At 36.2% G+C, this 144,179-nt stretch overlaps 2 protein-coding genes, 1 long non-coding RNA gene and 2 pseudogenes across 3 annotated transcripts; 1 reads left to right on the plus strand and 4 right to left on the minus strand.

Moving 5' to 3' along the window:
* Positions 1-14,988: 14,988 nt before the first annotated feature.
* On the minus strand, positions 14,989-73,450 carry LOC149177835 (cytochrome P450 78A4-like; annotated as a pseudogene).
* Positions 15,528-18,306, plus strand: LOC149177836 (universal stress protein PHOS34-like). Its single transcript, XM_089420222.1, has 4 exons — positions 15,528-15,754; positions 17,145-17,248; positions 17,406-17,524; positions 17,924-18,306. The coding sequence occupies exons 1-4, from the start codon at positions 15,586-15,588 to the stop codon at positions 18,003-18,005; spliced, it is 474 nt and encodes a 157-aa protein (XP_089276348.1). The 5' UTR covers positions 15,528-15,585; the 3' UTR covers positions 18,006-18,306.
* Positions 21,006-21,932, minus strand: LOC149177837 (uncharacterized). Its single transcript, XR_016258141.1, has 2 exons — positions 21,850-21,932; positions 21,006-21,450 (listed from the first exon to the last, which is right to left on the minus strand). It is a non-coding gene; the product is annotated as an uncharacterized LOC149177837 (long non-coding RNA).
* LOC149177838 (uncharacterized) lies at positions 21,936-23,909 on the minus strand (the record flags this gene model as incomplete). Its single annotated transcript, XM_089420224.1, has 3 exons — positions 23,629-23,909; positions 22,135-22,238; positions 21,936-21,977 (listed from the first exon to the last, which is right to left on the minus strand). Coding segments are annotated over exons 1-3 (315 nt in total), but the record flags the coding sequence as incomplete, so codon positions are not given.
* A 21,950-nt stretch (positions 73,451-95,400) lies between the features above and the next one.
* LOC149177839 (cytochrome P450 78A4 pseudogene) lies at positions 95,401-97,281 on the minus strand (annotated as a pseudogene).
* Between the last annotated feature and the right edge of the window lie 46,898 nt (positions 97,282-144,179).

The following is a 144,179-nucleotide window of genomic DNA, read 5'->3' on the forward strand; positions in this document are numbered from 1 at the left end:
CTTTCTGAGGCATATGATTGGTTCTCTTGGACTTATTTAAGGTTGTTGCTTCTACATATGAGCTAGTGTACCATTTTAAAACTAAATTATGGTTTGATGATGTCCTCCTCTTTTGGTGTCTCAATTTTTGTAATCGCAATATTGGAAAATGAATTCAATTGTATTAAGAATTATGTAAATTTTACGTATGAATACAACAATGTCACTGTTGGATTCAGTTTCCAGGTTTCTTGGACATGCATTAACTTTCCACCAGAACCATGACGGATTAGGTGGCTAACATTCCCCCCCTTAATATGAAGGGGTGTATATGAGGATCAAAGAAGAGAGCTAAAATGCAAAAAAGCATGACAACCAATGGTTGAATAAGCTCCCTAAGATGATGGTTTTTAAGAGAAAACCACAAACAAACCCAAAGGCAGGAGAACTCGAGGTCTCAACCAGTGGTGGTTTAAAGATGAGCACCAACTCTAGAACTATCAAAGCAATTCCTTAAACAATTCCTAGTCTAGCTAGAAGATGAAGTCTTCTACTGCTAGAAGTGCTCCCTAACAAAACCTGTAGCAGAAACCAAAATCTTCTGCGGGTAATGGTTTAACGAATGCCACCAATAAAAAAATTATTTTCATGGGAATTGTTGTGTCTCTGGATACAACTCTAAATATGGCTATGGTTATCTCTAGTTGTATGCTAAGATAGTAGGTTCAAGTTGTGGCTCAGGCTCACTTGATAAATCTTTGAATGGTCAATCTTCGAAGATGGTAACTTACCATAAATTCCCCCTTGTCAGATACCTTTGAGAAGCTGATGAAATCTTTGTTGCAAAACTAGTCAATAATCGAGAATAAATTCTATGGTATGACTAGTATAACTTCCTGACTGTTGAACACCATTACCAAGAAGAGATTCATCCAAGGTGAATCTTCGTTCTTGCAGGAGTTCTTTTTCCTAGAGCATTTGTTTGAATTATGATCGTGCTTACCTCAATGCTCACAAGGATGAAGATCTAAACATTGATCTTTCACATGCCCAACTCGATCACAATGTTGGCATTTGACAATCTGTGTTGTTGTGCAATAGGAGCATGTGAAGATGGATCATCCTGAAGAAATCTAGCACTGAAAAACTGGATGAGCTTGGAATATTCTGGAATATCAAAATACCATCCTTTTTATATGCGAGACCAGTTCTATTCTTGTTGTTCACAACTTCTTCCCAAGGTCTTGGGAAGTACAGGTTAAACCTTTACATCTACTTGCAAATCTGCTCCTGAAATGACTCCATTATTTTAATCAATCTTTGATTGTTGATGGGATTCAAGATCAAACAAGGATTTGTCCTGAACAAGAACCAGTTCATAATTACAACTCTTATTTTGTGGTTCATCTCGTTGTAGTTGTGACTCAAGCTTCAAAAAACACAATCTTGTCCTGAAAATTTTGTAACCAAGTTTGTATGTTAGAGAGAGTGTATTATGAATGTGTTATGAACAATGGAGATTTGAGTATTCAGTAACTCTAATACTCGCTCAAGTTTGGACAGTTTACAATAAAAAAATCAAGGGTGTCGAGTTCAACCGAAAATGCACCCACTTACAATACAATTTACAAAATAAAATATAGATGATATAGATGGCACATAAACGTCAAAAATTTGCAGTCAAATATGATAAACAAAATATAGAAATTCAGAAACCTCCAACAAGCATGACCAAAATTCAAGCATCAAAAATAGGGAACCATTTCCTTTGACACATACATAACTTTTCTCCATCAAATGCTATTACCCAAAAAAAAAAAAAAAAAACTCATGGACACCTTTGTAACACCTTCATCCTTTCAATAAACTATCCTCCTGAAGTTCTACATAAAAATGTTGTTCATAGAAGTAATATCAAATTAACTCTCTCAAACATTAAATTTGTATGGCTAAATTTTCCAACCAAAACAACGTCTTTTATATATCTTAATAGAAAACCACTTTAATCATATTTTACGAACATCGGGGCATTCTTTAGAAATCATTTTCTTCATGTAAATATGAAATCAAAATTAACATTCTCTGCATAACTAACAACAAATTTTCATTTTCATCATACTATCCACACTGACGACGTTCAATATTCAACTTTATTATCGAGGAAACAAATATCTCTTACCACTCCAAGGGAAAACCTACAAGCCTTGCATCCATGATATACTTTTGACCATCATAATGGAATCCAACCAACCTTCATACTCTGCTCGTTTATGCACATAATCATCATTCTACAATGCCAATAGTCACACGGTCTTTATCTCATCCATTTGAAAGCTATGCACTCTAGCTTCTCCTCTCAGATGGACTCTGTACCCAACTCCTCTAAAGAAAACAACACAATGAAACTAAATATACAAAAACAACAACTAACTACACAAGAGTGCCAGCATTGATGTGCTCTGTTGAAAACAAGCATCTTCGTATCATTTTATTAATTTAGAGTTGTATATGGGTCTCGTGCATAGCTAGAAACAACAAGATGCTTAAATTCACCATAATAAAATCTATATTGACATTTGAAGCCTTAAAGTTATTTCATTAAAAATCTTTGAAATGAAAATTTGTGTTTTCCACGAAACTCTGAAGAATGAACCGAGTGTCCCAGATACCACTGAATCAAATGGGCCAAAGTGGAAGAGGGGTTTAGAATCTAGGTCCAGTAGGAGGACCAAAGGCGTATTGGTTTTTCATGCTACTGATGGGGATGCATCTGTTTTATTAGACAAAAAACTAGTGAATAAGACCCTTTCGATTTATAATGCTTTACATCAGAAGCTTGTACCGGATGATGAAGCACACAAAAATGAACCTAGCCGCAGTAACTTCAAACAACTTGATCTCAAATCCTGGTCAATGATGATGGAAGGAGGGTTTTGTGTCAATCGAGACACGAGGGTAATTAGAGCTATTCCTGGTGTAAACGTAGCTGCTCTTTTCTATTTTAGGATGGAGCTTATGTGATGCCACACAATGGAATGAGTTTGAAACAAATTACCAGGAAAGAGACAGATTTGTTATTCTCCTTACATCCGTTGGGGAGAGCACAGACCTTGACAACGCAAAACAACTTTGCATCCAAATAGAAACGGCTCTGCTCTACATAAAAAAAATGTCTCCTCAAGCACGTCCAGCAATTTGGCATCTTGTGCAGGTCCACTTCAACGCAACACAACGTTTCTCCTTCACGGTGAATACAGAACTAGGAAATGTGCAAAACCTCCTCCTTGTCAAACAAAAAATTGCAACATGGATTCTTTGCACAAAATGGCTCTTCAACAAGGAATGTTTTGCAAACGCTCCAACCCTTGAGAGAAAACGAGCATAGTTGAGTCTCCACAATCAAACTTTGCGTATTGGAGGCAAAACTATACGAGGGAAAAAGTATGAGCAGGGGGAAAGCAAAGTGCCCATGAAGGCCATGAAACTAATGGCTCAAGAGATTTAACAGGGCAGATAAACCATTGCTCTAATACCGTTGTAGGAATCAAAATATTAGAAAATAAATTCAACTGTATTAAGAATTATGTAAATTGTACATATAAATACAGCAATGAAACCATTGGATTGAGTTTCCAGGTTTCTTGGACTTGCATTAACTATCCACCAGAACCTTGATATATTAGATCGCTAACATCAATGCATGGTTCAGGCTCAAATTTCCTCAAGCCTACTGCACCAAGGTTTCCCACTATTTTCTTACTTATTTTCACTTATTGTTGAAGGGCTCAATCCTGCTATCTCTAATGCAAAGTGATCAAACGTCGATAGTATGGCTCTTAATTAAGAAGATCATTGACACCTTTCGTGGTGCAACCAATATGAAATCGATCTCCAAAAGTCACGAGGTACAAGAATACTATCCTTTTTCTTTTTCTATCCATTTTCCATTGGTTTGCGAGGTTCAAAATGTCCGTGGTTAAGAGAAGGTGTTCTTCTCTATCCAGAAACATGAAGATATGAAATAGAGCCACCAATGTTAAAAACCATTAGTAAAGGATATTGGTAGTAGAATCATTATGCTTCTTCTTCACTAAACATGAAAATGATGTTTCCATTTTTTATTATTAAATTATATTATCTTATAATATTTGCATATAAACTTCGAGATAAAAGGTATGCTTATGAAATTCTTGTTGTTGGGTGTGTGCACGGCTATTCTCTGCATTTAATATGATATTTGGTCTATGTAAATTTATGCACATAGAAGATTACATCTGAAATACTTAACAAGCCTGCCTTAAGCCACGAGCTAGAGAACTACATAACACAAATGCATTCTCAGAATTTAGTGTTCCAAGGCCTTAAAATTCATTTATTTTAAACAAATTGCCAAGCCTTTAGAGCTCTTGTTTTTGTCAAACTACACAACATAAAGTATCATACACAAGATAATGGTGTGTCAAAAATAAACCTGAGAGATTCAGTTATGAAACAATACACACTCTATAAACAAATAAAAATAAAAACTAGGTGAGCATGTTAATGCCAAAAGAAGCGACTCATCTACCCTATTTTACAAAATGGTCTTACTCCAAAAAGAAGATTGTTGCAAGAAGGAAGAAATTAGGACACAAAGAGACCAATAGTGTTATCATTATGATAATGGAGAAAGCCTTTAAAGCAGAAAGAATATTAGAGAAAGAGATATATATGGGCATTCAAAGGTAGGTCTCAGAACTATAGAAGAATTTAACATGATCATTTTTATAAATGTGACCCATATAGAAAAGTTACTTCATCACATACTCAATTTGCCTTCTCTCTCAATGACATTTGGGGTGATTCAATGGAATTAAAAATTGCGTCTTTAACAAAAACATGCTAAAATATTAATTAGAGAACACATAGATTGCAAAGGTTGCTAATGGTAGCTAAATCACACCTATGGTTAACCATGTCATTTCCCTTTCTTGAGTTTTGAGTTTTTTTTGGTCCAATATATATATACAAAATTCTTATTTTTATTTTCAAATTTCAAATTCGACTAATAATTTGTAGAATGATTGAGCCGCTATAACTCAATCGAACCAGCCATTAGTTCATACCAATTTCATCTAAATATGGCTCAAATTAGTTGGTTTGGTTTAAACCAGGGAGTTACGATAAAAAAAATCCGATACCCAGTCATCCAATTGAATCGACCATTCAACCATGATTTGACGAGTGCTAACTAATAAGCCAACTGAGCCACTAATCAATTAGAGAAAACAAAAAAAACTAAACCTGAATCCCGATGTCAAGTCCACACCACCTTCAACCTAGTCATGTCATCGAGTTGGCCTCCTCCATTTCACAAAGTTATATTTAACTTTTAATTTAATGTTGACATTCACTTTTATTTATATATTAGATTTATTAGTTTAAGTTTTAATTTTTAAAGTTCAAATAACATTTCCATTAGCAAAGGTGGCCATTATTTTATTTATTTTATTACGTTTAGTAATAGATTCAAGTTTATAAAAATTCATATAAAGAAAATAGCAATAACAATGTTTTCAATTTTCAACCTACTCAACAACCTTTTTTATTTTCAGCATTTTAATATATATATATATATATATATATATATAAAATAAAATTTAAGAACCTGTATCGATTCCTCCAGCCCTCCTCAAGCTAGGAATTATGAACTTCTAAGATTGGAAACTAGAAATAGAATAAACTACCCCATTGTTCCAAATAATTTAAATCGTTAAATCATAACAATGTTTGACAACATTCAACGAGAGAAAATTCAGACTCTTGGAGTTGAGAGAGCCATTCGAATGAGCAAGACTTCAAAATAGTGCATAGTTTCACGAAAAGTTATCTCTGCATCTCAAATTTACTCAGATTACAGTTACTGCGCCATTCTAATGAGCCAAACTTCAAAATAGTGCATAGTTTGGCTCAAAGTTATCATTAAGAATTTCAGAATTTACTCTTTAGATTATAGTCGTTACTTTTTAGACATGAGGTTACTTAGAACTTCATTGTTGACAGAATTTTGTTGACCAGAACTTTAATTTCATGTATTTCAAAATTTACGGTTCGCATAGTTTTAATTTACATAAATTATTGGTGTATATAAATAAATATATTTTCATTAGATTTTGAATATTTTAATATGTTACGAGTTTTTGATGGCCAATTCCAATCTAGTATATTATGATTTTATTGGTAATATTATCTTTTTAAATGATTTTATTAGTAATATTATATTTTTTAATAATTTTTGTTTTGTAAACTTGGGAGGACTACATCTTCATCATGTCCAATATATCACCCCTATCGGGGTGGGAAATTGAACCCGTGACTTCATATGAAGGAGTGTCGTAACAGAGCACCGGTGACTTCATATGAAGGAGTGTTGTAACAGAGCACCCTATCACCGTCTATCCAAGACGTCGTGGACTTGATCTTGTGATATTGATAAATTTATTGGCTATTGACATAAAATGTTATAAATCCTTTAGTATCTTAATATTAAATATTATTTACAAACTATTGATAAGGAAAAAATTAACATGATGTTATAAATTCGTTTGTTTAAAATATATTTTTGAATGCATAGATGAATTTAGCACCCCTAAGGCAATGCGATAACACTAAAACTTATAATTCTAACAAAACCCTGGTGGATTTTGGGAAAATTTGAGGGGAGATATACCTAAAAAGGCCTCGAAAACTTACAACAGCTAGAATACTACTCTACATAATCAATGTTGTCTTCCTCTCAAAGCAAATGAAAAGACAATTGAAATTAGAAATGACTACTTATATCATCATAGATGCTTTGTTATTATGCAAATTCATTGAAGAGAGATTCCTTCATCGTATAACCCAAAAGATTTTCAATCATATTTAAGACCTCTCACTGAGAGACAGTTAACCAAAATATCCATATAAGAGGGTGTTTCAACAATAAAAACCAACCCTAACAAATTATGAAAACTAGTTCCTACTTGTCTGAATTATGTTTTGAGATTGTTGTAACCTATAATGCTAGGTTGGAAAAAAAGATTTAAACAATGTCATTAAAACATTTTATCATATTATGTTATTGTGTTTTGCTAGATGGAGATTTTGACTTCATCAATCCAATTAATCTACCATCTTTGACTTAATCACACTTTATGTTGATAATGATAAATTGTTTTAATCTACCATCTTTCACTAATCACACTTTATGCGGATAATGATAAATTGTTTTAATAAATGAGTAGAAATTATTTTATTAATTCAATGTCTTTTTAAAATTCAAACTACTCTTCAACTTATTTTTTAACAATTTCTTTATTTAAAGCAATTTGAACTTTGTAATATGCCTAACCTCCTACATTAACAGGGGATACAAAATCATTAAAAAAAATTATTGATCCAAAAAAGCATTCACAGTAACTAATCTTTATATTTTTTATATCCACATTTCTATTTTCCCGCACTCGTCCCTATTTTAAAGGAGAAATAACAAGCCGTGGTCTGCCGCTTTGGTTTTAGCTGCTTCGGGATTCAACAGGCTGAAGCAATATTTTAGCAGCGGGCTGACCCATGCCCGTACTTGTGTGTTCGTACGGTTGAGAATGTGGGTCAAAGAAGAAGCCGTGGACGCCGCCATATCGATCTTGGCAGACGTGTTGATAGTAGATACCGCTCATATTTAAGGTCCTGAGAAACGCTTCGCCACCTGTTCGTTCGTTTATTGCTTATTTTTTCATTGACGAAGAACTGCAACAGATCCGCCGACGACGAGACCATACAGATTACAAAGGCAATCACCGAAACAAAATATGGCAGAGAAAAACGACCGAAAATGAAATGCGTGCTGCTATAAGAAGTTGCATGATTCTTGGGAAAGCGTAAGCGTATGTATTTTTTGTTGGGGATTTTTCTAGTAAAATCCCAAAAAAAAACAAACTGAACACACAGAGGCAATGCTCTGTTTCCTTCTCTCCACAGGATCCTTTGCACAGGGAAGCTTTTAAAAAAAAATTGTCTGAGAACAGAGTATTACACACCCATAAAAGATTTCTATTCATTAAAATATAATGACTGATACATATTCATCCTCTTTTACTGAGAGGGATTCACCAAAAATAAATACATTTCAACCATAAAAGTTACTCTGTCTCCTCCTGAGATTTTACACTGCTGGTGTGTAAAAATCCCTTTTACATTTACTGCTGTGAAAATCTTTTACACATACTGCTGTAAAAAAAATCTTACATATGCTGTAAGAATTTCTTTCCCCTTCGTTAGAGCAACAAACCACAATACATTTCAACCTCTGTTCTTTTGCTTCGCACTGCTGTGCGTTTTTACAACATACTCACAAATGTTTAGACTCTGGTAATTTTTTGTTGCTCACCCGACACATGAGATTCATACTCATTTCATTACATATTGCACTGCTGTGCAAAACACGCGATTTTCTTCACACAAAAAAATGTCAACTCAAACATTACATAACGCACGAGCTCCTATATATTTTGGATATTACATTGCGTATATATTATAACAAAATGACCATGCCTTTCTTTAAATTCACCATACCTTCGTGCATAAAAAAACATTAAAATTTAAAACTCTTACCAAAACTTCTACGGACACAATTAATACATTAAATTTCTTTTCCGGCGGTCAACCAAAATTTTCACGGCACGTTAAATTTAATTTGCTGCAGGTTCGAGAAGTCCGTCAACCGTTGATTTGCCCTCGCGGAATCGGACGGCTGGTATGAATATCGGAAGGCCCTTTGTTACCGAGCTTTACGTTCCGATATGGCGGTGATTTTGCAAAAACGTTCAGGACGCGTGTCAAGATTTGATTGTATCGGAGTCAATTATACGGAAACTGCTTTCACCGCAAAAGCGGTCCGAAATGCATCAAGTGGTTTATGGTTTCGCTGCGGCGGTTTTGGTGAATTAACTCGCACGGTTCAAGAGTTGAAATTATATTTTCAACACTCCCCTTTAATTTCAACTGTCGGGCATTCGGTCATACCCAGACACTTCCTCAAAAATTCAAAGCTTTTATGATCCAATGGCTTTGTCAAGATGTCTGCTACCTGTTCTTGAGTCCTGCAATGTTCTAAAACAATTTCTCCATTGTTCACCAATTCTCTGATGTAGTGAAACCTTGTATCAATGTGTTTCGTTCTCTTATGAAACACTGAATTCTTTGACAATGCAATAGCTGAGCTATTGTCACAAAAAATCACCGTCACTTTTGCATGCTCTTGGCCTAAGCTCCTCAACATTCTTTTCATCCAAACTACTTGACATGCTGCTGCTGTAGCTGCCACATATTCAGCGTCTGCTGTAGACAATGCTACAATGGACTGCTTCTTAGAAGGCCATGAAATGGCTCCTGAACCCATATGAAAAACATAACCGGAAGTGCTTTTCCGATCATCTACACTTCCAACCCAATCACTATCACTGTATCCAATTAAATCTGAACTTTCTGAGACACTATATAATATGCCAAACATTTTTGCACCTTTAACATACCTCAGAATTCTTTTTGCTGCCTGCCAATGTGCTTCCTTTGGCCTCTCCATGAATCTGGAAATTAAACTAACAGCAAACATAATGTCAGGCCTAGTTGCTGTTAAATAAATAAGGCTGCCAACAATACTCTTGTACAAACTAGGATCAAAACCCTTGTTGCTGTCCTCTCTGCTGAGTTTTAATCCCATTACTGTGGGAGTGATCGCTGCTTTGCATTCTTGATTTAACATTCTTGCATGTTAAATCTGCCCAACACTTGATTTACATATCTAGCTTGTGAGATAAAAATTCCTTTTTCATTTTGATCTACTTCTATGCCTAAGAAGTATCTCAAGAAACCCATGTCAGTCATTTCAATTTCCTCTTTCATGACTGATTTAAAATTCTCAATGAGCTGATCATCATTACCTGTAAAAATAACATCATCAACATACAACACAACAATTAAAATTTTACCATCTTTTTCTTTGATGTAGACGGTGGGTTCTCCTTCACACTTGTCAAATTCATTATCCAATAGATATGAATCTATCCTGCTGTACCATGCTCTTGGCGCTTGCTTCAGCCCATAAATAGCTTTCTTCAATTTGCACACTTTGTGCTCTTCACCTTTCTTCTCATAGCCTAGAGGTTGTTCAATGTAAACCTCTTCCATTAACACTCCATTTAGGAATGCTGACTTCACGTCCATTTGGTAAACTTTCCACTTGTTTTGAGCTGCTATGAACAGCAATGCTCTCACGGTTTCCATTCTTGCAACCGGTGCGAAAGTCTCCTCATAATCTCTCCCATACTGCTGCTTGTATCCTTTGACAACCAGCCTTTCCTTGTGCCTTTCTATCTTGCCTTCAGCATTGCTTTTGGTCTTGTAGACCCATTTCACTCCAATGACTTCTTTACCTTTTGGTAGCTCAACCAAATCCCATGTTTTGTTTCTTTCTATGGCATTCATCTCCTCATCCATAGATTCTATCCATTTCCTATCTTTAATTGCATCTTCGAAATGAATAGGATCATCAACATGACAATACAAGGCAAATAAGGAATTCATTCCTTCATCATAAATGTCACTTAGATTTCTAAACTTCTTACCTCGTTCATTTGGTGTGCAAGTGCTTGAAGATGCACTTGAATTTCCTCCTTGTGATGTGCTTGGAGAAGCACTTTCATTTATCCTCAATGGTATCCCTTGCTGTCCTTTTGTTGGCGCTGCTATTTGGGGATGCATTTCAGCCACCTCCTCATCATCTTCATCATGAGACAAACAGTTTTTAACATTCACTGTTTTCTCTATGCTTCCATCCCAAGCTTCCTCCTCAATGAATTGAACATCTCTGCTGACAAAAAACTTCTTAGTAGATGGGATATACAATCTGTAAGCTTTGGATTCCTCACTGTATCCAATGAAGATACATTTCTCCCCTTTGTTGTCCAACTTCCTCCTTAGCTGATATGGAATGTGTGCATAAGCCACACATCCAAAAACTTTTATGTGGGTGACACCTTGCTTTCTCCCAGTCCATGCTTCTTCCGGCACTTTGTTCATGACTGCTTTTGTAGGACACCTGTTCAAAATGTAAACTGCACAATTTATAGCTTCAGCCCAATAATCATTTGGCAAATGCTTTGCCTTCAGCATGCTCCTCGCCATATCCATGATGGTCCTATTCTTCCTTTCAGCAACTCCATTTTGCTGTGGGGTGTACCTAGCTGTAAACTGTTTGTGAATTCCATTTTCTCTACAAAATCGTAGGAATTCCTTGGAGATATACTCACCTCCTCTGTCAGTTCTCAAAACTTTTATATGCAGCCCGCTTTGGTTCTCCACAAGTGCTTTGAAATTTCGGAATTTTTCAAACACCTCACTTTTGTTTTTAAGAAAATATACCCAAGTTTTTCTTGTAAAGTCATCAATGAATGTTAGGAAATATTGGCTGCCTTCTAATGATGGATTTTGCATTGGTCCACATAAATCTGAGTGGATGATCTCTAAGGGTGCCTTTGCCCTTATGCTTTTACCTGATGGAAAACTTTCTCTATGTTGTTTCTCCAAAATGCAACCTTCACAAAGGCTGTCCGGTTTCTCTATCAATGGTAATCCTCTTACCATTCCTTTTCTGCTTAACAAGTTAAGACCTCCAAAGTTGAGATGTCCAAATCTCAAGTGCCACAACCAATTTTCATCCTTTGGCACGCTTTGGAAAGCCTTTTGGGTGACTGCTGCAATTTCTCCTTTGTTTTTCAAATCTGCCCTTATTCTAAGAGGGAACATCCTGTTCCTTGTCATCTTCACTTCAACAATGCATCGTTTGCTGGGTGCTATATCCATGATGGTGCACACATCATTCTCAAAGAAAACATTGTAACCCTTTTGAACAAGCTGTCCAATACTCAAGAGGTTACATCTCATTCCAGGGACATAGTAGACATCTGCTATGGTTTTCTTTTCACCCTTCTTTGTAAATATTTTTACCTCTCCTTTTCCCATAACAGAAATTTTGCTATCAGTTCCTAGTGTGACTTCTGATTTCACATTTTGATCTAGAGCAGAAAAGAGGGCTATGTTTCCTGTCATATGGTTGCTGCAACCTGAGTCTAAAAACCATATGTCCTCACTGTTTGTTTCAGCCATGTTACAAGCTAACAATACATTATCTTGGCTGATGTTTTCTCTAGTGACATTTGCATTTGGTCTATTACTTATATCATGCTGCTTCTTTTTACATTCACTGGCATAATGCCCATATTTTTTACAATAATAACATTGGACATTGGATTTTTCATACCTTTGTCCTTGAGCATGATGTTGTCCTCTTTGTTGGCTGCTGCCTTGGCCTTGGTGCTGATTTGGATTGCTGCCTCTTCCTTGAGCATTTGCTGGGCTGTTCCTTCCACCTCTGTTCTGGCTTCTGCCTCTTCCTCTCTTGTTTCCTCTACCTTGACCTCTTCCTCTTCCAAAAGACATCTGGGTCTTAAAGGCTTGCTCTAGAGATCAGTTTTCATTTCTACTCAACCTCTGCTCATGTGTTATCAGTGATGCATGAAGCTCATCAACTGAAAAGTTTGAGAGATCCTTTGTCTCTTCTATGGTGGTGACAATCACATCAAACTTTGAGGGTAGGACCCTCAACAGTTTCTCCACAATCCTCCTTTCTTCAAGGGTTTCTCCATGAGTCCTCATCTGTGTGACCAGGCCAATTACATGTGTGAAAAATGAGTCAATGGTGTCTGACTCCTTCATGCTCAGATTCTCAAAATCTCTCCTCAGCAACTGTAGTTTTGCTGTCTTTACTTTCTCCATGCCTTGATAGGCTGTTTTGAGGGTTTGCCATGCTTCATTGGATGTCTTAGCTGCTGCTATCCTTGGAAACGCACTCTGGTCTACTCCTTGATACAACAATACAATGGCTTTTGCATCCTTCTTCCTATTGCTCTTCAGCAGATCTCTCTATGCCTGAGTTAAGTTGTTAAATTGATTTTTATCTGCTGGTTCTTCAAACCCATATTCAACAAGTTCCCATAAATCTTGAGAGATAAACAGGGCTTTCATGGTTATGGCCCAATAGTTATAGTTTTTCCCATTAAACTGTGGGAACTGGGTGTTAAACATACCCATGCTAGTGCTAGTGCTAGCCATTCCTTGCATCCTCAACTATGCTTCAATTTCTTGACTGTGTATTTTAAAACACTGACTGTTTCAGCAGTAACAAAAAGAAAACTTTGAGGAATACCTGAATCTTTTGCCTAAGACTTCACTTTGCTGGAGAAGATTTTTTGCTGCAACAAAAGACTCCTCCCTTCAGCTTCTTGAACACCTTCAAAGAGCCTAAGCCTGCTCTGATACCACTGTTGGGGATTTTTCTGGTAAAATCCCAAAAACAAACAAACTGAGCACACAGAGGCAATGCTCTGTTTCCTTCTCTCCACAGGATCCTTTGCATAGGGAAGCTTTTAAAAAAAAATTGTCTGAGAACAGAGTATTACATACCCATAAAAGATTTCTATTCATTAAAATATAATGACTGATACATATTCATCCTCTTTTACTGAGAGGGATTCACCAAAAATAAATACATTTCAACCAACAAAAGTTACTCTGTCTCCTCCTGAGATTTTACACTGCTGGTGTGTAAAAATCCCTTTTACATTTACTGCTGTGAAAATCTTTTACACATACTGCTGTAAAAAAAAATCTTACATATGCTGTAAAAATTTATTTCCCCTTCGTTAGAGCAACAAACCACAATACATTTCAACCTCTTCTTTTGCTTCGCACTGCTGTGCGTTTTTACAACATACTCACAAATGTTTAGACTCTGGTAACTTTTTTTGCTCACCCGACACATGAGATTCATACTCATTTCATTACATATTGCACTGCTATGCAAAACACGCGATTTTCTTCACAAAAAAAAATGTCAACTCAAACATTACATAACGCACGAGCTCCTATATATTTTGGATGTTACATTGCCTATATATTATAACAAAATGACATTTTGGATGTTACATTGCGTATATATTATAACAAAATGACCATGACTTTCTTTAAATTCACCATACCTTCGTGCATAAAAAAACATTAAAAATTTAAAACTATTACCAAAACTTCTACGGACACAATTAATACATTAAATTTCTTTTCCGGCGGTCAACCAAAATTTTCACGGCACATTAAATTTAATTTGCTGCAGGTTCCAGAAGTTTGTCAACCATTGATTTGCCCTTGCGGAATCGGACGGCTGGTATGAATATCGGAAGGCCCTTTGTTACCGAGCTTTACGTTCTGATATGGCGATGATTTTGCAAAAACGTTCAGGACGTGTGTCAAAATTTGATTGTATCGAAGTAAATTATACGGAAACTGCTTTCACCGCAAAAGCGGTCCGAAATGCATCAAGTGGTTTATGGTTTCGCTGCGGCGGTTTTGGTGAATTAACTCGCACGGTTCAACCGTTGAAATTATATATTCAACATTTTTCCATGGTTTTAAAGCATAATTTTCCTCTGAAACCGGGTAGCTACAATGCTTATATTGTAGTTTTAAATTTTATAGATCTCTTGTCTTAGATTTTGCAATCTGGATGGACCTCTTCACCCATCGAAACGAAAAGAAAATAATAAGCTAACAGAATTCTGCATGGATCGGACAAAGGTATAAAATTATTTAACATAGTAATAGCGGCAAGACAAGATTGATATGGGTGGTAACTCATCATCTTTAATGTCGAAATATGCTCACACGTCGGATAACCTAACCTTAATGTGCAGCATACACACACACAGCTTACAAAAATTCGAAATCAAAATCACCGTCGTTGTTCTATCCATCACAAAAACACACAATCTCAATCTCTTCTTCTTATGACGAAGCATGGGTCAGAGAGTGTACCACTTACAATCGAAATACAGAGCCTAGTAATACTGACAAACAGAACATGAGGTGAGGTGTAATTGACTAGACAGAGACAGGGACAGAGGATTTAATGAAAGCGGAAGGCACCCGCATGACGGGAACAGAATGAAGAGGATGATCCATTTCGCATGACAGCTTCAGGACCTCGGACAGATCAACCGGATGTTCAGCATGAGGAAGCCATTCAAAATGGAGTAGTCTACCTAGGCGGTAGAATGGCCCGTTTTCCGTCACCGGCCGGAAAATCGTCCGGCTCCGGCCACCGGCAATCCCTCCGCCCTCAGCCACCCTCCCTAGCTCCGCCACCCTCCTTCTCGGCCACCCTCCCCTGACAATCCTGACATTCCCTGACAAAATATCCGATGGGGGCCGGCAATCCTGACATCGCGTCCGAGCTGGAGAGTTATTGCCATTGGAAATTCGAAATTACGATCCCGCGGGCTGCTCACTCACCTTCCTCCTCGACTCGGCGCCTCCCGCTCTGCAATTCCTAAACTCTGCAGCTCGCCACCCAGGTACAATTCGGATGAACCTCCGACTCTGAAAACCCCACACCAGCTACATTACTGGTATTGTTATTGCTGATCGAAGACGGGTGAATCAGAAGAAGTAGCGGATTGAAATCTAATCGATTACAGAATGGAAGACGCGAGTGGAAGAAGGATATTAGTTGCAGTGGACGAAAGTGAAGAGAGCATGTATGCTTTAAAGTGGGTTGTTGATTATCTACATCTTGATTCCACCGACACTCTCATCTTGTGCCATTCCAAGCGCCTTCTCGGAGCTTATGAAGGGCTCGGAGGTCCTGGTATGTAAGGAATTGTTCTAATTATTTAGTTATTTTATGATTTTGTTTGTGAACAGAGTAATTCTTTTGTATTTCTAGCATTACCTAGATTCTGCTTGTGCCGGTTTGCCCCTTTATGCAATTTCACTTTCTTCTGTGGCTGTGGCGCGGGCAAATGCTGGCTTTCAAAGTGCCTCGTTGCTTAATGTAGCGAGGGTTTGGTTGATTTATTTAAGCACCTCTTGGCTGACGCTAGATTGATCAGAGAAAGAGGATCAAAGCCAACCTGGTTCAATTCATTTAAATACTTGTTAGGGTTTATACCTTGACTATGATTCATCATAGGATTTTTATCTTATCCATGTTAAGGTGTTAGTTTCATTTTTTTGGTTGCTAATATGCCTGGCTGACAATACCACAAAGGAATCCCCTGGGATTTTGATCTCGTGCTTGCAGTGAACAGTTCCAAGCTCACCAACTAAACTATTTAGTAATATTAACTTCTAAACATTATATAATAAAAAATTTGTTAGTCAAACTCTAAGAGTGATAGAGGACCAATCTTCAAACAGGGAAAGTGTTACAGTGTTGTATTCAGTTAATTAACATTTCTACTCATTTTACTGGAAAGTGTTCTCTTCAATTAATTAACCTTTCTACTTATTTTACTGAAATTTATGTGATTATTGTATTCATTTTTAATATCTGTTCTAGTTTTCTACCTACATGAAAACTTTGATGTAACCAATTTCTGTAGTGTTTTCATTGTTGCGAACTTCTCAACCATGTTCTCAATCATGTTCCTGTTCCCATTCGTATAAACGGCTGCCATGGTGTCAATGAGGAAAACAATCAAATATTTCCTTATAAGAATAACCCCACCCTAAACCAGGTCAACTCCTGCAAATTCCTCTTTACAGACTCTACACTAAGTAGAGTTACAGTAACTTCATGGTGAATGTAATGTTAACTTGCCTCATTTATAAGGGTAAAAGAGTGGGTTTAGTTCTTATTAAGTTTTAGGTTTAAATTTGATGGGAAAGAATCGAAGATGTAAATTATTTTTGGGGTTAAACTATTTAGGAGTATCTATCCCAACTTTACTGGTAATGAAATCCTCTGATGATAACATCCTACTGTGAGTAAATAGTTCTTCATTCCATAGATAACTGACCTGAAACTAAACTCAAAATAATGAAAAAAAAAAGGCAAGCAAAAACACTTTACTCATTTATTTAAATGCATCTGGAAGCTAGAAAATTGTCATCTAAGGCCAGGAATGATAAATAAATGCATCTGGAAGCTACAGAAAATTGTCATCTAAGGCCAGGAATGATTCTTTTGGTTCTACAATTATATTCGTGTTGTTCTTATTATTTTATTCATTGTTTTGTGACTGTGATGAGAGCAGGCTTTGTACTTACACCGGAAGTTGTAATAGCTTTGGAGAAACATCAAGACCATGTTGCCGAGGCCGTCATGCAGAAGGCGAGGGATATCTGCAGCGGGACTCCGGTGCGTTTTCTGTACATTTTATATCAATTTAATGGGTTCTTAAGAAAAAAAACATAAAGGAGGGTATGCAATCATTGCAGTGAAAGATTAATTTGAAGAAAATACTATGGAAGAAAGCATCCAAGGTTAAAGGTGTTCTGGTCATTGTGTTTTGCAGGCGAAAGTGGAGGAGAAGATTGTAAAAGGAGATGCGAGAGATGCACTGTGTGATGCAGTGAAGAAGGTGGGGGCAGATTTTCTCGTCATTGGCAGCCATGGTTATGGCACTTTCAAAAGGCATGTCTGCAAACACCATCAAGTTATTATCAGCTACTGTTTGTTTGCAAAGCTAGGGGATCTTGGTGGTGCATGGTAGGGGATTTTGGGTGGAAAGTGTTCAATAAGATTTGATGTTTTTTACTGGGTTCAATTTCCATAAATGATAGGTTTCAAGTCATTTAAATTTTGAAGAAATTTGATTCTTTTCTAGATTAGTAAAAAGTGACAAATTAGATTTCCTTGTGTAATTAGATTAGGAGAGTGCAATTCTTGTGTATGGATAGCTGTTTTTGTTTTTGATTTTTTACAAGTGGGGAGCTGTTTTTTAATATGTATGTTTTCTCCTTTTGTTCTTTATGTTTTCATGGTGGATCCTTGATGTTCTAATTATAAGGTGTTTTGGGAGCATGATTGCAGAGCATTTTTGGGAAGCGTCAGCGACTATTGTGCCCACCATGCAAAGTGTGCTGTAATGATCATAAAGAAGCCTCACAGCTGATCTGCAATTTAGCTCCTGGAACACTCTGTTTTGGCTCTGCTTTGGAGAGTATAAACCATCCAAGGCATTTTGATGGTCTCCCTGTAAAGAATAAATCGGTTATCTCTTTTTCTTTCGTTATTTCAAGGCTTTGGACAGAGACCATAATTTCATTTTCGAATCCAATACCAGATTTTCTTCAAATAATAACAGGGTTTTGTAATTACACCTACATGCTTCGTTTTTCATTCAGTGTGACATTGGGCTGTTTGTATCATCGTCAGCTGCTAATGGGATTTTCTTCAGAATCCTTTATCCCTAACTCTTGTAGTTGTCCAGGTCAGAAAAACAAGACAAGCCCAATTATGGGTTTTGTAACATCAATAGAAAACTCTTCAATTATGTATCTCCCCACCAATAATAAAATCGTGCAATTTTTAGATAAAGAATAACATAATGACCAAATGTGCAGTTTTCATATTCATAAAGAAAAAAGAAATCCTTATTTGTCATAGAAGATGATCCATGCAACTAGATTAACACAAGCAAATTCCATGCCATGACTACTTTTGAGAAAAATATCAACCTATTTGTGACTACTACTAAAAATATTTCAAAATATTTTGTGGAAGATAAATCCCTACCATCCATGGAATAATTATTGATAATTAAATTTAAATTTTGGAAGCCCTATTCCAAAACAAACATGCCTATAGACATAATTAATGGGTAACAAAATGAATTTTCAAATTACCTTTCCATATATATATATATATATATATATATATAATTTCATAAAATTAATCACTATATTGTATCATATATTAAATAAATATCTCAAATTTCACATTCTTGCATTTATATTTTATTTTTCGTTATTTTTAATTTTGACAAGAAAATTAACCACAAGATAACTTTACATATTATGACGTTCATATTTCCTCTTATTTTATATTTACATTTTATTTTCATATTTCCTTGCTTTCCATTTTTAATAAGGGAATCTAATTTTATTTAATTAATCTCTTTTGAAACAAATTAAAATACTTTTACTATATATATATATATATATATATATATATATATATATATATATATATATATGAGAGTTGCAATCAAACTATTTAATATATTAATACATAATTTTTTAAACAAATTCCCTGAAAATTATAAAGTTCTTAAAGATTTCAACAAAATTATTATATTCTAGAATTAATTTTAGGGTTTTAGCAATAGAGGCCATTTGATTTATACATAACTTAATATATTGTCTTATCAAAACACCATCTTACAAAACATATGAATTTGAAAGATTATTGGATCTATATCTATGGAGGGTATTTTGTTTGCTTCCAACCTTTGACAAGAGATTGGTTCAAATATGCTTCCATCACTAAGAGATTGGTTCAAATGTGCTTCCTTGTCACTATTATTTGGTCAATTCCAATAAAACCAATAAAACTAATAAAGGGATTTTCTCTCCTCCCAAGGCTGATGCACTTCAAACATTTGGTGGATGGTTGAGTTTTGACTTCATCCTTCTTTTTGCTTGGTTTTTTCCTTTATCTAGCTTTCAGGCCGACTCTGTTGTATTGCTGGATTTATTTCCATTCACTGATGTTTTTGACATTGTTTCTTCAAGATATGTCACGCAGGACCATGCTAGTCCATCCATTTCACCTTCTCAGCGACTCCTTGATAATTTTTTGACATTTTGATTCTTGATCGCCCTCGGCACACCTTTCCAATTCGTGGACATTTTTATAATGGAGGATGATATTGGGCTCACAATTCATAGAAACAAGACTATGTAACTCCTCTTTAATCTAATTAATGAAGGATGTCTGTTTTTTTTCTTTCGAAAAAAAAAAAAACTTCATTAATTCCTCATATCCCAACTCTTGTTTCAATTCTAGAAATTCTAACATCGAACACTCATTTTCTCTTCAACTACCTTTAATGTCTCAATGCCACTGTCCTTCCTAATTTCCAACTACTTTTAAACTTTTCAATATATGTCGTTGTGTTAATTTTGTCTTTGCATCGTCTACAGGACGCCTTATTTTGTCTCGCACTAATCTTTCTTCCGTCCCTCTCATTTCCTCTCATACAAAGAAAGTCATTCTTGGACTTTATCACAATAACTTGCACTTTTGTGAATTCCTTTACAAAAGTTAAAATTTTCACAAACCACTTGAAAAACTACAAAAAAAACTATAGCATCTCAAATTTCATGCCTTTTAGAAACTTCATATCCAACGAAGTAGAACAACAAAGAATGTAGGAGAATTGAGCTCCAAATTGTTATATGCATAAAACCACAAACTTTCAACCATATCATCTTACTAAAATAAGATGACAAAATTAAAATGAATTCAAACTGGTCACAATGTATATGAGAATATATAGAGACTCTAAATTATTAATATCTCATTAACCATCTTCCACCAATTAAGCTTTTGCAAAAACAAAAAACTCACAATGTACAAAGTAAAACAACAAATAATGTTAAGAAAGTTCAGTTCCAAATTGCTACATGTATAAAATCATATGCTTTAGACCATGTCACTTACCGAAATTAAAATATATTCGTAACTTGTGAATGTATATGAAATTGCATAATGATTCTGAATTATTAATACGACATCAACCATCTTCCAAAAAAATTTGAGTTTGTGCAAAAGAGAAAAAATCTATTAATTTTTAATGTATACCAGAGTGCATAATGATTTTGGATTATTCTATGGTATTACCCATTTTCCAAAAAATTTAGCCTTTCTAAAAATGAAAACAAATCCAAATTAAAAAAAAAAAAATAATAACACAAATTAATATATTTATATACTCAGAAAACATCTCTTTTGTTTAAAGATTTCATTATTCATATAATAGATTTAATACAAAAGCATATAATAAGAATAGTACGTTAAACATTAATAATCTCACATATTAGAGCAGAACGTATCAACAAAAAATATTCACCTTTGCAAAACTAATTAATAGCACAACAAACCGTCCAAATCAATGAAAATAATATAGTAAAATATTTTATGTATTTTTTCTGACCTGGACAACTACAAGAGTTAGGGATAAAGGATTCTGAAGAAAATCCCATTAGCAGCTGACGATGATACAAACAGCCCAATGTCACACTGAATGAAAAACGAAGCATGTAGGTGTAATTACAAAACCCTGTTATTATTTGAAGAAAATCTGGTATTGGATTCGAAAATGAAATTATGGTCTCTGTCCAAAGCCTTGAAATAACGAAAGAAAAAGAGATAACCGATTTATTCTTTACAGGGAGACCATCAAAATGCCTTGGATGGTTTATACTCTCCAAAGCAGAGCCAAAACAGAGTGTTCCAGGAGCTAAATTGCAGATCAGCTGTGAGGCTTCTTTATGATCATTACAGCACACTTTGCATGGTGGGCACAATAGTCGCTGACGCTTCCCAAAAATGCTCTGCAATCATGCTCCCAAAACACCTTATAATTAGAACATCAAGGATCCACCATGAAAACATAAAGAACAAAAGGAGAAAACATACATATTAAAAAACAGCTCCCCACTTGTAAAAAATCAAAAACAAAAACAGCTATCCATACACAAGAATTGCACTCTCCTAATCTAATTACACAAGGAAATCTAATTTGTCACTTTTTACTAATCTAGAAAAGAATCAAATTTCTTCAAAATTTAAATGACTTGAAACCTATCATTTATGGAAATTGAACCTAGTAAAAAACATCAAATCTTATTGAACACTTTCCACCCAAAATCCCCTACCATGCACCACCAAGATCCCCTAGCTTTGCAAACAAACAGTAGTTGATAATAACTTGATGGTGTTTGCAGACATGCCTTTTGAAAGTGCCATAACCATGGCTGCCAATGACGAGAAAATCTGCCCCCACCTTCTTCACTGCATCACACAGTGCATCTCTTGCATCTCTCGCATCTCCTTTTACAATCTTCTCCTCCACTTTCGCCTGCAAAACACAATGACCAGAACACCTTTAACCTTGGATGCTTTCTTCCATAGTATTTTCTTCAAATTAATCTTTCACTGCAATGATTGCATACCCTCCTTTATGTTTTTTTTCTTAAGAACCCATTAAATTGATATAAAATGTACAGAAAACGCACCGGAGTCCCGCTGCAGATATCCCTCGCCTTCTGCATGACGGCCTCGGCAACATGGTCTTGATGTTTCTCCAAAGCTATTACAACTTCCGGTGTAAGTACAAAGCCTGCTCTCATCACAGTCACAAAACAATGAATAAAATAATAAGAACAACACGAATATAACTGTAGAACCAAAAGAATCATTCCTGGCCTTAGATGACAATTTTCTGTAGCTTCCAGATGCATTTATTTATCATTCCTGGCCTTAGATGACAATTTTCTAGCTTCCAGATGCATTTAAATAAATGAGTAAAGTGTTTTTGCTTGCCTTTTTTTTTTCATTATTTTGAGTTTAGTTTCAGGTCAGTTATCTATGGAATGAAGAACTATTTACTCACAGTAGGATGTTATCATCAGAGGATTTCATTACCAGTAAAGTTGGGATAGATACTCCTAAATAGTTTAACCCCAAAAATAATTTACATCTTCGATTCTTTCCCATCAAATTTAAACCTAAAACTTAATAAGAACTAAACCCACTCTTTTACCCTTATAAATGAGGCAAGTTAACATTACATTCACCATGAAGTTACCGTAACTCTGCTTAGTGTAGAGTCTGTAAAGAGGAATTTGCAGGAGTTGACCCGGTTTAGGGTGGGGTTATTCTTATAAGGAAATATTTGATTGTTTTTCTCATTGACACCATGGCAGCCGTTTATACGAATGGGAACAGGAACATGATTGAGAACATGGTTGAGAAGTTCGCAACAATGAAAACACTACAGAAATTGGTTACATCAAAGTTTTCATGTAGGTAGAAAACTAGAACAGATATTAAAAATGAATACAATAATCACATAAATTTCAGTAAAATAAGTAGAAAGGTTAATTAATTGAAGAGAACACTTTCCAGTAAAATGAGTAGAAATGTTAATTAACTGAATACAACACTGTAACACTTTCCCTGTTTGAAGATTGGTCCTCTATCACTCTTAGAGTTTGACTAACAAATTTTTTATTATATAATGTTTAGAAGTTAATATTACTAAATAGTTTAGTTGGTGAGCTTGGAACTGTTCACTGCAAGCACGAGATCAAAATCCCAGGGGATTCCTTTGTGGTATTATCAGCCAGGCATATTAGCAACCAAAAAAATGAAACTAACACCTTAACATGGATAAGATAAAAATCCTATGATGAATCATAGTCAAGGTATAAACCCTAACAAGTATTTAAATGAATTGAACCAGGTTGGCTTTGATCCTCTTTCTCTGATCAATCTAGCGTCAGCCAAGAGGTGCTTAAATAAATCAACCAAACCCTCGCTACATTAAGCAACGAGGCACTTTGAAAGCCAGCAGTTGCCCGCGCCACAGCCACAGAAGAAAGTGAAATTGCAGAAAGGGGCAAACCGGCACAAGCAGAATCTAGGTAACGCTAGAAATACAAAAGAATTACTCTGTTCACAAACAAAATCATAAAATAACTAAATAATTAGAACAATTCCTTACATACCAGGACCTCCGAGCCCTTCATAAGCTCCGAGAAGGCGCTTGGAATGGCACAAGATGAGAGTGTCGGTGGAATCAAGATGTAGATAATCAACAGCCCACTTTAAAGCATACATGCTCTCTTCGCTTTCGTCCACTGCAACTAATATCCTTCTTCCACTCGCGTCTTCCATTCTGTAATCGATTAGATTTCAATCCGCTACTTCTTCTGATTCACCCGTCTTCGATCAGCAATAACAATACCAGTAATGTAGCTGGTGTGGGGTTTTCAGAGTCGGAGGTTCATCCGAATTGTACCTGGTGGCGAGCTGCAGAGTTTGGCGAGCTGCAGAGTTTAGGAATTGCAGAGCGGGAGGCGCCGAGTCGAGGAGGAAGGTGAGTGAGCAGCCCGCGGGATCGTAATTTCGAATTTCCAATGGCAATAACTCTCCAGCTCGGACGCGATGTCAGGATTGCCGGCCCCCATCGGATCTTTTGTCAGGGAATGTCAGGATTGTCAGGGGAGGGTGGCCGAGAAGGAGGGTGGCTGAGGGCGGAGGAATTGCCGGGGTCGGAGTCGGACGATTTTTCGACCGGTGACGGAAAACAGGCCATTCTACCGCCTAGATAGACTACTCCATTCAAAATGTACCTACTCCATTCAAAATGATGGAGCAACTTGGCCACCCAGAGGTTAACAGTGGCAAGGCCCAGAGCCTTCCCCGGGCACACACGACGACCAGCACCAAAAGGAGCAAGCCTCAGATCGTTACCCCTCACATCCACGTCTTCCCCGCCTTCCGACACCACAAACCTCTCCGGACGGAACTCATGAGGTGATTCCTAAATGTTGGGGTCGTGAGTAATCGACCACATATTCACCATGGCGGTCGTGCCCGCCGGAACACACATTCCGTTGATGTTGACATCTTCAGTTGAGAGCCGCGCCCATGATAGCAGCGGTCCAGGCGGATGCATTCGCAGCGCTTCCTTTACCACAGCTTGGAGGTACGGCAGCTTAGGGATATCCGAATCATTCACGCTGCGGTCTCGCCCCACTACAGCGTCCAACTCTGCCTGAGCTTTCTTCTGGGCATCTGGATTCAGCACCAGTTCTGCCATGGCCCACTCCGTCAGCAGAGCCGTCGTGTCTGTGCCACGAAAAATCATCTCCTGCATACATAACATTACATAAATTAGAACCAAACTTAGTTAATGCCCCTCCCCAAAGGCAAGGGCAAGCAAACTCACCTCATTCATAAGTTTCGGTGTGAAAACACTAAACTAAAATACGGAGAGATAGATCAGATGAGAGTGTGGTGAAAAAACTAAACTAAAACACAGAGATACATAGAAGATGAGAGTGTGAAAAAACTAATAGTACGGACCCAGAGAACAGCGATCATATCCTCCTCGTCTAGCTTATCTTCTCCATGCAACGACAGCAGAACGTCAACAAAATCGGATTGATCACCCGTTTCGCTCTTCCGCTCTGCACGTCGGTGCTCTTCGATGATATTTCTAACGAAAGCTCTCACACGCGGCACAAGGCGGGCGCAACGAGCATGGATTCGAAGAGGGTCCATCGGTCGCAGCCATGGTAGATGATCCGCCCAGTTGAACGCTCCCAACAGCTCGAAACCCTCATCCACCATCTCCCGCACCTCCTTCACTTCTTCACAAGCAGAAGTACATGACATATCGAACCTCCTTCCAAACACGCTGCCCATGATATTGTTCAGCGCAGCTCCTTGCAGGTGTCGTCGAACCCTAACAACACCGCTGGACTGACATTCCTTCTGAATATCAAGAAGCATTCCGAGAGCATCGGCCTGGCGACCAGGCTCGTGAGCAGCGATTCTGCGCGGAGCGAAAAGATGCGCGGAAGAAATTCTCCTGAGCAGCCTCCAGTAGTCCCCATTGGGCGCAAAGCCAATGGCCCGCCCAAACAATAACTGCTGCGCAGATTGCTTGAGGGGTCTGTTGGCGAAATGAGGAGAGTTGAGCAGCTCCCGGGCCACTTCAGGATCCGATGTAATAACGGCGGGCGTGGAGCCTAAGCTAAAGGCCATAAGCTTCTTGGCGCCATGAAGATGAGCCAGATATTCGAGCTTGCGGTGACCAAGACCGATGCTCATGTCTAGCAGAACTTCCGATGATGGGCCATCCTTTGGGACCAGGAATGGGTACGGCGCCCGACCTCCTGCGTCTCCCCGCCCACGCACAGCCTCCCGGGATCAACCAGGAGGCCAAAACAGCAGATACAGCAGCAATAAGCAGTGCAATATAAAGATGCCACTGACGCCACCCACAAACATCGTCGGAGTCCAACGACAAACGACTGCAACCATTTCTAAAGAGGAGGAAATAGAGCCACCACCCGCCTCCTGCAGAGCTCCCGCGATTCTCCATCTCAGAAATGGATGGCAAATACAAAAACTAAGCAGCAGCAAGAAGCCAGAGATATGAGCGCATAGAATGTGGAGGGGTTGAAGCGGATTTATAGCTCCAAGGGTTCGATTCCACGGGAAGAGAGGGAAAAGCCGGTAACCGTAAAAGGCAGATCCCGAAAGATTTATTAAGTCGATAGCATTCATCCGTTGGAATTCGAAGTGGACGCACATGCACTTGGTTCAAACATTTATTAAGTCGATACCATTCATCCATTGGAATTCGAAGTGGACGCACATGCACTTGGTTAATGCAATTGGTTCAATTTTGGGAAGATTTTGGTGATTTGAGTTTTTAGGATGGATTTTGAATGTCTCAGCCGTTTTTTCTTTTTTCTCTGGCCTTAACCTTTTTGCAAACATTAAAAAAAAAATTCAAAAACTCACTGGCAAATTTTTGGAAAACAAAAACATTAGATTCAGACACAAAATAATTGGGTAGATTACAAAGTTCAAATTTATTCTTTCCGCAAATGTCAACTAGATTTCTTACAGAATGGAAAAAAACTGAGTGTCTACCAAGGCGGAGTTCCTCCCCGGAAGGCCAGAAGATGTCAGAGAGACAAAAAAAATTCAAAAAATCCGGTAGAGACAATATTTGAATTTGATGGTGGAAATGGATTCAGCACCATCAAAAACTCCTAGGGCACCTAAAATTTTGATCTTTAACCACTGTAAAAAACTTGCATTTACAAAAAACTTTGCTGGATTTTCTAAAAATATGGCCTGAATTTCCATGAATTTCAGGGCAAAAAAGCCCCCTAAAAGTAAATGTTGAAAATTAATAATTAAATGAAATTATGATTAAATAAATTTTATCATCTATATAATCTTCTTTTCATTAATAAATTATAATTACTTTGATTAATCATATATTTTCTTTTCTAATACTTCAATATTTTTGTCTTTTCTACTTTTAATATGTACACACGGGTAATATATAAAAAGTTAAAAAAAAAAACAAATTTTATTAAAGTGTTAAGAAATGAGGAGTAAATTTTATTATATACAAAAATACATTAGTGAATCAATATAGTACACTATGTACTATGTTTAGCGAATCAATATAGTACACTATATACTATGTTGCCAACTAAATTTCTGACAGAATGAAAAAAACTAACGTTGAAAAATAGTAAGTAAACAAATTTATGATTAAATAAATTTTATCATGTATATATTTTTCTTTTCATTAATAAATTATAATTAATTTGATTAATCATATATTTTCTTTTCTCATCTTTAAATATTTTTTATCTTTTCTATTTTTAGTATCTATACATAAGTAATATTAAAAGTTGGAAAAAAAGAAATAGTAAATTTTATTACAGCCTTAAGAAAAAAGAATAAATTTTATTATATACACAAATACATGAGAATAAATTTTATTATACACAAAAATACATTACTGAATCAATTTAGTACACTCTATATTAAACAATCAACATATTACACATGTACTATGTGCAGATTTGAGTGCACTCTTTATTTTTACGAACAAGGGGAAATGGTAGAGTAAATTTTATTATATAAAATAATATATTATCAAATCAATGTAATAATATTTATAAATATATTAAATTGATAAATATTTCAATAAATTATTTTAATTATATAAACATTAAGTGTAAACAATATTTTAGTATTATTAAGAGAATGTTTTACTTTTAATTGTTTTTTAAATATCAATGTGGATTTTATTTAGTAATAATTAATAATATTTATAAGGAGAGATATTTTGTTTCAAAGAGAAAAAAAAAAAGATTTGAACTTTTTAATTTAATTGTTAATAATTATCTATAAAATATTCTTATTAATAATTAGGGATAAAAACTAAGGGGCCATCTACCGAGACGGAGTTCCTCCCCGAATCTAGGTAAAAAAAAATTCAAAAAATCTTGTAGAGACACTGTTTGAATCATGTTTTTTTATTGTGGAAACCTTTGGGCAACCTAAAATTTTGAAGTCCCAGAATCTAGGTAAAAAAATTCAAAAAATCTTGTAGAGACAGTATTTGAATCATGTTTTTTTATCGTGGAAACGTTTGGGGCACCTAAAATTTTGAAGCTCAACCACTGTAACTTGCATTTACAAAAAACCTTATTTTCTCAAAATATGGCCGGAATTTCCATGACTTTCAAGGCAAAAAAGCACTGCTAAAAGGTGAAAATTAGTAGTTAAACAAAATTATGATTAAATAAATTTTATCATCTATATGATTTTCTTTTCATTAATAAATTATAATTACTTTGATTAATCATATATTTTCTTTTCTAATCTTTAAATAGTTTTATCTTTCCTATTTTTAATATGTATACATGGGTAATATAGAAAATTGAAAGAAAAAAAAAAAAAGAGCAAATTTTATTAGGGTGTTAAGAAATGGGAGTAAATTTTATTATATACAGAAACACATTAGTGAATCAATACAGTACGATATGTACTATGTTTAGTGAATCAACATAGTACACTATGTACTACCTGGTCAACTAGATTTCTGACAGAATGAAAAAAACTAAACGTTAAAAAATAATAAGTAAACAAAATTATGATTAAATAAATTTTATCATCTATATAATTTTCTTTTCATTAATAAATTATAATTAATTTGATTAATCATATATTTTCCTCTCTAATTTTTAAATATTTTTATCTTTTCTATTTTTAATATGTATACATAGATAGTATTAAAAATTGAAAAAAAGAAATAGCAAATTTTATTACAATGTTAAGAAAAAAGAGAGTAAATTTTATTATACACAAAAATACATGAAAGTAAATTTTATTATATACAAAAATACATTAGTGAATCATTTTAGTACACTATGTACTATAACATAGTACACTAAGTACTATGTTTCCCAGATTTGAGTGCACTCTTTATTTTTACTAAGCAGGAGAAATTGTAGAGTAAATTTTATTCTATAAAATAATATATTATCAAATCAATGTAATAATATTTATAAATATATTAAATTGATAAATATTTTAATTATATAAATATTAAGTGTAAACAATATTTTAACATTATTACGAGAATGATTTACTTTTAATTGTTTTTTAAATATTAAGATGGATTTTATTCAGTAAAAATTAATAATATCTATATGGAGAGATAGTTTTGTTCAAAAAAAAAATTTGAAATTTGAAAAATTAATTGTTAATAATTATCTACAAAATATTCTTATTTAATAATTAAAGATAAAAACTAAAATTTATATCAAATACTTATTTTGAGGATTATATTTTTTACTTTTTCAACATATTATTAATAAATAAATGTTTTATGATATAAATTTATATATTACATTAAATTAAAATATAGTAAAAAAATACAACTATAAAAGATTAATGTTATTGTTATTTCCCTTCCAAGTTAATTGTCTCTCAAAATAACAAATTCATATAAAGTTTTTGTAATTTCATTTTCAACGTGAAGAGATCTCCTGTATCATAAATAGGTTAGTTTTCCATAAGCTTCATCTAAATGTAAATTTTTACACGTTAATTATAATTTTGAACATGTTCACCACGACCATGATGGAATAATGTTGTCTAGATTTCCTTGGAAAACATGTGAAGAAATCCATGGAAATGACCTCCCATTTCCACTCTGGAATTGGAATCCACATTATCAATCTGCCTGTGTGCTTACATTTTGCTTCTACCTGTTGACGATCCAAGCATCTAGCCACAAACTCTGCCACTTCCTTCTTTAGATTCAACCAATAATAAAACGTTTTCATTGTTTTCAATGTCTTCTGGTATCTTGGGTGCCCTGAGTACGGTTTTGCATGGAATTCTCGCAAGATAGTCTTCTTGAGCTCACTTTCATTCAGAACATAGATCTTGTCCCTAAATCTGACCAAACCATCCATTGTGAAATGATAGTCAACATCCTTATTACTTGTGCCATGTTGTAACCTCTGCCTAAGATCCATGTACCTTTCATCCTATTGTCCTTCCTATGGGATCTGATCCTGTAAATATGTCCCATAATAACTCATAGTTGTTATATGATTCACCTACACTCTCCTACTAAGAACATCTACAACCCTGTTTTCCTATCCCTTAATGTATCGGATCTTAAAATCAGACTCACTAATCATGGCCAACCATCTAGCTTGCCTGAAATTCATATTCGGTTGGTGAAACAGATACCTCAATCCACCGTGATCGCTCATTAATACAAACCTCCTGCCAAGAAGATAGTGCCTCCACATCTTCAATGCATGACTAATCGTTCCCAACTCAAGATCATGAGTCAAATATTTATGCTCGTGCTCATTCAACTTCTGTGACTCATAACACACTACATGTCCTTCCTATATTAAGACTCCAACAATTCCTCTCTTGCAGGCATTTGTACACACCGCAAACTCCTTGTCTGGATTTTCAATCTTTAGAATTGGAGTGTTTGTCAACAATTGCTTTAATTGCTGAAATCTTGCTGCACATTCCTCGGTCCATTCAAATATCTTACCTTGCCTTTGCAGTGACGTAATAGGATATGTAATCCAAGAGAAGTTCCAGATGAACATCCTATAATAACCTACTAGATCCATAAATGATCTTACCTCGTCCATGTTTCTAGGAACGGGTCACTCCATGATCGCTCTTATCTTTTCTGAATCCAATGTTATGCCTTCCTTGGAAACAACATGTCCCAAGTAATGTACTTTTGTGTTAAATAAATTGCATTTACTAAGCTTTGCATGCAACTAATGCTCTCTTAGCAATTTCAACATTGTTGCTAAGTGTTCGACATGCTCTTCCTCATTCTTAGAATATATCAATATATCATCAATGAGCACAATGAAAAACTTGGCCAGATAAGGATGAAACACACTATTCATCAAGCACATGAATGTAGTTTGAGAATTAGTCAAACCAAATGGAACTACAATAAACTCACAATGCCCATACCTAGTGTTATAGGCCATTTTGTCGCATCTGGTCAATAGGCCTTCAAACAGGATCAATTCACATCCTTCAACATATTATCATAGTTCTTGCATAAAGCCCTAAGCATGAATCTCCCTTATCCCTGAGTTTTTCCCCTTGAATCCTTCATTTCAGTGATTTTAAGGACCAGGGAACCCTGCATAACTGAGAAATTGTGTTGCAGTGCGGTCTCTCCTTCTCTCAAGGTGTTGTGCAGTGCACCCTCCAAAACTATGGGGGTGCAATGATTATAGAAATTCGGGAAGAAATAATAAAAAATCTGGAGCTTCGTCTTCTAGAAGCTTCTGGAGGTTGTTTCAACCACTTACCTTGGATAAAAATTTGAATCTGTCTTATTCCACCTTGGAGAAATCACCATCTTATCCCTTGCGCTATCCTCCCATCACATTTTGATCTCAAGCCTAGATTGGTAAGTGGATAAGAATTCATGAGCTACCTCTCCTTCCTATATATTTACCTCATTCCACAAGGATTTGGTTGGTTGTTGTTTGATTTTGGGGAGTGATTCTACCCTTATGTTGATGATGTGGGAGATATCTTTACATTCATTAGGGTGATTAGAGGTACAATTTGTGACAATGAAATGACAAGTGAACTTGGAGGGGCGCTTTTTCAGGATCAAAACCTTCTTCTTTTTTGTAACTCACTCCATTTCTATTAATGCAAAGAGTTCTTTGTTTTCCTATATACGATGTTATGGTGTCATATATTTCACTACCTTGTTGATCTATTGAATAAAGTGATTATATGATGCTACATATATTTTTTGGATCGTTTGATTGTGTTATCTCACTGTGTAGGTTCTAATAATAACAATCGAAGCTAGGATTGGAGCATTCAAGATAAGGAAGGAGCGAAGCATACGACAAATTCCAGGTAGGCTTCATCTCGTTATCTATTTGCTTTAAGGAAAATATTAGTCCCTTCGTCTTTTTGTTGTTTTAGGTGACCCCACCAGGCATAGGGAAGATACTTTTATCCGCAGTCGTAGATTTTTCATAACAAATTGGCAAACACTCCATCACCGCTCTTATATTTTCCGAACCCACTAATATGCCTTCCTAGGAAATAACAAGTCCCAAGTAATGAACCTCTGTCTGAAAAAAATTGCATTTTCTAATCTTGACATACGTTTGATTCTCCCCTTAGCAATCCCAACACTCTTGCCAAGTGTTCGACACTCTCTTCCTCATTCTTAGAATATTTCAATATATCATCAATGAACACAATGGAAAACTTGTCTAGATAAGGATGAAACACATTATTCATCAAGCACATGAAAGTAGTTGGAGCTTTAGTCAAACCAAATAGAACTATAACAAACTGATAAATCCCATACCTTGTCCGTAAATTAGTCTTGTAAATGTCCTCTTCTTTAATGTGTACCTGATGATATATGGATCTCAAGTCAATCTTCGAGAACACTGTTGCTTGTTTCAACTATTCGAACAAGTCATCAATCCTCAACAATGGATACCTCTTCTTGATGGTCACCTTGTTTAACTTCCTGTAACCAATGCATAGCCTAAGAGTACCATCCTTCTTATTCACAAAAAACACTGATGCACCCCAAGGCGATACACTTGGCCTGATGTATCCCTTGTCAAGCATTTCCTTCAACTACAACTTGAACTATAATAACTCTAGTGTGCTCGTCCCTTATGGTGCCTTTGATGTTGGTGTTTCCCCTTGTACCAAAGTTCACTTCTCTACGAGGTGACAGCTCTGAAATCTCTGCTGAAAACACATCTTGAAACGGATGCAAGATCGGGTACCTCTTCATAACTTCTGCATTCTCTACATCCTTACCTTTATCACTAAAAATATGCATTGCAATTAACACACACTGTTTTCTACGATTGCATTTTCCTACATAACTGTCACCATTCTAACTGATGTAGCTTTCTTCCTACCCTGCAAGATTCTTTGTTCTCCATTGTCATTCAAGAATTCAATAGCTTTGTCATAACAATCCAACATAGTCATGTGAAGATACAACCAGTCCATACCCAAAATCATACTATATGATCCCAACAATAGTACATTCAAATGTTCTAAAGTAGGCATACCATTCAACTTGAATGTACAAGCTCTTACCAAATGACGAACTCTCTTCTTTGTACTTGTAGCCGAATGCACTAACCAAGATTCGGCATGCACTTCTTTATTCAAACCTCACTTATCCACCAGGTCAGGACTTACATAACTATAATTAGATCCAAGGTCAATCAAAATAGAAACAACTTGATCCCAAATCTTACCATCCATCTTGATAATAGATTAATGGTGATTCCCTGCCTATTATCCAGCGATGCATAAATCCGTGGAATGCTCTGCCCAACATCCCCAACTGTCTACGCATCCTATGCACTATAAATCTAAGGCCTACCACCTTGATTTTGCGGACAATCTCTCTTGAGATGATCCTTACCACATGTCAAACATTATAACCTTCTCTTACCATCACCGTTATTCTGTTGTTCTCTAGGTTGAGGTCAATAAACTTCTTGTAAGGTGATAAATTTTCTTTCACTCCTACATCCGAAGGTCTTGGTTGTTTTGGCTGCCATTTGCCTTTAGATTTCTCTTTCCCTTTCCAACCTTACAGAGACTCTGTCTTGCGCATTTATTTCTCACAACAGTGCTTCAGTTTTGCAATGACTTCTTCAAGTGACTGAGGTTCATCATACTCAATCCGATCTTTAAACGCTAATGGTAATCCATTGAAAAAAATCTGAACTTTGGCTTTTTCATCCTTAAGATATGATACATACCTCAACAAATCCAGGAACTTAGTCGTATACTCCTCATCTATCATCGATCCCATCTTTAGCTCACATAGATCCTTGGATTTTTTATTGTAGTACCTCCCGTGACAAGTACTTCTTCCTAAAATATCTCTTTAACTCATGCCAACTCAACTCTTTTGTCCTGATGTCTCTAACCCGCTTCACATCTTCCCACCACATTTCTGCTTTCCCTTTAGGCTGAAGATACATGTTCTGGCCTTCATGTTCTCCATGTAATCATGCAACTCAACTCAAAGAACTTCTTCATATTGAGTAGCCATGCCTCTGCATCCTCCGACTTCTTCAAATACCCATTAAAGGTAGGTGGCTTTTCTTTCTTGAACTCATCCCATAAATATCCCTGGTCACTCCTCCTAAGGATGATAGCAATGATGGCCATGATACCTGTCTGAACTAGAACTAGAGTAAAGCTTATGTCCACTGCATTACCTATCAGGCGTATCCAAGAACTTGTCATCTCTGTGTGACATGTTCCCACCATGAGACCTGCTACCATAGGCTCAATTAGTCATGTTGCCCTATCCATGAGTGATCCTAAGTGGTCTGTCTATCTGCAAGTCTGACAAGATCTGATGGATGACTACATTAACCTCTGCTTGTTTCTCCTGTGCCTGAATGATTATGTCATTATCTGCTTTGATACTTCTTATTTCTTCTTTCAAACTTCTCAATGTGTCTCTTAAGTCAGAAGAGTGCCCACCACCATGCTGATCATATGATACATAGGGAGAGTCTTGTGAATTTTAGTCTACCATCTTTCTAGTCCTCTTTGATTTTCTTCCTTCAAGTATACCATGTCAACTTAAACCAAAACATAACATAATCAATATACCTCAGTATAGTTCAGGGGAGGATATCTCATCTACAAGATCAACTAGATTAGCTCAATACATGTATAAACATAATCATAGCATTATATAAAAATCGTCTCAACCATCATCCAATTAGCATGCATGACTATACCAACCACATACCATGACCTCATGCACGACAACTATAACCATGTCAATGTATGTATAATGACGTATAGACACTGACATGCATAACAGGTGCATAACTGACAAGAACTCACAACATATACATCCAACAACAACACCATCTACTTTCACATGGCGAAACAACTGTAACCATGCCTACACAACAAGCACATAAACCACAAGAATAAAGAACACATATGCAACTGACATGTATGCATAACCAACACATTCGGCCCATCCAATCCAAGGGGTGAACCTAGCTCTTATATGACTCTGTAACAGCCTCCTCCCACATTTACCCAAGCTAACCGATCCACTAGGGTAAACATGTGACAAAGAGTTACATGATGTGATTCAACTCTGCATGTACAATTAAGGAAGTGGAACCGACGAAACAAAACAATCTAACCTTTCTCGTAAGCTATATAATCTTTAGGAGACAACCAACCCTTCCAAGTTCCCAACCCCTAAGACAACAACTCATTTTTTTGAGCTAGACCCCTAGTCGCTCCCGTGACAATCCATGCATGCGACTGAGAGCCTCTAGTCACTCCCAGAATAAGGCATGCATGTGACTGTGACCTTCTTTAGGCAATTCTGAGCCAACAACCCCAGATTTTGTGCCACTTTTTTAGGGCCAGGTCTCAGGCCTCTGCTTAGAACTTCATGAAACTTCCAGAAATGATAAATAACAATTAATTAAAGCTACTAATGCGAACATTGGTACAAGGCCTTGACTTGACCCCTACTATCCATTATAAACATTTTGTCAAACATATCACAAACATGTCATCTACAGGTCATAACCACATATTTGAGTATAGGGGTCTCATACTTATCTGAGAATCGTCAAGAAGAATTTATGCCTTATCACAATAACTACATTATCATTTATTAGGTCATACATTCATTATTCATTCCTTTCCTAATCAAAACATAATGAAAGCCATGACTAAGATCTATCATAAAACCATGCCTATAACCAGAAAAATAGCAATGATAGAACAACTATTAAAACCACATATTAACAAGTACATTTACACATGAAATACCAAAGGAAAATGATTTCTTATTAATGTATGTATAAGCCAACCAAGGCAGGAACTTCCAAGAACCACCCCACCATAGATTAGGTTGAACCAAATCTTTCTTTCAACTAATCACCCCCATGCCATATTCCAAGCATGAATGTGGGACTCACAACAGAACCAATCAAGGCTTCCTCGAGCTTTATTGTATAACCACCGAGGGATTCCTAGGCCGGAAACCATCATCAATACAATTAGGCTTTAACGCAATCCCATTGGATCATTGGGCCCTAAAAATGCATGGATGCCTCTGAATCTTTAAACCTAAACCGTGAGGAATTTGTCTATCTCCACCTCTAGGATTTAACATATTTCCCGCCATTCACGAGTCAAGGATTCCTAGGCCAAATGACGTTCCACCATCTAGGATTTATTGTATATCTTACCATTCACCGGTTGAGGATTCCTAGGCCTAACGAGGTCATACACAATCAAACTTCACCATAATCCACCTTCACCGGCCTAGGGATTCGTAGGCTTGTGTTTCTCCCCTTGCACTACCCCACTCAGTTTCGAAAACCATCGAGCAATCCAGCTCGACCAAAACAAGAGAACCCAATCACACCATGGCTATCCAGAAATGGAAAAGCAAGGTTAAAAACCACTGTCACACCTGGAAAAACCCATGCCAAAGATAAGAAGAGAACCAAAACACACATGCATGTACCATGCATGCGAAAACTAGCAAGGAAACCATACATGCCACTCGATACCTACAAGTAATGTCGCTCTTCCTTTCTTCATCTTTACTTCCCTTTTCTTTCTTGTCTTTCCTTTACCTTCCTTCCTCCAATGCTAGAGTGCTCTAAGAATTCTCTAAGTGCCCAAGAGTATGAGTGCTCTAAGAATTCTCTAAGTGCCCAAGAGTATGAGAAAGTAAAGAAAATAGAGAGAGATCTCCAAAACTGAACCGACTGAAGGTTGTGAATTGATCCTCCGAAGAATTTTTATCAATGAGACCTCTATTTTCTTCATTTTCCATTATTTTCCCTCATTTTCCTCCTCACATGCAACCTGTGACCTTTCACCTTCATTTTCTCCTCATTTCCCTTATATTCATAAATAAAATGTCAATTAATGCCACTTTTCCTTTGCAAACACTTTGTCATTGCCTTTGCCAATTTCCCTAGCTATAATAAACCAAATGAACACCCACACTAGGATGTTTTGCTCAACATTAAGCTTGGATTATGTGCCCCATGACCTTTGTTATTATTTTGCCTTTATTTACTTTATTTCATGGATTTTTGACAAGGGATGTTACATATTGTTAAAGGCTCGACTATAGTAGTTCTAGCTTGGCCTTGGGACATTAAAGGGGCATTTTGGGCATAGCCCACCATAGATAAAATTTTTGAAAGTATAGACCTATACCAAATAAATAAAATACTTTATTGTCCACATGACATAATATAATATCATATGAACTTTTAAAAGAGATAAAGTAATTAAAAGTATAAAAAAAATGTGAGTAAGATTTTTAAACCTTATAGTAACTTTTCAAAAACATTTCAACATAGGATATATATATATATATATATATATATATATATATATATATATATATATATATATATAAAGTAATAGTAAAAAAAATGTGAGTAAGATTTTTAAACCTTATAGTAACTTTTCAAAAACATTTCAACATAGGATATATATATATATATATATATAGAGAGAGAGAGAGAGAGAGAGAGAGAGAGAGAGAGAGAAATATTCAATGTTCAAAAAAATAAAAATAAAAATAAAAATAAAACAAGTGAAAGTTAAAAGAAAAATAAAAAATATCAAGTTATTATCAAAATAATATATTATCAAATCAATATAATAATATTTATAAATATATTAAATTGATAAATATTTTAATAAATTATTTTAATTATATAAATATTAAATGTAAACAATATTTTAACATTATTACGAGAATGATTTACTTTTAATTGTTTTTTAAATATTAAGATGCATTTTATTCAGTAAAAATTAATAATATTTATATGGAGAGATATTTTTGTTCAAAAAAAAAAATTGAAATTTGAAAAATCAATTGTTAATAATTATTCTTATTTAATAATTAAAGATAAAAACTAAAATTTGCATCAAATACTTATCTTGAGGATTATATTTTTTACTTTTCCAACATATTATTAATAAATAAATGTTTTTTGATATAAATTTATATATTACATTAAATTAAAATATAGTAAAAAAATACAACTATAAAAGATTAATGTCATTGTTATTTCCCTTCCAAGTTAATTGTCTCTCAAAATAACAAATTCATATAAAGTTTTTATAATTTCATTTTCAACTTGAAGAGATCTCTTGTATCATAAATAGGTTAGTTTTCCATAAGCTTCATCTAAATGTAAATTTTTACACGTTAATTATAATTTTGAACATGTCCACCACGACCATGATGGAATAATGTTGTCTAGATTTCCTTGGAAAACATGTGAAGAAATCCATGGAAATGACCTCCCATTTCCACTCTGGAATCGGAATCCACTGTAGTAATCCGCCTGTGTGCTTACATTTTTCTTTTACCTGTTGACGATCGAAGCATCTAGCCAAAAACTCCGCCACTTCCTTCTTTAGATTCAACCAATACTAAAACGTTTTCACTATTGTCAATGTCTTCTGGTATCTTGGGTGCCTTGAGTACGGTTTTGCATGGAATTCTCGCACGATAGTCTTCTTGAGCTCACTTTCATTCAGAACATAGATCTTGTCCCTAAATCTGACCAAACCATCCATTGTGAAATGATAGTCAACATCCTAATTACTTGTGCCATGTTGTAACCTCTGCCTAAGATCCATGTACCTGTCATCGTGTTGTCCTTCCTGTGAGATCTGATCCTGTAAATATGTCCCATAATAACTCATAGTTGTTATATGATTCACCTACACTCTCCTACTAAGAACATCTAACCCTGTTTTCCTATCCCTTAATGTATCGGATCTTAAAATCAGACTAACTAATCATGGCCAGATACCTCAATCCACCGTGATTGCTCATTAATACAAACCTCCTACAAAGAAGATAGTGCCTCCACATCTTCAATGCATGACCAATCGTTGCCAACTCAAGATCATGAGTCAAATATTTATGCTCGTGCTCATTCAACTTCTGTGACTCATAACACACTACATGTCCTTCCTATATTAAGACTCCACCAATTCCTCTCTTGCAGGCATTTGTACACGCCGCAAACTCCTTGTCTGGATTTTCAATCTTTAGAACTGGAGTGTTTGTCAACAATTGCTCTAATTGCTCAAATCTTGCTGCACATTCCTCGGTCCATTCAAATATCTCACCTTGCCTTTGTAGTGACGTAATAGGATATGTAATCCAAGAGAAGTTCCAGATGAACATCCTATAATAACTTACTAGATCCATAAATGATCTTACCTCGTCCATGTTTCTAGGAACGGGTCACTCCATGATCGCTCTTATCTTTTCTGAATCCATTGTTATGCCTTCCTTGGAAACAACATGTCCCAAGTAATGTACTTTTGTGTTAAATAAATTTCATTTACTAAGCTTTGCATGCAACTAATGCTCTCTTAGCAATTTCAACATTGTTGCTAAGTGTTCGACATGCTCTTCCTCATTCTTGGTATATATCAATATATCATCAATGAGCACAATGGAAAACTTGGCCAGATAAGGATGAAACACACTATTCATCAATCACATGAATGTAGTTGGAGAATTAGTCAAACCAAATGGAACTACAATAAACTCACAATGCCCATACCTAGTGTTATAGGCCATTTTGTCGCATTTGGTCAATAGGCCTTCAAACAGGATCAATTCACATCCTTCAACATATTATCATAGTTCTTGCGTAAAGCCCTAAGCATGAATATCCCTAATCCCTGAGTTTTTCCCCTTGAATCCTTCATTTCAGTGATTTTAAGGACCAGGGAACCCTGCATAACAGAGAAATTGTGTTGCAGTGCGGTCTCTCCTTCCCTCAAGGTGTTGTGCAGTGCACCCTCCAAAACTATGGGGGTGCGATGATAATAGAAATTCGAGAAAAAATAATAAAAAATTTGGAGCTTCATCTTCTAGAAGTTTCCGGAGGTTGTTTCAACCACTTACCTTGGATAACAATTTGAATCCTATCTTATTCCACATTAGAGAAATCACCATCTTATCCCTTGCGCTATCCTCCCATCACATTTTGATCTCAAGCCTAGATTGGTAAGTGGATAAGAATTCATGAGCTACCTCTCCTTCCTATATATTTACCTCATTCCACAAGGATTTGGTTGGTTGTTGTTCGATTTTGGGGAGTGATTCTACCCTTATGTTGATGATGTGGGAGATATCTTTACATTCATTAGGGTGATTAGAGGTGCAATTTGTGACAATGAAATGACAAGTGAACTTGGAGGGGCGCTTTTACAGGATCAAAACCTTCTTCTTTTTGTAACTCACTCCATTTCTATTAATGCAAAGAGTTCTTTGTTTTCCTATATATGATGTTATGGTGTCATATATTTCACTACCATGTTGATCTATTGAATAAAGTGATTATATGATGCTACATATATTTTTTGGATCGTTTGATTGTGTTATCTCATTGTGTAGGTTCTAATAATAACAATCGAAGCTAGGATTGGAGCATTCAAGATAAGGAAGGAGCGAAGCATACGACAAATTCCAGGTAGGCTTCATCTCGTTATCTATTTTCTTTAAGGAAAACATTAGTCCCTTCATCTTTTTGTTGTTTTAGGTGACCCCACCAGGCATAGGGAAGATACTTTTATCCGCAGTCGTAGATTTTTCATAACAAATTGGCAAACACTCCGTCACCACTCTTATATTTTTCGAACCCACTAATATGCCTTCCTAGGAAATAACAAGTCCCAAGTAATGAACCTCTGTCTGAAAAAAAATTGCATTTTCTAATCTTGACATACGTTTGATTCTCCCCTTAGCAATCCCAACACTCTTGCTAAGTGTTCGACATTCTCTTCCTCATTCTTAGAATATTTCAATATATCATCAATGAACACAATGGAAAACTTGTCTAGATAAGGATGAAACACATTATTCATCAAGCACATGAAAGTATCTGGAGCTTTAGTCAAACCAAATAGAACTATAACAAACTGATAAATCCCATACCTTGTCCGTAAATCGGTCTTGTAGATGTCCTCTTCTTTAATGTGTACCTGATGATATCCGGATCTCAAGTCAATCTTCGAGAACATTGTTGCTTGTTTCAACTATTCGAACAAGTCATAAATCCTCAACAATGGATACCTGTTCTTGATGGTCACCTTGTTTAACTTCCTGTAACCAATGCATAGCCTAAGAGTACCATCCTTCTTATTCACAAACAACACTGATGCACCCCAAGGCGATACACTTGGCCTGATGTATCCCTTGTCAAGCATTTCCTTCAACTACAACTTGAACTCTAATAACTCTAGTGTGCTCGTCCCTTATGGTGCCTTTGATGTTGGTGTTTCCCCTTGTACCAAAGTTCACTTCTCTACGAGGTGACAGCTCTGAAATATCTGCTGAAAACACATCTTGAAACGGATGCAAGATCAGGTAACTCTTCATAACTTCTGCATTCTCTACATCCTTACCTTTATCACTAAAAATATGCATTGCAATTAACACACACCGTTTTCTGCGATTGCATTTTCCTACATAACTGTCGCCATTCTAATTGATGTAGCTTTCTTCCTACCCTGCAAGATTCTTTGTTCTCCATTGTCATTCAAGAATTCAATAGCTTTGTCATAACAATCCAACTTAGTCATGTGAAGATACAACCAGTCCATACCCAAAATCATACTATATGATCCCAACAATAGTACATTCAAATGTTCTAAGGTAGGCATACCATTCAACTTGAATGTACAAGCTCTTACCAAATGACGAACTCTCTTCTTTGTACTTGTAGCCGAATGCACTAACCAAGATTCGGCATGCACTTCTTTATTCAAACCTCACTTATCCACCAGGTCAGGACTTACATAACTATAATTAGATCCAAGGTCAATCAAAATAGAAACAACTTGATCCCAAATCTTACCATCCATCTTGATAATAGATTAATGGTGATTCGCCTGCCTATTATCCAGCGATGCATAAATCCGTGGAATGCTCTGCCCAACATCCCCAACTGTCTACGTATCCTATGCACTATAAATCTAAGGCCTACCACCTTGATTTTGCGGACAATCTCTCTTGACATGATCCTTACCACATGTCAAACACTATAACCTTCTCTTACCATCACCGTTATTCTGTTGTTCTCTAGGCTGAGGTCCATTAAACTTCTTGTAAGGTGATAAATTTTCTTTCACTCCTACATCCTGAGGTCTTGGTTGTTTTGGCTGCCATTTGCCTTTAGATTTCTCTTTCCCTTTCCAACCTTGCTGAGACTTTGTCTTCCGCATTTATTTCTCACAACAGTGCTTCAGTTTTGCAATGACTTCTTCAAGTGACTGAGGTTCATCATACTCAATCCGATCTTTAAACGCTAATGGTAATCCATTGAAAAAAATCTGAACTTTGGCTTTTTCATCCTTAAGATATGATACATACCTCAACAAATCCAGGAACTTAGTCGTACACTCCTCATCTATCATCGATCCCATCTTTAGCTCACATAATTCCTTGGATTTTTTATCGTAGTACCTCCCTTGACAAGTACGTCTTCCTAAAATATCTCTTTAACTCATGCCAACTCAACTCTTTTGTCCTGATGTCTCTAACCAGCTTCACATCTTCCCACCACATTTCTGCTTTCCCTTTAGGCTAAAGATACCTGTTCTGGCCTTCATGTTCTCCATGTAATCATGCAACTCAACTCAAAGAACTTCTTCATATTGAGTAGCCATGCCTCTGCATCCTCCGACTTCTTCAAATACCCATTAAAGGTAGGTGGCTTTTCTTTCTTGAACTCATCCCATAAATATCCCTGGTCACTCCTCTTGTAAGGATGATAGCAATGATGGCCATGATACCTGTCTGAACTAGAACTAGAGTAAAGCTTATGTCCACCACAATACCTATCAGGCGTATCCAAGAACCTGTCATCTCTAATCATGTCATCTCTGTGTGACATGTTCCCACCATGAGACCTGCTACCATAGGCTCCATTAGTCATGTTGCCCTATCCATGAGTGATCCTAAGTGGTCTGTCTATCTGCAAGTCTGACAAGATCTGATGGATGACTACATTAACCTCTGCCTGTTTCTCCTGTGCCTGAATGATTATGTCATTATCTGCTTTGATACTTCTTATTTCTTCTTTCAAACTTCTCAATGTGTCTCTTAAGTCAGAAGAGTGCCCACCACCATGCTGATCATATGATACATAGGGAGAGTCTTGTGAATTTTAGTCTACCATCTTTCTAGTTCTCTTCGATTTTCTTCCTTCAAGTATACCATGTCAACTTAAACCAAAACATAACATAATCAATATACCTCAGTATAGTTCAGGGGAGGATATCTCATCTACAAGATCAACTAGATTAGCTCAATACATGTATAAACATAATCATAGCATTATATAAAAATCGTCTCAACCATAATCCAATCAGCATGCATGACTATACCAACCACATACCATGACCTCATGCACGACAACTATAACCATGTCAATGTATGTATAATGACGTATAGACACTGACATGCATAACAAGTGCATAACTGACAAGAACTCACAACATATACATCCAACAACAACACCATCTACTTTCACATGGCGAAACAACTGTAACCATGCCTACACAACAAGCACATAAACCACAAGAATAAAGAACACATATGCAACTGACATGTATGCATAACCAACACATTCGGCCCATCCAATCCAAGGGGTGAACCTAGCTCTTATATGACTCTGTAACAGCCTCCTCCCACATTTACCCAAGCTAACCGGTCCACTAGGGTAAACATGTGACAAAGAGTTACATGATGTGATTCAACTCTGCATGTACAATTAAGGAAGTGGAACCAACGAAACAAAACAATCTAACCTTTCTCGTAAGCTATATAATCTTTAGGAGACAACCAACCCTTCCAAGTTCCCAACCCCTAAGACAACAACTCATTTTTTTGAGCTAGACCCCTAGTCGCTCCTGTGAAAATCCATGCATGCGACTGAGAGCCTCTAGTCACTCCCAGAATAAGGCATGCATGTGACAGTGACCTTCTTTAGGCAATTCTGAGCCAACAACCCTAGATTTTGTGCCACTTTTTTAGGGCCAGGTCTCAGGCCTCTGCTTAGAACTTCATGAAACTTCCAGAAATGATAAATAACAATTAATTAAAGCTACTAATGCGAACATTGGTACAAGGCCTTGACCTGACCCCTACTATCCATTATAAACATTTTGTCAAACATATCACAAACATGTCATCTACAGGTCATAACCACAGATTTGAGTATAGGGGTCTCATACTTATCTGAGAATCGTCAAGAAGAATTTATGCCTTATCACAATAACTGCATTATCATTTATTAGGTCATACATTCATTATTCATTCCTTTCCTAATCAAAACATAATGAAAGCCATGACTAATATCTGTCATAAAACCATGCCTATAACCAGAAAAATAGCAATGATAGAACAACTATTAAAACCACATATTAACAAGTACATTTACACATGAAATACCAAAGGAAAATGATTTCTTATTAATGTATGTATAAGCCAACCAAGGCAGGAACTTCCAAGAACCACCCCACCATAGATTAGGTTGAACCAAATCTTTCTTTCAACTAATCACCCCCATGCCATATTCCAAGCATGAATGTGGGACTCACAACAAAACCAATCAAGGCTTCCTCGAGCTTTATCGTATAACCACCGAGGGATTCCTAGGCCGGAAACCATCATCAATACAATTAGGCTTTAACGCAATCCCATTGGATCATTGGGCCCTAAAAAAGCATGGATGAATCTGAATCTTTAAACCTAAACCGTGAGGAATTTGTCTATCTCCGCCTCTAGGATTTAACATATTTCCCGCCATTCACGAGTCAAGGATTCCTAGGCCCAATGATGTTCCACCATCTAGGATTTATCGTATATCTCGCCATTCACCAGTTGAGGATTCCTAGGCCTAACGAGGTCATACACAATCAAACTTCACCATAATCCACCTTCACCAGCCTAGGGATTCCTAGGCTTGTGTTACTCCCCTTGCACTACCCCACTCAATTTCGAAAACCATCGGGCAATCCAGCTCAACCAAAACAAGAGAACCCCATCACACCATGGCTATCCGGAAATGGAAAAGCAAGGTTAAAAACCACTGTCACACCTGGAAAAACCCATGCCAAAGATAAGAAGAGAACCAAAACACACATGCATGTACTGTGCATGCGAAAACTAGCAAGGAAACCATACATGCAACTCGATACCTGCAAGTAATCTCGCTCTTCCTTTCTTCATCTTTACTTCCCTTTTCTTTCTTGTCTTTCTTTTGCCTTCCTTCCTCCAGTGCTAGAGTTCTCTAAGAATTCTCTAAGTGCCCAAGAGTATGAGTGCTCTAAGAATTCTCTAAGTGCCCAAGAGTATGAGAAAGTAAAGAGAATAGAGAGAGATCTCCAAAACTGAACCGACTAAAGGTTGTGAATTGATCCTCCGAAGAATTTTTATCAATGAGACGTCTATTTTCTTCATTTTCCATTATTTTCCTTCATTTTCCTCCTCACATGCAACCTGTGACCTTTCACCTTCATTTTCTCCTCATTTCCCTTATATTCATAAATAAAATGTCAATTAATGCCACTTTTCCTTTGCAAACACTTTGTCATTGCCTTTGCCAATTTCCCTAGATATAATAAACCAAATGAACACCCACACTAGGATGTTTTGCTCAACATTAAGCTTGGATTATGTGCCCCATGACCTTTGTTATTATTTTGCCTTTATTTACTTTATTTCATGGATTTTTGACAAGGGATGTTACATATTGTTAAAGGCTCGACTATAGTAGTTCTAGCTTGGCCTTGGGACATTAAAGGGGCATTTTGGGCCTAGCCCGCCATAGATAAAATTTTTGAAAGTATAGACCTGTACCAAATAAATAAAATACTTTATTGTCCACATGACATAATATAATATCATATGAACTTTTAAAAGAGATAAAGTAATTAAAAGTATAAAAAAAATGTGAGTAAGATTTTTAAACCTTATAGTAACTTTTCAAAAACATTTCAACATAGGATATATATATATATATATATATATATATATATATAAAAGTATTAAATAAAAAAAATGTGAGTAAGATTTTTAAACCTTATAGTAACTTTTCGAAAACATTTCAACATAGGATATATATATATATATAGAGAGAGAGAGAGAGAGAGAGAGAGAGATTAAAATATTCAATGTTCAAAAAAAAATAAAAATAAAAATAAAAATAAAACAAGTGAAAGTTAAAAGTAAAAAATAAAAAATATCAAGTTATCCTAATTAAAGGGAGATGTGTAATTCATTCCCTTCTTAATATAAAATTAATATGTTACATCTAAAAGTGTTCATAATAATAATAAATTTCATATAGTGTATCAATAAATACTTTAATATGCAAGATTAAGCAATATTAAGTATACCTAAAAATATATTAATAACAAAAAAACATTTTAATATGAACAATGTAGAGATAAAATGTCTCAATGCACATGTTACATTATTTTACATTTTGTTTCTTTTTTAAGTGTAAATAAAAATATATTAATAACAAAAAAACATTTTAATATGAACAATGTAGAGATAAAATGTCTCAATGCACATGTTACATTATTTTACATTTTGGTTCTTTTTTAAGTGTAAATTTTTTTGGTCAATTTTCGCTAAAATCCAGCAAAGATTTTTTGGACATGCAAGTTTAAGTTATGCACTCTATATAGTATTCAAAAGTAAAATGTAAATACTGTTGAGATTACACATTGTGTGTAAAAATTACACATTGTGTATGTCTGTGTAGAGAGAGAAAGAGGGATGTAAATTTTTTTTCAAATTATGCATTCTAAAAGAAGTTTTAACCTAAAATGTTTGGATCTATAGTGATGGTAACCTAGTGATCTTTTAACAATTCCTATTTCTAATATATAATATAATTAATAGACTACCATAATATTAACTTTCTACTTACATACCAATAGCTTTTTTATATATAATATATAATAGATCTATTAGAATATATTATATTATTAATATACTATAATATAACCTAGAAAATAATATATATCTATCTATATATATATATATATATATATATATATATATATATATATATATATATAAAAAGTTATATAAATCTAATAATATATAATTTATATTTTATTAATTTATTCACGTACTAATTCATTTATAAATACTATTATGTATCTAATATAATATTTAAAAAAAAAAAAAATAGGGTGTAATATAATATTTTTTATATAAATTATTTTTTTTAATTTCAGGTGGACATCTATTTCTCGGTCTTAAAGATAGACTTAGCTGACGGCTCTAAAACGTCCACTAAAATCTTTAAATCTATAGATCTTTCTCGATGTATTAAAAATTACCCAATGTTGAAAGAACCTTACCTGTATTTACTATATTTTCCATGGTCTATAACTCTTATACATTATGGTGATTTTCAACTCCATATTTCTTCATGGGATACTGGAGTCAACCATTTTGAATAAAATCTACCATTTTGGAAAATTATTCAAGGAAATAGAACATGAAAATATTAGAGATATGGCCTCGATTCAAGCCATGTTATGAAAGCTACTCAATTATGAGGAGAATAATGATCTATTTCAATCCATGACAACAAACGAACTTCTTGGTGTTATCCATTCTGGAAAGAATGAAAATCCTAGACGGGACGATTATACCACAAAAGCTTTTACTAATTTTTTTGTGGTTAGGGAGGATCAACATCAAGTCATGGAGCATATCCGCGAGATTGGGCATATGCCTAGAATTTTTAACTCCTCATTCATCACCCTCATCTCCCTCGTCTCAAAGGTAAACTATCCCAACAACTTTAATGATTTTTGGCTAATCTCCTTTTGTAATAGTTTATACAAAATTATTACCAAGGTGAAGGTGATCATTACGAGACTAAAACCATTACTCTCAAGGGTTATTTTATTGCAACAATTTGGTTTTCTAAGGTAGGTTAATTCATAAAGCAATTGGATATGCTCAACAAGGTATCCACATGATCAAAACAAATGGAAATCCTCAAAATCGATCTTTCTGAGGCATATGATTGGTTCTCTTGGACTTATTTAAGGTTGTTGCTTCTACATATGAGCTAGTGTACCATTTTAAAACTAAATTATGGTCTGATGATGTCCTCCTCTTTTGGTGTCTCAATTTTTGTAATCGCAATATTGGAAAATGAATTCAATTGTATTAAGAATTATGTAAATTTTACGTATGAATACAACAATGTCACTGTTGGATTCAGTTTCCAGGTTTCTTGGACATGCATTAACTTTCCACCAGAACCATGACGGATTAGGTGGCTAACATTCCCCCCCTTAATATGAAGGGGTGTATATGAGGATCAAAGAAGAGAGCTAAAATGCAAAAAAGCATGACAACCAATGGTTGAATAAGCTCCCTAAGATGATGGTTTTTAAGAGAAAACCACAAACAAACCCAAAGGTAGGAGAACTCGAGGTCTCAACCAGTGGTGGTTTAAAGATGAGCACCAACTCTAGAACTATCAAAAAAATTCCTTAAACAATTCCTAGTCTAGCTAGAAGATGAAGTCTTCTACTGGTGGAAGTGCTCCCTAACAAAACCTGTAGCAGAAACCAAAATCTTCTGCAGGTAATGGTTTAACGAATGCCACCAATAAAAAAATTATTTTCATGAGAATTGTTGTGTCTCTGGATACAACTCTAAATATGGCTATGGTTATCTCTAGTTGTATGCTAAGATAGTAGGTTCAAGTTGTGGCTCAGGCTCACTTAATAAATCTTTGAATGGTCAATCTTCGAAGATGGTAACTTACCATAAATTCCCCCTTGTCAGATACCTTTGAGAAGATGATGAAATCTTTGTTGCAAAACTAGTCAATAATCGAGAATAAATTCTATGGTATGACTAGTATAACTTCCTGACTGTTGAACACCATTACCAAGAAGAGATTCATCCAAGGTGAATCTTCGTTCTTGCAGGAGTTCTTTTTCCTGGAGCATTTGTTTGAATTATGATCGTGCTTACCTCAATGCTCACAAGGATGAAGATCAAAACATTGATCTTTCACATGCCCAACTCGATCACAATGTTGGCATTTGACAATCTGTGGTTGTTGTGCAACAGGAGCATGTGAAGATGGATCATCCTGAAGAAATCTAGCACTGAAAAACTGGATGAGCTTGGAATATTCTGGAATATCAAAATACCATCCTTTTTATATGCGAGACCAGTTCTATTCTTGCTGTTCACAACTTCTTCCCAAGGTCTTGGGAAGTACAGGTTAAACCTTTACATCTACTTGCAAATCTGCTCCTGAAATGACTCCATTATTTTAATCAATCTTCGATTGTTGATGGGATTCAAGATCAAACAAGGATTTGTCCCGAACAAGAACCAGTTCATAATTACAACTCTTCTTTTGTGGTTCATCTCGTTGTAGTTGTGACTCAAGCTCCAAAAACACAATCTTGTCCTGAAAATTTTGTAACCAAGTTTGTATGTTAGAGAGAGTGTATTATGAATGTGTTATGAACAATGGAGATTTGAGTATTCAGTAACTCTAATACTCGCTCAAGTTTGGACAGTTTACAATAAAAAAATCAAGGGTCTCGAGTTCAACCGAAAATGCACCCACTTACAATACAATTTACAAAATAAAATATAGATGATATAGATGGCACCTAAACGTCAAAAATTTGCAGTCAAATATGATAAACAAAATATAGAAATTCAGAAACCTCCAACAAGCATGACCAAAATTCAAGCCTTCAAAATAGGGAACCATTTCCTTTGACACATACATAACTTTTCTCTATCAAATGCTATTACCCAAAAAAAAAAAAAAAAAAAACTCATGGACACCTTTGTAACACCTTCATCCTTTCAATAAACTATCCTCCTGAAGTTCTACATAAAAATGTTGTTCATAGAAGTAATATCAAATTAACTCTCTCAAACATTAAATTTGTATGGCTAAATTTTCCAACCAAAACAACGTCTTTTATATATCTTAATAGAAAACAACTTTAATCATATTTTACGAACATTGGGGTATTCTTTAGAAATCGTTTTCTTCATGTAAATATGAAATCAAAATTAACATTCTCTGCATAACTAACAACAAATTTTCATTTTCATCATACTATCCACACTGACGACGTTCAGTATTCAACTTTATTATCGAGGAAACAAATATCTCTTACCACTCCAAGGGAAAACCTACAAGCCTTGCGTCCATGATATGACTTTTGACCATCATAATGGAATCCAACCAACCTTCATACTCTACTCGTTTATGCACATAATCATCATTCTACAATGCCAATAGTCACACGGTCTTTATCTCATCCATTTGAAAGCTATGCACTCTAGCTTCTCCTCTCAGATGGACTCTGTACCCAACTCCTCTAAAGAAAACAACACAATTCAACTAAATATACAAAAACAACAATAACTACACAAGAGTGCCAGCCTTGATGTGCTCTGCTGAAAACAAGCATCTTCGCATCATTTTATTAATTTAGAGTTGTATATGGTTCTCGTGCATAGCTAGAAACAACAAGATGCTTAAATTCACCATAATAAAATCTATATTGACATTTGAAGCCTTAAAGTTATTTCATTAAAAATCTTTGAAATGAAAATTTGTGTTCTCCACGCAACTCTGAAGAATGAACCGAGTGTCCCAGATACCACTGAATCAAATGGGCCAAAGTGGAAGAGGGGTTTAGAATCTAGGTCCAGTAGGAGCACCAAAGGCGCACTGGTTTTTCATGCTACTAATGGGGATGCATCTGTTTTATTAGGCAAAAAACTAGTGAATAAGACCCTTTCGATTTATAAGGCTTTACATCAGAAGCTTGTACCGGATGATGAAGCACACAAAAATGAACCTAGCCGCAGTAACTTCAAACAACTTGATCTCAAATCCTGGTCAATGATGATGGAAGGAGGGTTTTGTGTCAATCGAGACACGAAGGTAATTAGAGCTATTCTTGGTGTAAACGTAGGTGCTCTTTTCTATTTTAGGATGGAGCTTATGTGATGCCACACAATGGAATGAGTTTGAAACAACTTACCAGGAAAGAGACAGATTTGTTATTCTCCTTACATCCGTTGGGGAGAGCACAGACCTTGACAACGCAAAACAACTTTGCATCCAAATAGAAACGGCTCTGCTCTACATAAAAAAAATGTCTCCTCAAGCACGTCCAGCAATTTGGCATCTTGTGCAGGTCCACTTCAACGCAGCACAACGTTTCTCCTTCACGGTGAATACAGAACTAGGAAATGTGCAAAACCTCCTCCTTGTCAAACAAAGAATTGCAACACGGATTCTTCGCACAAAATGGCTCTTCAACAAGGAATGTTTTGCAAACGCTCCGACCCTTGAGAGAAAACGAGCAAAGTTGAGTCTCCACGATCAAACTTTACGTATTGGAGGCAAAACTATACGAGGGAAAAAGTATGAGCAGGGGGAAAGCAAAGTGCCCATGAAGGCCATGAAACTAATGGCTGAAGAGATTTAACAGGGCAGATAAACCATTGCTCTGATACCATTGTAGGAATCAAAATATTAGAAAATGAATTCAACTGTATTAAGAATTATGTAAATTGTACATATAAATACAACAATGAAACCATTGGATTGAGTTTCCAAGTTTCTTGGACTTGCATTAACTATCCACCAGAACCTTGATATATTAGATCGCTAACATCAATGCATGGTTCAGGCTCAAATTTCCTCAAGCCTACTGCACCAAGGTTTCCCACTATTTTCTTACTTATTTTCACTTATTGTTGAAGGGCTCAATCCTGCTATCTCTAATGCAAAGTGATCAAACGATTTCCATGGAGTCTTGATTAGTAAGAATAGTTACCTCACTCATTTAAGTTTTGTTGATGATATTCTCAGATTTTTCTTTTGTAATCACGTCGACAGTATGGCTCTTAATTAAGAAGATCATTGACACCTTTCGTGGTGCAACCAATATGAAATCGATCTCCAAAAGTCACGAGGTACAAGAATACTATCCTTTTTCTTTTTCTATCCATTTTCCATTGGTTTGTGAGGTTCAAAATGTATGTGGTTAAGAGAAGGTGTTCTTCTCTATCCAAAAAAATGAAGATATGAAATAGAGCCACCAATGTTAAAAACCATTAGTAAAGGATATTGGTAGTAGAATCATTATGCTTCTTCCTCACTAAACATGAAAATGATGTTTCCTTTTTTTATTATTAAATTATATTATCTTATAATATTTGCATATAAACTTCGAAATAAAAGGTATGCTTATGAAATTCTTGTTGTTGGGTGTGTGCACAGCTATTCTCTGCATTTAATATGATATTTGGTCTATGTAAATTTATGCACAGAGAAGATTACTTCTGAAATACTTTAACAAGCCTGCCTTAAGCCACGAGCTAGAGAACTACATAACACAAATGCATTCTCAGCATTTAGTGTTCCAAGGCCTTAAAATACATTTATTTTAAACAAATTGCAAAGCCTTTAGAGCTCTTGTTTTTGTCAAACTACACAACATAAAGTATCATACACAAGATAATGGTGTGTCAAAAATAAACCTGAGAGATTCAGTTATGAAAGAATACACACTCTATAAACAAATAAAAATAAAAACTAGGTGAGGATGTTAATGCCAAAAGAAGCGACTCATCTACCCTATTTTACAAAATGGTCTTACTCCAAAAAGAAGATTGTTGCAAGAAGGAAGAAATTAGGACACAAAGAGACCAATAGTGTTATCATTATGATAATGGAGAAAGCCTTTAAAGCAGAAAGAATATTAGAGAAAGAGCTATATATGGGCATTCAGAGGTAGGTCTCAGAACTATAGAAGAATTTAACATGATCATTTTTATAAATGTGACCCATATAGAAAAGTTACTTCATCACATACTCAATTTGCCTTCTCTCTCAATGACATTTGGGGTGATTCAATGGAATTAAAAATTGCGTCTTTAACAAAAACATGCTAAAATATTAATTAGAGAACACATATATTGCAAAGGTTGCTAATGGTAGCTAAATCACACCTATGGTTAACCATGTCATTTCCCTTTCTTGAGTTTTGAGTTTTTTTTGGTCCAATATATATATACAAAATTCTTATTGTTATTTTCAAATTTCAAATTCGACTAATAACTTGTAGAATGATTGAACCGGTATAACTCAATCGAACCAACCATTAGTTCATACCAATTTCATCTAAATATGGCTCAAATTAGTTGGTTCGGTTTAAACCAAGGAGTTACGATAAAAAAAATCCTATACCCAGTCATCCAATTGAATCGACCATTCAACCATGATTTGACGAGTGCTAACTAATAAGCCAACTGAGCCACTAATCAATTAGAGAAAACAAAAAACAAACTAAACCTGAATCCCGATGTCAAGTCCACACCACCTTCAACCTAGTCATGTCATCGAGTTGGCCTCCTCCATTTCAGAAAGTTATATTTAACTTTTAATTTAATGTTGACATTTACTTTTATTTATATATTAGATTTATTAGTTTAAGTTTTAATTTTTAAAGTTCAAAAAACATTTCCATTGGCAAAGGTGGCCTTTATTTTATTTATTTTATTACGTTTAGTAATAGATTCAAGTTTATAAAAATTCATATAAAGAAAATAACAATAACAATGTTTTCAATTTTCAACCTACTCAACAACCTTTTTTCTTTTCAGCATATATATATATATATATATATATATATATATATATATATATATATATATATATATATAATAAAATTTAAGAACTTGTATCGATTCCTCCAGCCCTCCTCAAGCTAGGAATTATGAACTTCTAAGATTGGAACCTAGAAATAGAATAAACTGCCCCATTGTTCCAAATAATTTAAATCGTTAAATCATAACAATGTTTGACAACATTCAACGAGAGAAAATTCAGACTCTTGGAGTTGAGAGAGCCATTCGAATGAGCAAGACTTCAAAATAGTGCATAGTTTCACGAAAAGTTATCTCTGCATCTCAAATTTACTCAGATTACAATTACTGCGCCATTCTAATGAGCCAAACTTCAAAATAGTGCATAGTTTGGCTCAAAGTTATCATTAAGAATTTTAGAATTTACTCTTTAGATTATAGTCGTTACTTTTTAGACATGAGGTTACTTAGAACTTCATTGTTGACAGAATTTTGTTGACCAGAACTTTAATTTCATGTATTTCAAAATTTATGGTTCGCATAGTTTTAATTTACATAAATTATTGGTGTATATAAATAAATATATTTTCATTAGATTTTCAATATTTTAATATGTTATGTGTGATGCCCCTCGTGAGGTGTTAATGTTGGTAAATTAGTAAATTTAGCTGTGAGATAAACTCTGTTTGATGAAATATAAAGACTCTGTTGTTAGTATTGTTAACCATTATGATAATTAATTGTGTTATCATTATTCAATTTGGGTATATGATTAATTGTGGTTAATCACTGTGGAGGTGGTTAAATAAAAAAAAAACCTAACTACCTTCAGGAGGCAGTTGAGACCCCAGGAGGAAAAAGGGGAAAATGCCAAGTCTGGTTAGGATCAGATGGCAGAAGAAAAAAAAAAAAAAAAATAAGAATGCTATGTCTGGTAGTGACCGGATGGCATGTTTGAGAGGAAGAGATTTCCTGTATTCGCTATGTCTGGTTAGGATCAGATAGCGAGATCTGGCATAGCCAGTGAGATTGCAGACGAGAGGATCTGCAGATGTGCTTGGGGGTGGGAGATCGAGAAGGATCTTCCTACGGACGGGTGGATGACAAGCATTACGCACAGGTTTGCTGCTAAACAGGTATGGCTTACTAAGCATACTAACTGTGAAATTACCTTATGGTTCTGTGGTGAGCAAATAAAATAGTGGAAAGCAATCTATTTATTTCTTAGAAAAAAAAACTAATCTCTATGTATCCGGCAGAGACCGAATCTGTATCTTCATTCAAGAATGCAAGCATTGAACACATAATGAACTGAAACTCTGTAATACAGGCGGTAAAACAAATACTAAACAGAAGGGAGCGGGTTAACCCTACTCTGTATTCTAATGCAAGTGAATACTTAAAGAAATCGAACCATAAGCAGAATAGATAACTTCCTATACTGAATCATAATAGCATTAAAAAATGGAGAACCCAAACCATTTATCGAAGTAAAGAGTAGGCCGAACATTCGTCGGCAGACTAAGATACAAGCTCTGGTGTGATAATATTTTCCCTGCTATTATATAAGTGAAACAACTGACTGAAAACATGTACATGCAGAGTTTAGATATTTTTACAGTCGAAGATATTCCTGTTCCGTGAAATAAAGGAAAAAGAAACAACAACATTATGCATGCACACAGTTATTTGCAAGTGTTATGGCTCTAAAGGTGTCGCTGCCGCTGGGCGTAAGCGTGTGCTTAGCTGGCAGGGGCACCATTGCCGAATTAAAATCAAGATAGGGCCACCATAGAATAACCAATATACCTGAAAAGAAATCGAACGGAGACTCGTATGTAAATCGAGTTTAAAGTAAAGCTGTGGAGTAGGCGAGATACCCTGAGAACATCTTAATGCAGAACCAGAGCCATACCAAAATACCATTATCACAAAACAATTTCGTAACCAAACTGTAAAGGAATAGTATTATATATACTGTAACAACATTTACTAAGAAGCATTGTCTGTGAACAGGGCAGAACCAAGAATGAAAAACATTTATACAACTTAAGCCGGCGAACGGCGCCTTTGGCGGGGTTCCGCCTGAGTTTGGGCAACGAAAAACTAGTTATTAATAACCACTCAATTTAGAAATGAGTCATATAACTTTTCAGCGAGGAAACCCTGGATGCATGGCGGAGGGACCGATTACAAGAGCGAGACCCTCGGCTTCCCTGTTCAGGTGAACAGTGGCTCAGACATTACCCTTAAAAAAAAAAAAAAACAGGTCCTATGGAACGTCCGGCTCTTACCTGTAATGGGATGGCTGAGGAGGGAGCCAGATTCCCACAATGTCGGCTGGCCGCCGAACCACCCTCCTGAATACATTAACACAAAAAAAAAAAAAAAACACAATGAACTTAGAACCCTACCTGGAAATGCTGAGAGCAAAAGAAAAAACAATTTAGCAGAGACAGTAGTTAAAGCTGGAGTCACGAGGACTGCCTTTGGTAAACTCAGGAAGATAATAAGTGAAACGAGAGCAATTATACCTGAGCCGGAAAGAATGGCCGCGGCATTTCGCTGTGCTCTGGGTATTGAGAATGAAAACTCCGGGTATGGCAGAGAACCACAACACTACGGGCGACACACAGTCGCTTCACTATGAAACAATAACAAGCCGAAAAGAAATGGTTCTTAAATACTTCAATGCAAACCCTGCCTCGTGGCTTAACACCAGCCCTCGATCTGACTAAACCCTTTCCCATCGTTCGATCGGCAAGTAGGAACCGGGAAAAATACGAGCGCGAAATGGCAAGTTCGAGGAATCCGGCCTCATGGCATTTGGAGCTTTGGGCACGCTACAGCACATGGCAGCTTGAAGGCTGACCACTCATCAAGCCAGGTGGACGACACACAACAAGTGAGCACCAGAATCGGGCAGAACATCACCACATCAACGCCTCGGGGATACAAATCAGTACGCCACTTAGTGATTGCCATAAAGGAAATATTTACGAAGGTGAACTGTTCACTGTACCCGGGACATGCCTTGGATTCGTAACCATAATCGCCACATATCAATGTTACCAAATATAAACATTTCTAAATCACGAGTATGGGAAAAACAATTAACCCTTGCATGAATGTATTCTAAAACATAAATTTTACAATATGTCAAGTGGAAATTTAGTTTGTATTGCTCATGAAGAGCGTGTCAATATATTTGTCAGTGGTGCGAGAAGTCCCCATATAATTTATATGTATATGCTTATTGTAAGATGGTAAGAAGAATAAAAAAAAAAAAATTACTTCTGTAATGGAGTGTGACAAATTGGTATCAGAGCCCAGGCTACAACTCTGTGACCTCGGGTAAACTTTAATAAAACAGCAATGCATAAATAGTGTCATGACAACCAAACTAAGAGTATACTGAAATATATAATCACAACTATTGAATTAGTTAATCTTGTACAGGTAACAGCAGAATGAGAAGAACAAGTAGCGCTCCTCATAGGAATTTGGAACAACCAGATAATGTAGCTCATCCTCAGAGGAATCCTGAGCTATGGGTACAACTGGGAGCAGAAGGCCGCAATACTGATTCGGCTATATTGAGGACAGTCCAGGAGCTGAAGGACGAAATGGCCCATTTGCGTGAGGACAATGCGAGATTAAACATGGAACAGGAGAGGATTCTGAAGAGTTTATCAGATAAACAACATCATCAACAGTCTCACCCTAGACCTGAATAGACACGAGTAACAGATGAACAAAGCTATCATACGGAACAGGAGGAAGCAGAGGAAAGGGCAGAGACGCGAGGAGAGAAGTCTGTTAACGCTTCCGAATATCAAACTCCAAAAAGACCGTGAATAGAATTACAAGGAGAGTTTCGGAAGATTAAGCCACCTCAATTCGATGGGGAATCAGAAGAAGCTGCAGAAGCATGGCTAATCAATATGAATAAGTATTTCCAAGTGTACGAGTATGATCACCATCTTAAGGCACGGCTGGCTATATTACAGCTGCAGGCCAAGGCCACATTATGGTGGGAAGAGGTCAAGATGGTGTGGGGGGTGAGTGAGCAGGATGTGACTTGGGAGGCTTTTCAAAGATACTTTAAGGAAAAATACCTGACAGAATGCTTCTATGATGAAAAATCACGAGAATTCCATGATCTGCGGCTTGGACAGCAGACCATAGATGAGTTCATAACCAAATTTACATCCCTGCTCCGTTATGTACCGTACATTCGAGAGGAGAAGGCTAAGGTGCAGCGGTTTGTTAGCAGCCTACCTCTGGCAATGCGAGAAAGAATCGAGTTTGATAATCCGAAGACGATGGATGAAGCAATTCGGAAGGCTAGACTCTGTTACCAGCAGAGCAAACAAAAAGGAGAAGGTTTTGGGAAGCGCTGGGCAGACAAGAAGAGCAGCAGAATGGCTGTGGGAACTAAGGGAACTCGCAGCAGCTTTCACAAGGGATTCTCGAAAGGGGCCAGCACTAAAAACCCATCGAGAAGTCAGATCAGATTTAAGCCACCTGCTGAATCTAAATATAGCGAACAACAGGTTAGAATGGATAATGAAGGTGCAGCAAGGCCACCAGTTCAGTGCTGGGGTTGTGGTGGACCCCATTATATTAAAAATTGTCCTCATCGGAAGGAAAGCGATCAGTTGTCCCAGATTTATGAAGCTTCTACAGTGGGAGACGTGGCCAGATCCATGCCCAGAATAAATGCAGCACTTGAGGATCGACAAGCTGACTACCAGCCAACCATGATCGAGTTTGAAGGTAAGATCTTTGATCGAACTGTTTCTATTTTAGTAGACCCAGGAGCTACTTTAAGCTATGTAAGTCCCAAAGTCGTGGAAAGCTGCAGTTTGCAAACTATTAAGTTTAAAAATCCTTGGTTAGTACAGCTGGCCACGGGGGCCAAAAGACGAGTACTGACTAAGGTCAGCAACTGTCCACTAAGGTTAGCTGGTCAGACAATAACAACAGAACTGAATGTACTCCCTCTTGGATCTTATGATGTGCTGATAGGAATGGACTGGCTGGAAAAGCGATGGTCTGTAATTAACTGTAAGACAAAAACAATTTCTTACCGAGATGAACTGGGAGTGGAAAAAGAAATTCAAGGCATCCAAAAACCGGTGCAGATCCGGCCAATTACGGCCTCACAGCTAGTTAAAAGTGTGCGGAAGAAATGCCAAATATATGCAATACAGGTGGGGTACGCTGGGTCTGAGGATAAAATTACGACTGTGGAAAATATACCGGTGGTGCAAGATTTTGCTGATGTATTTCCAGAGGAAATCCCAGGGCTGCCGCCCAAACGGGATTTGGACTTTACCATTGAATTGGTACCCGGTGCAGCCCCAGTATCCCGTGCACCCTACCGGATGAGTGTGCCGGAATTAACTGAGTTAAAGATGCAGCTGCAAGAGTTGTTGGATAAGAAGTATATCCGCCCCAATGTATCTCCTTGGGGGGCTCATGTGTTGTTTGTTAGGAAAAAGGATGGAACTCTTCGTATGTGCATAGATTATAGACAGCTGAACAAACTGACAGTTAAAAACAAATATCCACTACCCCGCATTGATGAGCTGTTCGATCAGGTGAAGGGGGCGACAATCTTTTCAAAGATCGACCTGAGGTCGGGCTATCATCAAATCAGAATTAAGGATGAGGACATAGCCAAAACCGCTTTTCGTACTCGTTATGGACACTACGAGTTTGTGGTACTGCCTTTTGGGTTGACTAATGCACCTGCGACATTTATGTGCTTGATGAATAGTGTATTTCATCAATACTTAGACAAGTTCGTGTTAATCTTTATTGATGATATACTTATATACTCCCGGAATATTAAAGAGCATGAGGAGCATCTTAGAATAGTGTTACAGACACTACGGGAGCATCAGCTATATGGAAAATTTAGTAAATGTGATTTTTATAAAGAACAGATCCAGTATTTGGGACACATCATTACAAAAGAAGGTATAGCTGTGGATCCCGAAAAGATCAAAACCATAATGGAATGGCCAACACCCAAAGATGTAGCAGATATTCGATCCTTCATGGGGTTGGCTGGTTATTACCGACGGTTCGTAGAAGGTTTTTCCAGGGTTGCATACCCTATCACTTCTTTGCAAAAGAAGGGGAAAGTGTTTAAGTGGACAGCAGATTGTCAACGGAGCTTTGAGCAGCTCAAATACCTGCTCACCACCGCACCTGTGCTGAGTGTTGCAGACCCAGAGAAAGAATATGTAGTTTGCACAGATGCAAGTAAAGAGGGCGTAGGTGGGGTGTTAATGCAGGAAGGTAAGGTGATCGCATATGAATCCCGAAAGTTAAAAGAGCATGAGCAGAAGTATTCTGCCTATGATCTGGAATTAACCGCGGTGGTTCATGCGCTGAAGATGTGGCGCCATTATCTAGTGGGAAGAAAATTCTTGCTGATGACTGATCACCATAGTTTGACTAGCTACTTTAGTCAACCAACCTTAAACGCGAGACAAGCAAGATGGGTGGACTTTTTGGGAGGTTTCGATTTTGAAATTAAGCATTTGAAAGGAAAAGAAAACAGGGTAGCTGATGCACTGAGTCGAAAAGTGCACTGCCTTTATGAAATCGGTATTAGTAAGGGACGGTCCACCCTTGATAAAGAAATTGAAGAGGCTGCTGCTCAAGATCAGATTTATCTACAAAAGAAACAGCTGGTGCAGGATTTAAATACCCACATAATACAACAAGGGTACACCTTGAATGCAGCCGGAATTTTGTGCTACAAAAAGAGGGTTTATGTACCCAATCAAAGCGGTATTAAAGAAAAGATTCTGGATGAATATCATAAAAGTCCTTATGCGGGACATCCGGGCTACCAAAAATTGATCACCTCGCTTCGGAAAGAGTACCACTGGCCAGGCATGAAGAGGGATGTGGTGGAATATCTGGCGCGATGCTTAGAGTGCCAGCAGGTTAAGGCTGAACATCAGCACCCTGCGGGTTTACTACAGCCATTACCTATACCAGAATGGAAATGGGAGACCATTACCATGGACTTTATTACGGGATTGCCAAAATCCAAAAAGAACAATGATTCTATAATGGTTGTAGTAGACAAACTCAGTAAGTCAGCTCACTTCATACCGGTTCAATCCACCTATCGTGCGGCTCAAATCGCAAATGTTTTTATGCAGAATATATTTAAACTCCATGGGCTGCCAAAAACAATAATATCCGATCGTGATGTGAAATTCACATCAGTTTTTTGGAGGACCTTGTTTGAAGGTCTGGGAACTCAACTGAACTTCAGCACCGCTTATCATCCGCAGACTGACGGGCAGACTGAGCGGGTGAATCAAGTGGTGGAAGACATGTTGAGATCTTACGTGATGCAACAACCTACTCGATGGGAGGAGTATTTACATCTGGTGGAATTTGCTTATAACAATGGATACCATGCATCCTTGAGGATGAGTCCATTCGAAGTGCTTTATGGCCGGAAATGCCGTACACCATCCAGTTGGGGTGGACCAGAGGACAAACTCTTGTTGGGTCCTGAGATGTTGGAGGAGATGGAAGTCATGGTCAAAAAGGTCCGGGCTAATTTAAAAATAGCTCAGGACAGACAGAAAAACTTTGCAGATCGGAAGAGGACATTTAAAGAATATCAGGTTGGTGAGCATGTGTATGTCAGAATCCGAGCTAGGAAAAGTACTCTTCAATGGAATGCTTGTGCCAAACTGGCACCTCGCTTCTGTGGGCCTTTCTAGATTTTGGCGCGAGTGGGGTCAGTAGCTTACCAGCTAGCCCTACCCAGCCATATCTGGGTTCATAATGTCTTCCATGTATCAGTTTTAAAGAAATATGTCTATGACCCTAGGCACATAATAAGTTGGCAGGATATTCAGGTAAGAAAAGGCTGTTAATAAATGTAAACTTAAATAGAATGCTAGTAAGCAGCTAAACTGAATACTGTGTGTTTCAGGTGGAACCGGAAGGAGAGTTCATGGTCGAGCCAGTGAACATATTAGATCGGAGAAGAGTCGAGCTGCGGAAAAGGACCATCCACCAGGTTAAAGTGCAATGGCAGCACTTTGGGCCTGACGAGGCCACCTGGGAGGATGAGCAGAGTATGAGGGAAGCTTATCCCAGACTATTTTTGGCTGAACAGCAACATCGGGACGATGTAGAACTTCAGGAGGGGGAGATGTGATGCCCCTCATGAGGTGTTAATGTTGGTAAATTAGTAAATTTAGCTGTGAGATAAACTCTGTTTGATGAAATATAAAGACTCTGTTGTTAGTATTGTTAACCATTATGATAATTAATTGTGTTATCATTATTCAATTTGGGTATATGATTAATTGTGGTTAATTGTAGAAATTTCTGTTTTCCCACCCCGGTTTTCAGTTTCTCCTTATTTCTCCCATGTAGTTAAATGCCCATTCCCATAACCATACATTTAACAGACTGAAAAAAATAAATATTGCTGAAAACACAAATTCTGGAAATTTTTCAGAATGCTGGAAATTGCAGAATTAAAAATCAGCAATCAAAAACAGCCATTAAAACACTGATATTTTTGGTCAACTTGACCCTGGAAAAACCCCCTACAACTCTTGGGGAAAACCAGTTTGAGAGCTCTTCTTTATTTCTGAAAATTTTCTTTTTACAGTGAGAATTATTCAGCAAAAAATCAGCAAGCAAATTTACAACTTATCTCCTTTCCCGTGCCTCACAGCAATCTGGAAATTACAGCAAACAGGACAACAATAAATGTTGTACGGCCTCCGTTTTGTGTGCAGAAAAATCAGCAAACTGCTCCTCGATTTTGTGCAAAAATATGCCTTTCACTATGTGCTGAATCAGCTGTACAAATCTGCTCAACTGCTGCCTTGGAATGTGTGCCAAGCTGCTGTCTCCTTCTCCTCCCTGCTCAGAAATCTCTCTTGCTCTCTTGCTCTCCTTCTCCCAATCTGCTCATGAAAGAATGAATGACCTTTTCCTCCTTTTCCTCCTTTAATATAACTCCAAGTGACTTTTTGATTGGGTGATCTCTAAATCCAATGGATGAAATAGATTTAGATCAATGGCTGAGATTAAATGCTCATTTAAATCTCACTTTCTATTTTTTAATTCACCCCACTTTAATAAAGACCCACTTAGTCATTTATTTACAAAGTCACTTTTCCTTTCTAATTTTTCATTGACTTTATAAAAGTCACTTTAAAATTAGACTTAGTAACTTTATCACTTAAAGTCACTTTTAAATTAGATTTAACTTTATAAAATTATAAAGTCACTTTAGGAGAAAAATTAAATTCTTTTGGACACTTTTCCCTAGGCCAAAGATCAAAGCCTAAGGGAACCACCTGTCCTCCGGTACCAAATTTCAACACTCCCTCTTACCGAGGAAGGTGTTCCTCACCACACCCATCTTGTCCCTGAAGTAGACATGCTTGCCCCGTGGTAAGGCTTTGGTAAGGATATCTGCAACCTGCTCATCAGTGGAAATATACTCAAGCTTCACAACTCCCTTCTGAACATAGTCTCTGATGAAATGATATCTGATCCCGATATGCTTTGACCTGTCATGAAATACTGGATTCTCCGTGAGTTTAATGCAACTCTGATTATCACAGTAAATCACTGAAGGTCTCAACGGCTGACCAAATAAGCCAAACAACATCTTGCGAAGCCAGATAGCCTCACAACTAGCTAGACTGGCTGCCATATACTCTGCTTTCGCTGAACTCAGTGCTACTGACTGCTGCTTCTGGCTGAACCATGACACTACTGCTGAACCCAACCCAAAACAACACCCTAAAGTGCTCTTCCTATCAGAAGCACAACCTGCCCAATCAGAATCAGTGTACCCTGCCAATCTCACTCCATCTCCCTGCCTGTAGTCCAGACCATAATCCACTGTCCCCTGCAAGTACCGCAAAATGTGTTTTGCAGCCACCCAGTGAACCTTCCTAGGCTCACACATAAACTGACTCATCGTGTTGACTGCAAAACAGATATCTGGTCTAGTGTTGACCAAATACATCAAGGAACCAATCAGCTGCCTGTACAATGTGGGATCCACCAACTCGGAATCCGAAGCATGAAGCTTCTTCCAGTTGGTGATCATCGGTGTCGACATGGGTCTACAATCCTCCATGTGGAATCTGCTAAGGATGTCCACAATATACTTCCCCTGCCCCAGGAAGAAATGCCCCTCCTCCTGCCACACCTCCAAACCCAAAAAGTAATGCATCAAGCCGATGTCCTTCATCTCAAACTCCGCCGCAAGATCTCTCTTGCAGTGCTCTATGAGTCTCTCTGTACCTGTAATGATCAAGTCATCCACATACAACACCAAAATGAGAGGCTCCTCACCAATCACAATAAAGTAAAGGTTCGGATCTGCCTCACTCTTTGTGAAACCCATCCCCTGCAAGTATGCATCTATCCTGGAGTACCAAGCTCAGGGAGCTTGCTTCAGGCCATAAAGGGCCTTCTTCAATCTGCACACATGGGACTCCTTCCCATGCACCTCAAAGCCCTGTGGCTGCTCAATGTACACCTCCTCCTGTATGAAGCCATTGAGAAATGCGGTCTTCACATCCATCTGGTGGATCTTCCAACCCATCTCCGCTGCTATCGATATAATGGAGCGGATCGAAGTATATCGAGCCACGGGAGCGAAGGTCTCCTCATAATCAACTCCCTCTACCTGGGAGAACCCTCTAGCCACAAACCTCGCTTTGAATTTCTCAATGCTGCCATCTGCAGCATGCTTTACCTTGTAAAGCCATCTGGAAGTAACCACGGATTTGCCCTCAGGCCTCGGCACCACCTCCCAAACATCATTCTTCATGATAGAAGAATACTCCTCCTGCATGGCCTCTCTCCAGACCTGCTGGCTAGCTGCCTCCTCATAGCTAGAAGGCTCAGAGTCAAGGATGCTGGTAACCATCGCCATATAGCTACAAAACCTCTCAGGTGGTCTACTCTCTCTGACCGGCCTCTTCGGCTCAGCAACAGATGTGGCATCTCTCAAGGTGTCCTGAAGCCACTTGGGCTTCCTCTTCCCTGAGCGCACTTCTCCCACTGGAGAATGAAACTCCTCCTCATCATCATCAGTAGCCTGAACTCCTGATTGTCTGTCTGCTGTCCTCCTGCCTGCACCTGAACCTGTAGAAGCTGAGGTACCGTGTGAACTGTCCATCAGTGGACTCCCTAGTGAACTGCTCTGCATGCTGCCCGGAGCACCACCCCTCTGGCTCGATGAGCCACTGCTCACTGACGGACCTGACATCCTCATAGATGTACCTCCTGATCCTTCTGATCCCTGCCCACTGGATCCCTGCGACTGACTCAACTGCTGCTGAGGGTCTGGCTGATCCAAATACTCTAACTCCCGTGACCTCCTAAAGGCCCTGTCCTCCTCGAACTTCACATCCCGTCTGACAACAACTCTCCTCTGTGCAGGAATGTAAATCCGAAAGGCCTTTGAGGTCTCACTGTAGCCCACAATGATACCCTTCTCTGCGGTGGGCTCTAGTTTGGTCCTCTTCTCCTTGGGTATATAGGAGTATGTAATGCATCCAAAGATATGAAGATGACCAAGATCAGGCTTCTTCCCAGAGAAAGCCTCCTCCAGAGTAATGTGCCCCAAGGCACGATGCGGACTCCTGTTCTGCAAGTAAACAGCTGTGTTGCAGGCCTCTGCCCACAAGAACAATGGCAACCCCTGATCATGTATCATGGCTTTGGCAGCCCCTATGATGGATCTGTTCTTCCTCTCCGCAACCCCGTTCTGCTGGGGGTTGTAAGGAACAGTGAACTCCCTCCTAATGCCTGCCTCCGCACAATAGTCAACAAACTCTCCAAGGGTGTACTCTCCTCCATTGTCCGACCTCAAGGACTTGATCTTTCGACCTGTCTGAGTCTCCACAAGAGCTCTGAACTCCTGAAACCGCTTGAAGACCTCACTCTTGGTCTTCAAAAAATAAATCCAGGTCCTCCTTGAGTGATCATCAATGAATAACACATAGTACTCATATCCACTCAAGGAAACATGAGACATCCAACCGCTCACATCGGAATGAATCAAATCAAGTATCCCCGTCGCTCTACTGTCACTGCTGGGAAAAGGGGATTTGGCAAACTTGCCCATCGCACAACCTCTGCAAGTATCAAAGTGATCAGTACTGAAATCTAGCACACCTGTAGTGATCTCCCGCAATGTCCTCAAGGCTCCATGATACATATGTCCCATCCTGCGGTGCCAAATCTCACACAGATCAGAACTGCTAGCTCTGCTGTCGGTACTACTGCTCAATGCCAAAAGGGGCTGAAATGCAAACTTGTACACCTTTGCATGGCGTACACCTATCACTCTAGCTGAATCAGCTGGAGTGCCCTGGGATACATCAACACCTGTCCTCCCCTGAACAGTACCTCATATCCTCTGTCCTCCAAAGCTGAGACGGATATGAGGTTCTTCCTCATCCCTGGCACATAAAGAACCTCTGACACCTTCAAGGGAGGTTTGGACTCCCTCTGAAATGTCACTGTCCCCACCCCGACTGCTCTAACAACTCTGTCATCACCGAGTACTACCTCAATATCAGTGCCACTCTCTGAAAGCTCTGAGAAGTACTCCCGGACTCCTGTCATGTGACGTGAAGCCCCACTGTCCACATACCAGATACCTGTAGATGCTCCGCTAATCGAGGGAAAAGCATGCTCCCTCTGAACCTGTGTGGCAGGTGATCCTGCACTAGAGGACTCACATGTAGTGAACGCAAACTCCCGGTCAAAACGACCTGCAAAGTCCTCAATCTCAGCTGAAGCTGCCACGTCCTGGTTCTTCCCCTTCTTCTTCTTCTTCTTCTCCGGACACACAACTGCATAGTGTCCCATCTTTTGACAATTCCAACACTTCACCTTGGAATGGTCCTTCTGTGTGTTCCCCTGTTTACCTTTACCTTTGCCTTTGCCCCCACCACTGCTTGTGGAAGCCTGCTTCTTCCCTTTGCCTTTCTTGCCTCCTGCCACCAGTGCTACATCCTCATCCTGCTCAACTGGCTTGGCTGCCCCAAGCTGACCTTTCCTGATCTCTGTCTGAATGCAATCATCCCAAAACATCTCCCATGTGGGAAGGGTCTCACGTGCACAAACCCCATCAGCAAAGTTCAACCATGAACGGGGGAGGCCATTCACTGCAATCCGCACCAACTCAGTGGGTGGAATGGCCTCTCCAATCGCTGCCAACTCATCTCTCACATTAGTAATATTTGTGAGATATCCAGCTGCACTATCATTACCCATCTTAATGTTCTTCAGCTTCTCCTTCAGGACCATCTTCCGGTTCTCATTGGTACTCTGGTAGAGATTGGACAATGCTGTCCACATCTCATGGGCATTGCTCTTTCCTCTCACATGAGGAATGCAATGGTCTTTGATTCCGTCTAGAATCAACCTCTTACCCTTATTGTTCTTCTTTTTATACTCAGCCAACTGAGTAACATCAGTGGGCACAACAACAGGGTTCTGTGCAGTATGCACCATGATATCCCAGACTTCTGTCTCCTCAAAGATACTCTGCATTCTCTCCTTCCAAACACTGTAATTTGTATGCCCATCCAACCTATCCTCCACCCTCAATCCCAATGACATCCTGTTGTCCTAAAACTGAAAAATAGCACTGCTGTAGTAAAGATAAAACTGTTGTTTATGAAAAAATCAGCTTGCTCGAATTTTCTGAGTGAAAAATCAGCAACTGTAATTTTTCCTTTTGCTGTCTCAAACTGCCCTTCAGCACTCAAGCTCTGATACCATGTAGAAATTTCTGTTTTCCCACCCCGGTTTTCAGTTTCTCCTTATTTCTCCCATGTAGTTAAATGCCCATTCCCATAACCATACATTTAACAGACTGAAAAAAATAAATATTGCTGAAAACACAAATTCTGGAAATTTTTCAGAATGCTGGAAATTGCAGAATTAAAAATCAGCAATCAAAAACAGCCATTAAAACACTGATATTTTTGGTCAACTTGACCCTGGAAAAACCCCCTACAACTCTTGGGGAAAACCAGTTTGAGAGCTCTTCTTTATTTCTGAAAATTGTCTTTTTACAGTGAGAATTATTCAGCAAAAAATCAGCAAGCAAATTTACAACTTATCTCCTTTCCCGTGCCTCACAGCAATCTGGAAATTACAGCAAACAGGACAACAATAAATGCTGTACGGCCTCCGTTTTGTGTGCATAAAAATCAGCAAACTGCTCCTCGATTTTTGTGCAAAAATCTGCCTTTCACTATGTGCTGAATCAATTGTACAAATCTGCTCAACTGCTGCCTTGGAATGTGTGCCAAGCTGTTGTCTCCTTCTCCTCCCTGCTCAGAAATCTCTCTTGCTCTCCTCCTTCTCCCAATCTGCTCATGAAAGAATGAATGACCTTTTTCCTCCTTTAATATAACTCCAAGTGACTTTTGGGTGATCCAAGTGACTTTTGGGTGATCTCTAAATCCAATGGATGAAATAGATTTAGATCAATGGCTGAGATTAAATGCTCATTTAAATCTCACTTTCTATTTTTTAATTCACCCCACTTTAATAAAGACCCACTTAGTCATTTATTTCCAAAGTCACTTTTCCTTTCTAATTTTTCATTGACTTTATAAAAGTCACTTTAAAATTAGACTTAGTAACTTTATCACTTAAAGTCACTTTTAAATTAGATTTAACTTTATAAAATTATAAAGTCACTTTAGGAGAAAAATTAAATTCTTTTGGACACTTTTCCCTAGGCCAAAGATCAAAGCCTAAGGGAACCACCTGTCCTCCGATACCAAATTTCAACATTAATCACTGTGGAGATGGTTAAATAAAAAAAAAAAAAACCTAACTACCTTCAGGAGGCAGTTGAGACCCTAGGAGGAAAAAGGGGAAAATGCCAAGTCTGGTTAGGATCAGATGGCAGAAGAAAAAAAAAAATAAAGAAGAATGTTATGTCTAGTAGTGACCGGATGGCATGTTTGAGAGGAAGAGATTTCCTGTATTCGCTATGTCTGGTTAGGATCAGATAGCGAGATCTGGCATAGCCAGTGAGATTGCAGACGAGAGGATCTACAGATGTGCTTGGGGGTGGGAGATCGAGAAGGATCTTCCTACGGACGGGTGGATGACAAGCATTACGCACAGGTTTGCTGCTAAACAGGTATGGCTTACTAAGCATACTAACTGTGAAATTACCTTATGGTTCTGTGGTGAGCAAATAAAATAGTGGAAAGCAATCTATTGATTTCTTAGAAAAAAAACTAATCTCTATGTATCCGGCAGAGACCGGATCTGTATCTTCATTTAAGAATGCAAGCATTGAACACATAATGAACTGAAACTCTGTAATACAGGCGGTAAAACAAATACTAAACAAAAGGGAGCGGGTTAACCCTACTCTGTATTCTAATGCAAGTGAATACTTAAAGAAATCGAACCATAAGCAGAATAGATAACTTCCTATACTGAATCATAATAGCATTAAACAATGGAGAACCCAAACCATTTATCGAAGTAAAGAGCAGGCCGAACATTCGTCGGCAGACTAAGATACAAGCTCTGGTGTGATAATATTTTCCCTGCTATTATATAAGTGAAACAGCTGACTGAAAACATGTACATGCAGAGTTTAGATATTTTTACAGTCGAAGATATTCATGTTCCGTGAAATAAAGGAAAAAGAAACAACAACATTATGCATGCACACAGTTATTTGCAAGTGTTCTGGCTCTAAAGGTGTCGCTGCCGCTGGGCGTAAGCATGTGCTTAGCCGGCAGGGGCACCATTGCCGAATTAAAATCAAGATAGGGCCACCATAGAATAACCAATATACCTGAAAAGAAATCGAATGGAGACTCATATGTAAATTGAGTTCAAAGTAAAGCTGTGGAGTAGGCGAGATACCCTGAGAACATCTTAATGCAGAACCAGAGCCATACCAAAATACCATTATCACAAAACAATTTCGTAACCAAACTGTAAAGGAATAGTATTATATATACTGTAACAACATTTACTAAGAAACATTGTCTGTGAACAGGGCAGAACCAAGAATGAAAAACATTTATACAACTTAAGCTGGCGAACGGCGCCTTTGGCGGGGTTCCGCCTGAGTTTGGGCAATGAAAAACTAGTTATTAATAACCACTCAATTTAGAAATGAGTCATATAACTTTTCAGCGAGGAAACCCTGGATGCATGGCGGAGGGACCGATTACAAGAGCGAGACCCTCAGCTTCCCTGTTCAGGTGAACAGCGGCTCAGACATCACCCTTAAAAAAAAATAAGAAAACAGGTCCTATGGAACGTCCGGCTCTTACCTGTAATGGGATGGCTGAGGAGGGAGCCAAATTCCCACAATGTCGGCTAGCCGCCAAACCACCCTCCTGAATACATTAACACAAAAAAAAAATAACACAATGAACTTAGAACCCTACCTGGAAATGCTGAGAGCAAAAGACAAAACAATTTAGCAGAGACAGTAGTTAAAGCTGGAGTCACGAGGACTGCCTTTGGTAAACTCAGGAAGATAATAAGTGAAACGAGAGCAATTATACATGAGCCGGAAAGAATGGCCGCGGCATTTCGCTATGCTCTAGGTATTGAGAATGAAAACTCGGGTATGCCAGAGAACCACAACACTATGGGCGACACACAGTCGCTTCACTATGAAACAATAACAAGCCGAAAAGAAATGGTTCTTAAATACTTCAATGCAAACCCTGCCTCGTGGCTTAACACCAGCCCTCGATCTGACTGAACCCTTTCCCATCGTTTGATCGGCAAGTAGGAACCGGGAAAAATACGAGCGCGAAATGGCAAGTTTGAGGAATCCGGCCTCATGGCATTTGGAGCTTTGGGCACGCTACAGCACATGGCAGCTTGAAGGCTGACCGCTCATCAAGCCAGGTGGACGACACACAACAAGTGAGCGCCGGAATCGGGCAGAACATCACCACATCAACGCCTCGGGGATACAAATCAGTACGCCACTTAGTGATTGCCATAAAGGAAATATTTACGAAGGTGAACTGTTCACTGTACCCGGGACATGCCTTGGATTCGTGACCATAATCGCCACATATCAATGTTACCAAATATAAACATTTCTAAATCACGAGTATGGGAAAAACAATTAACCCTTGCATGAATGTATTCTAAAACATAACTTTTACAATATGTCAAGTGGAAATTTAGTTTGTATTGCTCATGAAGAGCGTGTCAATATATTTGTCAGTGGTGCGAGAAGTCCCCATATAATTTATATGTATATGCTTATTGTAAGATGGTAAGAAGAATAAAAAAAAAAAAAATTACTTCTGTAATGGAGTGTGACAAATTGGTATCAGAGCCCAGGCTACAACTCTGTGACCTCGGGTAACCTTTAATAAAACAACAATGCATAAATAGTGTCATGACAACCAAACTAAGAGTATACTGAAATATATAATCATAGCTGTTGAATTAGTTAATCTTGTACAGGTAACAACAGAATGAGAAGAACAAGTAGCGCTCCTCATAGGAATTTGGAACAACCAGATAATGTAGCTCATCCTCAGAGGAATCCTGAGCTATGGGTACAACTGGGAGCAGAAGGCCGCAATACTGATTCGGCTATATTGAGGACAGTCCAGGAGCTGAAGGACGAAATGGCCCGTTTGCGTGAGGACAATGCGAGATTAAACATGGAACAGGAGAGGATTCTGAAAAGTTTATCAGATAAACAACATCATCAACAGTCTCATCCTAGACCTGAACAGACACGAGTAACAGATGAACAAAGCTATCATACGGAACAGGAGGAAGCAGAGGAAAGGGCAGAGACGCGAGGAGAGAAGTCTGTTAACGCTTCCGAATATCAAACTCCAAAAAGACCGCGAATAGAATTACAAGGAGAGTTTCGGAAGATTAAGCCACCTCAATTCGATGGGGAATCAGAAGAAGCTGCAGAAGCATGGCTAATCAATATGAATAAGTATTTCCAAGTGTACGAGTATGATCACCATCTTAAGGCCCGGCTGGCTATATTCCAGCTGCAGGCCAAGGCCACATTATGGTGGGAAGAGGTCAAGATGGTGTGGGGGGTGAGTGAGCAGGATGTGACTTGGGAGGCTTTTCAAAGATACTTTAAGGAAAAATACCTGACAGAACGCTTCTATGATGAAAAAGCACGAGAATTCCATGATCTGCGGCTTGGACAGCAGACCATAGATGAGTTCATAACCAAATTTACATCCCTGCTCCGTTATGTACCGTACATTCGAGAGGAGAAGGCTAAGGTGCAGCGGTTTGTTAGCAGCCTACCTCTGGCAATGCGAGAAATAATCGAGTTTGATAATCCGAAGACGATGGATGAAGCGATTCGGAAGGCTAGACTCTGTTACCAGCAGAGCAAACAAAAAGGAGAAGGTTTTGGGAAGCGCTGGGCAGACAAGAAGAGCAGCAGAATGACTGTGGGAACTAAGGGAACTCGCAGCAGTTTTCACAAGGGATTCTCGAAAGGGGCCAGCACTAAAAACCCATCGAGAAGTCAGATCAGATTTAAGCCACCTGCTGAATCTAAATATAGCGAACAGCAGGTTAGAATGGATAATGAAGGTGCAGCAAGGCCACCAGTTCAGTGCTGGGGTTGTGGTGGACCCCATTATATTAAAAATTGTCCTCATTGGAAGGAAAGCGATCAGTTGTCCCAGATTTATGAAGCTTCTACAGTGGGAGACGTGGCCCAATCCATGCCCAGAATAAATGCAGCACTTGAGGATCGACAAGTTGACTACCAGCCAACCATGATCGAGTTTGAAGGTAAGATCTTTGATCGAACTGTTTCTATTTTAGTAGACCCAGGAGCTACTTTAAGCTATGTATCTCCCAAAGTCGTAGAAAGCTGCAGTTTGCAAACTATTAAGTTTAAAAATCCTTGGTTAGTACAGCTAGCCACGCGGGCCAAAAGACGAGTACTGACTAACAACCCTAACAACACCGCTGGACTGACATTCCTTCTGAATATCAAGAAGCATTCCGAGAGCATCGGCCTGGCGACCAGGCTCGTGAGCAGCGATTCTGCGCGGAGCGAAAAGATGCGCGGAAGAAATTCTCCTGAGCAGCCTCCAGTAGTCCCCATTGGGTGCAAAGCCAATGGCCCGCCCAAACAATAACTGCTGCGTAGATTGCTTGAGGGGTTTGTTGGCGAAATGAGGAGAGTTGAGCAGCTCCCGGGCCACTTCAGGATCCGATGTAATAACGGCGGGCGTGGAGCCTAAGCTAAAGGCCATAAGCTTCCTGGCACCATGAAGATGAGCCAGATATTCGAGCTTGCGGTGAGCAAGACCGATGCTCAAGTCTAGCAGACTTCCGATGATGGGCCATCCTTTGGGACCAGGAATGGGTACGTCGCCCGACCTCCTGCGTCTCCCCGCCCACGCACAGCCTCCCAGGATCAACCAGGAGGCCAAAACAGCAGATACAGCAGCAATAAGCAATGCAATATAAAGATGCCACTGACGCCACCCACAAACATCATCGGAGTCCAACGACAAACGACTGCAACAATTTCTAAAGAGGAGGAAATAGAGCCACCACCCGCCTCCTACAGAGCTCCCGCGATTCTCCATCTCAGAAATGGATGGCAAATACAAAAACTAAGAAGCAGCAAGAAGCCAGAGAGAGATATGAGCGCATAGAATGTGGAGGGGTTGAAGCAGATTTATAGCTCCAAGGGTTCGATTCCACGGGAAGAGAGGTAAAAGCCGGTAACCGTAAAAGGCAGATCCCGAAACATTTATTAAGTCGATACCATTCATCCGTTGGAATTCGAAGTGGACGCACATGCACTTGGTTGAAACATTTATTAAGTCGATACCATTCATCCATTGGAATTCGAAGTGGACGCACATGCACTTGGTTAATGCAATTGGTTCAGTTTTGGGAAGATTTTGGTGATTTGAGTTTTTAGGATGGATTTTGAATGTCTCAGCGGTTTTTTCTTTTTTTCTATGGCCTTGACCCTATTGCTAACATTAAAAAAAACAATTCAAAAACTCACTGGCAAATTTTTGGAAAACAAAAACATTAGATTCAGACACAAAATAATTGCCGGTACGAAATTGTGGTATGCTTAAACGAATCTTGTACTTTTAAATTTCTGGGGTATTTGAATTGCGTAGATTACAAAGTTCAAATTTATTCTTTCCGTAAATGCTAACTAGATTTCTTACAGAATGAAAAAAACACTGAGTGTCTACCAAGGCGGAGTTCCTCGCGGGAAGGCCAAAAGTGGTCAGAATCTAGACAAAAAAAAATTCAAAAAATCTTGTAGAGACAATATTTGAATTTGATGGTGGAAATGGATTCAGCACCATCAAAAACTCTTGGGGCACCTAAAATTTTGATCTTTAACCACTGTAAAAAACTTGCATTTACAAAAAACTTTGCCGGATTTTCTAAAAATATGGCCTGAATTTCCATGAATTTCAGGGCAAAAAAGCCCCCTAAAAGTAAATGTTGAAAATTAATAATTAAACAAAATTATGATTAAATAGATTTTATCATCTATATAATCTTCTTTTCATTAATAAATTATAATTACTTTGATTAATCATATATTTTCTTTTCTAATATCTAAATATTTTTATCTTTTCTACTTTTAATATGTATACATGGTTAATATATAAAAAGTTAAAAAAAAAAAGCAAATTTTATTAAAGTGTTAAGAAATGGGGAGTAAATTTTATTATATACAGAAATACATTAGTGAATGGATATAGTACACTATGTACTATGTTTAGCGAATCAATATAGTACACTATATACTATGTTGCCAACTATATTTCTGACAGAATGAAAAAACCTAAACGTTGAAAAATAATAAGTAAACAAAATTATGATTAAATAAATTTTATCATGTATATATTTTTCTTTTCATTAATAAATTATAATTAATTTGATTAATCATATATTTTCTTTTCTAATCTTTAAATATTTTTTTATCTTTTCTATTTTTAGTATGTATACATAAGTAATATTAAAAATTGGAAAAAAAAGAAATAGCAAATTTTATTACCGCGTTAAGAAAAAAGAGTATTATATACACAAATACATGAGTAAATTTTATTATACACAAAAATACATTACTGAATCAATTTAGCACACTCTATATTAAACAATCAACATATTACACTATGTACTATGTGCAGATTTGAGTGCACTCTTTATTTTTACAAACAAGGGGAAATGGTAGAGTAAATTTTATTATATAAAATAATATATTATCAAATCAATGTAATAATATTTATAAATATATTAAATTATAAATATTTCAATAAATTATTTTAATTATATAAACATTAAGTGTAAACAATATTTTAGTATTATTAAGAGAATGCTTTATTTTTAATTGTTTTTTAAATATCAATATGGATTTTATTTAGTAATAATTAATAATATTTATAAGGAGAGATATTTTTGTTTCAGAATAAAAAAAAAAAAAAAAAAAAAAATTGAAATTTTTAATTTAATTGTTAATAATTATCTATAAAATACTCTTATTAATAATTAGAGATAAAAACTAAGGCCGAGTTCCTCCCCGATTCTAGGTAAAAAAATTCAAGAAATCATGTAGAGACACTGTTTGAATCATGTTTTTTCATCGTGGAAACCTCTGGGCCACCTAAAATTTTGAAGTCCCAGAATCCAGGTAAAAAAATTAAAAAGATATTGTAGAGAGAGTATTTGAATCATGTTTTTTTTAATCGTGGAAACGTTTGGGGCACCTAAAATTTTGAATTTCAACCACTGTAACTTGCATTTACAAAAAACCTTATTTTCTCAAAATATGGCCCGAATTTCCATGACTTTCAAGGGGGAAAAGCACTGCTAAAAGTAAACGCTGAAAATTAATAGTTAAACAAAATTATGATTAAATAAATTTTATCATCTATATGATTTTCTTTTCATTAATAAATTATAATTACTTTGACAATCATATATTTTCTTTTCTAATCTTTAAATAGTTTTATCTTTCCTATTTTTAATATGTATACATGGGTAATATAAAAAGGAGTTGTCTATAATGGGACTTTTTGGAGATTCCGATGACGGAATCCGGCGGAAGAAATTGAGGTTAAATCTTGATTTGTTGCAGTTAAAATGGTTTTTTAACTGCATATTTGGATTCAACACCCTGAAAAACCTCTGGGAGGCCTTGATTGTGCAGAAACTAGCTATCAAACTTGCGATTCCAATAAATTGCTGCCCGATTTTGACCGGAAAAATCCACCGGAAAGGCTTCCAAAAAGTGACAACTGCATATAAAAAATTGAAAGAAAGAAAAAAAAAAAAAAGGCAAATTTTATTAGGGTGTTAAGAAATGGGTGTAAATTTTATTATATACAAAAACACATTAGTGAATCAATATAGTACGATATGTACTATGTTTAGTGAATCAACATAGTACACTATGTACTAAGTGGTCAACTAGATTTCTGACAGAATGAAAAAAACTAAAAGTTAAAAAATAATAAGTAAACAAAATTATGATTAAATAAATTTTATCATCTATATAATTTTCTTTTCATTAATAAATTATAATTAATTTGATTAATCATATATTTTCCTCTCTAATTTTTAAATATTTTTATCTTTTCTATTTTTAATATGTATACATAGATAATATTAAAAATTGAAAAAAGAAAGAAATAGCAAATTTTATTACAATGTTAAGAAAAAAAAGAGTAAATTTTATTATATACAAAAATACATGAAAGTAAATTTTATTATATACAAAAATACATTAGTGAATCATTTTAGTACACTATGTACTAAACAATCAACATAGTACACTATGTACTATGTTTCCTTTTAGAATACGCAGATTTGAGTGCACTCTTTATTTTTACGAAGCAAGAGAAATTGTAGAGTAAATTTTATTCTATAAAATAATATATTATCAAATCAATGTAATAATATTTATAAATAAATTTAATTTAATAAATATTTTAATTATATAAATATTAAGTGTAAACAATATTTTAACATTATTATGAGAATGATTTACTTTATTTGTTTTCTAAATATTAAGATGGATTTTATTCAGTAAAAATTAATAATATTTATATGGAGAGATATTTTTGTTCAAAAAAAATTTGAAATTTGAAAAATTAATTGTTAATAATTATTTACAAAATATTCTTATTTAATAATTAAAGATAAAAACTAAAATTTATATCAAATACATATTTTGAGGATTATATTTTTTACTTTTCCAACATATTATTAATAAATAAATGTTTTATGATATAAATTTATATATTACATCAAATTAAAATATAGTAAAAAAATACAACTATAAAAGATTAATGTTATTGTTATTTCCCTTCCAAGTTAATTGTCTCTGAAAATAACAAATTCATATCAAGTTTTTATAATTTCATTTTCAAAGTGAAGAGATCTCTTGTATCATAAATAGGTTAGTTTTCCGTAAGCTTCATCTAAATGTAAATTTTTACACGTTAATTATAATTTGAACATGTCCACCACGACCATGATGGAATAATGTTGTCTAGATTTCCTTGGAAAACATGTGAAGAAATCCATGGAAATGACCTCCCATTTCCACTCTGGAATCGGAATCCACTGTAGTAATCCGCCTGTGTGCTTACATTTTGCTTTTACCTGTTGACGATCGAAGCATCTAGCCACAAACTCCGCCACTTCCTTCTTTAGATTCAACCAATAATAAAACGTTTTCACTGTTGTCAATGTCTTCTGGTATCTTGGGTGCCCTGAGTACGGTTTTGCATGGAATTCTCGCAAGATAGTCTTCTTGAGCTCACTTTCATTCAGAACATAGATCTTGTCCCTAAATCTGACCAAACCATCCATTGTGAAATGATAGTCAACATCCTGATTACTTGTGCCATGTTGTAACCTCTGCCTAAGATCCATGTACCTGTCATCCTGTTGTCCTTCCTGTGAGATCTGATCCTGTAAATATGTCCCATAATAACTCATAGTTCTTATATGATTCACCTACACTCTCCTACTAAGAACATCTACAACCCTGTTTTCCTATCCCTTAATGTATCGGATCTTAAAATCAGACTCACTAATCATGGCCAACCATCTAGCTTGCCTGAAATTCATATTCGATTAGTGAAATGGATACCTCAATCCACTGTGATCGCTCATTAATATAAACCTCCTGCCAAGAAGATAGTGCCTCCACATCTTTAATGCATGACTAATCGTTGCCAACTCAAGATCATGAGTCAAATATTTATGCTCATGCTCATTCAAATTCTGTGACTCATAACACACTACATGTCCTTCCTATATTAAGACTCCACCAATTCCTCTCTTGCAGGAATTTGTACACACCGCAAACTCCTTGTCTGGATTTTAAATCTTTAGAACTGGAGTGTTTGTCAACAATTGCTTTAATTGCTCAAATCTTGCTACACATTCCTCGGTCCATTCAAATATCTTACCTTTCCTTTGTAGTGACGTAATAGGATATGTAATCCAAGAGAAGTTCCAGATGAAGATCTTATAATAACCTACTAGATCCATAAATGATCTTACTTCGTCCATGTTTCTAAGAACGGGTCACTCCATGATCGCTCTTATCTTTTCTGAATCCATTGTTATGCCTTCCTTGGAAACAACATGTCCCAAGTAATGTACTTTTGTGTTAAATAAATTACATTTACTAAGCTTTGCATGCAACTAACGCTCTCTTAGCAATTTCAACATTGTTGCTAAGTGTTCGACATGCTCTTCCTCATTCTTAGAATATATCAATATATCATCAATGAGCACAATGAAAAACTTGGCCAGATAAGGATGAAACACACTATTCATCAAGCACATGAATGTAGTTGGAGAATTAGTCAAACCAAATGGAACTACAATAAACTCACAATGCCCATACCTTGTGTTATAGGCCATTTTGTTGCATCTGGTCAATAGGCCTTCAAACAGGATCAATTCACATCCTTCAACATATTATCATAGTTCTTGCATAAAACCCTAAGAATGAATCTCCCTAATCCCTGAGTTTTTCCCCTTGAATCCTTCATTTCAGTGATTTTAAGGACCAGGGAACCCTGCATAACCGAGAAATTGTGTTGAAGTGCGGTCTCTCCTTCTCTCAAGGTGTTGTGCAGTGCACCCTCCAAAACTATGGGGGTGCGATGATTATAGAAATTCAGGAAAAAATAATAAAAAAAATCTGGAGCTTCGTCTTCTAGAAGCTTCCAGAGGTTGTTTCAACCACTTACCTTGGATAAAAATTTGAATCCTGTCTTATTCCACCTTGGAGAAATCACCATCTTGTCCCTTGCGCTATCCTCCCATCACATTTTGATCTCAAGCCTAGATTGGTAAGTGGATAAGAATTCATGAGCTACCTCTCCTTCCTATATATTTACCTCATTCCACAAGGATTTGGTTGGTTGTTGTTCGATTTTGGGGAGTGATTCTACCCTTATGTTGATGATGTGGGAGATACCTTTACATTCATTAGGGTGATTAGAGGTGCAATTTGTGACAATGAAATGACAAGTCAACTTGGAGGGGCGCTTTAACAGGATCAAAACCTTCTTCTTTTTTGTAACTCACTCCATTTCTATTAATGCAAAGAGTTCTTTGTTTTCCTATATATGATGTTATGGTGTCATATATTTCACTACCATGTTGATCTATTGAATAAAGTGATTATATGATGCTACATATATTTTTTGGATCGTTTGATTGTGTTATCTCACTGTGTAGGTTCTAATAATAACAATCGAAGCTAGTATTGGAGCATTCAAGATAAGGAAGGAGCGAATCATACGACAAATTCCAGGTAGGCTTCATCTCGTTATCTATTTGCTTTAAGGAAAACATTAGTCCCTTTGTCTTTTTGTTGTTTTAGGTGACTCCACCAGGCATAGGGAAGATACTTTTATCCGCAGTCATAGATTTTTCATAAAAAATTGGTAAACACTCCATCACCGCTCTTATATTTTCCGAACCCAATAATATGCCTTCCTGGGAAATAACAAGTCCCAAGTAATGAACCTTTATCTGAAAAAACAAATTGCATTTTCTAATCATGGCATACGTTTGATTCTCCCTTAGCAATCCCAACACTCTTGCTAAGTGTTCGACATGCTCTTCCTCATTCTTAGAATATATCAATATATCATCAATGAACACAATGGAAACTTTGTCTAGATAAGTAGATAAGGATGAAACACATTATTCATCAAGCACATGAAAGTAGCTGGAGCTTTAGTCAAACCAAATAGAACTATAACAAACTGATAAATCCCATACCTTGTTCGTAAATCAGTCTTGTAGATGTCCTCTTCTTTAATGCGTACCTGATGATATCCGGATCTCAAGTCAATCTTCGAGAACACTGTTGCTTGTTTCAACTATTCGAACAAGTCATCAATCCTAAACAATGGATACCTGTTCTTGATGGTCACCTTGTTTAACTTCCTGTAATCAATGCATAGCCTAAGAGTACCATCCTTCTTATTCACAAACAACACTGATGCACCCCAAGGTGATACACTTGGCCTGATGTATCCCTTGTCAAGCATTTCCTTCAACTACAACTTGAACTCTAATAACTTTGGTGTGCTCGTCCCTTATGGTGCCTTTGATGTTGGTGTTTCCCCTTGTACCAAATCAATATAGAACTTCACTTCTATACGAGGTGACAGCTCTGAAATCTCTGCTGAAAACACATCTTGAAACGGATGCAAGATCGAGTACCTCTTCATAACTTCTGCATTCTCTACATCCTTACCTTTATCACTAAAAATATGCATTGCAATTAACACACACCGTTTTCTACGATTGCATTTTCCTACATAATTGTCACCATTCTAACTGATGTAGCTTTCTTCCTACCCTGCAAGATTGTTTGTTCTCCATTGTCATTCAAGAATTCAATAGCTTTGTCATAACAATCCAACTTAGTCATGTGAAGATACAACCAGTCCATACCCAAAAGCATACTATATGATCCCAACAATAGTACATCCTAATGTGCTAAGGTAGGCATACCATTCAACTTGAATGTACAAGCTCTTACGAAATGATGAACTCTCTTCTTTGTACTTGTAGCCGAATGCACTAACCAAGATTCAGCATGCACTTCTTTATTCAAACCTCACTTATCCACCAGGTTAGGACTTACATAACTATAATTAGATCCAAGGTCAATCAAAATATAAACAACTTGATCCCAAATCTTACCATCCATCTTGATAATAGATTAATGGTGATTCGCGTGCCTATTATCCAGTGCTGCATAAATCCGTGGAATGCTCTGCCCACATCCCCAACTGTCTACGCATCATATGCACTATAAATCTAAGGCCTACCACCCTGATTTTGCGGGCAATCTCTCTTGAGATGATCCTTACCACATGTCAAACACTATAACCTTCTCTTGCCATCACCTTTATTCTGTTGTTCTCTAGGCTGAGGTCCATTAAACTTCTTGTAAGGTGATAAATTTTCTTTCTCTCCTACGTCCGGAGGTCTTGGTTGTTTTGGCTGCCATTTGCCTTTAGCTTTTTCTCTTTTCCTTTCCAACCTTGCTGAGACTCTTTCTTGCGCATTTATTGCTCACAACAGTGCTTCAGTTTCGCAATGACTTCTTCAAGTGACTGAGGCTCATCATACTCAATCCGATCTTTAAACGCTAATGGTAATCCATTGAAAAAAATCTGAACTTTGGCTTTTTCATCCTTAAGATATGATACATACCTCAATAAATCCAGGAACTTAGTCGTATACTCCTCATCTATCATCGATCCCATCTTTAGCTCACATAATTCCTTGGATTTTTTATCATAGTACCTCCCGTGACAAGTACTTCTTACTAAAATATCTCTTTAACTCATGCCAACTCAACTCTTTTGTCCTGATGTCTCCAACCTGCTTCACATCTTCCCACCACATTTTTGCTTTCCCTTTAGGCTGAAGATACCTGTTCTGGCCTTCATGTTCTCCATGTAATCATGCAACTCAAAGAACTTCTTCATATTGAGTAGCCATGCCTCTGCATCCTCCGACTTCTTCAAATACCCATTAAAGGTAGGTGGCTTTTCTTTCTTGAACTCATCCCATAAATATCCCTGGTCACTCCTCCTGTAAGGATGATAGCAATGATGGCCATGATACTTGTCTGAACTAGAACTATAGTAAAGCTTGTGTCCACTGCCTTACCTAACAGGTCTATGTAAGAACCTGCCATCTCTAATCATGTCATCTCTGTGTGACATGTTCCCACCATGAGACCTGCTACCATAGGCTCAATTAGTCATGTTGCCCTATCCATGAGTGATCCTAAGTGGTCCGTCTCTCTACAAGTCTGACAAGATCTGATGGATGACTACATTAACCTCTGCCTGTTTCTCCTCTGCCTGAATGATTATGTCATTATCTGCTTTGATACTTCTTATTTCTTCTTTCAAACTTCTCAATGTGTCTCTTAAGTCAGAAGAGTGCCCACCACCATGCTGATCATATGATACATAGCGAGAGTCTTGTGAATTTTAGTCTACCATCTTTCTAGTCCTCTTCGATTTTCTTCCTTCAAGTATACCATGTCAACTTAAACCAAAACATAACATAATCAACATACCTCAATATAGTTCAGGGGAGGATATCTCATCTACAAGATCAACTAGATTAGCTCAATACATGTATAAACATAATCATAGCATTATCTAAAAATCATCTCAACCATCATCCAATTAGCATGCATGACTATACCAACCACATACCATGACCTCATGCACGACAACTATAACCATGTCAATGTATGTATAATGACGTATAGACACTGACATGCATAACAAGTGCATAACTGACAAGAACTCACAACATATACATCCAACAACAACACCATCTACTTTCACATGGCGAAACAACTGCAACCATGCCTACACAACAAACACATAAACCACAAGAATAAAGAACACATATGCAACTGACATGTATGCATGACCAACACATTCCGCCCATCCAGTCCAAGGGGTGAACCTAGCTCTGATATGACTCTGTAACAGCCTCCTCCCACATTTACCCAAGCTAACCGGTCCACTAGGGTAAACATGTGACAAAGAGTTACATGATGTGATTCAACTCTGCATGTACAATTAAGGAAGTGGAACCGACAAAACAAAACAATCTAACCTTTCTCGTAAGCTATATAATCTTTAGGAGACAACCAACCCTTCCAAGTTCCCAACCCCTAAGACAACAACTCATTTTTTTGAGCTAGACCCCTAGTCGCTCCCGTGACAATCCATGCATGCGACTGAGAGCCTCCAGTCACTCCCAGAATAAGGCATGCATGTGACTGTGACCTTCTTTAGGCAATTCTGAGCCAGCGACCCCAGATTTTGTGCCACTTTTTTAGGGCCAGGTCTCAGGCCTCTACTTAGAACTTCATGAAACTTCCAGAAATGATAAATAACAATTAATTAAAGCTACTAATGCGAACATTGGTTCAAGGCCTTGACCTAACCCCTACTATCCATTATAAACATTTCATCAAACATATCAAACACATGTCATCTACAGGTCATAACCACAGATTTGAGTATAGGGGTCTCATACTTATCTGAGAATCGTCAAGAAGAATTTATGCATTATCACAATAACTGCATTATCATTTATTAGGTCATACATTCATTATTCATTCATTTGCTAATCAAAACATAATGAAAGCCATGACTAAGATCTGTCATAAAACCATGCCTATAACCAGAAAGATAGCAATGATAGAACAACTATTAAAACCACATATTAACAAGTACATTTACACATGAAATACCAAAGGAAAACGATTTCTTATTAATGTATGTATAAGCCAACCAAGGCAGGAACTTCCAAGAAACACCCCACCATAGATTAGGTTGAACCAAATCTTTCTTTCAACTAATCACCCCCATGCCATATTCCAAGCATGAACGTGGGACTCACAACAGAACCAATTAAGGCTTCCTCAAGCTTTATCGTATAACCACCGAGGAATTCCTTGGCCGGAAACCATCATCAATATAATTAGGCTTTAACGCAATCCCATTGGATCACTGGGCCCTAAAAAAGCATGGATGCCTCTGAATCTTTAAACCTAAATCGTGAGGAATTTGTCTATCTCCACCTCTAGGATTTAACAAATTTCCCGCCATTCACGAGTCAAGGATTCCTAGGCCCAATGAGGTTCCACCGTCTAGGATTTATCGTATATCTCGCCATTCACTGAGGATTCATAGGCCTAACGAGGTCATACACAATCATACTTCACCATAATCCACCTTCATCTAGGGATTCCTAGGCTTGTGTTTCTCCCCTTGCACTACCCCACTCAGTTTCGAAAACCGTCGGGCAATCCAACTCAACCAAAACAAGAGAACCCCATCACACCATGGCTATCCGGAAATGGAAAAGCAAGGTTAAAAACCACTGTCACACCTGGAAAACCCCATTCCAAAGATAAGAAGAGAACCAAAACACACATGCATGTACCATGCATGCGAAAACTAGCAAGGAAACCATACATGCAACTCGATACCTGCAAGTAATATCGCTCTTCCTTTCTTGATCTTTACTTCCCCTTTCTTTCTTTTCTTTCCTTTGCCTTCCTTCCTCCAATGCTAGAGTGCTCTAAGAATTCTCTAAGTGCCCAAAAGTATGAGAAAGTAAAGAGAATAGAGAGAGATCTCCAAAACTGAACCGACTAAAGGTTGTGAATTGATCATCCGAAGAATTTTTATCAATGAGACCTCTATTTTCTTCATTTTCCACTATTTTCCATTATTTTCCTTCATTTTCCTCCTCACATGCAACCTATGACCTTTCACCTTCATTTTCTCCTCATTTCCCTTATATTCATAAATAAAATGTCAATGAATGCCATTTTTCCTTTGCAAACACGTTGTCATTGCCTTTGCCAATTTCCCTAGCTATAATAAACCAAATGAACACCCACACTAGGATGTTTTGGTCAACATTAAGCTTGGATTATGTGCCCCATGACCTTTGTTATTATTTTGCCTTTATTTACTTTATTTCATGGATTTTTGACAAGGGATGTTACATATTGTTAAAGGCTCGACTATAGTAGTTCTAGCTTGGCCTTGGGACATTAAAGGGGCATTTTGGGCCTAGCCCGCCATATATAAAAATTTTGAAAGTATAGACGTGTACCAAATAAATAAAATATTTTATTGTCCACATGACATAATATAATATCATATGAACTTTTAAAAGAGATAAAGTAATTAAAAGTATAAAAAAATGTGAGTAAGATTTTTAAACCTTATAGTAACTTTTCAAAAACATTTCAACGTAGGAGATATATATATATATATATAGAGAGAGAGAGAGAGAGAGAGAGAGAGAGAGAGAGAGAGTAAAATATTCAATGTTCAAAAAAATAAAATAAAAATAAAACAAGTAAAAGAAAGTTAGAAATGTGTAAAATTAATATGTTACATCTAAAAGAATTCATAATAATAATAAATTTCATATAGTGTATCAATAAATACTTTAATATGCAAGATTAAGCAATATTAAGTATACCTAAAAATATATTAATAACAAAAAACCATTTTAATATGAACAATGTAGAGATAAAATGTCTCAATGCACATGTTACATTATTTTACATTTTGGTTCTTTTTTAAGTGTAAATTTTTTTGGTCAATTTTCGCTAAAATCCAGCAAAGATTTTTTGGACTTGCAAGTTTAAGTTATGCACTCTATATAGTATTCAGAAATAAAATGTAAATAATGTTGAGATTACACATTGTGTGTAAAAATTACACATTGTTGTATGTCTGTATAGAGAGAGAAAACCATTACACATTCATTCAGATCTATAAAGAGATGAGAGGGATGTAATTTTTTTTCAAATTTTACATTCTAAAAGAAGTTGTAACCTAAAACGTTTGGATCTATAGTGATGGTAACCTAGTGATCTTTTAACAATTCCTATTTCTAATATATAATATAATTAATAGACTACCATAATATTAACTTTCTACTTACATACCAATACCTCTTTTATATATAATATATAATAGATCTATTAGAATATATTATATTATTAATATACTATAATATAACCTAGAAAATACTATATATATATATAAAATCATTGTATTATATAACTTAATTATCATTGTATTATATAATAATATTAAGTTATATAAATCTAATAATATATAATTTATATTTTATTAATTTATTCATGTACTAATTCATTTATAAATACTATTATGTATCAAATATAATAATTAAAAAAAAAAATAGGGTGTAATATAATATTTTTTATATAATTTTTTTATTTTTTTATTTTTTATTTCTTTTTTTTATTTCTTTCTTTCTTTTTTTTCTTTTTTTTAGGTGGACATTTAGGTTTTGAATGATGCTTTTGATTCTCTATGCACACTATTTAATTATTTATATGCTCTCCACCATTTCTCGGTCTTAAAGATAGTAATTATTTATATGCTCTCCACCATTTCTCGGTCTTAAAGATAGACTTAGCTGATGGCTCTAAAACGTCCACTAAAATCTTTAAATCTATAGATCTTTCTCGATGTATTAAAAATTACCCAATGTTGAAAGAATCTTACCTATATTTACTATATTTTCCATGGTCTCTAACTCTTATACATTATCGTGAATTTCAACTCCATATTTATTCATGGGATACTGGAGTCAACCATTTTGAATAAAATCTACCATTTTGGAAAATTATTCAAGGAACTAGAACATGAAAATATTAGAGATATGGCATCGATTCTAGCCATGTTATGAAAGGTACTCGATTATGAGGAGAATAATGATCTATTTCAATCCATGACAACAAACGAACTTCTTGGTGTTATCCATTCTAGAAAGAATGAAAATCCTAGACGGGACGACTATACCACAAAAGTTTTTACTAATTTTTTTGTGGTCAGGGAGGATCAACATAAAGTCATGGAGCATATCCGCAAGATTGGGCATATGCCTAGAATTTTTAACTCCTCATTCATCACCCTCATCTCCCTCATCTCAAAAGTAAACTATCCCAACAACTTTAATGATTTTTGGCTAATCTCCTTTTGTAATAGTTTATACAAAATTATTACCAAGGTGAAGGTGATCATTACGAGACTAAAACCATTACTCTCAAGGGTGATTTTATTGCAACAATTTGGTTTTCTAAGGTAGGTTAATTCATAAAGCAATTGGATATGCTCAACAAGGTATCCACATGATCAAAACAAATGGAAATCCTCAAAATCGATCTTTCTGAGGCATATGATTGGTTCTCTTGGACTTATTTAAGGTTGTTGCTTCTACATATGAGCTAGTGTACCACTTTAAAACTAAATTATGGTCTGATGATGTCCTCCTATTTTGGTGTCTCAATTTTTGTAATCGCAATATTGGAAAATGAATTCAACTGTATTAAGAATTATGTAAATTTTATGTATGAATACAACAATGTCACTTTTGGATTCAGTTTCCAGGTTTCTTGGACATGCATTAACTTTCCACCATAACCATGACGGATTAGGTGGCTAACGTTCCCCCCCTTAATATGAAGGGGTGTATATGAGGATCAAAGAAGAGAGCTAAAATGCGAAAAAGCATGACAACCAATGGTTGAATAAGCTCTCTAAGATGATGGTTTTTAAGAGAAAACCACAAACAAACCCAAAGGTAGGAGAACTCGAGGTCTCAACCAGTGGTGGTTTAAAGATGAGCACCAACTCTAGAACTATCAAAGCAATTCCTTAAACAATTCCTAGTCTAGCTAGAAGATGAAGTCTTCTACTAGTGGAAGTGCTCCCTAACAAAACCTGTAGCAGAAACCAAAATCTTCTGCAGGTAATGGTTTAACGAATGCCACCAATAAAAAAATTATTTTCATGGGAATTGTTGTGTCTCTAGATACAACTCTAAATATGGCTATGACAATAGGTTCAAGTTGTGGCTCAGGCTAACTTGATAAATCTTTGAATGATCAATCTTCGAAGATGGTAACTTACCATAAATTTCCCCTTGTCAGATACCTTTGAAAAGATGATGAAATCTTTGTTGCAAAACTAGTCAATAATCGAGAATAAATTATGTGGTAGGACTAGTATAACTTCCTGACTGTTGAACACCATTACCAAGAAGTGATTCATCCAAGGTGAATCTTCGTTCTTGCAGGAGTTCTTTTTCCTGGAACATTTGTTTGAATTATGATCGTGCTTACCTCAATGCTCACAATGATGAAGATCAAAACATTGATCTTTCACATGGCCAACTCGATCACAATGTTGGCATTTGACAATCTGTGGTTGTTGTGCAATAGGAGCATGTGAAGATGGATCATCCTGAAGAAATCCAGCACTGAAAAACTGGATGAGCTTGGAATATTTTGGAATATCAAAATACCATCCTTTTTATATGCGAGACCAGTTCTATTCTTGTTGTTCACAACTTCTTCCCAAGGTCTTGGGAAGTACAGGTTAAACCTCTACATCTACTTGCAAATCTGCTCCTGAAATGACTCCATTATTTTAATCAATCTTCGATTGTTGATGGGATTCAAGCTCAAACAAGGATTTGTCCTGAACAAGAACCAGTTAATAATTACAACTCTTCTTTTGTGGTTCATCTCGTTGTATTTGTGACTCAAGCTCCAAAAACACAATCTTGTCCCGAAAATTTTGTAAACAAGTTTGTATGTTAGAGAGAGTGTATTATGAATGTGTTATGAACAATGGAGATTTGAGTATTCAGTAACTCTAATACTCGCTTAAGTTTGGCCAGTTTAAAATAAAAAAATCAAGGGTGTCGAGTTCAACCTAAAATGCACCCACTTACAATACAATTTACAAAATAAAATATAGATGATATAGATGGCACCTAAACGTCAAAAATTTGTAGTCAAATATGATAAACAAAATATAGAAATTCAGAAACCTCCAACAAGCATGACCAAAATTCAAGCCTTTAAAGTAGGGCACCATTTCCTTTGACACATACATAACTTTTCTCCATCAAATGCCATTACCCCGAAAAAAAAAAAAAAAAAAAAAAACTCATGGACACCTTTGTAACACCTTCATCCTTTCAAAAAACTATCCTCCTGAAGTTCTACATAAAAATGTTGTTCATAGAAGTAATATCAAATTAACTCTCTCAAACATTAAATTTGTATGGCTAAATTTTCCAACCAAAACAACGTCTTTTATATATCTTAATAGAAAACCACTTTAATCATATTTTGTGAACATTGGGGCATTCTTTAGAAATCGTCTTCTTCATGTAAATATGAAATCAAAATTAACATTCTCTGCATAACTAACAATAAATATTCATTTTCATCCTACTATCCACACTGACGACGTTCAGTATTCAACTTTATTATCGAAGAAAAAAATATCTCTTACCACTCCAAGGGAAAACCTACAAGCCTTGCGTCCATGATATGAATTTTGACCATCATAATGGAATCCAACCAACCTTCATACTCTGCTCGTTTATGCACATAATCACCATTCTACAATGCCAATAGTCACACGGTCTTTATCTCATCATTTGAAAGCTATGCACTCTTGCTTCTCCTCTCAGATGGACTCTGTACCCAACTCCTCCTCTAAAGAAAACAACACAATGCAACTAAATATACAAAAACAACAACTAACTACACTAGAGTGCCAGCATTGATGTGCTCTGCTGAAAACAAGCATCTTCGCATCATTTTATTAATTTAGAGTTGTATATGGTTCCCGTTCATAGCTAGAAACAACAAGATGCTTAAATTCACCATAATAAAATCTATATTGACATTTGAAGCCTTAAAGTTATTTGAATAAAAATATTTGAAATGAAAATTTGTGTTCTCCACGCAACTCTGAAGAAAAAACCGAGTGTCCCAGATACCACTGAATCAAATGGGCCAAAGTGGAAGAGGGGTTTAGAATCTAGGTCCAGTAGGAGCACCAAAGGCACACTGGTTTTTCATGCTACTAATGGCGATGCATCTGTTTTATTAGACAAAAAGCTAGTGAATAAGACCCTTTCGATTTATAATGCTTTACATCAGAAGCTTGTACCGGATGATGAAGCACACAAAAATGAACCTAGCCACAGTAACTTCAAACAACTTGATCTCAAATCTTGGTCAATGATGATGGAAGGAGGGTTTTGTGTCAATCGAGACACGAGGGTAATTAGAGCTATTCTTGGTGTAAACGTAGGTGCTCTTTTCTATTTTAGGATGGAGCTTATGTGATGCCACACAATGGAATGAGTTTGAAACAACTTACCAGGAAAGAGACAGATTTGTTATTCTCCTTACATCTGTTGGGGAGAGCACAGGCCTTGACAACGCAAAAAAACTTTGCATCCAAATAGAAACGGCTCTGCTCTACATAAAAAAAATGTCTCCTCAAGCACGTCCAGCAATTTGGCATCTTGTGCAGGTCCACTTCAATGCAGCACAACGTTTCTCCTTCACGGTGAATACAGGACTAGGAAATGTGCAAAACCTCCTCCTTGTCAAACAAAAAATTGCAACACGGATTCTTCGCACAAAATGGCTCTTCAACTAGGAATGTTTTGCAAACGCTCTGACCCTTGAGAGAAAACGAGCAAAGTTTCTCACAGTAAGTCCCCACAATCAAACTTTGCGTAGTGGAGGAAAAACTATACGAGGGAAAAAGTATGAGCAGGGGGAAAGCAGAGCGCCCATGAAGGCCATGAAACTAGTGGCTCAAGAGATTTAACAGGGCAGATAAACCACTGCTCTGATACCGTTGTAGGAATCAAAATATTAGAAAATGAATTCAACTGTATTAAGAATAATGTAAATTGTACATATAAATACAACAATGAAACCATTGGATTGAGTTTCCAGGTTTCTTGGACATGCATTAACTATCCACCAGAACCTTGATATATTAGATCGCTAACATCAATGCATGGTTCAGGCTCAAATTTCCTCATGCCTACTGCACCAAGGTTTCCCACTATTTTCTTACTTATTTTCACTTATTGTTGAAGGGCTCAATCCTGCTATCTCTAATGCAAAGTGATCAAACGATTTCCATGGAGTCTTGATTAGTAAGAATAATTACCTCACTCATTTAAGTTTTGTTGATGATATTCTCAGATTTTTCTTTTGTAATCACGTTGACAGTATGGCTCTTAATTAAGAAGATCGTTGACACCTTTCGTGGTGCAACCAATATGAAATCGATCTCCAAAAGTCACGAGGTACAAGAATACCATCCTTTTTCTTTTTCTATCCATTTTCCATTGGTTTGCGAGGTTCAAAATGTCCGTGGTTAAGAGAAGGTGTTCTTCTCTATCCAAAAACATGAAGATATGAAATAGAGCCACCAATGTTAAAAACCATTAGTAAAGGATATTGGTAGTAGAATCATTATGCTTCTTCCTCACTAAACATGAAAATGATGTTTCCATTTTATTATTATTAAATTATATTATCTTATAATATTTGTATATAAACTTCGAAATAAAAGGTACGCTTATGAAATTCTTGTTGTTGGGTGTGTGCACGGCTATTCTCTGCATTTAATATGATATTTGGTCTATGTAAATTTATGCATAGAGAAGATTACTTCTGAAATACTTTAACAAACCCGCCTTAAGCCACGAGCTAGAGAACTACATAACACAAATGCATTCTCAGCATTTAGTGTTCCAAGGCCTTAAAATTCATTTATTTTAAACAAATTGCAAAGCCTTTAGAGCTCTTGTTTTTTTCAAATTACACAACATAAAGTATCATACACAAGATAATGGTGTGTCAAAAATAAACCTGAGAGATTCAGTTATGAAAGAATACACACTCTATACACAAATAAAAATAAAAAGTAGGTGAGCATGTTAATGCCAAAAGAAACGACTCATCTACCCTATTTTACAAAATGGTCTTACTTCAAAAAGAAGATTGTTGCAAAGGAAGAAATTAGGACACAAAGAGACCAATAGTGTTATCATTATGATAATGGAGAAAGCCTTTAAAGCAGAAAGAATATTAGAGAAAGAGCTATATATGGGCATTCAGAGGTAGGTCTCGGAACTACAGAAGAATTTAACATGATCATTTTTATAAATGTGACCCATATAGAAAAGTTACTTCATCACATACTCAATTGGCCTTCTCTCTCAATGACATTTGGGGTGATTCAATGGAATTAAAAATTGTGTCTTTAACAAAAACATGCTAAAATATTAAATAGAGAACACATAGATTGCAAAGGTTGCTAATGGTTGCTAAATCACACCTATGGTTGACCATGTCATTTCCCTTCCTTGAGTTTTGAGTTTTTTTTGGTCCAATATATATATACAAATTTCTTATTTTTATTTTCAAATTTCAAATTCGACTAATAATTTGTAGAATGATTGAGCCGATATAACTCAATCGAACCAGCCATTAGTTCATACCAATTTCATCTAAATATGGCTCAAATCAGTTGGTTCGATCTAAACCAGGGAGTTATGATAAAAAAATCCGATACCTAGTCATCCAATTGAATCAACCATTCAACCATGATTTGACGAGTGCTAACTAATAAGCCAACTGAGCCACTAATCAATTAGAGAAAACAAAAAGCAAACTAAACCTGAATCTCGATGTCAAGTCCACACCACCTTCAACCTAGTCATGTCATCGAGTGGGCCTCCTCCATTTCAGAAAGTTATATTTAACTTTTAATTTAATGTTGACATTTACTTTTCTTTATATATTAGATTTATTAGTTTAAGTTTTAACTTTTAAAGTTCAAATAACATTTCCATTGGCAAAGGTGGCCTTTATTTTATTACGTTTAGTAATAGATTCAAATTTATAAAAATTCATATAAAGAAAATAGCAATAACAATGTTTTCAATTTTCAACCTACTCAACAACCTTTTTCTTTTCAGCATTTTAATATGTATATAAAATAAAATGTAAGAACATGTATCGATTCCTCCAGCCCTCCTCAAGCTAGGAATTGTGAACTTCTAAGATTGGAACCTAGAAACAGAATAAACTGCCCCATTGTTCCAAATAATTTAAATCGTTAAATCACAACAATGTTTGACAACATTCAACGAGAGAAAATTCAGACTCTTGGAGTTGAGAGAGCCATTCTAATGAGCAAGACTTCAAAATAGTGCATAGTTTCACGAAAAGTTATCTCTGCATCTCAAATTTACTCAGATTACATTTACTGCGCCATCCTAATGAGCCAGACTTCAAAATAGTGCATAGTTTGGCTCAAAGTTATCATTAAGAATTTCAGAATTTACTCTTTAGATTATAGTCGTTACTTTTTGGACATGAGGTTACCTAGAACTTCATTGTTGACAGAATTTTGTTGACCAGAACTTTAATTTCATGTATTTCAAAATTTATGGTTCGCATAGTTTTAATTTACATAAATTATTGGTGTATATAAATAAATATATTTTCATTAGATTTTGAATATTTTAATATGTTATGAGTTTTTGATGGGCAATTCCAATCCAGTATATTATGATTTTATTGGTAATATTATCTTTTTAAATGATTTTATTAGTAATATTATGTTTTTTTAAATGTTAATCTTGTGATAATTTTTGTTTTGTAAACTTGGGAGGACTATGTATCTTCATCATGTCCAATATATCACCCCTATCGGGTGGGAAATTGAACCGGTGACTTCATATGAAGGAGTGTCATAACAGAGCACCGGTGACTTCATATGAAGGAGTGTCATAACAGAGCACCGGTGACTTCATATGAAGGAGTGTCGTAACAGAGCACCCTATCACCGTCTATCCAAGACGTCGTGGACTTGATCTTGTGATATTGATAAATTTATTGGCTATTGATATAAAATATTGTAAATCCTTTAGTATCTTAATATTAAATATTATTTACAAACTATTGATTAGGAAAAAATTAACATGATGTTATAAATTCGTTTGTTTAAAATATATTTTTGAATGCATAGATGAATTTAGCACCCCTAAGGCAATGCGATAACACTGAAACTTATAAGTCTAACAAAACCCCGGTGGATTTTGGGAAAATTTGAAGGGAGATATACCTAAAAAGGCCTCGAAAACTTACAATACTACTCTACATAATCAATGTTGTCTTCCTCTCAAAGCAAACGAAAAGACAATTGAAATTAGAAATGATTATTTATATCATCATAGATGCTTTGTTATTATGCAAATTCATTGAAGAGAGATTCCTTCATTGTATAACCCAAAAGATTTTCAATCATATTTAAGACCTCTCACTGAGAGAAGTTAACTAAAATATCCATATAAGAAGGTGTTTCAATAATAAAAACCAACCCTAACAAATTATGAAAACTAGTTCCTACTTGTCTGAATTATGTTTTGAGATTGTTGTAACCTATAATGCTAGGTTGGGAAAAAAGATTTAAACAATGTCATTAAATCATTTTATCATATTATGTTATTGTGTTTTGCTAGATGGAGATTTTGACTTCATCAATCCAATTAATCTACCATCTTTGACTAATCACACTTTAGGTTGATAATGATAAATTGTTTTAATCTACCATCTTTGACTAATCACACTTTATGCGGATAATGATAAATTGTTTTAATAAATGAGTAGAAATTATTTTATTAATTCAATGTCTTTTTAAAATTCAAACTACTCTTAAACTTATTTTTTGACAATTTCTTTATTTAAAGCTATTTGAACTTTGTAATATGCCTAACCTCCTGCATATGATGTCTTTCACTTAACAGGGGATACAAAATCATTAAAAAAGTTATTGATCCAAAAAAGCATTCACAGTAAAGTTTATTTTTTATATTTTCTATTTTGCACTCGAAGATTTTAAAGGAGAAACAACAAACGTGGTGCGCCATTTGGTTTTAGCTGCTTCGGGATTCAACAGGCTGAAGCAATATTTTAGCGGCGGGCCGACCCATGCCCGTACCTGTGTGTTCTACTATGAGAATGCATGGTCAAAGAAGAAGCGTACGCCGTATGATCTTGGCAGACGTGTTGATAGTAGATACCCCTCATATTTAAGGTCCCGAGAAACGCTTACCTGTTCGTTCGTTTATTGCTTATTTTTTCATTGACGAAGAACTGCAACAGATCTCCGACGATGAGACCTCTTACAAAGGCAATCACCGAAACAAAATAGCAGATAAAAAGCTGAAAATGAAATTGCTGCATAAGGATGCATGATTCAAAGCATGAAATTATTTAACATAGTAATAGCGGCAAGACAAGATTGATATGGGTGGTAACTCATCATCTTTATTGTCGAAATATGCTCACACGTCGGATAACCTAACCTTAATGTGCAGCATACACACACACAGCTTACAATAATTCCAAATCAAAATCACCATCGTTGTTCTATCCATCACAAAAACACACAATCTCAATCTCTTCTTCTTGTGACGAAGCATGGGTCAGAGAGTGTACCACTTGCAATCGAAATACAGAGCCTAGTAATACTGACAAACAGAACATGAGGTGAGGTGTAGGTGTAATTGACTAGACAGAGACAGGGACAGAGGATTTAATGAAAGCGAAAGGCACCCGCATGACGGGAACAGAATGAAGAGGATGAGCCATTTCGCATGACAGCTTCAGGACCTCGGACAGATCAACCGGATGTTCAGCATGAGGAAGCCATTCAAAATGATGGAGCAACTTGGCCACCCAGAGGTTAACAGTGGCAAGGCCCAGAGCCTTCCCCGGGCACACACGACGACCAGCACCAAAAGGAGCAAGCCTCAGATCGTTACCCCTCACATCCACGTCTTCCCCGCCTTCCGACACCACAAACCTCTCCGGACGGAACTCATGAGGTGATTCCCAAATGTTGGGGTCGTGAGTAATCGACCACATATTCACCATGGCCGTCGTGCCCGCCGGAACACACATTCCGTTGATGTTGACATCTTCAGTTGAGAGCCGCGCCCATGATAGCAGCGGTCCAGGCGGATGCATTCGCAGCGCTTCCTTTACCACAGCTTGGAGGTACGGCAGCTTAGGGATATCCGAATCATTCACGCTGCGGTCTCGCCCCACTACAGCGTCCAACTCTGCCTGAGCTTTCTTCTGGGCATCTGGATTCAGCACCAGTTCTGCCATGGCCCACTCCGTCAGCAGAGCCGTCGTGTCTGTGCCACGAAAAATCATCTCCTGCATACATAACATTACATAAATTAGAACCCCTAGTTAAAGGCAAGGGCAAAGCAAAGGGCCTCATTCATAAGTTTCGGTGTGAAAAAACTAAACTAAACTAAAATACGGAGAGATAGATCAGATGAGAGTGTGGTGAAAAAACTAAACTAAAACACAGAGATACATAGAAGATGAGAGTGTGAAAAAACTAATAGTACGGACCCAGAGAACAGCGATCATATCCTCCTCATCTAGCTTATCTTCTCCATGCAACGACAGCAGGACGTCAACAAAATCGGACTGATCACCCGTTTCGCTCTTCCGCTCTGCACGTCGGTGCTCTTCGATGATATTTCTAACGAAAGCTCTCACACGCGGCACAAGGCGGGCGCAACGAGCATGGATTCGAAGAGGGTCCAGCGGTCGCAGCCATGGTAGATGATCCGCCCAGTTGAACGCTCCCAACAGCTCGAAACCCTCATCCACCATCTCCCGCACCTCCTTCACTTCTTCACAAGTGGAAGTACATGACATATCGAACCTCCTTCCAAACACGCTGCCCATGATATTGTTCAGCGCAGCTCCTTGCAGGTGTCGTCGAACCCTAACAACACCGCTGGACTGACATTCCTTCTGAATATCAAGAAGCATTCCGAGAGCATCGGCCTGGCGACCAGGCTCGTGAGCAGCGATTCTGCGCGGAGCGAAAAGATGCGCGGAAGAAATTCTCCTGAGCAGCCTCCAGTAGTCCCCATTGGGCGCAAAGCCAATGGCCCGCCCAAACAATAACTGCTGCGCAGATTGCTTGAGGGGTCTGTTGGCGAAATGAGGATAGTTGAGCAGCTCCCGGGCCACTTCAGGATCCGATGTAATAACGGCGGGCGTGGAGCCTAAGCTAAAGGCCATAAGCTTCCTGGCGCCATGAAGATGAGCCAGATATTCGAGCTTGCGGTGAGCAAGACCGATGCTCATGTCTAGCAGACTTCCGATGATGGGCCATCCTTTGGGACCAGGAATGGGTAAGCCGGCCGACCTCCTGCGTCTCCCCGCCCACGCACAGCCTCCCGGGATCAACCAGGAGGCCAAAACAGCAGATACAGCAGCAATAAGCAGTGCAATATAAAGATGCCACTGACGCCACCCACAAACATCGTCGGAGTCCAACGACAAACGACTGCAACCATTTCTAAAGAGGAGGAAATAGAGCCACCACCCGCCTCCTGCAGAGCTCCCGCGATTCTCCATCTCAGAAATGGATGGCAAATACAAAAACTAAGCAGCAGCAAGAAGCCAGAGAGAGATATGAGCGCATAGAATGTGGAGAGGTTGAAGCGGATTTATAGCTCCAAGGGTTCGATTCCACGGGAAGAGAGGTAAAAGCCGGTAACCGTAAAAGGCAGATCCCGAAACATTTATTAAGTCGATACCATTCATCCGTCGGAATTCGAAGTGGACGCACATGCACTTGGTTAATGCAATTGGTTCAGTTTTGGGAAGATTTTGGTGATTTGAGTTTTTAGGATGGATTTTGAATGTCTCAGCGGTTTTTTCTTTTTTTCTATGGCCTTGACCCTATTGCTAACATTAAAAAAAACAATTCAAAAACTCACTGGCAAATTTTTGGAAAACAAAAACATTAGATTCAGACACAAAAAACAAAAACATTAGATTCAGACACAAAATAATTGCCGGTACGAAATTGTGGTATGCTTAAACGAATCTTGTACTTTTAAATTTCTGGGGTATTTGAATTGCGTAGATTACAAAGTTCAAATTTATTCTTTCCGTAAATGCCAACTAGATTTCTTACAGAATGAAAAAAACACTGAGTGTCTACCAAGGCGGAGTTCCTCGCGGGAAGGCCAAAAGTGGTCAGAATCTAGACAAAAAAAATTCAAAAAATCTTGTAGAGACAATATTTGAATTTGATGGTGGAAATGGATTCAGCACCATCCAAAACTCTTGGGGCACCTAAAATTTTGATCTTTAACCACTGTAAAAAACTTGCATTTACAAAAAAATTTGCCGGATTTTCTAAAAATATGGCCTGAATTTCCATGAATTTCAGGGCAAAAAAGCCCCCTAAAAGTAAATGTTGAAAATTAATAATTAAACAAAATTATGATTAAATAGATTTTATCATCTATATAATCTTCTTTTCATTAATAAATTATAATTACTTTGATTAATCATATATTTTCTTTTCTAATATCTAAACATTTTTATCTTTTCTATTTTTAATATGTATACATGGTTAATATATAAAAAGTTAAAAAAAAAAAGCAAATTTTATTAAAGTGTTAAGAAATGGGGAGTAAATTTTATTATATACAGAAATACATTAGTGAATGGATATAGTACACTATGTACTATGTTTAGCGAATCAATATAGTACACTATATACTATGTTGCCAACTATATTTCTGACAGAATGAAAAAACCTAAACGTTGAAAAATAATAAGTAAACAAAATTATGATTAAATAAATTTTATCATGTATATATTTTTCTTTTCATTAATAAATTATAATTAATTTGATTAATCATATATTTTCTTTTCTAATATTTAAATATTTTTTTATCTTTTCTATTTTTAGTATGTATACATAAGTAATATTAAAAATTGGAAAAAAAATAAATAGCAAATTTTATTACCGCGTTAAGAAAAAAGAGTAAATTTTATTATACACAAAAATACATTACTGAATCAATTTAGCACACTCTATATTAAACAATCAACATATTACACTATGTACTATGTGCAGATTTGAGTGCACTCTTTATTTTTACAAACAAGGGGAAATGGTAGAGTAAATTTTATTATATAAAATAATATATTATCAAATCAATGTAATAATATTTATAAATATATTAAATTATAAATATTTCAATAAATTATTTTAATTATATAAACATTAAGTGTAAACAATATTTTAGTATTATTAAGAGAATGCTTTATTTTTAATTGTTTTTTAAATATCAATATGGATTTTATTTAGTAATAATTAATAATATTTATAAGGAGAGATATTTTTGTTTCAGAATTAAAAAAAAAAAAAAATTGAAATTTTTAATTTAATTGTTAATAATTATCTATTGACGATCCAAGCATCTAGCCAATCATCTAGCCAAGAAGATGTGTGCTTACATTTTGCTTTTACCTGTTGACGATCCAAGCATCTAGCCACAAACTCTGCCACTTCCTTCTTTAGATTCAACCAGTAATAAAACGTTTTCACTGTTTTCAATGTCTTTTGGTATCTTGGGTGCCCTGAGTACAATTTTGAATGGAATTCTCGCAAGATAGTCTTCTTGAGCTCACTTTCATTCAAAACATAGATCTTGTCCCTAAATCTGACCAAACCATCCATTGTGAAATGATAGTCAACATCCTGATTACTTGTGCCATGTTGTAACCTCTGTCTAAGATCCTTGTACCTGTCATCCTGTTGTCCTTCCTGTGAGATCTGATCCTGTAAATATGTCCCATAATAGCTCATAGTTGTTATATGATTCACCTACACTCTCCTACTAAGAACATCTACAACCCTGTTTTCCTATCCCTTAATGTATCGGATCTTAAAATCAGACTCACTAATCATGGCCAACCATCTAGCTTGCCTGAAATTCATATTCAGTTGGTGAAACAGATACCTCAATCCACCATGATCGCTCATTAATACAAACCTCCTGCCAAGAAGATAGTGCCTCCACATCTTTAATGCATGACTAATCGTTGCCAACTCAAGATCATGAGTGAAATATTTATGCTCGTGCTCATTCAACTTCTGTGACTCATAACACACTGCATGTCCTTCCTATATTAAGACTCCACCAATTCCTCTCTTGTAGGCATTTGTACACACCGCAAACTCCTTGTCTGGATTTTCAATCTTTAGAACTGGAGTGTTTGTCAACAATTGCTTTAATTGCTCAAATCTTTCTGCACATTCCTCGGTCCATTCAAATATCTTACCTTGCCTTTGCAGTGACGTAATAGGATATGTAATCCAAGAGAAGTTCCAGATGAACATCCTATAATAACCTACTAGATCCATAAATGATCTTACCTCGTCCATGTTTCTAGGAACGGGTCACTCCATGATCGCTCTTATCTTTTCTGAATCCATTGTCATGCCTTCCTTGGAAACAACATGTCCCAAGTAATTTACTTTTGTGTTAAATAAATTGCATTTACTAAGCTTTGCATGCAACTAATTCTCTCTTAGCAATTTCAACATTGTTGCTAACTGTTCGACATGCTCTTCCTCATTCTTAGAATATATCAATATATCATCAATGAGCACAATGAAAAACCTGGCCTGATAAGGATGAAACACACTATTCATCAAGCACATGAGTGTAGTTGGAGAATTAGTCAAACCAAATGGAACTACAATAAACTCACAATGCCCATACCTAGTGTTATAGGCCATTTTGTCGCATCTCGTCAATAGGCCTTCAAACAGGATCAATTCACATCCTTCAACATATTATCATAGTTCTTGCATAAAGCCCTAAGCATGAATCTCCCTAATCCCTGAGTTTTCCCCCTTGAATCCTTCATTTCAGTGATTTTAAGGACCAGGGAACCCTGCATGACTGAGAAATTGTGTTGTAGTGCGGTCTCTCCTTCTCTCAAGGTGTTGTGGAATGCACCCTCCAAAACTATGGGGGTGCAATGATATTAGAAATTAGGGAAAAAATAGTAAAAAATCTGGAGCTTCGTCTTCTAGAAGCTTCCGGAGGTTGTTTCAACCACTTACCTTGGATAACAATTTGAATCCTGTCTTATTCCACCTTGGAGAAATCACCATCTTATCCCTTGCGCTATCCTCCCATCACATTTTGATCTCAAGCCTAGATTGGTAAGTGGATAAGAATTCATGAGCTACCTCTCCTTCCTATATATTTACCTCATTCCACAAGGATTTGGTTGGTTGTTGTTCGATTTTGGGGAGTGATTCTACCCTTATGTTGATGATGTGGGAGATATATCTACATTCATTAGGGTGATTAGAGGTGCAATTTGTGACAATGAAATTATAAGTGAACTTGGAGGGGCGCTTTTACAGGATCAGAACCTTCTTCTTTTTTGTAACTCACTCCATTTCTATTAATGCAAAGAGTTCTTTGTTTTCCTATATATGATGTTATGGTGTCATATATTTCACTACCATGTTGATCTATTGAATAAAGTGATTATATGATGCTACATACATTTTTTGGATCGTTTGATTGTGTTATCTCACTGTGCAGGTTCTAATAATAATAATCGAAGCTAGGATTGGAGCATTCAAGATAAGGAAGGAGCGAAGCATACGACAAATTCCAGGTAGGCTTCATCTCGTTATCTATTTGCTTTAAGGAAAACATTAGTCCCTTTGTCTTTTTGTTGTTTTAGGTGACTCCACTAGGCATAGGGAAGATACTTTTATCTGCAGTCGTAGATTTTTCATAACAAATTGGCAAACACTCCATCACCGCTCTTATATTTTCTGAACCCACTAATATGCCTTCCTGGGAAATAACAAGTCCCAAGTAATGAACCTCTGTCTGAAAAAATTTGCATTTTCTAATCTTGGCATACGTTTGATTCTCCCTTAGCAATCCCGACACTCTTGCTAAGTGTTCGACATGCTCTTCCTCATTCTTAGAATATATCAATATATCATCAATGAACACAATGGAAAACTTGTCTAGATAAGGATGAAACACATTATTCATCAAGCACATGAAAGTAGCTGGAGCTTTAGTCAAACCAAATAGAACTATAACAAACTGATAATCCCATACCTTGTCCGTAAATTAGTCTTGTAGATGTCCTCTTCTTTAATGCGTACCTGATGATATCCGGATCTCAAGTGAATCTTCGAGAACACTGTTGCTTGTTTCAACTATTCAAACAAGTCATGAATCCTCAACAATGGATACCTGTTCTTGATGGTCACCTTGTTTAACTTCATGTAATCAATGCATAGCCTAAGAGTACCATCCTTCTTATTCACAAACAACACTGATGCACCCCAAGGCGATACACTTGGCCTGATGTATCCCTTGTCAAGCATTTCCTTCAACTACAACTTGAACTCTAATAACTCTGGTGTGCTCGTCCCTTATGGTGCCTTTGATGTTGGTGTTTCCCCTTGTACCAAATCAATATAGAAGTTCCCTTCTCTACGAGGTGACAGCTCTAAAATCTCTGCTGAAAACACATCTTGAAACGGATGCAAGATCAGGTACCTCTTCATAACTTCTGCATTCTCTACATCCTTACCTTTATCACTAAAAATATGCATTGCAATTAACACACACCGTTTTCTGCGATTGCATTTTCCTACATAACTGTCACCATTCTAACTGATGTAGCTTTCTTCCTACCCTGCAAGATTCTTTGTTCTCCATTGTCATTCAAGAATTCAATAGCTTTGTTGTAACAATCCAACTTAGTCATGTGAAGATACAACCAATCCATACCCAAAAGCATACTATATGATCCCAACAATAGTACATTAAAATGTGCTAAGGTAGGCATACCATTCAACTTGAATGTACAAGCTCTTACCAAATGACGAACTCTCTTCTTTGTACTTGTAGTCGAATGCACTAACCAAGATTCGGCATGCACTTCTTTATTCAAACCTCACTTATCCACCAAGTCAGGACTTACATAACTGTAATTAGATCCAAGTTCAATCAAAATAGAAACAACTTGATCCCAAATCTCACCATCCATCTTGATAATAGATTAATGGTGATTCGCCTGCCTATTATCCAGCGCTGCATAAATCCGTGGAATGCTCTGCCCAACATCCCCAACTCTCTATGCATCCTATGCACTATAAATCTAAGGCATACCACCCTGATTTTGCGGACAATCTCTCTTGAGATGATCCTTACCACATGTCAAACACTATAAACTTCTCTTACCATGACCTTTATTCTGTTGTTCTCTAGGCTGAGGTCCATTAAACTTCTTGTAAGGTGATAAATTTTATTTCTCTCCTACATCCGCAGGTCTTGGTTGTTTTGGCTGCCACTTGCCTTTAGCTTTCTCTTTCCCTTTCCAACCTTGCTCTGACTCTGTCTTGCGCATTTAATATCTCACTTCAGTTCTTCAATTCGCAATGACTTCTTCATCATACTCATCCAATCTTTCAATCCTAATCTTTAATCCAATGGTAATCCATTGAAAAAAACTTTGGCTTTTTCATCCTTAAGATATCATACATACCTCAATAAATCCATGAACTTAGTCGTATACTCCTCATCTATCATCGATCCCATCTTTAGCTCACATAATTCCTTGGATTTTTTATCGTAGTACCTCCCGTGACAAGTACTTCTTCCTAAATATCTCTTTAACTCATGCCAACTCAACTCTTTTGTCTTGAAGTCTCTAACCCGCTTCACATCTTCCCACCACATTTCTGCTTTCCCTTTAGGCTAAAGATACTTGTTCTGGCCTTCATGTTCTCCATGTAATCATGCAACTCAAAGAACTTCTTCATATTGAGTAGCCATGCCTCTGCATCCTCCAACTTCTTCAAATACCCATTAAAGGTAGGTGGCTTTTCTTTCTTGAACTCATCCCATAAATATCCCTAGTCACTCCTCCTGTAAGGATGCTAGCAATGATGGCCATGATACCTGTCTGAACTAGAACTAGAGTAAAGATTGTGTCCACTGCATTACCTATCAGGTGTATCCAAGAACCTGCCATCTCTAATCATGTCATCTCTGTGTGACATGTTCCCACCATGAGACCTGCTACCATAGGCTCAATTAGTCATGTTGCCCTATCGATGAGTGATCCTAAGTGGTCCGTCTCTCTACAAGTCTGACAAGATCTGATGGATGACTACATTAACCTCTGCCTGTTTCTCCTGTGCCTGAATGATTATGTCATTATCTACTTTGATACTTCTTATTTCTTCTTTCAAACTTCTCAATGTGTCTCTTAAGTCAGAAGAGTGCCCACCACCATGCTGATCATATGATAGATAGGGAGAGTCTTGTGAATTTTAGTCTACCATCTTTCTAGTCCTCTTCGATTTTCTTCCTTCAAGTATACCATGTCAACTTAAACCAAAACATAACATAGTCAATATACCTTGGTATAGTTCAGGGTAGGATATCTCATCTACAAGATCAACTAGATTAGCTCAATACATGCATAAACATAATCATAGCATTATATAAAAATCGTCTCAACCATCATCCAATTAGCATGCATGACTATACCAACCACATACCATGACCTCATGCACGACAACTATAACCATGTCAATGTATGTATAATGACGTATAGACACTGACATGCATAACAAGTGCATAACTGACAAGAACTCACAACATATACATCCAACAACAACACCATCTACTTTCACATGGCGAAACAACTGCAACCATGCCTACACAACAAGCACATAAACCACAAGAATAAAGAACACATAGGAAACTGACATGTATGCATGACCAACACATTCTGCCCATCTAGTCCACGGGGTGAACCTAGCTCTGATATGACTCTGTAACATCCTCCTCCCACATTTACCCAAGCTAACCGGTCCACTAGGGTAAACATGTGACAAAGAATTACATGATGTGATTCAACTCTGCATGTACAATTAAGGAAGTGGAACCGAAAAAATAAAACAATCTATTCTTTCTCGTAAGCTATATAATCTTTAGGAGACAACCAACCCCTCCAAGTTCCCAACCCCTAAGACAACAACTCATTTTTTTGAGCTAGACCCCTAGTCGCTCCCGTGACAATCCATGCATGCGACTGAGAGCCTCTAGTCACTCCCAGAATAAGGCATGCATGTGACTGTGACTTTCTTTAGGAAATTCTGAGCCAGCGACCCCAGATTTTGTGCCACTTTTTTAGGGTCAGGTCTCAGGCCTCTACTTAGAACTTCATGAAACTTCTAGAAATGATAAATAACAATTAATTAAAGCTACTAATGCGAACATTTGTACAAGGCCTTGACCTGACCCCTACTATCCATTATAAACATTTCGTCAAACATATAACAAACATGTCATCTACGGTCATAACCACAGATTTGAGTATAGGGGTCTCATACTTATCTGAGAATTGTCAAGAAGAATTTATGCCTTATCACAATAACTGCATTATCATTTATTAGGTCATACATTCATTATTCATTCATTTCCTAATCAAAACATAATGAAAGCCATGACTAAGATCTGTCATAAAACCATGCCTATAACCAGAAAAATAGCAATGATAGAACAACTATTAAAACCACATATTAACAAGTACATTTACACATGAAATACCAAAGGAAAATGATTTCTTATTAATGTATGTATAAGCCAACCTAGGCAGGAACTTCCAAGAACCACCCCACCATAGATTAGGCTGAACCAAATCTTTCTTTCAACTAACCACTCCCATGCCATATTCCAAGCATGAATGTGGGACTCACAACAGAACCAATCAAGGCTTCCTCGAGCTTTATCGTATGACCACCGAGGGATTCCTAGGCCGAAAACCATCATCAATACAATTAGGCTTTAATGCAATCCCATTGGATCACTGGGCCCTAAAAAAGCATGGATGCCTCTGAATCTTTCAACCTAAACTGCGAGGAATTTGTCTATCTCCACCTCTAGGATTTAACATATTTCCCGCCATTCACGAGTCAAGGATTCCTAGGCCCAATGAGGTTCCACCGTCTAGGATTTATTGTATATCTTGCCATTCACCGGTTGAGGATTCCTAGGCCTAACGAGGTCATACACAATCAGACTTCACCATAATCCACCTTCACCGTCCTAGGGATTCCTAGGCTTTTGTTTCTCCCCTTGCACTACCCCGTTTAGTTTCGAAAACCATCGGGCAATCCAACTCAACCAAAACAAGAGAACCCCATCACACCATGGCTATCCGGAAAGTGAAAAGCAAGGTTAAAAACCACTGTCACACCTGGAAAAACCCATGCCAAAGATAAGAAGAGAACCAAAACACACATGCATGTACCATGCATGCGAAAACTAGCAAGGAAACCATACATGCAACTCGATACCTACAAGTAATCTCGATCTTCCTTTCTTGATCTTTACTTCCCTTTTCTTTCTTGTCTTTCCTTTGCCTTCCTTCCTCCAATGCTAGAGTGCTCTAAGAATTCTCTAAGTTCCCAAGAGTATGAGAAAGTAAAGAGAATAGAGAGAGATCTCCAAAACTGAACTGACTAAAGGTTGTGAATTGATCCTCCGAAGAATTTTTATCAATGAGACCTCTATTTTCTTCATTTTCCATTATTTTCCTTCATTTTACTCCTCACATGCAACCTGTGACCTTTCACCTTCATTTTCTCCTCATTTCCCTTATATTCATAAATAAAATGTCAGTTAATGCCACTTTTCCTTTGCAAACACTTTGTCATTGCCTTTGCCAATTTTCCTAGCTATAATAAACCAAATGAACACCCACACTAGGATGTTTTGCTCAACATTAAGCTTGGGTTATGTGCCCCATGACCTATGTTATTATTTTGCCTTTATTTACTTTATTTCATGGATTTTTGACAAGGGATGTTACATATTGTTAAAGGCTCGACTATAGTAGTTCTAGCTTGGCCTTGGGACATTAAAGGGGCATTTTTGGCCTAGCCCGCAATATATAAAAATTTTGAAAGTATAGACCTGTACCAAATAAATAAAATATTTTATTGTCCACATGACATAATATAATATCATATGAACTTTTAAAAGAGATAAAGTAATTAAAAGTATAAAAAAAAGTGAGTAAGATTTTTAAACCTTATAGTAACTTTACAAAAACATTTCAACATAGGATATATATAGAGAGAGAGAGAGTAAAATATTCAATGTTCAAAAAAATAAAAATAAAAATAAAACAAGTGAAAGTTAAAAGTAAAATAAAAAATATCAAATTATCCTAATTAGAGGGAGATGTGTAATTCATTCCCTTCTTAATATAAAATTAATATGTTACATCTAAAAGTGTTCATAATAATAATAAATTTCATATAGTGTATCAAAAAATACTTTAATATGCAAGATTAAGCAATATTAAGTATACCTAAAATTATATTAATAACAAAAAACCATTTTAATATCAACAATGTAGAGATAAAATGTCTCAATGCACATGTTACATTATTTTACATTTTGGTTCTTTTTTAAGTGTAAATTTTTTTGGTCAATTTTCGCTAAAATCCAGCAAAGATTTTTTGGACTTGCAAGTTTAAGTTATGCACTCTATATAGTATTCAAAAATAAAATGTAAATAATGTTGAGATTACACATTGTGTGTAGAAATTACACATTGTGTATGTCTGTGTAGAGAGAGAAAACCATTACAGATTCATTGAGATCTATAAAGAGATGAGAGGGATGTAATTTTTTTCCAAATTTTGCATTCTAAAAGAAATTTTAACCTAAAATGTTTAGATCTATAATGTTGGTAACCTAGTGATCTTTTAACAATTCCTATTTCTAATATATAATATATAATATAATTAATAGACTACCATAATATTAACCTTCTACTTACATACCAATAGCTTTTTTATAAATAACAGACCTATTAGAATATATTATATTATTAATATACTATAATATAACCTAGGATAATATATATATATATATATATATATATATATATAATCATTGTATTATATAATAATATTACGTTATATAAATCTAATAATATATAATTTATATTTTATTAATTTATTCACATACTAATTCATTTATAAATACTATTATGTATCTAATATAATGTTTTTTATAAAAAAAAATTTAGGGTGTAATATAATATTTTTTATATAAATTATTTTTTTTAATTTCAGGTGGACATTTAGGTTTTGAATGATGCTTCTTATTCTCTATGCACACTATTTAATTATTTATATGCTCTCCACCATTTCTCGGTCTTCAAGATAGACTTAGCTGTTGGCTCTAAAACATCCACTAAAATCTTTAAAAATTACCCAATGTTGAAAGAATCTTACCTGTATTTACTATATTTTACATGGTCTCTAACTATTATACATTATGGTGATTTTCAACTCCATATTTCTTCATGGGATACTGAAGTCAACCATTTTGAATAAAATCTACCATTTTGGAAAATTATTCAAGGAACTAGAACATGAAAATATTAGAGATATGGCCTCGATTCTAGCCATGTTATGAAAGCTACTCGATTATGATGAGAATAATGATCTATTTCAATCCATGACAACAAACGAACTTCTTGGTGTTATCCATTCTGGAAAGAATGAAAATCCTAGACGGGACGATTATACCACAAAAGTTTTTACTAATTTTTTTGTGGTCAGGGAGGATCAACATCAAGTCATGGAGTATATCCGCGAGATTAGGCATATGCCTAGAAATTTTAACTCCTCATTCATCACCCTCATCTCCCTTGTCTCAAAGGTAAATATCCCAACAACTTTAATGATTTTTGGCTAATCTCCTTTTGTAATAGTTTATACAAAATTATTACCAAGGTGAAGGTGATCATTACAAGACTAAAACCATTACTCTCAAGGGTGATTTTATTGCAACAATTTGGTTTTCTAAGGTAGGTTAATTCATAAAGCAATTGGATATGCTCAACAAGGTATCCACATGATCAAAACAAATGGAAATCCTCAAAATCGATCTTTCTGAGGCATATGATTGGTTCTCTTGGACTTATTTAAGGTTGTTGCTTCTACATATGAGCTAGTGTACCATTTTAAAACTAAATTATGGTCTGATGATGTCCTCCTCTTTTGGTGTCTCAATTTTTGTAATCGCAATATTGGAAAATGAATTCAACTGTATTAAGAATTATGTAAATTTTATGTATGAATACAACAATGTCACTGTTGGATTCAGTTTCTAGGTTTCTTGGACATGCATTAACTTTCCACCAGAACCATGACGGATTAGGTGGCTAACATTCCCCCCCTTAATATGAAGGGGTGTATATGAGGATCAAATAAGAGAGCTAAAATGCAAAAGAGCATGACAACCAATGGTTGAATAAGCTCTCTAAGATGATGGTTTTTAAGAGAAAACCACAAACAAACCCAAAGGTAGGAGAACTCGAGGTCTCAACCAGTGGTGGTTTAAAGATGAGCACCAACTCTAGAACTATCAAAGCAATTCCTTAAACAATTCCTAGTCTAGCTAGAAGATGAAGTCTTCTACTAGTGGAAGTGCTCCCTAACAAAACCTGTAGCGGAAACCAAAATCTTCTGCAGGTAATGGTTTAACGAATGCCACCAGTAAAAAAATTATTTTCATGGGAATTGTTGTGTCTCTGGATACAACTCTAAATATGGCTATGGTTATCTCTAGTTGTACGCTAAGATGGTAGGTTCAAGTTGTGGCTCAGGCTCACTTGTAATATTTGAATGGTCAATATTCGAAGATGGTAACTTACCGTAAATTCCCCCTTGTCAGATACCTTTGAGAAGATGATGAAATCTTTGTTGCAAAACTAGTCAATAATCGAGAATAAATTCTATGGTATGACTAGTATAACTTCCTGACTGTTGAACACCATTACCAAGAAGTGATTCATCCAAGGTGAATCTTCGTTCTTGCAGGAGTTCTTTTTCCTGGAACATTTGTTTGAATTATGATCGTGCTTACCTCAATGCTCACAAGGATGAAGATCAAAACATTGATCTTTCACATGGCCAACTCGATCACAATGTTGGCATTTGACAATCTGTGGTTGTTGTGCAACAGGAGCATGTAAAGATGGATCATCCTGAAGAAATCCAGCACTGAAAAATTGGATGAGCTTGGAATATTTTGCAATAACAAAATACCATCCCTTTTATATGTGAGACCAGTTCTATTCTTGCTGTTCACAACTTCTTCCCAAGGTCTTGGGAAGTACAAGTTAAAACTTTACATCTACTTGCAAATCTGCTCCTGAAATGACTCCATTATTTTAATCAATCTTCGATTGTTGATGGGATTCAAGCTCAAACAAGGATTTGTCCTGAACAAGAACCAGTTCATAATTACAACTCTTCTTTTGTGGTTCATCTCGTTGTAGTTGTGACTCAAGCTCCAAAAACACAATCTTGTCCTGAAAATTTTGTAAACAAGTTTGTATGTTAGAGAGAGTGTATTATGAATGTGTTATGAACAATGGAGATTTGAGTATTCAATAACTCTAATACTCGCTCAAGTTTGGCCAGTTTACAATAAAAATATCAAGGGTGTCGAGTTCAACCGAAAATGCACCCACTTACAATACAATTTACAAAATAAAATATAGATGATATAGATGGCACCTAAACGTTAAAAATTTGTAGTCAAATATGATAAAAAAAATATAGAAATTCAGAAACCTCCAACAAGCATGACCAAAATTCAAGCCTTCAAAATAGGCACCATTTCCTTTGACACATACATAACTTTTCTCCATCAAATGCCATTACCCAAAAAAAAAAAAACTCATGGACACCTTTGTAACACCTTCATCCTTTCAATAAACTATCCTCCTGAAGTTCTACATAAAAATGTTGTTCATAGAAGTAATATCAAATTAACTCTCTCAAACATTAAATTTGTACGGCTAAATTTTCCAACCAAAACAACGTCTTTTATATATCTTAATAGAAAACCACTTTAATCATATTTTACGAACATTGGGGCATTCTTTAGAAATCGTCTTCTTCATGTAAATATGAAATCAAAATTAACATTCTCTGCATAACTAACAGCAAATTTTCATTTTCATCGTACTATCCACATTGACAACGTTCAGTATTCAACTTTATTATTGAAGAAACAAATATCTCTTACCACTCCAAGGGAAAACCTACAAGCCTTGCGTCCGTGATATGATTTTTGACCATCATAATGGAATCCAACCAACCTTCATACTCTGCTCGTTTATGCACATAATCACCATTCTACAATGCCAATAGTCACACGGTCTTTATCTCATCCATTTGAAAGCTATGCACTCTTGCTTCTCCTCTCAGATGGACTCTGTACCCGACTCCTCCTCTAAAGAAAACAACACAATGCAACTAAATATACAAAAACAACAATTAACTACACTAGAGTGCCAACATTGATGTGCTCTGCTGAAAACAAGCATCTTCGCATCATTTTATTACTTTAGAGTTCTATATGGTTCCCGTGCATAGCTAGAAACAACAAGATGCTTAAATTCACCATAATAAAATCTATATTGACATTTGAAGCCTTAAAGTTATTTGAATAAAAATCTTTGAAATGAAAATTTGCGTTCTCCACGCAACTCTGAAGAATGAACCGAGTGTCCCAGATACCACTGAATCAAATGGGCCAAAGTGGAAGAGGGGTTTAGAATCTAGGTCCAGTAGGAGCACCAAAGGCGCACTAGTTTTTCATGCTACTGATGGCGATGCATCTGTTTTATTATAAAAAAAAACTAGTGAATAAGACCCTTTCGATTTATAATGCTTTACATCAAGAGCTTGTACCGGAAGATGAAGCTAGCCGCAGTAACTTCAAACAACCTGATCTCAAATCCTGGTCAATGATGATGGAAGGAGGGTTTTGTGTCAATCGAGACACGAGGGTAATTAGAGCTATTCTTGGTGTAAACGTAGGTGCTCTTTTCTATTTTAGGATGGAGCTTATGTGATGCCACACAATGGAATGAGTTTTAAACAACTTACCAGGAAAGAGACAGATTTGTTATTCTCCTTACATCCGTTGGGCAGAGCAATGGCCTTGACAACGCAAAACAACTTTGCATCCAAATAGAAACGGCTCTGCTCTACATAAAAAAAAATGTCTCCTCAAGCATGTCCAACAATTTGGCATCTTTTGCAGGTCCACTTCAACGTAGCACAACGTTTCCCCTTCACGGTGAATACAAAACTAGGAAATGTGCAAAACCTCCTCCTTGTCAAACAAAAAATTGCAACACAGATTCTTCGCATAAAATGGCTCTTCAACAAGAAATGTTTTGCAAACGCTCCGACCCTTGAGAGAAAACGAGCAAAGTTTCTCACAGTAAGTCTCCACAATCAAACTTTGTGTAGTGGAGGCAAAACTATATGAGGGAAAAAGTATGAGCAGGGGGAAAGCAAAGCACCCATGAAGGCCATGAAACTAATGGCTGAAGAGATTTAACAGGGCAGATAAACCACTGCTCTGATACTGATGTAGGAATCAAAATATTAGAAAATGAATTCAACTGTATTAAGAATTATGTAAATTGTACATATAAATACAACAATGAAACCATTGGATTGAGTTTCCAGGTTTCTTGGACATGCATTAACTATCCACCAGAACCTCGATATATTAGATCCCTAACATCAATGCATGGTTCAGGCTCAAATTTCCTCAAGCCTACTGCACCAAGGTTTCCCACTATTTTCTTACTTATTTTCACTTATTGTTGAAGGGCTCAATCCTGCTATCTCTAATGCAAAGTGATCAAACGATTTCCATGGAGACTTGATTAGTAAGAATAGTTACCTCACTCATTTAGGTTTTGTTGATGATATTCTCAGATTTTTCTTTTGTAATCACATCGACAGTATGGCTCTTAATTAAGAAGATCGTTGACACCTTTCGTGGTGCAACCAATATGAAATCGATCTCCAAAAGTCACGAGGTACAAGAATACTATCCTTTTTCTTTTTCTATCCATTTTCCATTGGTTTTCAAGGTTCAAAATGTCCGTGGTTAAGAGAAGGTGTTCTTCTCTATCCAAAAACATGAAGATATGGAATAGACCCACCAATGTTAAAAACCATTAGTAAAGGAAATTGGTTGTAAAATCATTATGCTTCTTCCTCACTAAACATGAAAATGATGTTTCCATTTTTTATTATTAAATTATATTATCTTATAATATTTGTATATAAACTTCGAAATAAAAGGTATGCTTATGAAATTCTTGTTGTTGGGTGTGTGCACGGCTATTCTCTGCACTTAATATGATATTTTGTCTATGTAAATTTATGCATAGAGAAGATTACTTCTTAAATACTTTAACCAACCTATCTTAAGCCACGAGCTAGAGAACTACGTAACACAAATGCATTCTCAGCATTTAGTGTTCCAAGGCCTTAAAGTTCATTTATTTTAAACAAATTGCAAAGCCTTTAGAGCTCTTGTTTTTGTCAAACTACACAACATAAAGTATCATACACAAGATAATGGTGTGTCAAAAATAAACCTGAGAGATTCAGTTGTGAAAGAATACACACTCTATAAACAAATAAAAATAAAAAGTAGGTGAGCATGTTAATGCCAAAAGAAACGACTCATCTACCCTATTTTACAAAATGGTCTTACTTCAAAAAGAAGATTGTTGCAAGAAGGAAGAAATTAGGGCACAAAGAGACCAATAGTGTTATCATTATGATAATGGAGAAAGCCTTTAAAGCAGAAAGAATATTAGAGAAAGAACTATATATGGGCAGTTAGAGGTAGGTCTCAGAACTATAGAAGAATTTAACATGATTATTTTTATAAATGTGACCCATATAGAAAAGTTACTTCATCACATACTCAATTTTCCTTCTTTCTCAATGAAATTTGGGGTGATTCAATGGAATTAAAAATTGCGTCTTTAAAAAAAACATGCTAAAATATTAAATAGAGAACACATAGATTGCAAAGGTTGCTAATGGTTGCTAAATCACACCTAAGGTTGACCATGTCATTTCCCTTTCTTGAGTTTTGAGGCTTTTTTGGTCCAATATATATATGCTCAACATATGAAGGAGTGTCGTAACAGAGCACCCTATCACCGTCTATCCAAGACGTCGTGGACTTGATCTTGTGATATTGATAAATTTATTGGCTATTGATATAAAATGTTGTAAATCCTTTAGTATCTTAATATTAAATATTATGTACAAACTATTGATTAGGAAAAAATTAACATGATGTTATAAATTCGTTTGTTTAAAATATATTTTTGAATGCATAGATGAATTTAGCACCCCTAAGGCAATGCGATAACACTAAAACTTATAAGTCTAACAAAACCCTGGTGGATTTTGGGAAAATTTGAGGGGAGATATACCTAAAAAGGCCTCGAAAACTTACAATAGCTAGAATACTACTCTACATAATCAATGTTGTCTTCCTCTCAAAGCAAATGAAAAGACAATTGAAATTAGAAATGACTATTTATATCATCATAGATGCCTTGTTATTATGCAAATTCATTGAAGAGAGATTCCTTCATTGTATAACCCAAAAGATTTTCAATCATATTTAAGACCTCTCACTGAGAGACAGTTAACCAAAATATCCATATAAGAGGGTGTTTCAACAATAAAAACCAACCCTAACAAATTATGAAAACTAGTTCCTACTTGTCTAAATTATGTTTTGAGATTGTTGTAACCTATAATGCTAGGTTGGAAAAAAAGATTTAAACAATGTCATTAAATCATTTTATCATATTATGTTATTGTGTTTTGCTAGATGGAGATTTTGACTTCATCAATCCAATTAATCTACCATCTTTGACTAATCACACTTTATGTTGATAGTAATTATTTGTTTTAATCTACCATCTTTGACTAATCACACTTTATGCGGATAATGATAAATTGTTTTAATAAATGAGTAGAACTTATTTTATTAATTCAATGTCTTTTTAAAATTCAAACTACTCCTAAACTTATTTTTTAACCATTTCTTTATTTAAAGCTATTTGAACTTTGTAATATGCCTAACCTCCTGCATAGGATGTCTTTCACTTAACAGGGGATACAAAATCATTAAAAATAAATTATTGATCCAAAAAAGCATTCACAGTAACTAATTAAAAAATCCACATTTCTATTTTCCCGCACTCGTCTCTATTTTAAAGGAGAAACAACAAACCGTGGTGCGCCGCTTTGGTTTTAGCTGCTTCAGGATTCAACAGGCTGAAGCAATATTTTAGCAGCGGGCCGACCCATGCCCGTACCGGTGTGTTCGTACGGTCGAGAATGTGGGTCAAAGAAGAAGCCGTGGACGCCGCCATATTGATCTTGGCAGACGTGTTGATAGTAGATACCCGGCAATTCCTATTTCCACCTCCATAGCAAATTTAATGCTATGGAGGTACACCTCTGACAGCCTCACAGAGCACGGCGACCACCATCCACCATACATCATCCGACCATACATCATCTATCTCTGGCATCCCTCTCCTGCTGCCCATCGAAACCCCCGGCGACCCTGCCCGTAGCCACCCGCAGGCTCCCCTCAGATCGTATTGATGACTTATTGATGTCGGACGGGAGCGCGTGGCCTCCACTCAGATCATATTAATGCCCGACGGGAGAGCTCATTTACCTCACACACGAACGGGACCAACCTCCTCCGGCCTTCAAAGTCCCGGCCAGCTCATCTGCAAAACCATTCCTACTTCGCGGCGAACGGAACATTATCTGCAAAACCATTTGGCGAACAGAACAGAGGAGACGTTCAATACCTGGAGGAGTTGGCCATTGGTTATCGAGATTTGCGGTTGGCAAGGTTAGTGCCCCTGAAGCCTGCGCATTCTTGGTGAATTTTAACATCTATTTCCCTCCAAATAGAAGTCAAGTAACATCTTTTTAAATCTATCTGAAAGCCAGGTAAACAAGTTTGATTTAGGATATGAATAATATCTTATGCGTTCTCTGTAAAATTTTCAAGACATAACATGGTTTGAGACTGCAACATACACCCAACTTACAGGACAGGTGGCAAGATGTGTAAATTTGTTTTCCGTCGGTCACCATTGAAACTTACAAATGCAATTTGGATCAAGTTCGTCCTCGGTCTGATTCATATAGGTCTTTGTCTGCCGTGCTTGATCCATCTATAAGTCATGTTATATCTTTTGACAAAAACCAGTTGGATTTGCTTTAAACTTTCAATATGGAAAATATCTTCTGTGATCTCTATATAATTTTCAATAACATAACTACTATTTGACATAACTTAATTGTAAAGTTATTTTGAAAGACTGCGAACTTTCATGTGCCAGCCTTTTCTTAAGGGCAATTGATCTCTTTTTTCCAAAAAAAAATTACATTCTCCAACACCATTTATCTTGTTGATTCTCGTCTTCTTGGAATCCCATTCTCACTGACTTAGATTTAACCAACATCGTATTTGACCAATATTGTCTTCCCACGCAAGAGTAGAGACAACCGAGTCATTCACCAACGACATTCAAGCAGCAAACAAGAGAAGATGTTGGAAAGGTGGTGTCGTTAATGTGAAGCGCAGAGGCAGGAAATGCTTAATTAGCACTGCAACCCTTCAATCTGCTCCAACTTCCATCCTAGCTAAACAGTATCATATATACTTATAATAGGTTGGTATATAATGAAGAACCATCTCAAGTAACTATCTCTGTTGATCCACTGATCTTTACTCCCAATGTAATCCAACAGTCTTCTATATCGTTGAGTCATGAATTCAAACCCTTGGGAAGCCATGAAACTTGATTGCTCAAACCTTTCTGCTAACCAGAAGGCACTGCTTGAAGCTACCTACGTGCATGCAAAAGCTAGACAGTAAACAGAGCATAGATGGTAAACATTCCATTAAATTTCCATGAAAAGGTAGACCGATATTGGATTCCTTCAATAAACATCAGTCGTCTCTTACATGAGCATTTGCAATGTAGAACCAGCAACTGAATGTTACCCTTTTAAATTATAGGCTCCAACAACCCACAATCATCACCAGTCTCAAAATAGTGAAAAATCATTCCTGAACAAATTAGCAAGCCTTCGAGTTTAACTCCTGGATTTTGTTGATCCATACACTAGTGCTGCCAATTGGATGGGTAAAAATTTATGAATGCTGTAATTTACCAATTTTTCCTTCACCAATCCCAAAAACAAAAAAAATACTTCATGAATTAGCAAGCCTTCTTCTTTTCTCCTGGATTTTGTTGATCCATACCCTAGTGCTGACAGCTGGATACAAAAACAAACCTTTATGAACGCCCTAGTTTACTAGTCTTACTCTAAAATGAGATTAAGTGTGCCTAATGACAACTATTTCATGGACCTAGCTGGTTTATAAAAGAACATCACAAATCAAGAGATAACAGATGCGTGCAGAAAGAATTCAAATATACACAAAAACAGAGCAAGTTTAGCATCTTTCATGAATTTTCAATAAAAATACATAGCACTGAGAAATTTGATCATCTTTAGTTTAAAATAAATAAATTAAAATTAAACATGCTTCTGCAAATACGAGACGGATTTGTCCATTCATTATAAGTTTTTGGTGTTTTTGATCGGAATCTTGTAAAAAAAAATGATGAAATTTTAATTATATTATATAAAATTAATTAATTAAATTTTAAAAACTTATACCAAATAAACTGCCACCAATATTCCCAAATCTAATAGGCCATAAATAATAGGAGCAATATCTAACCACAGTTAGATTAAAACAAATATATTATCCAGCAGTAAACATAGACTACCTTTACTTATTAATAACTCGATAGACTCATAAATAAGTCTAGACCCAAATAGACTATACAATAAGGACCTCGTTGCATTAAAAGAATACATCAGTGCGATTCGATAGCATTAAAATTTTCAAGTTCTTTGAGGATATGCGCACCACAACTAAGTCGAGGTTAGTTTACGGGTTAGTGTAAACTAAGAAAAGGTACAAATTCATTAAGAAAAAAAAAAAAAAAATTCGATGCATTTTAGTTTTAGATAAATAAAAATGGTGAAAGTTAAAAATAGTTTGATTTATTTGTATTGTGTTGTTTAATGAGAAATTGTTTAAATGATTAAAAGTGGTTTGGATTTGGGTAAAAATCTCTGAATTAAGGAAAGACCTAGAAGGTCAACTGTGAGTTCATAGCTCAAAATCAAAGGAGGATAAATACAAGTGCAAAACTACGAAAAAAAGGTAGCTGAGACTATCGAGAAAACTGAGGAAAGACCTAGAAGGTCAACAATAAGTTCACAGTGCATAATTAAGTAGGGTAAATTATAAGTGCAAAACTAAGAAAAAAATAGCTATAGAAAAAATATAGCTGAAATATAGCGGATTCCATAAAGTGATTTAAGAATATTTTGAAAACATATGAAATATAGCTGAAATATCGCTGAATTAACATAATATTTTACTAAACTAATTAATAAATATGTAACATAAAATATATTTGAATTACTGAATCTATTAATATACTATTCATTGAATCAGTAAACTAACTAATAAATCAATTTTTGACAACTTTATCCTCTCCCGGTGAAACTAATCCTCTCTCACATTGATAACTTTTTCATAAAGGGTATCATTATTTGCTTCATTAGATGTCACGAAGACAAAGTGAGAAAGGATACAGTTAATGGAACATATTTTCGATATTGGGGGAATGCCTTTTTATTAAACAATGGGTATTTTATGCTTTATGAGCATACTGAGAATGAGTGTTGTTCTTTCTTCGCAGAGGCATTGCAGCTGATGTTACATCATAATTTATTCAACTCTCAGCTCAAACCCAGAGAAAATATCGCTGTTTCTATGTCCAGGATTGAAACCGGAAACCTTTCCGTCGAGATGCTTTTAATGAGTTTACATATTTACATTAAATATTAACACTTTAGATATTCAGACTAAAATCAGTTGATGAAAGCACTTACAGAGTTTGTCCTTGCCGGACGTGCAACAGTAATGTGCTCAGAATTTAAGTGCCAACAGACCAACCACCGTATATTTAGCTTATATCTATTCACTTTGTTAACTGGAAAAATATATATTTATGTGTTGACATTATTTAACTCTTTTCATTATTTATGTGTTGAGTTTTTATCATCTACATAAAAAGTTGAGTTGCAACAAATAGATATGTTTTTTGTCCAGTAACGTATTATATATAGCTTTTTGATATATTATGGCTTTTTAAATATATCAAGGATTTAAGAACATTTTATTCTATTCCAGTTTTCAAAATTTTAGTGTTTAAAATGTATTTTAGTGTTTATTCTATTATTATGTTGTTCTTTTTAGATTATGGTATATGGAGAGCATTAGTGTCTTTACTCTCCTCGTTATGTTTGCAGGGAAAAAATATGTCCTGTAAAAAAATGGCATCCTATTTTGCCTTTGTTGAAGAATCCATAGAGCCCTCCCCCATGGAGTGTGCGGGTTACGAGTAGTATGTGCATCTCCCCGAGCTCAGTGCCATGTGGAAATTCAAGGAATGGCCTGGTTGGTCTAGAGAGGGGTTGGTAAAGGCTGCCTTACAGTCATAGGAGATTACTTTTCAGTTTGTTTCGTCTGTGCTCTGTGACACAAGGACTTACATTGACAAAGAGGAATGGAAGAGAAGGCTTGAATCCTTAATTAGTTCCCAGATTGAGTTGATTTCAATGATTTGTGAAAATGACAAGCAGGTTCCCACTCTTCAGTTGTCAGTAAGTAGTGGTGTTCTCTCATGGAAAGTTTTCCATGAGGTATGGCAGAGACCTAGTGCTTTACCTGTGGTTAGCAGAACAAGTGAAGAGAGCTTACTTCCTCGTTTGGGTACATGGAAAAGCGCTGAAGCTATGGTTTCTAGAATATGGCTTGCCATTGAAGGCCATATGCAGAGGACTCCCTTCACTTTAGGTCTGGGGGAACCAAATATGTCAGGTAAGCCTCTTCTTGAATATGATAGAATCTGCAAGCCAAGATATTTGCACTCTTTAAAACAACATAAACAGTTCCATAATCTAGAAGATGCCAAACTTTGCAATGTCCTCCAGATCTTTGAGGCGTGGGTATTTGTAGGCCAAGAATTGTTGCAGAGAGTATATGAAAGAATAGACTCTGGGGATTTCGTAGGAGCATCCACAGACTGTTGGATGGTTGAAAGGATGTGGAACATGCTCACAGAAATTGTGAATTTGCTTCTAGTGATGGACCCAGATGATTTCCTTTGCCTTAAACACCAGTTGGCAATTAGCAGCACTAGTACGCTTGCAGGCGCATATTGCCTTCGGTCTGCCCCCCTTAGAGACCTTACAAATGCATGCAAGGAACTAAGGCATCTGGTGCCCAAAGTCATCGGTGTTGAGGCTGATCCAAAGGGTGGACCAAGGCTCCAGGAGGCACTTATGCATTTGTTTCATTCACATGGACTGCGCTCACATAACACTTCAGGTGCTTACCATGTTGCAACAATACATGTTCTGTTGGCCTTCCAGGCAATAGAAGCCGCGGTGAAAAGGTTTTTCTTCTCATATCAGCAGCTGGTAGTAACAACCATGGGTAGCACTGAAATGAAGGGTCCATCATATCTAGGCGCTTGTGATGCCCTACGTCATATATATTTTGAACCACCTTATTTCCCTAGTGTGGATGGTGCAAAGACATTTTTGGGTTACTATTGGCACTAAAAGTTACAACTATGGTGGATGGTACACTGGAAGATCTACAGACAAATCAAGTGAAGTCTACAAGAGAAAGAATAGTGCCTTCAGTTTTTCAATGTATTACCCCAAATTCATACATACACTTTTTACATTGACAGTTTTGAGTACTATACATAGAATTATATTGGATATAGGATTAGACTCATTTTTGTTCATCCCCATCAGTAGGACCAATCAATAGAACAGTGGTAGAAATTTGGGATTTTTTTTTTTTTTTTCCCTCTCCAACATGGATAGGATACTAAGGATTCATAGTGTGCAATTCCTCCTTCGTTAAATAGTGTAAAAGATTGTCCAAAATTAAAAAGGTAATTATTAAAATTATTAAATTTTACGAGTTGTTTCTTTTTTTAATTTTTTAATTCTTTACCTAAATTTTATGATGAGTTTAATGATATTTATATAATTCATTATAAATTTTAACATGAAATGTAGTTTAATGCTGTTATTTTTATATATTTTTTTAAGATTTTTTTATTCAGTGTGTGAAACTGAGATAATTATAATTTTAATTTGTTAAGTTTATTTAATGGAATGCATCATAATTTTTTTGATGCAATTTTTTTTTTTTTTTTTTATCAGATTTTTTGTTTTTTAAGATTTTTTAATTCACTGTGTGAAATTGAGATAATTATAATTTTAGATTATTGAATTTATTTAATGGAATGTATCATAAAAAATTTAATGTATTAAATCTATATCATATTCAAGCTACATTCCTACCATAAATATCCACTCATTTCCAAAGTTTTGAGAAAAAATATTAGATAATGCAGTTCAGATTGACTAATAACATATAATTAGTATAGTTTTTTATCTCTACATTTATTTTACAAAGTACTCTGATACTTCTTCATACTCTACTTTAATTTTCTTGCACATGGCCTTGTGTTATTGCTTAAGATGTCATTTAATTTAACTGAATTTATGGTAAAGGTATAAATTTTGCCTTTAGTTCTTCAATACAAATTTGTTTTAATGAGATTGTAAATTTTAGTCAAATTATTTCTAGTATAGTATCATTTATAAAATACGTTGTTCTTTAATCATATAAGTTTAAATTTAGAACATTGATAATGCATATTGCTTATAATCATTCTCACTCTTAATATCTATAATTTGGCTTAACACTTATCATTTTCTTGCAGATTGACACACAGTTCGCTCGCTTGTGCAGAGCCTAACCCCACAGTTTACAAAGAACAAAAACAATCATTGTAATTTTTCTTTCGTGGGTGACTGGCAACCTTTAGTGAATTGCCTTCACCTCTGCAATTTTTTTCCATATAGTTCAGATTGTTTTAATAATCAGTATTAGTAGGGCAATTACTTAGCATTTACTTTAAAATTTTTACATTTCACACATAGCTTAATAACGGGAAAAGTAAGTGGCCATAATCCACACATTTTTTCAATTTGTTTTGCTCTTTTACCGAAGTCAAATAGTTTAATTAGCAAAGGAGTAAGTGGCCCATAATTCACTCATATTTTTTACTAACCAAAGCATCTTTACTTCATTAGCATTGGGACTAGGAACTGGTGTTATTAAAGAAAGGGAGTAGCCCCTGCTTCCCTTGCGTCTTTTAGACGATCCTGGGCTTGCATCTGAAATCTTTCTGAAAGCACTAAGTTTTTCATCTCCCTTTTTAGGCTCACATAGTGTAATAGGAAGGAAGTAAGTGGCCCATCAACCACACATTATTTTATTTGCAGGTAAGGAACAAACATAATTTAGTGTAAGTAGACGAATTTGAAAAGGATCATCGAATATCCACATGACTACAAACTTTGTATGTTCACTATGTCACTTACACACACATTTCACTACACACACTAAGCTACTCTAAACTTTGAACAAAGGGAATCAAGTGTAAAAACCCTTTGTACTTAGATTATTTAAGCTTAATTTTTCACACCATAAGTGAAGGAAGACACGTAAAAGCAATCATAACTTGAACAAACTAAATTTCCCCACATGGGCCACAAAATAATTTATAGTTTAGGTTAGGACTGTTGGGGGTAGGCATCCAATAAGCCGCCATGGTCATGTTACATTTTGAAACATAGAAGTTGTCTTTTAGGGTGCTTCAAATCCTTCAATCAGTCCACGGAAAAGACAACCCAGGCAGCACAGAGACCCGATTCAGAGGGGGTTCGGATAAGACTCAGTGCGTGCGGTCCTATATGGGGCTACCCAACCTCTATAGTGCTCGGTACTGATAACCGATTACCAAGAAGCTAAAGACTCGACTGCCTCCGTGAGACGAAGGTATCCTATTGGCCAAATTTTAGGGCATCTTTCCCTATAGGTGGAGGTGTGGGAAGCACTAAAGCCTCATTCAATACCTTGGTTGATTCTTTTCGTTGCTGGAAGCGTCACCAGTTCTTTCGGGACGTAGCCCCAGTACTCGTCATTCTTTGGCTGCTGGAAGCGTCACAAGTTCTTTCGAGACGTAGCCCCAGTACCCGTCATTTTTTGGCTGCTGGAAGCGTCACCAGTTCTTTCGGGACGTAGCCCCAGTACCCATCACAAAAGATATCTCCGCAAGGCCCAGTTACTTATAGAGTGGAAAGGACGAATAGGTCTTCATAGGACCTTTTATCATATGCAAAACAATCTAAAATATTTTCCTTGTTTGATTGATCACATAGCTTAACTTAAAGGGAAAGTAACACTTTATTTTTCAGTTTGCTTTATGTATGTAATTTCTTTTTATACACATTCCTCTCCTCACCACAAAAGTGACACACATTCCATTTTAAGAATACATAAATACTTTACTTTTTCATATTAAGAATAACAAGACAATGCTACACAAAACATTCCATATTAAGTTCTACTAGCTGATATTATAATTACCAAATAATATACTCCCATGGGCAACAAATTTAAATTAATTACAATGGGCATGTCATTTAGCATGATTAGGCATGAATTGGATGGAATAATCCACTTTCTTCCTGGTCTCAATAGCCAATTGGACTAGCCAAGACTCCTTATGAATTGTCCTGAGTAAGGAACTCTTCTCGACCACTTATGGGCTTACGTAGTTTGTCCTGGGTTTAACAAAATAGAAATGGATTGGTCATTGATCTTACCTTCCATTTAGATTATTGAGGCCCGATGATCCACTTATCTGTTGTCCATGGATGCATATATGCATGGTGCACACCTCTCCATGTCGTTCACAGTCTCTTCTTCATGTACGTTATACGATCTTGGGCGACTTTGTTGCCATTGAGGGAAGTCATTTTTCCAATGGTTCTCCCACGTGCCCAACATTACATAGGCCCTACCCTAAGCTTCTCAATTTCATATTGTGTGGGTTTCATGAACCACTCTTCACTTGCCAATGACATCTCTCTATTGAGGTTCTCCTTTGGCATGAGCGACTGGCTTATGGCTTCCCATTGCTAGCTTCATTCCTTTCCCTTTAAAGTTTGGCTTGACCTTCTCCTCCCAGTCTGTTCTCGCAAATGGACATTTATTAAGTATATGCTCTTGGGTTTCAGCTTCTTTTCTGCATAAGCTACATATTGAGGGCCCATAGAAGCCTCTTTGCTGGATTTTGTCCCATGTCAGAGTCCGCTCTTTGCTCACCAACCATGCAAAAATTGTTACTTTCGGCCACCACTTGCCTTCCCATATTACTCTCCAATCAACAGCTCCTTCCTCCCTTTCCTGTTTCGTTGCTAAATAATACGCTTCTTTTACTGTATAGGTTCCTTTCATAGATTTTCCGCACCTGAGGATATCCCTTCCTGGTCTGATTTTAATTTTCCTCAATTCTACCTCCTTAGTATATAATTTTTCTATATCCTGGTTTATATTTTCATACCATTCCTTTGGCCTCCTCCAAACCTTCCATATATCATTGGACTCTCCCTCTTTCCAGTAATCCCTCACATATTCTAATCCTGCCCTCTTCGCTTTTTGTTGGACTTCTTGTAGGGTTTGTATCCTTGCCAATTTATCTCGCTGCTGCCATCCTTCCTCCCAGAATCTGGCATTGCTCCCCGCACGGATTTCCGTATTGTGCATATGGATGTATAATGATGATGTTTTAATAAGTCAATGCTTAATGAATGTACAATTAGATTCCATGATATTGTGTAAATTTTTGATTTGCAACTTTTACAAAGACCACCACCACCACATGTCAGGTTCATCGTATGGTGATGTTATAGAAATTGCACAACTTAATGTTAATGTTGTGTTCCACAACGCCTATTGCCACCTTTAAAAAACTACCACAAAATTCTCAATTGATGATATTTAAAGTTGATGTTAAAACTATTAAAGTCATGTATAAGTTTAATATTATGCTACCACCCATAAGTCAACATTGTTGAATGGATTTGAGGAGATTTTCTTGACATTTTGGACTTTGGCCTTATGGTAGCTTCTCTCCTCCTTTGTTCCTTTTATGTCTGACCCTTCTACATATCTATGTTGGTTACAAAGATAGCCAAGTGATTGTTGTGTAGTTTTTCCTAAGTCATTTCTTCACATGGGCTACCTTTCCAACCTCTCCATTGTTTCCCAAATTATTGGTGAGTGCCTATGCTCTTGAATTCCTACCAATTTTAGGATGGATGTGATTATTATTGGCATGATTCCTTGAATTTCTTGTGTGTTATGTAAATGAGTTCTTATCTCTTGAGCATTTTCAACTTCTGACTTTGGAAACTCATTTAAAGATGTTTTTATCTCTCTCAAGTGTTGCATAACCATTCCCAATCTATAAAGAATCTCGAAGATTCCTCTTCCAGAAGCTTCCAGGATTTGTTTTAACCATTTACCCTCATTAGTTTTTGCTTTTAGGAAAATTTCCCTTTAATTTGCTTTTGAGTGATTTTGATTTGATTGCCTTAGATTTGTTAAATTTGATTTTTGATAAATAGTTTTACATGCTTGATTAATATAGGAAAAATACAAAAATTCTTTTGGAAACAAAGTTTGCTTTGGTAGCATTTGTAGTCTTTTGAAGAAAAAGGAAATTTCGTGAATAATTAGTGGTCATGAGTTGCATGTTTTGAAAAGATAAAGAAAATTGTTTCTTTGATTGTCTTTGTTAAGAAAGTTGTTTTCTATAAAATTTGCATTCTTCCAACTCTCTTAGCTAGGAGATTCATTGAAAAAGAAAAGTAGTGTAAATCATCTTAGGTGCATATTTGTAGTGGTTGAGAGTCGAGTCTACACACCACCAGTTTCATCTCCACTACCTTTTGTCTTAAGAAAGCCATAAAATTAACGCTTAAAGTAAAATCAACTTAGTAACTTTTTATTTACTAGGGCTCTGAAACACCAATATAGATCAGGCTAGTGTCTTGGAGTAGGAGAGTAATAAACTCTCCAAGACAACAAAACCAAACAAGTAGCTTATCTTGTGATAGATTAAATCCAGTTGTTTCATTTATACTCTGGGAAAGCTCCTCTTAAAGGAGAAGCACGAGCTCGTGTCCGAACCAGTGAGGGGATCAATCCTCCCTCGTTGGGAACGACGCCAGACACGCACGTATTACAAACGGTAAACCTCGGATTAACCATTGTCGAGGAGCCAGGGGTCACTTGTCGGTAAACCTTGGATTATTGTCAAGGAGCCGGCAAGGGGATTGAGCTTGATACTCTGCCCTTGCGTGCTGTCGGAGTGTAGACTGTTCCCCCAGGTGTACTTGTTGCTGTTGGTAACCTTAGTGACCATAATATTTAGGATTCTACCGAGGTGACGGTGGAGGGAAGATCCCACTGTACCTGGAGCAGACGTCGGCTAGACTCACTTGGATTTTCCGGGGGGTTCACTTCACTCGAGACGGTTAAAGTGGAGGAACTTGTGCCGGTCTATTCATTAAGCAGGTTGCCGGGGTAACTGTTCCACCCGCCACTTCTGTACTGAATCCGGCGATGTTGGGTTTCATCTCCAACTAGCGCTTTCGGTCCGGAAGGCTACTGTTTGTGCTTGGTTTGATGCCCTAGATTCTTTAGGCGTGTGCTTCAAATTTGTTTGGTTCTTTAGAGACTTTAGGCAGTTTGCTTTGAGATTTTACTTTGTTTGCGTGTGCAGTAGTTAAAAGTCTTTAACTGTGGCGGAATTACCGAGACAGTCCCGTAGACTTTGGGGCCAGTCTCCTGAGATTGTTTCCGTGGCCGAATTGTTGAGGACATCCCGTAGAATTCGGGGTGAGGACACAAATTGCGTCTAGGGGGCAACCTCAAGGACAGTATATACCTGTGGTACAATACATTCCTCAAGGTCAACCCCAGCCTCAATATGTACCCCAAGGTCAACCCCAGTATCAGAGCCTTGTTTTGTTCATTTGTTATTAACCTTGGAATTCCCTAGCATTGGTAATCTTCAAGCTTATTACTCTTGATATTGGGGGTTTGTTGGGGACAGGTTTTATGTCTCTCCCTTTCATCCCTATTTGAAGGGACCCATTAACGCACCATCTTATGTGTCAGTGTTAGGCAGTTCCCTTTGACCAATTCCAGCGCAGCGACTCATCACAAGTCGCCCCTCGACAATAACATGGTGGCCCCACCTCCAGAAAGAATTCATATGTCATGCATGGGTTAGTCTAAATTTGTCAGAGATATTTAAGCTTATTAATGACCCAATTTCTTATGATCTTAGTTATCGTACAATGTCATCTAAGATCCCCTGAATATTACTTAATCCCAAAGTGGTTTACGTGAAAAGTATAAAATATTTACTAAAAAATGAGACTTCCATGCTTAGTACGCTATGCATTGATGAAGACCATATTATTTACTCGAGCTAAATTATTTTCAATGCAATTTGTATAGGTATTTTAAGAATGAATAAGTGGGGGAGGATTAACGAGTTGGAAGTTGAAGACCCGGAAGATATGATACAATTTTCAGCAGAAGACTTAACATGGACAGAGATTGAGGGGGACCAAGTTGCAGTTATTCCATATTGTCGACTTGATGATTTCATAAGTGGAGAGGAATCAAATGAAAGTGCACCCACCCAATTTCTTCTTAAGAATCATCGAAGTAACAAAATAGAGGATATCAAAGTCACCAATTACTCAACATTCTTGGAGTACAGTGTGTGAGTCTCTATATGCTTTTTCAAGATATGTGTAATTTTTTCAATATGCATAAATATTATATCTAATTTGCAGTAATTTTTTTACGTACAGTTATTGGTGTTCATATGGTCCACAGTCGACAAGGAGAATTAGGAGTGCATCATCAGATCCAAAGACAACCCGCAATCGACATGAAAGTATTAAAGTTGGTTGCCAATGTCACTTCTTTGTGCGACGACTTGTGATGAGACCAGATGATGTTGTAATAATATATACTGCATGTAGACATATTGATGAATCCAATGTTATTTGTCATGGGACAGATGCAATCGGAAGGTCCATGAGATTCAATTATGCACCACATTTAAGTTGGCATATGCGATCTAGAGTCCAACATTTCGTTAAAAGAGGTTTTAATGTTACAATGATATGGGACAAGTTCATCTCTGATGTGAAGGATGGATCCGGTGAGTTATACACAGGGATACCTCGAGATACCTACATGACAAAAAAAGATATAAGTAACATTTACAATGATATCATAAGGCTAGAGTATGTTAAAGATCAAAGTGATCCAAAGAGTGTGGAGTGCTGGTACAAGGAAAACCCAGAGAGTTTTTTCTTCTACCAAAAACAAGATCTTGTTGAAAATATCCCTTTTATCATAGGCATACAAACAAAGTGGATGTGTTCAATGATGCTGAAATACTCTCACAATAATATTATCTCAATGGATTCAACCTTTAGTACAAATAAGTACGGGGTGAGTACATATTTATCCTAAATCCGATTCATTTATTTAACCTCATATTAATGCATGTATCTTATATAAATATAATTATGCATATTTTTTGTAATGCAGTATCAACTTTACACCTTAATGGTTTTCGACGAACATCACAATGGGGTTCCAATAGCTTGGGTGATATCATCACGCAACACTATAGCTGATCTTTCTAAATGGATGTTGGCCTTACTTGCAATTGGAAACAAAGAGCGACCAGATTGGCATGTTCTTGCCTTCATCACGGATGATGCTACTGCTGAAATTGAAGCATTGAGGTGATGTGTTTATTATTTTTACAAGAGGCATAAAAAATATTGTTAATGTATAATCTCACTAAAAATTATGTTATTGCAGGTCTACGATCAAGTGCAAAGTATTATTATGTGTGTGGCATGTTCGTCGTGCATGGTTGAAAAATGTTGGAAACAAGGTCAAAGGGAGGGAAAACCAAATACGCATTTTTCGTGGATTAGGTGAAATCATGCACATGTGTAAAGATGATGAATCTGTGCGAAAGAAAGTTGAAAGCTTATTTGAAGAATTCAGTGAACAAAAAAGATTTTTGGAATATTTTAGAAATACTTGGCTGTCCAACAACAAAATATGTAAGCTTCTTATTGGTGGTTATAATGACTCTATTTTTCATGTCATATGTATACTTATTAATATATAACTAATAAATTTCTTTCTACAGATATGTGGGCAAAAGCATACAGAAATTTTCCACATTCAAACCAAGATACGAACAACGCCATTGAATCTTACCATCGGTATATCAAGGAAAGGTACCTATGTGAGAAGAACAATGCATGCCACAGAAGGGTTGATTGGTTAATCTATGATTTGTTGACAAAGGTTGTATTATTTTACAATCATATGCACTGTTTAAAAGAAGCTGGTTTTGTACGACCCAGAAAAATACAGGAACAACTGAATTCATCCAAGTGTAGAGCTAAGAAAATCCCAAATGAAGATTGTGTGCCTGATGAAAAGAGTAATGACTACTGGGTTCGTAGCCAAAATAAGGATACTCGTGACATTTGGTACAATGTCATATATAAGGGTTCTAATCTACACTTCTGCAATTGCAATTGGGCCCTAAATGGAAATATCTGTAAACATGTATTGAAAGTTGAGATGTTAGTGAGTAACACTATTTTGGGTGAAAATGTAGCACCTGGTGTCACTGATCCCACGACAGAAAGGCCTAGAATTTTATTTGATTTGAATGAAACACCTATATTGGTCCCAGAAATCCAAACAGAGCTTTTTCCATGCTTTGATTCTCCTCCCAATCTGAATTATCATAATGAAACAAGCATTGATAATTTAGAGAATTTCTCATACAATGTTGAATCGACCAATGTACGACAAGATAGTGCATTCTCTAAACATGATGAGATGAAACGTGTTAACTCATCAACTCTTGAGAAATTGAGATCCATAATACCTACAAATTTGGAACAGGCATATGCATTGAACAACTTGGTAGACAAAGCATGTCAAGAATACAACAAAATGTTTTTCAATACTATAACTCCATCCAAGATCACTACCAAGAGAAAACATAGTTTCTTGAGTCCAGTAAATAAAAAGAGGCGATGTGGTCGCAAGTCAAAGTCAGGGACAGATATACTACAATTTGAAAGTGTTGGACGAGTTCATGCAAGGAAAAAAAGAATGGATGAACAATTGGAGTCATCTTCTCAAAAACAAGGAAATATGGACCACGCGCCTGAGATAATTCAAGATTCTATTATACCCAATATTGGTATGGAAATTTCATGCTATGCATTGTTTTACGTTAAATGCGATATATTATCATGTTCAACACATTTGCATGACTATACGAACTATTTTTATTGTTACAGCTGAGGGACCCACATCTCACAACATTCCAAGTTGTCGAATTCGTTTATTCGATGAACATGCTACCGAAAAAAGATCTAGCATTGGGAACACTGCTTCAGCGATTAACACCCCAATATCCTCCCCAAGGGTGCTCCCCCCTATTGTTGAACCAATTAAGATGTATCATCGCCCACACCCACCACCTTTTTCCTCCATAAATTCTTCCATGCCTATAACCACCTCTGTAATACCTTCCCAATGCTCACCCCTACCCTTCAATCATCCACCATTCTCATTTTTTCAATCGTCCACCCTTAACATTCCAATTTCCCCCCCTAGGTTAATCCCCCGGCCTACAGTGATTCCCACTATTGTACAACCGGTGGGGGTGTATCGTCGCCCGCACCCACTACCTTTTCCCTATTTCACATCCACCATGCCTTTATCCAGCGCCCCTGAACCATGCCTATATCCGTCACCAAGTGCTCCGCCATCTACCCAGGAAGGGTTGTCTTCTCCATTGCCTCAAATCCTCACGGTGAGAATGAGTATTTGATCAAAATATCAACATGAATTAATGAAATTGATTATATGCCTTTCAATTTTTACAACTAATTGATTATTGTAATTTTTTGCAGAGACATCAATTTGGAAATCCACCTGGGAGTGCCTCATGGGACGAGGGTGACTTAGAGACCCATACGGTAGATCGATCATGATGTTGTTTTTCCATTATGTCATTGATGGGCATGAGATTCCATTATTTATGTTGGAAATGAAGTTCTATTTTGTAAAAAAGAAACATGTATAGTTGGACCTATTTTGAATAAAAAATACATAAATTTATATTTGTGTTTATGACAACATCTCCATTGAATTTTAAATCCTTATGTGGATGTGATGTTATATTCTATCAATGTTACATTACTTTTTGATGAATAGTTGTAACGGATTTTGTTTTTATTAGTTACAAATTATCAAGTTTATAAGTTAAGTTACTTTTATATTTATATCTTATTTGATGTTTAAAATGTAATCTTAAGACTTATACCTCGCACCTCAAGATTAATCTGTCTAAAAATACATATGCCTTTCAAACTTGATACTAGATAAAAAGACAATAACCACACATTACAATCCAATATCGCTTTAAAAATATTCTTACCAAGTCTCTTAACAAATATGTAACCATAGATATTTTTATCATAAGCTACCATACAACAACGACTCTTAAGTATAAACAAAATATATATCGAAAAAAATATGAAAGCTTAAATATATTTTCACATCCTCAACCTTAGAATATTCATTTATTTCTTTACATATGAATTATAGTTTATAGTTTATGTTCATATTCCATATATTTTACATGTGAGAATCAACCCATTTAATAAAAATGTACTTGTTATTTAACCTCTTTAACCTTTATTGATTTTTTTTTGTTTTATGGGGTTAAGGGTGTGATTGGAGAAGAGAGAATATTAAGATTACCGAAATAAAATTACAATTGAAATAGTAAGGAAGTATAAAGTTAAAAGTTGTATTTTATAATTTTGAGATGGTTAATATTCTAAAGTGAAATATTGATTTTTGAGAGTGGAAATATCGATGGATAAAAGTATGTATTTGGAATCCAAAAATGTGAATTCCATTAATTTCAAACCTCCAAACTGTGAATTTTGGTTTTGATATTCAAGTCTTTTCTTTAAAACATTGTTTTATAAAAAATGAATAGTATAGGCTGGCAATAAAAAAATTACATAAACAAGTGATTGGCATATACGTAATATTAAATTGAAATAAATAAATCGATGTAATGTTAATTTTGAATATTTTTTTTTTTCCAATTTACAACTCCACTAAAATTTAAGAAGATTTGGTTTACTCATCTTGGATAAACGATGATCAAGTGCTCTGTTAAAACACTGCTTCAATTACCCGCCGTGTTAAATTAATATATTGGACATGATGAAGATGTATAACTGTCAAATTTACAAAAAAAAATATTAAGAAGATTTGCTTTTACTTTTTATATATTATCTAAGGTAAGCTCTACAATTTTCAAGGAATACGGTTAATTAAAAACACAACTCAAAGTCAATATAATGATATAATAGTTGTGCAAAGAGGCTCATACTACGATAGAGGTATAATTTTTTCTCAGCAAGAAAAGTATATATATATTTATTCTAAATAATAAACAATGTTGGACGTAATTAAAAACAAAAAAAAATTATACATATTTGGTTAGTTTTAATTAAAAACATTAAAAAACATCAATAATCTCACTCTCTCTTAGCTAAGTTTGTTGTTGATATCACAACCCCATATGAAAGAGATATAGTAAAAATATTTTACTCACTCTTAACAAAAAAATAAAATATTTGGATGCTCATGTGAAATAACATAATATTATATCAATTTTAAAAGTTTTAATTAAAAACATCAATAATCTCACTCTCTTTTAGCTAAGTTTGTTGTTAATATTACAACCCTATATGAAAGAGATGTAGTAAAAATATTTCGCTCACTCTTAACCAAAAACAAAATATTTAGATGTTCATGTGAAATAACATAATTTGTATCAATTTTACAAAAAGAAAGTGTCATATATATGTGTGTGTAAAATGCATAATTCTTACATTCTTTAAAAATATTCCAATATAAAACTTGAATAAACTATCTTAATATCTGCATTATCAACTTTATACATGTAGATAAATAAAGTCCTTATAAAAATATGTATAAAAAATATTTGAACTTGAAAAATGTAGTAAATGAGAATAAAAAATTTAGTTATTTCCTAGAATAATTAGAGATCTATGTATTTTGTTTAATTTTAAATTTCTGACATTTAAAAAATATTGATAACACAACCAAGATATATATATATATATATATATATATATATATATATATATATATATATAAATTAAATATTTCAATATGGAGAGTTGAGTGATTTGATGTTTATTTCAAAAATTATTTACTAATAATCAAGATTGCAAAAACATTTTGACATGGAAAATAGAATTTATAACAAATATTTTAATGAACTTATGAAGTATATATTTCAATGTCAAATATATACATATTACATATATTTAAAATATATATGTATTTATCATATAAAACACCTTGAAGGTTAAAATTTTTCGGTTAAAATATTTCAATAATTGAAAATATAATTTATTTTGGTTAAAACATTTTAAGTATTACCACTATTCTATGTTTTAGCTCTTTTTCGGGTATTTTTTTGGGTCATTTGAGATTGATTTATCAAAAACTTGTTAAATTGTAAATTTACTTTGTGTAATCTATGTAATCCTAGTGCTCAAAAGGATTTTCAAAGAGTTGAATCCATTTATACATTCTAAAATGCAATTTAAACCATGAAAAATTATATATATGATGATGATGATGACCACTGAAATCTATCGAATCTTCAGAAAAGAGATTAATTGAGACATTTCAATATTTTATTTCTATGATCAAGTAAAATGGAAAGAAGTGTTCCTACATCACTATAGTTTTCCTCATTGAACAAGTCAAGAAGGTTGGTAGTGTGTCAAACGTTTTGGAAATAGACCAAATTCGAGTTTCACTTCGAAACTCATAGGATTACGGAAGATATGCGCATGTGTTCAATGATCTTGTTAAAAATATCCCTTTTATCATAGGCATACAAACAAAGTGGATGTGTTCAATGATGCTGAAATACTCTCACAATAATATTATCCCAATGGATTCAACCTTTAGTACAAATAAGTACGGGGTGAGTACATATTTATCCTAAATCCGATTCATTTATTTAACCTCATATTAATGCATGTATCTTATATAAATATAATTATGCATATTTTTTGTAATGCAGTATCAACTTTACACCTTAATGGTTTTCGACGAACATCACAATGGGGTTCCAATAGCTTGGGTGATATCATCACGCAATACTATAGCTGATCTTTCTAAATGGATGTTGGCCTTACTTGCAATTGGAAACAAAGAGCGACCAGATTGGCATGTTCTTGCCCTCATCACAGATGATGCTACTGCAGAAATTGAAGCATTGAGGTGATGTGTTTATTATTTTTACAAGAGGCATAAAAAATATTGTTAATGTATAATCTCACTAAAAATTATGTTATTGCAGGTCTACGATCAAGTGCAAAGTATTATTATGTGTGTGGCATGTTCGTCGTGCATGGTTGAAAAATGTTGGAAACAAGGTCCAAGGGAACCATACGGAGATTTTCCACATTCAAATCAAGATACGAACAATGTCCAGTTTCCGTATATGCACACATCTTCCGTATATGCACACATCTTCCGTATATGCCCAGTTTCCGTATATGCGCACATCTTCCGTATATGCCCAGTTTCCGTATATGCGCACATCTTCCGTATATGCCCAGGTTCCGTATATGCGCACATCTTCCGTATATGCCCAGTTTCCGTATATGCACACATCTTCCGTATATGCACAGTTTCCGTATATGCGCACATCTTCCATATATGCCCATGTATATGCACATCTTCCGTATATGCCCAGTTTCCGTATATGTTTCCGTATATGCACACATCTTCCGTATATGCCCAGTTTCCGTATATGCGCACATCTTCCGTATATGCCCAGTTTCCGTATATGCGCACATCTTCCGTATATGCCACATTTCCGTATATGCCACATCTTCCGTATATGCCCATTTCCGTATATGCGCACATCTTCCGTATATGCCCAGGTTCCGTATATGCGCACATCTTCCGTATATGCGCACATCTTCCGTATATGCCCAGTTTCCGTATATGCGCACATCTTCCGTATATGCGCACATCTTCCGTATATGCCCAGTTTCCGTATATGCACACATCTTCCGTATATCTTCCGTATATGCGCACATCTTCCGTATATGCCCAGTTTCCGTATATGCCCACATCTTCCGTATATGCCCAGTTTCCGTATATGCGCACATCTTCCGTATATGCCCAGTTTCCGTATATGCGCACATCTTCCGTATACGCCCAGTTTCCGTATATGCGCACATCTTCCGTATATGCCCAGTTTCCGTATATGCCCACATCTTCCGTATATGCCTAGTTTCCGTATATGCGCACATCTTCCGTATATGCGTACATCTTCCGTATATGCCCAGTTTCCGTATATGCGCACATCTTCCGTATATGCGCACATCATCCGTATATGCCCAGTTTCCGTATATGCGCACATCTTCCGTATATGCGCACATCTTCCGTATATGCCCAGTTTCCGTATATGCGCACATCTTCCGTATATGCCCAGTTTCCGTATATGCGCACATCTTCCGTATATGCCCAGTTTCCGTATATGCCCACATCTTCCGTATATTTCCGTATATGCACATCTTCCGTATATGCGCACATCTTCCGTATATGCCCAGTTTCCGTATATGCGCACATCTTCCGTATATGCACACATCTTCCGTATATGCCCAGTTTCCGTATATGCACACATCTTCCGTATATGCCCAGATTTCGTATATGCACACATCTTCCGTATATGCCCACATCTTCCGTATATGCCCAGTTTCCGTATATGCGCACATCTTCCGTATATGCCCAGTTTCCGTATATGCGCACATCTTCCGTATATGCCCAGGTTCCGTATATGCGCACATCTTCCGTATATGCCCAGTTTCCGTATATGCGCACATCTTCCGTATATGCCCAGTTTCCGTATATGTGCACATCTTCCGTATACGCCCAGTTTCCGTATATGCGCACATCTTCCGTATATGCCCAGTTTCCGTATATGCGCACATCTTCCGTATATGCGCCATCTTCCGTATATGCCCAGTTTCCGTATATGCCCAGTTTCCGTATATGCGCACATCTTCCGTATATGCGCAGTTTCCGTATATGCCCACATCTTCCGTATATGCGCACATCTTCCGTATATGCCCAGTTTCTGTATATGCGCACATCTTCCGTATATGCCCAGTTTCCATATATGCGCACATCTTCCGTATATGCCCAGTTTCCGTATATGCCCACATCTTCCGTATATGCCCAGTTTCCGTATATGCCCACATCTTCCGTATATGCCCAGTTTCCGTATATGCGCACATCTTCCGTATACGCCCAGTTTCCGTATATGCGCACATCTTCCGTATACGCCTAGTTTCCGTATATGCGCACATCTTCCGTATATGCCCAGTTTCCGTATATGCGCACATCTTCCGTATATGCCCACATCTTCCGTATATGCCCAGTTTCCGTATATGCGCACATCTTCCGTATATGCGCAGTTTCCGTATATGCCCACATCTTCCGTATATGCGCACATCTTCCGTATATGCCCAGTTTCCGTATATGCCCAGTTTCCGTATATGCCCACATCTTCCGTATATGCGCACATCTTCCGTATATGCCCAGTTTCCGTATATGCGCACATCTTCCGTATATGCACACATCTTCCGTATATGCCCAGTTTCCGTATATGCACACATCTTCCGTATATGCCCAGTTTCCGTATATGCGCACATCTTTCGTATATGCCCAGTTTCCGTATATGCGCACATCTTCCGTATATGCCCAGGTTCCGTATATGCGCACATCTTCCGTATATGCGCACATCTTCCGTATATGCCCGGTTTCCGTATATGCCCACATCTTCCGTATATGCCCGGTTTCCGTATATGCGCACATCTTCCGTATATGCCCAGTTTCCGTATATGCGCACATCTTCCGTATATGCCCAGTTTCCGTATATGCGCACATCTTCCGTATATGCCCAGTTTCCGTATATGCACACATCTTCCGTATATGCGCACATCTTCCGTATATGCCCAGTTTCCGTATATGCCCACATCTTCCGTATATGCCCAGTTTCCATATATGCGCACATCTTCCGTATATGCGCACATCTTCCGTATATGCGCAGTTTCCGTATATGCCCACATCTTCCGTATATGCGCACATCTTCCGTATATGCCCAGTTTCCGTATATGCCCACATCTTCCGTATATGCGCACATCTTCCGTATATGCCCAGTTTCCGTATATGCGCACATCTTCCGTATATGCGCACATCTTCCGTATATGCCCAGTTTCCGTATATGCACACATCTTCCGTATATGCCCAGTTTCCGTATATGCCCAGTTTCCTTATATGCCCACATCTTCCGTATATGCCCAGTTTCCGTATATGCGCACATCTTCCGTATATGCCCAGTTTCTGTATATGCCCATCTTCCGTATATGCCACATCTTCCGTATATGCCACATTTCCGTATATGCCACATTTCCGTATATGCCACATTTCCGTATATGCCCAGTCTTCCGTATATGCGCACATCTTCCGTATATGCCCAGGTTCCGTATATGCGCACATCTTCCGTATATGCCCAGTTTCCGTATATGCGCACATCTTCCGTATATGCCCACATCTTCCGTATATGCCCAGTTTCCGTATATGCGCACATCTTCCGTATATGCCCAGTTTCCGTATATGCCTACATCTTCCGTATATGCGCACATCTTCCGTATATGCCCAGTTTCCGTATATGCGCACATCTTCCGTATATGCGCACATCTTCCGTATATGCCCAGTGTCCGTATATGCCCACATCTTCCGTATATGCGCACATCTTCCGTATATGCCAAGTTTCCGTATATGCGCACATCTTCCGTATATGCCCATTTTCCGTATATGCGCACATCTTCCGTATATGCGCACATTTCCGTATATGCCCATTTCCGTATATGCCCACATCTTCCGTATATGCCCAGTTTCCGTATATGCACATCTTCCGTATATGCCCATCTTCCGTATATGCCCATTTCCGTAATAGGTGACACATCTTCCGTATATGCCCAGTTTCCGTATATGCACACATCTTCCGTATATGCCCATCTCCATATATGCCCATCTTCCGTAATTCAAGGTGACACTATTAAGAACCTTTTAAAAGCCAAAAGAAAGAAAATAGAAATTAGGCTAATTTTAAATTCATATATGTACCAAAGAGCATAGTTGATATTAACATGAATAACTAGAAATTACTCTGAAATAAGTCCACACCCATTGGAATGTCAAGTGGAATGTTGAATCATCTTTGACCATTCTTCAACTCCCAAGCCATAAGCAAAGGAGTTGTTGGACCTCCAAAGGAATCTTGAGTCAATTCAACCCCTTAGTGGGAAAATTCATGAATTGGTTTTAATTAAAAGTTATTGAGTCTTCAACATGTGGATGACCAGTAAAAACATATTATAGAAAAATAGTCCAACTAGCCATTAGCTAGTCGTTATCTAACCATTAAGAAAAGTTTTACAAAAGGCTAGTCTCTCCTCTAGTAAGTGTTGTTGAGTAGGAGATGATTTTGACGCATTAATACAAAGAAACTATTTGTGAAAATACTCTCTTATGCATTGAGTTGATCTTCTATGCCTTTTCTTCTTGGTTTTTTCCTACAATCTTGTGCTTTTAAGGACTAAGTTGCAGGTATACTTAAGCTATCACAATAGTATCACAACAGTCTGTAGAGGGTCATGTGGAAGGGGAGATCAAGGCCCAGGTCTTCACCTCACAATTTGCTAGTTGCCAAAAATACTCTTTTCCAAGTGTTGGACAAGCTCTCTTAGGGGGGAATCTCCCTTTACATTTGTGAGCTATTGACACTAGTGTTGCTATTATAGTTGGGGGATCTCAAAGGAGTAGATCCTCCTAGTGTGGTTGAATTTTCTTGCAGGTTGTCCAAGGCTAAAAGAGGGGGATAATCTTGCCCCCAACTCCCCACTCATCTCTAGTCTCAAAGGGAAAATCAACAAAAAAAAAAGGTTGTGATCGCAACTCTGCAAATCGGTAAGCTTAAACAGAAAAGGTAAAACCTCACCCTTCAACCATCTCATCATTTAAAAGTTCTTTAAAAAAATTCCTTTTATATTTTTATTACTAGCTTCCTGCAATTTACCTATCATATATAGCGCTAGTAAACCTTGAAGAAAAAGAGCTTAAGTATTTATCACAGCCAAGGAATTGATATATCTATTTTTAAGATTATTTTGCCACATTTACACGAGTATATCTAGTTTATGTGTGCAGATGTGCAGGAAGATATAGCTGTAGCTAACTTTCATTTGCATATTTTCACTCAACAAAGCTCCCTTTTACAAGCAAATATATTTTATTTGCCTTGTTTTAGCTCAAATTTATTTATTAAGTTTATATCTTGAAAATATAGCATGGATTTAGTTATTTCAACCCTTTATAAATGTATTACTTTGTTGAAACAAATTTCTATGTTGCGTACCCAAGGGGTTTTGACCCCAAGACCTCATAATGAATTTTCAGCTTTGTAGAAAATCATTTTATTGCAGGCCTAAAGGATTAAAAGTGGTTTAAATAGTCCAAACTTATACCTTCTAACCTCCTCCCAGGCACTTTTGGGTGAATCTCAAGGGGAAGTATCGAGAACATTGACTTTATATAACCATAAAATTAAACAATGCTCCCGTAACATCTTTGGATGGACTTAGTTGTTACAATTAATATTAATGTGCAAAAGAAGTTTTTGAAACTTTGATATAAGAAAAATAGTATTACATTGGAGGATATTTCTCTTGCTAAGAAAGAATAACGCACATGAGAACTTAAAGAAGTCCTTACAAGGTATCTAATTGCAATACCTTATGACACATTAAATGAAAAGTTTGAGAGTGAATAAATACATGAAGAAAAACTCTAGGAAGGGAATTATAAGGAAGGGAAAGCTAAGGAGATAAATTGACTCAAAGTAAACACATGTTGAAGAAGGAAAGAAAGAAGAACCAATCAGTAAGGTTGTTGTATATTGCCAGCCACACCACTCGAAGAAACAATAATCACCATGGCAAGGGTGTGAGTGTTAAAAAAATTACTATGTGTTAACATGGAACCAAAAAGACACCCTATAAGGAGGAATATATACAACTAAAATAAATGCATAAGGGTATCAAAGTAGAACAATAAAGACATGGAACAAAATAATTAGCTAGAATCAAGAGCAAGGAGTAAATACCATAGTCGGACCCCATATCCACATTTTCACTATGATGGATGGATGCTTATGCATGGTGTTAATTGGCTAAATTAGTTAGCAAGTCATATTATATGATTTCTTCTCATGGTTTTGGGATGAAACAAGTGAATAATAGTGGAATGTAATGTGCCCAAGAAGGATAATATGGAGTATTTAGGGTGCTACACAAAGGGGTAATGAATGTATTATGGACACAATGATAGATTAAACCCACTTGGTAGTTGATGGGTAATAAGTAAGCTCATTAAATAGTGAATAGGAAATAACATTTTAAACAATGTGGATATATTTTTGCACTTTAGAATAGTAATGGGCATACAAAGATTCACAACTTGAATTTTAAGAATTTTAAGATTAATTTCACTATATGTATACATTTTGTATTCAATTTCAATCAAGAAGGATTTTCACATTTTCCACTAAATTTTTATATTAAAAATATTTATTTAGCATTTTAAGCTAAAGTAGTTTAAAAGTAGAAGTCAAAAGGTGTAGACTAACTTATAGATTAAATGACATTTTTTCACCGGAATCCGACAATACAATTTCAAGCAAATTTGTGATTTTTTGTTGTTTAAAATATATTTTTGAATGCATAAATAGATTCAACACCCCAAAAAAACTCTAGAGCACTCAAATTCTACATATTAAACAATTTAAACTCAAGTTTTTAAAAGTCTTAGTCATATTTTGGTTAAAATTAACGAGAAAAATATTCTTAAAAAAACCATTTCATTTATTAATTACACTATATAAAAACCAAAATTACAGAATTACAAAATATTATATTATGTATTTATAAATTCTATTTAATTTTCATATTTATCCTATAAATAAAATTACATAAAAATTTAAACTTCATATCTCTGATTAATTCATATCTCTATATATATATATATATATATATATATATAAGTTTAATAAATTAATTTGAGTGATTACATGTAATGAATTATAAACTAAATGTTATTATATAATAAGTTTAAATAAGTTTTATGAATTAATTTGAGTGAGAAAATTGCGAATTACAACCAGATGTTATCATGTTTCATAAATTTAATTTTCAAAAAAAATATAAATATCTTTTAATAAGTTTAATAAATTAATTTGAGTAACTACATGTCATGAATTATAAACTAAATGTTATTATATAATAAGTTTTATGAATTAATTTGAGTGAGAGAATTGCGAATTACAAACCAGATGTTATCATGTTTCATAAATTAATTTGAATACTTTAATATTATTAATTATAACCCATATATCACAAAATCAAGTTCATAATCTATTTGTTTATACGAAAATAATGGACTTTATTTAATACCCATTATTAAATTATCAAAATTATGATGAATCGATTTACCCTACATACCAACAAAATACTAAATACATTTCTCCAAAATATACATTTTGCTTTTTATTAAAAAAAAAAAAAACCATACACTTTATAATTATCATTACTCTCACATCTCACCACTAACCATCACTAACATAATTCTCCAATAACTTACGATCTCGTTACAATTATCATTACTTTGACATCTAACTACTCATCATAACTAACATAATTCTCCAATAACTTCACCAATAGTTGACTAGGTAAAAGACAAAGCCAATGACCCATCTACACCTCTTAGTTGTCTCTCCCAGTCCAACAAAAATAACTCTAGTATCTTAATATCACTTAAAACCATTTTCCACAACTAAAGTATCTTAATCAAATCATTCTCAATCTCCCTGTAGCATTCCAAAATAGTTGGTCTTTGCAAGGATTGAGAAAACTAGGAATTGATGCCCAATACTAAGATAATCATGTATTTTCACATTTAAAAAAGATCAATGATCATGCACCTAGGTAAGATAAGATAGTCATCCAACTCTTGGAAAGTTAATCAATCTTGTATTTAGTAGATTCATGGAATGTTAGTGCCTTTCTTGTAGTCCGATTCAATAATTAAATTTCCACTTCACTTTAATGGACTTTTGACTTTTGGATGGTGATTTTACATTCCATTCCAAACAACATTTTTGGACCATGTGATTTGAAGCAATCTCGTTGTTGTTGGGACCATGGGACTTGAGTTATTGTTCGTTTACCCTTTCCCAATGTTGGCTTCTATCTATAAAGTTTTCATTCAATTAAATGCTAACATAAAAGGTACTTGGAAGGTAAAAGTAAGAAAAATTTTGACATAGTTTTCGAACTAAGGAAATATACTCCTTTATCATAACAGATGATGTAAGTTATTGTTAAGGAGTATAGTGCATTGTTTTGGTCCATGGTTAAGAATGATTTTAATATTAGTTAAAGGTTTAAGGTTAAAGTTGTTATAATTATGATTAATATGTTGATTGTTAAGTAAATTTGATAACTTATTTATTTTATTTTTTTGGTATTTTATCTTAATATTGTGTATAAAGTGTAGCACATATTATATATTTGATTAAGAGTAAGTGAGGAGTTTTCGATTCTAGAAATATATTAGAGAAGTAGGACTTTCAAAAGACATTATATTTTCATTAATGAAGTTGATGCTTACAAAGTGAATGATTTAATAACTTCATGGTAATGGAAGTATTTAAAGAATGATTTTTTCATTAATGGCGTTGATACTAATAAAATTAATGATTTGCTAACTTGTTAAAACATAATATTTTAAAAAATGATTTTTGAAATGACGGATTTCATATTCTTGTTTATAATTGATGGGTTCCATAATTTTAGTCTATTAATGCTATTATATAACCCTATTTGTCACGCTTGAGTTTGGTTGATGAATCTATTTGTGTTAGTAGGTTCAACCACTCACTTGTGACGCTGAAAAAGCCATTTTAGGTGCCCCATTTCTCATACATACCTAGCATAAGGTGATACATTATTTGTTGTCAGCCAACAATGAGTAATGGACATGCCTCTGTCACCCTAGATACATTAGCACAAAGCGATGGAGCTCTCAATCTTCTAGAATAGTCACATTTCGAGAAGATCTATTAGGGAAGGATGAGATGTATTGTTATATGACATGAGAGTTTATGTCAAAGATTAAACTATCTAGGACATAGATGTCTACATTCATCCTCTCATCACCTTGACAATCTTATACAAAGATAATTCCTAAGAGAAAAGAGGATAAAACAAGACCATAATGAAATGTTGGTAAGATTCTCAGGGTCAACTAACTGTGTTGTTTTTCTTATGGGTTCTAGAGACAAAGCTGAGGTTTGTTGCTTTCTGGTACCTACGGCCATGAATTACTTATGTATGGTTGCATTGATGGGATGTCTGTCGATTGTATTGTTGAGTCAACATACTAGATAACGATTAGAATGATTGACAACCACATTTATGAAGGATATGTTTCCACCCCCCCATGGGGGCACCATGGAAGCTAAATCAATGGGCATAGACTGAAGCATGATTCAAACCCCTACACGATGCCTTTTTCAAAATCGCCTGAGTTTGAAGTTCATTTATATTTCCTAGAGATTTTCATCCAAAAAAGATTTTACAGTTATTATTCAATGAAATTCATGACTCTGTTGTAGAAAAAGACTATCCAAAAATGTAGTAGATATCCTCTATGAGTGAGAAAATGAACATCAAGTTTCACCCAGTAACTTACTATTATTCATTAAGACATGAAGACACTTAAAAAAAATTTAATCTACATTTAATATGCTTAGTTGATAGAGGTAATATTGGTATATGATGGTTTAAATATTTAATTTTATTTTTAGTTTATTGTTATTTTTAATTATTTCTTCAAATTTGTTTATGCATTTAAATATATAATAAAATAATTTTCAATTATTCTCAACACGTTTTAGTTTCATGTTCCTTTTGTTAGAAATAAGTCTCACCATTTTGCAATGACATAACTTAACTAGTGAAGGAAATCCACTTAATGAACTCATTTGATGACCATAAATATCCTTTACTATGCTATCATTACCTTCAATAAGGGAAA

The sequence above is a fragment of the Pinus tabuliformis genome, chromosome 4_1 (assembly GCF_031772625.1).
Source record: "Pinus tabuliformis cultivar Carrire ecotype Pingquan chromosome 4_1, CPIR1, whole genome shotgun sequence".
Lineage (NCBI taxonomy): Eukaryota > Viridiplantae > Streptophyta > Pinopsida > Pinales > Pinaceae > Pinus > Pinus tabuliformis.

What these genes read in the sequence shown, in the direction of transcription:
- LOC149177836 (XM_089420222.1), top strand. Translation starts at nt 15,586, where the DNA reads ATGGAAGACGCGAGTGGAAGAAGGATATTAGTTGCAGTGGACGAAAGT. An exon ending in ATATCTGCAGCGGGACTCCG is followed by an intron (nt 17,249 to 17,405) that starts GTGCGTTTTCTG and finishes TGTGTTTTGCAG; the next exon opens with GCGAAAGTGGAGGAGAAGAT. An exon ending in GGTTATGGCACTTTCAAAAG is followed by an intron (nt 17,525 to 17,923) that starts GCATGTCTGCAA and finishes GCATGATTGCAG; the next exon opens with AGCATTTTTGGGAAGCGTCA.